Source organism: Euwallacea fornicatus, unplaced genomic scaffold, assembly GCF_040115645.1.
Source record: "Euwallacea fornicatus isolate EFF26 unplaced genomic scaffold, ASM4011564v1 scaffold_39, whole genome shotgun sequence".
In the NCBI taxonomy this organism is placed as follows: domain Eukaryota; kingdom Metazoa; phylum Arthropoda; class Insecta; order Coleoptera; family Curculionidae; genus Euwallacea; species Euwallacea fornicatus.
This window is the reverse complement of record NW_027096008.1, coordinates 1,086,293-1,230,471: the sequence shown is the minus strand read 5'-3', so window position 1 is coordinate 1,230,471 and position 144,179 is coordinate 1,086,293. Positions and strand designations below refer to the sequence as shown.

The 144,179-nt window shown below is 33.5% G+C and overlaps 2 protein-coding genes across 2 annotated transcripts; both read left to right on the top strand.

Moving 5' to 3' along the window:
• The first annotated feature begins 138,015 nt into the window (after positions 1-138,015).
• LOC136349718 (uncharacterized) lies at positions 138,016-138,390 on the top strand. Its single transcript, XM_066301440.1, has one exon. The coding sequence runs from the start codon at positions 138,016-138,018 to the stop codon at positions 138,388-138,390; it is 375 nt and encodes a 124-aa protein (XP_066157537.1).
• A 2,315-nt stretch (positions 138,391-140,705) lies between these two features.
• LOC136349716 (uncharacterized) lies at positions 140,706-141,080 on the top strand. The gene has a single exon (XM_066301439.1). It carries the CDS (start codon positions 140,706-140,708, stop codon positions 141,078-141,080), a length of 375 nt encoding a protein of 124 aa, XP_066157536.1.
• Positions 141,081-144,179: the final 3,099 nt, after the last annotated feature.

The window sequence follows — 144,179 nt, the reverse complement described above, 5'->3', positions numbered from 1 at the left end:
CAAAGTTTGAAAAGTCACAAAAGTTGTGTGTTTGAGCACATAAAGTACTATTTTTCTTGGAAATTCAACAAGATGCAATCATGAATTGTTGTGTCATTTTAAAGATCTCGTCGAGCTGATTAATTTGACACTTTGGTTAACAAATTGGTCGACATTTGCCAAAGTTATCGAGCTTCAAAATTGGAAAAGTCACAACAGTTGTGTGTTTGAGCACATAAAGTACTATTTTTCTTGGAAATTCAACAAGATGCAATCATGAATTGTTGTGTCATTTTAAAGATCTCGTCGAGCTGATGAATTTGACACTTTGTTTAACAAATTTGGTCTTCATTTGCCGAAGCTATCGAGCTTCAAAGTTTGAAAAGTCACAAAAGTTGTGTGTTTGAGCACATAATGTACTATTTTTCTTGGAAGTTCAACAAGATGCAATGATGATGTGTTGTGACATATTCAAAATCTCGTCGAGCTGATGAATTTGACACTTTGGTTAACAAATTTGGTCCACATTTGCCAAAGTTATCGAGCTTCAAATTTGGAAAAGTCACAAAAGATGTGTGTTTGAGCACATAAAGTACTATTTTTCTTGGAAATTCAACAAGAGGTAATCATGGTGTGTTGTGTCATTTTAAAGATCTCGTCGAGCTGATTAATTTGACACTTTGTTTAACAAATTTGGTCCACATTTGCCGAAGTTATCGAGCTTCAAAGTTTGAAAAGTCATAAAAGTTGTGTGTTTGAGCACATAAAGTACTATTTTTCTTGGAAGTTCAACAAGAGGTAATCATGGTGTGTTGTGTCATTTTAAAGATCTCGTCGAGATGATTAATTTGACACTTTGGTTAACAAATTTGGTCCACATTTGCCAAAGTTATCGAGCTTCAAAGATTGAAAAGTCTCAAAATATGTGTGTTTGAGCACATAAAGTACTATTTTTCTTGGAAATTCAACAAGATGTAATCATGATGTGTTGTGACATCTTCAAAATCTCGTTGAGGTGATTACTTTGACACTTTGTGTAACAAATTTGGTCCACATTTGCCAAAGTTATCGAGCTTCAGAGTTTGAAAAGTCACAAAATATGTGTGTTTGAGCACATAAAGTACTATTTTTCTTTGAAGTTCAACAAGATGTAATCATGGTGTGTTGTGACATCTTCATAACCTTGTCGAGCTGATTAATTTGACACTTTGGTTAACAAATTTGGTCCACATTTGCCAAAGTTATCGAGCTTCAAAATTGGAAAAGTCACAAAAGTTGTGTGTTTGAGCACATAAAGTACTATTTTTCTTGGAAATTCAACAAGATGCAATCATGAATTGTTGTGTCATCTTCAAAATCTCGTCGAGCTGATTAATTTGACACTTTGTTTAACAAATTTGGTCCTCATTTGCCGAAGTTATCGAGCTTCAAAATTGGAAAAGTCACAAAAGTTGTGTGTTTGAGCACATAAAGTACTATTTTTCTTGGAAATTCAACAAGATGCAATCATGAATTGTTGTGTCATTTTAAAGATCTCGTCGAGCTGATTAATTTGACACTTTGGTTAACAAATTGGTCGACATTTGCCAAAGTTATCGAGCTTCAAAATTGGAAAAGTCACAACAGTTGTGTGTTTGAGCACATAAAGTACTATTTTTCTTGGAAATTCAACAAGATGCAATCATGATGTGTTGTGACATATTCAAAATCTCGTCGAGCTGATTAATTTGACACTTTGTTTATCAAATTTGGTCTTCATTTGCCGAAGCTATCGAGCTTCAAAGTTTGAAAAGTCACAAAAGTTGTGTGTTTGAGCACATAATGTACTACTTTTCTTGGAAGTTCAACAAGATGCAATGATGATGTGTTGTGACATATTCAAAATCTCGTCGAGCTGATGAATTTGACACTTTGGTTAACAAATTTGGTCCACATTTGCCAAAGTTATCGAGCTTCAAAATTGGAAAAGTCACAAAAGATGTGTGTTTGAGCACATAAAGTACTATTTTTCTTGGAAATTCAACAAGATGCAATCATGATGTGTTGTGACATATTCAAAATCTCGTCGAGCTGATTAATTTTACACTCTGTTTAACAAATTTGGTCCTCATTTGCCGAAGCTATTGAGCTTCAAAGTTTGAAAAGTCACAAAAGTTGTGTGTTTGAGCACATAAAGTACTATTTTTCTTGGAAATTCAACAAGATGCAAGCATGATGTGTTGTGACATATTCAAAATCTCGTCGAGCTAATTAATTTGACACTTTGTTTAAGAAATGTGGTCCACATTTGCCAAAGTTATCGAGCTTCAAAATTGGAAAAGTCACAAAAGTTGTGTGTTTGAGCACATAAAGTACTATTTTTCTTGGAAATTCAACAAGATGCAATCATGATGTGTTGTGACATATTCAAAATCTCGTCAAGCTGATTAATTTGACACTTTGGTTAACAAATTTGGTCCACATTTGCCGAAGTTATCGAGCTTCAAAATTGGAAAAGTCACAAAAGTTGTGTGTTTGAGCACAAAAAGTACTATTTTTCTTGGAAATTCAACAAGATGCAATCATGATGTGTTGTGACATATTCAAAATCTCGTCGAGCTAATTAATTTGACACTTTGTTTAAGAAATTTGGTCCACATTTGCCGAAGTTATCGAGCTTCAAAGTTTGAAAAGTCACAAAAGTTGTGTGTTTGAGCACATAAAGTACTACTTTTCTTGGAAATTCAACAAGATGCAATCATGATGTGTTGTGACATATTCAAAATCTCGTCGAGCTAATTAATTTGACACTTTGTTTAACAAATTTGGTCCACATTTGCCGAAGTTATCGAGCTTCAAAGTTTGAAAAGTCACAAAAGTTGTGTGTTTGAGCACATAAAGTACTATTTTTCTTGGAAATTCAACAAGATGCAATCATGATGTGTTGTGACATATTCAAAATCTCGTTGAGCTGATTAATTTGACACTTTGTTTAAGAAATTTGGTCCACATTTGCCGAAGTTATCGAGCTTCAAAATTGGAAAAGTCACAAAAGTTGTGTGTTTGAGCACATAAAGTACTATTTTTCTTGGAAATTCAACAAGATGCAATCATGAATTGTTGTGTCATTTTAAAGATCTCGTCGAGCTGATTAATTTGACACTTTGTTTAACAAATTTGGTCTTCATTTGCCGAAGCTATCGAGCTTCAAAGTTTGAAAAGTCACAAAAGTTGTGAGTTTGAGCACATAATGTACTATTTTTCTTGGAAGTTCAACAAGATGCAATGATGATGTGTTGTGACATATTCAAAATCTCGTCGAGCTAATTAATTTGACACTTTGTTTAACAAATTTGGTCCACATTTGCCGAAGTTATCGAGCTTCAAAGTTTGAAAAGTCACAAAAGTTGTGTGTTTGAGCACATAAAGTACTATTTTTCTTGGAAATTCAACAAGATGCAATCATGAAATGTTGTGTCGTTTTAAAGATCTCGTCGAGCTGATGAATTTGACACTTTGGTTAACAAATTTGGTCCACATTTGCCGAAGTTATCGAGCTTCAAAATTGGAAAAGTCACAAAAGTTGTGTGTTTGAGCACATAAAGTACTATTTTTCTTGGAAATTCAACAAGATGCAATTATGAATTGTTGTGTCATTTTAAAGATCTCGTCGAGCTGATTTATTTGACACTTTGTTTAACAAATTTGGTCTTCATTTGCCGAAGCTATCGAGCTTCAAAGTTTGAAAAGTCACAAAAGTTGTGAGTTTGAGCATATAATGTACTATTTTTCTTGGAAGTTCAACAAGATGCAATGATGATGTGTTGTGACATATTCAAAATCTCGTTGAGCTGATTAATTTGACACTTTGTTTAACAAATTTGGTCCACATTTGCCAAAGTTATCGAGCTTCAAAATTGGAAAAGTCACAAAACTTGTGTGTTTGAGCACATAAAGTACTATTTTTCTTGGAAATTCAACAAGATGCAATCATGATGTGTTGTGACATATTCAAAATCTCGTTGAGCTGATTAATTTGACACTTTGTTTAAGAAATTTGGTCCACATTTGCCGAAGTTATCGAGCTTCAAAATTGGAAAAGTCACAAAAGTTGTGTGTTTGAGCACATAAAGTACTATTTTTCTTGGAAATTCAACAAGATGCAATCATGAATTGTTGTGTCATTTTAAAGATCTCGTCGAGCTGATTAATTTGACACTTTGGTTAACAAATTTGGTCCACATTTGCCGAAGTTATCGAGCTTCAAAATTGGAAAAGTCACAAAAGTTGTGTGTTTGAGCACAAAAAGTACTATTTTTCTTGGAAATTCAACAAGATGCAATCATGATGTGTTGTGACATATTCAAAATCTCGTCTAGCTAATTAATTTGACACTTTGTTTAAGAAATGTGGTCCACATTTGCCGAAGTTATCGAGCTTCAAAGTTTGAAAAGTCACAAAAGTTGTGTGTTTGAGCACATAAAGTACTATTTTTCTTGGAAATTCAACAAGATGCAATCATGATGTGTTGTGACATATTCAAAATCTCGTCGAGCTAATTAATTTGACACTTTGTTTAACAAATTTGGTCCACATTTGCCGAAGTTATCGAGCTTCAAAGTTTGAAAAGTCACAAAATTTGTGTGTTTGAGCACATAAAGTACTATTTTTCTTGGAAATTCAACAAGAGGTAATCATGATGTGTTGTGACATCTTCATAACCTTGTCGAGCTGATTAATTTGACACTTTGGTTAACAAATTTGGTCCACATTTGCCAAAGTTATCGAGCTTCAAAATTGGAAAAGTCACAAAAGTTGTGTGTTTGAGCACATAAAGTACTATTTTTCTTGGAAATTCAACAAGATGCAATCATGAATTGTTGTGACATATTCAAAATCTCGTCGAGCTGATTAATTTTACACTCTGTTTAACAAATTTGGTCCTCATTTGCCGAAGCTATCGAGCTTCAAAGTTTGAAAAGTCACAAAAGTTTTGTGTTTGAGCACATAAAGTACTATTTTTCTTGGAAATTCAACAAGATGCAATCATGATGTGTTGTGACATATTCAAAATCTCGTCGAGCTGATTAATTTTACACTCTGTTTAACAAATTTGGTCCTCATTTGCCGAAGCTATCGAGCTTCAAAGTTTGAAAAGTCACAAAAGTTTTGTGTTTGAGCACATAAAGTACTATTTTTCTTGGAAATTCAACAAGATGCAATCATGATGTGTTGTGACATATTCAAAATCTCGTCGAGCTGATTAATTTTACACTCTGTTTAACAAATTTGGTCCTCATTTGCCGAAGCTATCGAGCTTCAAAGTTTGAAAAGTCACAAAAGTTTTGTGTTTGAGCACATAAAGTACTATTTTTCTTGGAAATTCAACAAGATGCAATCATGAATTGTTGTGTCATTTTAAAGATCTCGTCGAGCTGATTAATTTGACACTTTGGTTAACAAATTGGTCGACATTTGCCAAAGTTATCGAGCTTCAAAATTGGAAAAGTCACAACAGTTGTGTGTTTGAGCACATAAAGTACTATTTTTCTTGGAAATTCAACAAGATGCAATCATGAATTGTTGTGTCATTTTAAAGATCTCGTCGAGCTGATGAATTTGACACTTTGTTTAACAAATTTGGTCTTCATTTGCCGAAGCTATCGAGCTTCAAAGTTTGAAAAGTCACAAAAGTTGTGTGTTTGAGCACATAATGTACTATTTTTCTTGGAAGTTCAACAAGATGCAATGATGATGTGTTGTGACATATTCAAAATCTCGTCGAGCTGATGAATTTGACACTTTGGTTAACAAATTTGGTCCACATTTGCCAAAGTTATCGAGCTTCAAATTTGGAAAAGTCACAAAAGATGTGTGTTTGAGCACATAAAGTACTATTTTTCTTGGAAATTCAACAAGAGGTAATCATGGTGTGTTGTGTCATTTTAAAGATCTCGTCGAGCTGATTAATTTGACACTTTGTTTAACAAATTTGGTCCACATTTGCCGAAGTTATCGAGCTTCAAAGTTTGAAAAGTCATAAAAGTTGTGTGTTTGAGCACATAAAGTACTATTTTTCTTGGAAGTTCAACAAGAGGTAATCATGGTGTGTTGTGTCATTTTAAAGATCTCGTCGAGATGATTAATTTGACACTTTGGTTAACAAATTTGGTCCACATTTGCCAAAGTTATCGAGCTTCAAAGATTGAAAAGTCTCAAAATATGTGTGTTTGAGCACATAAAGTACTATTTTTCTTGGAAATTCAACAAGATGTAATCATGATGTGTTGTGACATCTTCAAAATCTCGTTGAGGTGATTACTTTGACACTTTGTGTAACAAATTTGGTCCACATTTGCCAAAGTTATCGAGCTTCAGAGTTTGAAAAGTCACAAAATATGTGTGTTTGAGCACATAAAGTACTATTTTTCTTTGAAGTTCAACAAGATGTAATCATGGTGTGTTGTGACATCTTCATAACCTTGTCGAGCTGATTAATTTGACACTTTGGTTAACAAATTTGGTCCACATTTGCCAAAGTTATCGAGCTTCAAAATTGGAAAAGTCACAAAAGTTGTGTGTTTGAGCACATAAAGTACTATTTTTCTTGGAAATTCAACAAGATGCAATCATGAATTGTTGTGTCATCTTCAAAATCTCGTCGAGCTGATTAATTTGACACTTTGTTTAACAAATTTGGTCCTCATTTGCCGAAGTTATCGAGCTTCAAAATTGGAAAAGTCACAAAAGTTGTGTGTTTGAGCACATAAAGTACTATTTTTCTTGGAAATTCAACAAGATGCAATCATGAATTGTTGTGTCATTTTAAAGATCTCGTCGAGCTGATTAATTTGACACTTTGGTTAACAAATTGGTCGACATTTGCCAAAGTTATCGAGCTTCAAAATTGGAAAAGTCACAACAGTTGTGTGTTTGAGCACATAAAGTACTATTTTTCTTGGAAATTCAACAAGATGCAATCATGATGTGTTGTGACATATTCAAAATCTCGTCGAGCTGATTAATTTGACACTTTGTTTATCAAATTTGGTCTTCATTTGCCGAAGCTATCGAGCTTCAAAGTTTGAAAAGTCACAAAAGTTGTGTGTTTGAGCACATAATGTACTACTTTTCTTGGAAGTTCAACAAGATGCAATGATGATGTGTTGTGACATATTCAAAATCTCGTCGAGCTGATGAATTTGACACTTTGGTTAACAAATTTGGTCCACATTTGCCAAAGTTATCGAGCTTCAAAATTGGAAAAGTCACAAAAGATGTGTGTTTGAGCACATAAAGTACTATTTTTCTTGGAAATTCAACAAGATGCAATCATGATGTGTTGTGACATATTCAAAATCTCGTCGAGCTGATTAATTTTACACTCTGTTTAACAAATTTGGTCCTCATTTGCCGAAGCTATTGAGCTTCAAAGTTTGAAAAGTCACAAAAGTTGTGTGTTTGAGCACATAAAGTACTATTTTTCTTGGAAATTCAACAAGATGCAAGCATGATGTGTTGTGACATATTCAAAATCTCGTCGAGCTAATTAATTTGACACTTTGTTTAAGAAATGTGGTCCACATTTGCCAAAGTTATCGAGCTTCAAAATTGGAAAAGTCACAAAAGTTGTGTGTTTGAGCACATAAAGTACTATTTTTCTTGGAAATTCAACAAGATGCAATCATGATGTGTTGTGACATATTCAAAATCTCGTCGAGCTGATTAATTTGACACTTTGGTTAACAAATTTGGTCCACATTTGCCGAAGTTATCGAGCTTCAAAATTGGAAAAGTCACAAAAGTTGTGTGTTTGAGCACAAAAAGTACTATTTTTCTTGGAAATTCAACAAGATGCAATCATGATGTGTTGTGACATATTCAAAATCTCGTCGAGCTAATTAATTTGACACTTTGTTTAAGAAATTTGGTCCACATTTGCCGAAGTTATCGAGCTTCAAAGTTTGAAAAGTCACAAAAGTTGTGTGTTTGAGCACATAAAGTACTACTTTTCTTGGAAATTCAACAAGATGCAATCATGATGTGTTGTGACATATTCAAAATCTCGTCGAGCTAATTAATTTGACACTTTGTTTAACAAATTTGGTCCACATTTGCCGAAGTTATCGAGCTTCAAAGTTTGAAAAGTCACAAAAGTTGTGTGTTTGAGCACATAAAGTACTATTTTTCTTGGAAATTCAACAAGATGCAATCATGATGTGTTGTGACATATTCAAAATCTCGTTGAGCTGATTAATTTGACACTTTGTTTAAGAAATTTGGTCCACATTTGCCGAAGTTATCGAGCTTCAAAATTGGAAAAGTCACAAAAGTTGTGTGTTTGAGCACATAAAGTACTATTTTTCTTGGAAATTCAACAAGATGCAATCATGAATTGTTGTGTCATTTTAAAGATCTCGTCGAGCTGATTAATTTGACACTTTGTTTAACAAATTTGGTCTTCATTTGCCGAAGCTATCGAGCTTCAAAGTTTGAAAAGTCACAAAAGTTGTGAGTTTGAGCACATAATGTACTATTTTTCTTGGAAGTTCAACAAGATGCAATGATGATGTGTTGTGACATATTCAAAATCTCGTCGAGCTAATTAATTTGACACTTTGTTTAACAAATTTGGTCCACATTTGCCGAAGTTATCGAGCTTCAAAGTTTGAAAAGTCACAAAAGTTGTGTGTTTGAGCACATAAAGTACTATTTTTCTTGGAAATTCAACAAGATGCAATCATGAAATGTTGTGTCATTTTAAAGATCTCGTCGAGCTGATGAATTTGACACTTTGGTTAACAAATTTGGTCCACATTTGCCGAAGTTATCGAGCTTCAAAATTGGAAAAGTCACAAAAGTTGTGTGTTTGAGCACATAAAGTACTATTTTTCTTGGAAATTCAACAAGATGCAATTATGAATTGTTGTGTCATTTTAAAGATCTCGTCGAGCTGATTTATTTGACACTTTGTTTAACAAATTTGGTCTTCATTTGCCGAAGCTATCGAGCTTCAAAGTTTGAAAAGTCACAAAAGTTGTGAGTTTGAGCATATAATGTACTATTTTTCTTGGAAGTTCAACAAGATGCAATGATGATGTGTTGTGACATATTCAAAATCTCGTTGAGCTGATTAATTTGACACTTTGTTTAACAAATTTGGTCCACATTTGCCAAAGTTATCGAGCTTCAAAATTGGAAAAGTCACAAAACTTGTGTGTTTGAGCACATAAAGTACTATTTTTCTTGGAAATTCAACAAGATGCAATCATGATGTGTTGTGACATATTCAAAATCTCGTTGAGCTGATTAATTTGACACTTTGTTTAAGAAATTTGGTCCACATTTGCCGAAGTTATCGAGCTTCAAAATTGGAAAAGTCACAAAAGTTGTGTGTTTGAGCACATAAAGTACTATTTTTCTTGGAAATTCAACAAGATGCAATCATGAATTGTTGTGTCATTTTAAAGATCTCGTCGAGCTGATTAATTTGACACTTTGGTTAACAAATTTGGTCCACATTTGCCGAAGTTATCGAGCTTCAAAATTGGAAAAGTCACAAAAGTTGTGTGTTTGAGCACAAAAAGTACTATTTTTCTTGGAAATTCAACAAGATGCAATCATGATGTGTGGTGACATATTCAAAATCTCGTCGAGCTAATTAATTTGACACTTTGTTTAAGAAATTTGGTCCACATTTGCCGAAGTTATCGAGCTTCAAAGTTTGAAAAGTCACAAAAGTTGTGTGTTTGAGCACATAAAGTACTACTTTTCTTGGAAATTCAACAAGATGCAATCATGATGTGTTGTGACATATTCAAAATCTCGTCGAGCTAATTAATTTGACACTTTGTTTAACAAATTTGGTCCACATTTGCCGAAGTTATCGAGCTTCAAAGTTTGAAAAGTCACAAAAGTTGTGTGTTTGAGCACATAAAGTACTATTTTTCTTGGAAATTCAACAAGATGCAATCATGATGTGTTGTGACATATTCAAAATCTCGTTGAGCTGATTAATTTGACACTTTGTTTAAGAAATTTGGTCCACATTTGCCGAAGTTATCGAGCTTCAAAATTGGAAAAGTCACAAAAGTTGTGTGTTTGAGCACATAAAGTACTATTTTTCTTGGAAATTCAACAAGATGCAATCATGAATTGTTGTGTCATTTTAAAGATCTCGTCGAGCTGATTAATTTGACACTTTGTTTAACAAATTTGGTCTTCATTTGCCGAAGCTATCGAGCTTCAAAGTTTGAAAAGTCACAAAAGTTGTGAGTTTGAGCACATAATGTACTATTTTTCTTGGAAGTTCAACAAGATGCAATGATGATGTGTTGTGACATATTCAAAATCTCGTTGAGCTGATTAATTTGACACTTTGTTTAAGAAATTTGGTCCACATTTGCCGAAGTTATCGAGCTTCAAAATTGGAAAAGTCACAAAACTTGTGTGTTTGAGCACATAAAGTACTATTTTTCTTGGAAATTCAACAAGATGCAATCATGATGTGTTGTGACATATTCAAAATCTCGTCGAGCTAATTAATTTGACACTTTGTTTAACAAATTTGGTCCACATTTGCCGAAGTTATCGAGCTTCAAAGTTTGAAAAGTCACAAAAGTTGTGTGTTTGAGCACATAAAGTACTATTTTTCTTGGAAATTCAACAAGATGCAATCATGAAATGTTGTGTCATTTTAAAGATCTCGTCGAGCTGATGAATTTGACACTTTGGTTAACAAATTTGGTCCACATTTGCCGAAGTTATCGAGCTTCAAAATTGGAAAAGTCACAAAAGTTGTGTGTTTGAGCACATAAAGTACTATTTTTCTTGGAAATTCAACAAGATGCAATCATGATGTGTTGTGACATATTCAAAATCTCGTCGAGCTAATTAATTTGACACTTTGGTTAACAAATTTGGTCCACATTTGCCAAAGTTATCGAGCTTCAAAATTGGAAAAGTCACAAAAGTTGTGTGTTTGAGCACATAAAGTACTATTTTTCTTGGAAATTCAACAAGATGCAATCATGAAATGTTGTGTCATTTTAGAGATCTCGTCGAGCTGATGAATTTGACACTTTGGTTAACAAATTTGGTCCACATTTGTCAAAGTTATCGAGCTTCAAAATTGGAAAAGTCACAAAAGTTGTGTGTTTGAGCACATAAAGTACTATTTTTCTTGGAAATTCAACAAGATGCAATCATGAATTGTTGTGTCATTTTAAAGATCTCGTCGAGCTGATTAATTTGACACTTGGGTTAACAAATTTGGTCCACATTTGCCAAAGTTATCGAGCTTCAAAATTGGAAAAGTCACAAAAGTTGTGTGTTTGAGCAAATAAAGTACTATTTTTCTTGGAAATTCAACAAGATGCAATCATGATGTGTTGTGACATATTCAAAATCTCGTTGAGCTGATTAATTTGACACTTTGTTTAAGAAATTTGGTCCACATTTGCCGAAGTTATCGAGCTTCAAAATTGGAAAAGTCACAAAAGTTGTGTGTTTGAGCACATAAAGTACTATTTTTCTTGGAAATTCAACAAGATGCAATTATGAATTGTTGTGTCATTTTAAAGATCTCGTCGAGCTGATTTATTTGACACTTTCTTTAACAAATTTGGTCTTCATTTGCCGAAGCTATCGAGCTTCAAAGTTTGAAAAGTCACAAAAGTTGTGAGTTTGAGCATATAATGTACTATTTTTCTTGGAAGTTCAACAAGATGCAATGATGATGTGTTGTGACATATTCAAAATCTCGTTGAGCTGATTAATTTGACACTTTGTTTAACAAATTTGGTCCACATTTGCCAAAGTTATCGAGCTTCAAAATTGGAAAAGTCACAAAACTTGTGTGTTTGAGCACATAAAGTACTATTTTTCTTGGAAATTCAACAAGATGCAATCATGATGTGTTGTGACATATTCAAAATCTCGTTCAGCTGATTAATTTGACACTTTGTTTAAGAAATTTGGTCCACATTTGCCGAAGTTATCGAGCTTCAAAATTGGAAAAGTCACAAAAGTTGTGTGTTTGAGCACATAAAGTACTATTTTTCTTGGAAATTCAACAAGATGCAATCATGATGTGTTGTGACATATTCAAAATCTCGTTGAGCTGATTAATTTGACACTTTGTTTAAGAAATTTGGTCCACATTTGCCGAAGTTATCGAGCTTCAAAATTGGAAAAGTCACAAAAGTTGTGTGTTTGAGCACATAAAGTACTATTTTTCTTGGAAATTCAACAAGATGCAATCATGAATTGTTGTGTCATTTTAAAGATCTCGTCGAGCTGATTAATTTGACACTTTGTTTAACAAATTTGGTCTTCATTTGCCGAAGCTATCGAGCTTCAAAGTTTGAAAAGTCACAAAAGTTGTGAGTTTGAGCACATAATGTACTATTTTTCTTGGAAGTTCAACAAGATGCAATGATGATGTGTTGTGACATATTCAAAATCTCGTTGAGCTGATTAATTTGACACTTTGTTTAAGAAATTTGGTCCACATTTGCCGAAGTTATCGAGCTTCAAAATTGGAAAAGTCACAAAACTTGTGTGTTTGAGCACATAAAGTACTATTTTTCTTGGAAATTCAACAAGATGCAATCATGATGTGTTGTGACATATTCAAAATCTCGTCGAGCTAATTAATTTGACACTTTGTTTAACAAATTTGGTCCACATTTGCCGAAGTTATCGAGCTTCAAAGTTTGAAAAGTCACAAAAGTTGTGTGTTTGAGCACATAAAGTACTATTTTTCTTGGAAATTCAACAAGATGCAATCATGAAATGTTGTGTCATTTTAAAGATCTCGTCGAGCTGATGAATTTGACACTTTGGTTAACAAATTTGGTCCACATTTGCCGAAGTTATCGAGCTTCAAAATTGGAAAAGTCACAAAAGTTGTGTGTTTGAGCACATAAAGTACTATTTTTCTTGGAAATTCAACAAGATGCAATCATGATGTGTTGTGACATATTCAAAATCTCGTCGAGCTAATTAATTTGACACTTTGTTTAAGAAATTTGGTCCACATTTGCCGAAGTTATCGAGCTTCAAAGTTTGAAAAGTCACAAAAGTTGTGTGTTTGAGCACATATAGTACTATTTTTCTTGGAAATTCAACAAGATGCAATCATGATGTGTTGTGACATATTCAAAATCTCGTCGAGCTGATTAATTTGACACTTTGTTTAACAAATTTGGTCTTCATTTGCCGAAGCTATCGAGCTTCAAAGTTTGAAAAGTCACAAAAGTTGTGTGTTTGAGCACATAAAGTACTATTTTTCTTGGAAATTCAACAAGATGCAATCATGATGTGTTGTGACATATTCAAAATCTCGTCGAGCTGATTAATTTGACACTTTGTTTAACAAATTTGGTCTTCATTTGCCGAAGCTATCGAGCTTCAAAGTTTGAAAAGTCACAAAAGTTGTGTGTTTGAGCACATAAAGTACTATTTTTCTTGGAAATTCAACAAGATGCAATCATGAAGTGTTATGTCATCTTCAAAATCTCGTCGAGCTGATTAATTTGACACTTTGTTTAACAAATTTGGTCTTCATTTGCCGAAGCTATCGAGCTTCAAAGTTTGAAAAGTCACAAAAGTTGTGAGTTTGAGCACATAATGTACTATTTTTCTTGGAAGTTCAACAAGATGCAATGATGATGTGTTGTGACATATTCAAAATCTCGTTGAGCTGATTAATTTGACACTTTGTTTAAGAAATTTGGTCCACATTTGCCGAAGTTATCGAGCTTCAGAGTTTGAAAAGTCACAAAATATGTGTGTTTGAGCACATAAAGTACTATTTTTCTTGGAAGTTCAACAAGACGTAATCATGGTGTGTTGTGACATCTTCATAACCTTATCGATCTGATTAATTTGACACTTTGTTTAACAAATTTGGTCCACATTTGCCAAAGTTATCGAGCTTCAAAATTGGAAAAGTCACAAAACTTGTGTGTTTGAGCACATAAAGTACTATTTTTCTTGGAAATTCAACAAGATGCAATCATGATGTGTTGTGACATATTCAAAATCTCGTCGAGCTAATTAATTTGACACTTTGTTTAACAAATTTGGTCCACATTTGCCGAAGTTATCGAGCTTCAAAGTTTGAAAAGTCACAAAAGTTGTGTGTTTGAGCACATAAAGTACTATTTTTCTTGGAAATTCAACAAGATGCAATCATGAAATGTTGTGTCATTTTAAAGATCTCGTCGAGCTGATGAATTTGACACTTTGGTTAACAAATTTGGTCCACATTTGCCGAAGTTATCGAGCTTCAAAATTGGAAAAGTCACAAAAGTTGTGTGTTTGAGCACATAAAGTAATATTTTTCTTGGAAATTCAACAAGATGCAATCATGATGTGTTGTGACATATTCAAAATCTCGTCGAGCTAATTAATTTGACACTTTGTTTAAGAAATTTGGTCCACATTTGCCGAAGTTACCGAGCTTCAAAGTTTGAAAAGTCACAAAAGTTGTGTGTTTGAGCACATAAAGTACTATTTTTCTTGGAAATTCAACAAGATGCAATCATGATGTGTTGTGACATATTCAAAATCTCGTCGAGCTGATTAATTTGACACTTTGTTTAACAAATTTGGTCTTCATTTGCCGAAGCTATCGAGCTTCAAAGTTTGAAAAGTCACAAAAGTTGTGTGTTTGAGCACATAAAGTACTATTTTTCTTGGAAATTCAACAAGATGCAATCATGATGTGTGGTGACATATTCAAAATCTCGTCGAGCTGATTAATTTGACACTTTGTTTAACAAATTTGGTCTTCATTTGCCGAAGCTATCGAGCTTCAAAGTTTGAAAAGTCACAAAAGTTGTGTGTTTGAGCACATAAAGTACTATTTTTCTTGGAAATTCAACAAGATGCAATCATGAATTGTTGTGTCATCTTCAAAATCTCGTCGAGCTGATTAATTTGACACTTTGTTTAACAAATTTGGTCCTCATTTGCCGAAGTTATCGAGCTTCAAAATTGGAAAAGTCACAAAAGTTGTGTGTTTGAGCACATAAAGTACTATTTTTCTTGGAAATTCAACAAGATGCAATCATGATTTGTTGTGACATCTTCAAAATCTCGTTGAGCTGATTAATTTGACACTTTGTTTAAGAAATTTGGTCCACATTTGCCGAAGTTATCGAGCTTCAGAGTTTGAAAAGTCACAAAATATGTGTGTTTGAGCACATAAAGTACTATTTTTCTTGGAAGTTCAACAAGATGTAATCATGGTGTGTTGTGACATCTTCATAACCTTGTCGAGCTGATTAATTTGACACTTTGTTTAACAAATTTGGTCCACATTTGCCAAAGTTATCGAGCTTCAAAATTGGAAAAGTCACAAAAGTTGTGTGTTTGAGCACATAAAGTACTATTTTTCTTGGAAATTCAACAAGATGCAATCATGAATTGTTGTGTCATCTTCAAAATCTCGTCGAGCTGATTAATTTGACACTTTGTTTAACAAATTTGGTCCTCATTTGTCGAAGTTATCGAGCTTCAAAATTGGAAAAGTCACAAAAGTTGTGTGTTTGAGCACATAAAGTACTATTTTTCTTGGAAATTCAACAAGATGCAATCATGAATTGTTGTGTCATCTTCAAAATCTCGTCGAGCTGATTAATTTGACACTTTGTTTAACAAATTTGGTCCTCATTTGTCGAAGTTATCGAGCTTCAAAATTGGAAAAGTCACAAAAGTTGTGTGTTTGAGCACATAAAGTACTATTTTTCTTGGAAATTCAACAAGATGCAATCATGAATTGTTGTGTCATTTTAAAGATCTCGTCGAGCTGATTAATTTGACACTTTGTTTAAGAAATGTGGTCCACATTTGCCAAAGTTATCGAGCTTCAAAATTGGAAAAGTCACAAAAGTTGTGTGTTTGAGCACATAAAGTACTATTTTTCTTGGAAGTTCAACAAGAGGTAATCATGATGTGTTGTGACATCTTCATAACCTTGTCGAGCTGATTAATTTGACACTCTGTTTAACAAATTTGGTCCTCATTTGCCGAAGCTATCGAGCTTCAAAGTTTGAAAAGTCACAAAAGTTGTGTGTTTGAGCACATAAAGTACTATTTTTCTTGGAAATTCAACAAGATGCAATCATGATGTGTTGTGACATATTCAAAATCTCGTCGAGCTAATTAATTTGACACTTTGTTTAAGAAATTTGGTCCACATTTGCCGAAGCTATCGAGCTTCAAAGTTTGAAAAGTCACAAAAGTTGTGTGTTTGAGCACATAAAGTACTATTTTTCTTGGAAGTTCAACAAGAGGTAATCATGATGTGTTGTGACATCTTCATAACCTTGTCGAGCTGATTAATTTGACACTCTGTTTAACAAATTTGGTCCTCATTTGCCGAAGCTATCGAGCTTCAAAGTTTGAAAAGTCACAAAAGTTGTGTGTTTGAGCACATAAAGTACTATTTTTCTTGGAAGTTCAACAAGAGGTAATCATGATGTGTTGTGACATCTTCATAACCTTGTCGAGCTGATTAATTTGACACTCTGTTTAACAAATTTGGTCCTCATTTGCCGAAGCTATCGAGCTTCAAAGTTTGAAAAGTCACAAAAGTTGTGTGTTTGAGCACATAAAGTACTATTTTTCTTGGAAATTCAACAAGATGCAATCATGATGTGTTGTGACATATTCAAAATCTCGTCGAGCTAATTAATTTGACACTTTGTTTAAGAAATGTGGTCCACATTTGCCGAAGTTATCGAGCTTCAAAGTTTGAAAAGTCACAAAAGTTGTGTGTTTGAGCACATAAAGTACTATTTTTCTTGGAAATTCAACAAGATGCAATCATGAATTGTTGTGTCATTTTAAAGATCTCGTCGAGCTGATGAATTTGACACTTTGGTTAACAAATTTGGTCCACATTTGCCAAAGTTATCGAGCTTCAAAATTGGAAAAGTCACAAAAGTTGTGTGTTTGAGCACATAAAGTACTATTTTTCTTGGAAATTCAACAAGATGCAATCATGATGTGTTGTGACATATTCAAAATCTCGTCGAGCTGATTAATTTTACACTCTGTTTAACAAATTTGGTCCTCATTTGCCGAAGCTATCGAGCTTCAAAGTTTGAAAAGTCACAAAAGTTGTGTGTTTGAGCACATAAAGTACTATTTTTCTTGGAAATTCAACAAGATGCAATCATGATGTGTTGTGACATATTCAAAATCTCGTCGAGCTAATTAATTTGACACTTTGTTTAAGAAATGTGGTCCACATTTGCCGAAGTTATCGAGCTTCAAAGTTTGAAAAGTCACAAAAGTTGTGTGTTTGAGCACATAAAGTACTATTTTTCTTGGAAATTCAACAAGATGCAATCATGAATTGTTGTGTCATTTTAAAGATCTCGTCGAGCTGATTAATTTGACACTTTGGTTAACAAATTTGGTCCACATTTGCCAAAGTTATCGAGCTTCAAAATTGGAAAAGTCACAAAAGTTGTGTGTTTGAGCACATACAGTACTATTTTTCTTGGAAATTCAACAAGATGCAATCATGAATTGTTGTGTCATTTTAAAGATCTCGTCGAGCTGATTAATTTGACACTTTGGTTAACAAATTTGGTCCACATTTGCCAAAGTTATCGAGCTTCAAAATTGGAAAAGTCACAAAAGTTGTGTGTTTGAGCACATAAAGTACTATTTTTCTTGGAAATTCAACAAGATGCAATCATGAATTGTTGTGTCATTTTAAAGATCTCGTCGAGCTGATGAATTTGACACTTTGGTTAACAAATTTGGTCCACATTTGCCAAAGTTATCGAGCTTCAAAATTGGAAAAGTCACAAAAGTTGTGTGTTTGAGCACATAAAGTACTATTTTTCTTGGAAATTCAACAAGATGCAATCATGATTTGTTGTGACATCTTCAAAATCTCGTTGAGCTGATTAATTTGACACTTTGTTTAAGAAATTTGGTCCACATTTGCCGAAGCTATCGAGCTTCAAAGTTTGAAAAGTCACAAAAGTTGTGTGTTTGAGCACATAAAGTACTATTTTTCTTGGAAGTTCAACAAGAGGTAATCATGATGTGTTGTGACATCTTCATAACCTTGTCGAGCTGATTAATTTGACACTCTGTTTAACAAATTTGGTCCTCATTTGCCGAAGCTATCGAGCTTCAAAGTTTGAAAAGTCACAAAAGTTGTGTGTTTGAGCACATAAAGTACTATTTTTCTTGGAAATTCAACAAGATGCAATCATGATGTGTTGTGACATATTCAAAATCTCGTCGAGCTAATTAATTTGACACTTTGTTTAAGAAATGTGGTCCACATTTGCCGAAGTTATCGAGCTTCAAAGTTTGAAAAGTCACAAAAGTTGTGTGTTTGAGCACATAAAGTACTATTTTTCTTGGAAGTTCAACAAGAGGTAATCATGATGTGTTGTGACATCTTCATAACCTTGTCGAGCTGATTAATTTGACACTCTGTTTAACAAATTTGGTCCTCATTTGCCGAAGCTATCGAGCTTCAAAGTTTGAAAAGTCACAAAAGTTGTGTGTTTGAGCACATAAAGTACTATTTTTCTTGGAAATTCAACAAGATGCAATCATGATGTGTTGTGACATATTCAAAATCTCGTCGAGCTAATTAATTTGACACTTTGTTTAAGAAATGTGGTCCACATTTGCCGAAGTTATCGAGCTTCAAAGTTTGAAAAGTCACAAAAGTTGTGTGTTTGAGCACATAAAGTACTATTTTTCTTGGAAGTTCAACAAGAGGTAATCATGATGTGTTGTGACATCTTCATAACCTTGTCGAGCTTATTAATTTGACACTCTGTTTAACAAATTTGGTCCTCATTTGCCGAAGCTATCGAGCTTCAAAGTTTGAAAAGTCACAAAAGTTGTGTGTTTGAGCACATAAAGTACTATTTTTCTTGGAAGTTCAACAAGTGGTAATCATGATGAGTTGTGACATCTTCATAACCTTGTCGAGCTGATTAATTTGACACTTTGGTTAACAAATTTGGTCCACATTTGCCAAAGTTATCGACCTTCAAAGTTTGAAAAGTCACAAAAGTTGTGTGTTTGAGCACATAAAGTACTATTTTTCTTGGAAATTCAACAAGATGCAATCATGATGTGTTGTGAAATATTCAAAATCTCGTTGAGCTGATTAATTTGACACTTTGTTTAACAAATTTGGTCTTCATTTGCCGAAGCTATCGAGCTTCAAAGTTTGAAAAGTCACAAAATATGTGTGTTTGAGCATATAAAGTACTATTTTTCTTGGAAATTCAACAAGATGCAATCATGATATGTTGTGACATCTTCAAAATCTCGTTGAGCTGATTAATTTGACACTTTGTTTAACAAATTTGGTCTTCATTTGCCGAAGCTATCGAGCTTCAAAATTGGAAAAGTCACAAAAGTTGTGAGTTTGAGCACATAAAGTACTATTTTTCTTGGAAATTCAACAAGATGCAATTATGATGTGTTGTGACATATTCAAAATCTCGTCGAGCTGATTAAGTTGACACTCTGTTTAACAAATTTGGTCCTCATTTGCCGAAGCTATCGAGCTTCAAAGTTTGAAAAGTCACAAAAGTTGTGTGTTTGAGCACATAAAGTACTATTTTTCTTGGAAATTCAACAAGATGCAATCATGATGTGTTGTGACATATTCAAAATCTCGTCGAGCTGATTAATTTGACACTTTGGTTAACAAATTTGGTCCACATTTGCCAAAGTTATCGACCTTCAAATTTAGAAAAGTCACAAAAGTTGTGTGTTTGAGCACATAAAGTACTATTTTTCTTGGAAATTCAACAAGATGCAATCATGATGTGTTGTGACATATTCAAAATCTCGTCGAGCTGATTAATTTTACACTCTGTTTAACAAATTTGGTCCTCATTTGCCGAAGCTATCGAGCTTCAAAGTTTGAAAAGTCACAAAAGTTGTGTGTTTGAGCACATAAAGTACTATTTTTCTTGGAAATTCAACAAGATGCAATCATGATGTGTTGTGACATATTCAAAATCTCGTCGAGCTAATTAATTTGACACTTTGTTTAAGAAATGTGGTCCACATTTGCCGAAGTTATCGAGCTTCAAAGTTTGAAAAGTCACAAAAGTTGTGTGTTTGAGCACATAAAGTACTATTTTTCTTGGAAATTCAACAAGATGCAATCATGAATTGTTGTGTCATTTTAAAGATCTCGTCGAGCTGATTAATTTGACACTTTGGTTAACAAATTTGGTCCACATTTGCCAAAGTTATCGAGCTTCAAAATTGGAAAAGTCACAAAAGTTGTGTGTTTGAGCACATACAGTACTATTTTTCTTGGAAATTCAACAAGATGCAATCATGAATTGTTGTGTCATTTTAAAGATCTCGTCGAGCTGATTAATTTGACACTTTGGTTAACAAATTTGGTCCACATTTGCCAAAGTTATCGAGCTTCAAAATTGGAAAAGTCACAAAAGTTGTGTGTTTGAGCACATAAAGTACTATTTTTCTTGGAAATTCAACAAGATGCAATCATGAATTGTTGTGTCATTTTAAAGATCTCGTCGAGCTGATGAATTTGACACTTTGGTTAACAAATTTGGTCCACATTTGCCAAAGTTATCGAGCTTCAAAATTGGAAAAGTCACAAAAGTTGTGTGTTTGAGCACATAAAGTACTATTTTTCTTGGAAATTCAACAAGATGCAATCATGATTTGTTGTGACATCTTCAAAATCTCGTTGAGCTGATTAATTTGACACTTTGTTTAAGAAATTTGGTCCACATTTGCCGAAGCTATCGAGCTTCAAAGTTTGAAAAGTCACAAAAGTTGTGTGTTTGAGCACATAAAGTACTATTTTTCTTGGAAATTCAACAAGATGCAATCATGATGTGTTGTGACATATTCAAAATCTCGTCGAGCTAATTAATTTGACACTTTGTTTAAGAAATGTGGTCCACATTTGCCGAAGTTATCGAGCTTCAAAGTTTGAAAAGTCACAAAAGTTGTGTGTTTGAGCACATAAAGTACTATTTTTCTTGGAAGTTCAACAAGAGGTAATCATGATGTGTTGTGACATCTTCATAACCTTGTCGAGCTGATTAATTTGACACTCTGTTTAACAAATTTGGTCCTCATTTGCCGAAGCTATCGAGCTTCAAAGTTTGAAAAGTCACAAAAGTTGTGTGTTTGAGCACATAAAGTACTATTTTTCTTGGAAATTCAACAAGATGCAATCATGATGTGTTGTGACATATTCAAAATCTCGTCGAGCTAATTAATTTGACACTTTGTTTAAGAAATGTGGTCCACATTTGCCGAAGTTATCGAGCTTCAAAGTTTGAAAAGTCACAAAAGTTGTGTGTTTGAGCACATAAAGTACTATTTTTCTTGGAAGTTCAACAAGAGGTAATCATGATGTGTTGTGACATCTTCATAACCTTGTCGAGCTGATTAATTTGACACTCTGTTTAACAAATTTGGTCCTCATTTGCCGAAGCTATCGAGCTTCAAAGTTTGAAAAGTCACAAAAGTTGTGTGTTTGAGCACATAAAGTACTATTTTTCTTGGAAATTCAACAAGATGCAATCATGATGTGTTGTGACATATTCAAAATCTCGTCGAGCTAATTAATTTGACACTTTGTTTAAGAAATGTGGTCCACATTTGCCGAAGTTATCGAGCTTCAAAGTTTGAAAAGTCACAAAAGTTGTGTGTTTGAGCACATAAAGTACTATTTTTCTTGGAAGTTCAACAAGAGGTAATCATGATGTGTTGTGACATCTTCATAACCTTGTCGAGCTGATTAATTTGACACTCTGTTTAACAAATTTGGTCCTCATTTGCCGAAGCTATCGAGCTTCAAAGTTTGAAAAGTCACAAAAGTTGTGTGTTTGAGCACATAAAGTACTATTTTTCTTGGAAGTTCAACAAGAGGTAATCATGATGAGTTGTGACATCTTCATAACCTTGTCGAGCTGATTAATTTGACACTTTGGTTAACAAATTTGGTCCACATTTGCCAAAGTTATCGACCTTCAAAGTTTGAAAAGTCACAAAAGTTGTGTGTTTGAGCACATAAAGTACTATTTTTCTTGGAAATTCAACAAGATGCAATCATGAATTGTTGTGTCATTTTAAAGATCTCGTCGAGCTGATTAATTTGACACTTTGGTTAACAAATTTGGTCCACATTTGCCAAAGTTATCGAGCTTCAAAATTGGAAAAGTCACAAAAGTTGTGTGTTTGAGCACATAAAGTACTATTTTTCTTGGAAATTCAACAAGATGCAATCATGAATTGTTGTGTCATTTTAAAGATCTCGTCGAGCTGATGAATTTGACACTTTGGTTAACAAATTTGGTCCACATTTGCCAAAGCTATCGAGCTTCAAAATTGGAAAAGTCACAAAAGTTGTGTGTTTGAGCACATAAAGTACTATTTTTCTTGGAAATTCAACAAGATGCAATTATGATGTGTTGTGACATATTCAAAATCTCGTCGAGCTGATTAAGTTGACACTCTGTTTAACAAATTTGGTCCTCATTTGCCGAAGCTATCGAGCTTCAAAGTTTGAAAAGTCACAAAAGTTGTGTGTTTGAGCACATAAAGTACTATTTTTCTTGGAAATTCAACAAGATGCAATCATGATGTGTTGTGACATATTCAAAATCTCGTCGAGCTGATTAATTTGACACTTTGGTTAACAAATTTGGTCCACATTTGCCAAAGTTATCGACCTTCAAATTTAGAAAAGTCACAAAAGTTGTGTGTTTGAGCACATAAAGTACTATTTTTCTTGGAAATTCAACAAGATGCAATCATGATGTGTTGTGACATATTCAAAATCTCGTCGAGCTGATTAATTTTACACTCTGTTTAACAAATTTGGTCCTCATTTGCCGAAGCTATCGAGCTTCAAAGTTTGAAAAGTCACAAAAGTTGTGTGTTTGAGCACATAAAGTACTATTTTTCTTGGAAATTCAACAAGATGCAATCATGATGTGTTGTGACATATTCAAAATCTCGTCGAGCTAATTAATTTGACACTTTGTTTAAGAAATGTGGTCCACATTTGCCGAAGTTATCGAGCTTCAAAGTTTGAAAAGTCACAAAAGTTGTGTGTTTGAGCACATAAAGTACTATTTTTCTTGGAAATTCAACAAGATGCAATCATGAATTGTTGTGTCATTTTAAAGATCTCGTCGAGCTGATTAATTTGACACTTTGGTTAACAAATTTGGTCCACATTTGCCAAAGTTATCGAGCTTCAAAATTGGAAAAGTCACAAAAGTTGTGTGTTTGAGCACATACAGTACTATTTTTCTTGGAAATTCAACAAGATGCAATCATGAATTGTTGTGTCATTTTAAAGATCTCGTCGAGCTGATTAATTTGACACTTTGGTTAACAAATTTGGTCCACATTTGCCAAAGTTATCGAGCTTCAAAATTGGAAAAGTCACAAAAGTTGTGTGTTTGAGCACATAAAGTACTATTTTTCTTGGAAATTCAACAAGATGCAATCATGAATTGTTGTGTCATTTTAAAGATCTCGTCGAGCTGATGAATTTGACACTTTGGTTAACAAATTTGGTCCACATTTGCCAAAGTTATCGAGCTTCAAAATTGGAAAAGTCACAAAAGTTGTGTGTTTGAGCACATAAAGTACTATTTTTCTTGGAAATTCAACAAGATGCAATCATGATTTGTTGTGACATCTTCAAAATCTCGTTGAGCTGATTAATTTGACACTTTGTTTAAGAAATTTGGTCCACATTTGCCGAAGCTATCGAGCTTCAAAGTTTGAAAAGTCACAAAAGTTGTGTGTTTGAGCACATAAAGTACTATTTTTCTTGGAAATTCAACAAGATGCAATCATGATGTGTTGTGACATATTCAAAATCTCGTTGAGCTGATTAATTTGACACTTTGTTTAAGAAATGTGGTCCACATTTGCCGAAGTTATCGAGCTTCAAAGTTTGAAAAGTCACAAAAGTTGTGTGTTTGAGCACATAAAGTACTATTTTTCTTGGAAGTTCAACAAGAGGTAATCATGATGTGTTGTGACATCTTCATAACCTTGTCGAGCTGATTAATTTGACACTCTGTTTAACAAATTTGGTCCTCATTTGCCGAAGCTATCGAGCTTCAAAGTTTGAAAAGTCACAAAAGTTGTGTGTTTGAGCACATAAAGTACTATTTTTCTTGGAAATTCAACAAGATGCAATCATGATGTGTTGTGACATATTCAAAATCTCGTCGAGCTAATTAATTTGACACTTTGTTTAAGAAATGTGGTCCACATTTGCCGAAGTTATCGAGCTTCAAAGTTTGAAAAGTCACAAAAGTTGTGTGTTTGAGCACATAAAGTACTATTTTTCTTGGAAGTTCAACAAGAGGTAATCATGATGTGTTGTGACATCTTCATAACCTTGTCGAGCTGATTAATTTGACACTCTGTTTAACAAATTTGGTCCTCATTTGCCGAAGCTATCGAGCTTCAAAGTTTGAAAAGTCACAAAAGTTGTGTGTTTGAGCACATAAAGTACTATTTTTCTTGGAAATTCAACAAGATGCAATCATGATGTGTTGTGACATATTCAAAATCTCGTCGAGCTAATTAATTTGACACTTTGTTTAAGAAATGTGGTCCACATTTGCCGAAGTTATCGAGCTTCAAAGTTTGAAAAGTCACAAAAGTTGTGTGTTTGAGCACATAAAGTACTATTTTTCTTGGAAGTTCAACAAGAGGTAATCATGATGTGTTGTGACATCTTCATAACCTTGTCGAGCTGATTAATTTGACACTCTGTTTAACAAATTTGGTCCTCATTTGCCGAAGCTATCGAGCTTCAAAGTTTGAAAAGTCACAAAAGTTGTGTGTTTGAGCACATAAAGTACTATTTTTCTTGGAAATTCAACAAGATGCAATCATGATGTGTTGTGACATATTCAAAATCTCGTCGAGCTAATTAATTTGACACTTTGTTTAAGAAATGTGGTCCACATTTGCCGAAGTTATCGAGCTTCAAAGTTTGAAAAGTCACAAAAGTTGTGTGTTTGAGCACATAAAGTACTATTTTTCTTGGAAGTTCAACAAGAGGTAATCATGATGTGTTGTGACATCTTCATAACCTTGTCGAGCTGATTAATTTGACACTCTGTTTAACAAATTTGGTCCTCATTTGCCGAAGCTATCGAGCTTCAAAGTTTGAAAAGTCACAAAAGTTGTGTGTTTGAGCACATAAAGTACTATTTTTCTTGGAAGTTCAACAAGAGGTAATCATGATGAGTTGTGACATCTTCATAACCTTGTCGAGCTGATTAATTTGACACTTTGGTTAACAAATTTGGTCCACATTTGCCAAAGTTATCGACCTTCAAAGTTTGAAAAGTCACAAAAGTTGTGTGTTTGAGCACATAAAGTACTATTTTTCTTGGAAATTCAACAAGATGCAATCATGAATTGTTGTGTCATTTTAAAGATCTCGTCGAGCTGATTAATTTGACACTTTGGTTAACAAATTTGGTCCACATTTGCCAATGTTATCGAGCTTCAAAATTGGAAAAGTCACAAAAGTTGTGTGTTTGAGCACATAAAGTACTATTTTTCTTGGAAATTCAACAAGATGCAATCATGATGTGTTGTGACATATTCAAAATCTCGTCGAGCTGATTAATTTTACACTCTGTTTAACAAATTTGGTCCTCATTTGCCGAAGCTATCGAGCTTCAAAGTTTGAAAAGTCACAAAAGTTGTGTGTTTGAGCACATAAAGTACTATTTTTCTTGGAAATTCAACAAGATGCAATCATGATGTGTTGTGACATATTCAAAATCTCGTCGAGCTAATTAATTTGACACTTTGTTTAAGAAATGTGGTCCACATTTGCCGAAGTTATTGAGCTTCAAAGTTTGAAAAGTCACAAAAGTTGTGTGTTTGAGCACATAAAGTACTATTTTTCTTGGAAGTTCAACAAGAGGTAATCATGATGTGTTGTGACATCTTCATAACCTTGTCGAGCTGATTAATTTGACACTCTGTTTAACAAATTTGGTCCTCATTTGCCGAAGCTATCGAGCTTCAAAGTTTGAAAAGTCACAAAAGTTGTGTGTTTGAGCACATAAAGTGCTATTTTTCTTGGAAATTCAACAAGATGCAATCATGATGTGTTGTGACATATTCAAAATCTCGTCGAGCTAATTAATTTGACACTTTGTTTAAGAAATGTGGTCCACATTTGCCGAAGTTATCGAGCTTCAAAGTTTGAAAAGTCACAAAAGTTGTGTGTTTGAGCACATAAAGTACTATTTTTCTTGGAAGTTCAACAAGATGCAATCATGAATTGTTGTGTCATTTTAAAGATCTCGTCGAGCTGATTAATTTGACACTTTGTTTAACAAATTTGGTCCTCATTTGCCGAAGTTATCGAGCTTCAAAATTGGAAAAGTCACAAAAGTTGTGTGTTTGAGCACATAAAGTACTATTTTTCTTGGAAATTCAACAAGATGCAATCATGAATTGTTGTGTCATTTTAAAGATCTCGTCGAGCTGATTAATTTGACACTTTGGTTAACAAATTTGGTCCACATTTGCCAAAGTTATCGAGCTTCAAAATTGGAAAAGTCACAAAAGTTGTGTGTTTGAGCACATAAAGTACTATTTTTCTTGGAAATTCAACAAGATGCAATCATGAATTGTTGTGTCATTTTAAAGATCTCGTCGAGCTGATGAATTTGACACTTTGGTTAACAAATTTGGTCCACATTTGCCAAAGTTATCGAGCTTCAAAATTGGAAAAGTCACAAAAGTTGTGTGTTTGAGCACATAAAGTACTATTTTTCTTGGAAATTCAACAAGATGCAATCATGATGTGTTGTGACATATTCAAAATCTCGTCGAGCTGATTAATTTTACACTCTGTTTAACAAATTTGGTCCTCATTTGCCGAAGCTATCGAGCTTCAAAGTTTGAAAAGTCACAAAAGTTGTGTGTTTGAGCACATAAAGTACTATTTTTCTTGGAAATTCAACAAGATGCAATCATGATGTGTTGTGACATATTCAAAATCTCGTCGAGCTAATTAATTTGACACTTTGTTTAAGAAATGTGGTCCACATTTGCCGAAGTTATCGAGCTTCAAAGTTTGAAAAGTCACAAAAGTTGTGTGTTTGAGCACATAAAGTACTATTTTTCTTGGAAATTCAACAAGATGCAATCATGAATTGTTGTGTCATTTTAAAGATCTCGTCGAGCTGATTAATTTGACACTTTGGTTAACAAATTTGGTCCACATTTGCCAAAGTTATCGAGCTTCAAAATTGGAAAAGTCACAAAAGTTGTGTGTTTGAGCACATACAGTACTATTTTTCTTGGAAATTCAACAAGATGCAATCATGAATTGTTGTGTCATTTTAAAGATCTCGTCGAGCTGATTAATTTGACACTTTGGTTAACAAATTTGGTCCACATTTGCCAAAGTTATCGAGCTTCAAAATTGGAAAAGTCACAAAAGTTGTGTGTTTGAGCACATAAAGTACTATTTTTCTTGGAAATTCAACAAGATGCAATCATGAATTGTTGTGTCATTTTAAAGATCTCGTCGAGCTGATGAATTTGACACTTTGGTTAACAAATTTGGTCCACATTTGCCAAAGTTATCGAGCTTCAAAATTGGAAAAGTCACAAAAGTTGTGTGTTTGAGCACATAAAGTACTATTTTTCTTGGAAATTCAACAAGATGCAATCATGATTTGTTGTGACATCTTCAAAATCTCGTTGAGCTGATTAATTTGACACTTTGTTTAAGAAATTTGGTCCACATTTGCCGAAGCTATCGAGCTTCAAAGTTTGAAAAGTCACAAAAGTTGTGTGTTTGAGCACATAAAGTACTATTTTTCTTTGAAATTCAACAAGATGCAATCATGATTTGTTGTGACATCTTCAAAATCTCGTTGAGCTGATTAATTTGACACTTTGTTTAAGAAATTTGGTCCACATTTGCCGAAGCTATCGAGCTTCAAAGTTTGAAAAGTCACAAAAGTTGTGTGTTTGAGCACATAAAGTACTATTTTTCTTGGAAGTTCAACAAGAGGTAATCATGATGTGTTGTGACATCTTCATAACCTTGTCGAGCTGATTAATTTGACACTCTGTTTAACAAATTTGGTCCTCATTTGCCGAAGCTATCGAGCTTCAAAGTTTGAAAAGTCACAAAAGTTGTGTGTTTGAGCACATAAAGTACTATTTTTCTTGGAAATTCAACAAGATGCAATCATGATGTGTTGTGACATATTCAAAATCTCGTCGAGCTAATTAATTTGACACTTTGTTTAAGAAATGTGGTCCACATTTGCCGAAGTTATCGAGCTTCAAAGTTTGAAAAGTCACAAAAGTTGTGTGTTTGAGCACATAAAGTACTATTTTTCTTGGAAGTTCAACAAGAGGTAATCATGATGTGTTGTGACATCTTCATAACCTTGTCGAGCTGATTAATTTGACACTCTGTTTAACAAATTTGGTCCTCATTTGCCGAAGCTATCGAGCTTCAAAGTTTGAAAAGTCACAAAAGTTGTGTGTTTGAGCACATAAAGTACTATTTTTCTTGGAAATTCAACAAGATGCAATCATGATGTGTTGTGACATATTCAAAATCTCGTCGAGCTAATTAATTTGACACTTTGTTTAAGAAATGTGGTCCACATTTGTCGAAGTTATCGAGCTTCAAAGTTTGAAAAGTCACAAAAGTTGTGTGTTTGAGCACATAAAGTACTATTTTTCTTGGAAGTTCAACAAGAGGTAATCATGATGTGTTGTGACATCTTCATAACCTTGTCGAGCTGATTAATTTGACACTCTGTTTAACAAATTTGGTCCTCATTTGCCGAAGCTATCGAGCTTCAAAGTTTGAAAAGTCACAAAAGTTGTGTGTTTGAGCACATAAAGTACTATTTTTCTTGGAAGTTCAACAAGTGGTAATCATGATGAGTTGTGACATCTTCATAACCTTGTCGAGCTGATTAATTTGACACTTTGGTTAACAAATTTGGTCCACATTTGCCAAAGTTATCGACCTTCAAAGTTTGAAAAGTCACAAAAGTTGTGTGTTTGAGCACATAAAGTACTATTTTTCTTGGAAATTCAACAAGATGCAATCATGATGTGTTGTGACATATTCAAAATCTCGTTGAGCTGATTAATTTGACACTTTGTTTAACAAATTTGGTCTTCATTTGCCGAAGCTATCGAGCTTCAAAGTTTGAAAAGTCACAAAATATGTGTGTTTGAGCATATAAAGTACTATTTTTCTTGGAAATTCAACAAGATGCAATCATGATATGTTGTGACATCTTCAAAATCTCGTTGAGCTGATTAATTTGACACTTTGTTTAACAAATTTGGTCTTCATTTGCCGAAGCTATCGAGCTTCAAAATTGGAAAAGTCACAAAAGTTGTGAGTTTGAGCACATAAAGTACTATTTTTCTTGGAAATTCAACAAGATGCAATTATGATGTGTTGTGACATATTCAAAATCTCGTCGAGCTGATTAAGTTGACACTCTGTTTAACAAATTTGGTCCTCATTTGCCGAAGCTATCGAGCTTCAAAGTTTGAAAAGTCACAAAAGTTGTGTGTTTGAGCACATAAAGTACTATTTTTCTTGGAAATTCAACAAGATGCAATCATGATGTGTTGTGACATATTCAAAATCTCGTCGAGCTGATTAATTTGACACTTTGGTTAACAAATTTGGTCCACATTTGCCAAAGTTATCGACCTTCAAATTTAGAAAAGTCACAAAAGTTGTGTGTTTGAGCACATAAAGTACTATTTTTCTTGGAAATTCAACAAGATGCAATCATGATGTGTTGTGACATATTCAAAATCTCGTCGAGCTGATTAATTTTACACTCTGTTTAACAAATTTGGTCCTCATTTGCCGAAGCTATCGAGCTTCAAAGTTTGAAAAGTCACAAAAGTTGTGTGTTTGAGCACATAAAGTACTATTTTTCTTGGAAATTCAACAAGATGCAATCATGATGTGTTGTGACATATTCAAAATCTCGTCGAGCTAATTAATTTGACACTTTGTTTAAGAAATGTGGTCCACATTTGCCGAAGTTATCGAGCTTCAAAGTTTGAAAAGTCACAAAAGTTGTGTGTTTGAGCACATAAAGTACTATTTTTCTTGGAAATTCAACAAGATGCAATCATGAATTGTTGTGTCATTTTAAAGATCTCGTCGAGCTGATTAATTTGACACTTTGGTTAACAAATTTGGTCCACATTTGCCAAAGTTATCGAGCTTCAAAATTGGAAAAGTCACAAAAGTTGTGTGTTTGAGCACATACAGTACTATTTTTCTTGGAAATTCAACAAGATGCAATCATGAATTGTTGTGTCATTTTAAAGATCTCGTCGAGCTGATTAATTTGACACTTTGGTTAACAAATTTGGTCCACATTTGCCAAAGTTATCGAGCTTCAAAATTGGAAAAGTCACAAAAGTTGTGTGTTTGAGCACATAAAGTACTATTTTTCTTGGAAATTCAACAAGATGCAATCATGAATTGTTGTGTCATTTTAAAGATCTCGTCGAGCTGATGAATTTGACACTTTGGTTAACAAATTTGGTCCACATTTGCCAAAGCTATCGAGCTTCAAAATTGGAAAAGTCACAAAAGTTGTGAGTTTGAGCACATAAAGTACTATTTTTCTTGGAAATTCAACAAGATGCAATTATGATGTGTTGTGACATATTCAAAATCTCGTCGAGCTGATTAAGTTGACACTCTGTTTAACAAATTTGGTCCTCATTTGCCGAAGCTATCGAGCTTCAAAGTTTGAAAAGTCACAAAAGTTGTGTGTTTGAGCACATAAAGTACTATTTTTCTTGGAAATTCAACAAGATGCAATCATGATGTGTTGTGACATATTCAAAATCTCGTCGAGCTGATTAATTTGACACTTTGGTTAACAAATTTGGTCCACATTTGCCAAAGTTATCGACCTTCAAATTTAGAAAAGTCACAAAAGTTGTGTGTTTGAGCACATACAGTACTATTTTTCTTGGAAATTCAACAAGATGCAATCATGAATTGTTATGTCATTTTAAAGATCTCGTCGAGCTGATTAATTTGACACTTTGGTTAACAAATTTGGTCCACATTTGCCAAAGTTATCGAGCTTCAAAATTGGAAAAGTCACAAAAGTTGTGTGTTTGAGCACATAAAGTACTATTTTTCTTGGAAATTCAACAAGATGCAATCATGAATTGTTGTGTCATTTTAAAGATCTCGTCGAGCTGATGAATTTGACACTTTGGTTAACAAATTTGGTCCACATTTGCCAAAGTTATCGAGCTTCAAAATTGGAAAAGTCACAAAAGTTGTGTGTTTGAGCACATAAAGTACTATTTTTCTTGGAAATTCAACAAGATGCAATCATGATTTGTTGTGACATCTTCAAAATCTCGTTGAGCTGATTAATTTGACACTTTGTTTAAGAAATTTGGTCCACATTTGCCGAAGCTATCGAGCTTCAAAGTTTGAAAAGTCACAAAAGTTGTGTGTTTGAGCACATAAAGTACTATTTTTCTTGGAAATTCAACAAGATGCAATCATGATGTGTTGTGACATATTCAAAATCTCGTCGAGCTAATTAATTTGACACTTTGTTTAAGAAATGTGGTCCACATTTGCCGAAGTTATCGAGCTTCAAAGTTTGAAAAGTCACAAAAGTTGTGTGTTTGAGCACATAAAGTACTATTTTTCTTGGAAGTTCAACAAGAGGTAATCATGATGTGTTGTGACATCTTCATAACCTTGTCGAGCTGATTAATTTGACACTCTGTTTAACAAATTTGTTCCTCATTTGCCGAAGCTATCGAGCTTCAAAGTTTGAAAAGTCACAAAAGTTGTGTGTTTGAGCACATAAAGTACTATTTTTCTTGGAAATTCAACAAGATGCAATCATGATGTGTTGTGACATATTCAAAATCTCGTCGAGCTAATTAATTTGACACTTTGTTTAAGAAATGTGGTCCACATTTGCCGAAGTTATCGAGCTTCTAAGTTTGAAAAGTCACAAAAGTTGTGTGTTTGAGCACATAAAGTACTATTTTTCTTGGAAGTTCAACAAGAGGTAATCATGATGTGTTGTGACATCTTCATAACCTTGTCGAGCTGATTAATTTGACACTCTGTTTAACAAATTTGGTCCTCATTTGCCGAAGCTATCGAGCTTCAAAGTTTGAAAAGTCACAAAAGTTGTGTGTTTGAGCACATAAAGTACTATTTTTCTTGGAAGTTCAACAAGAGGTAATCATGATGAGTTGTGACATCTTCATAACCTTGTCGAGCTGATTAATTTGACACTTTGGTTAACAAATTTGGTCCACATTTGCCAAAGTTATCGACCTTCAAAGTTTGAAAAGTCACAAAAGTTGTGTGTTTGAGCACATAAAGTACTATTTTTCTTGGAAATTCAACAAGATGCAATCATGATGTGTTGTGACATATTCAAAATCTCGTTGAGCTGATTAATTTGACACTTTGTTTAACAAATTTGGTCTTCATTTGCCGAAGCTATCGAGCTTCAAAGTTTGAAAAGTCACAAAAGTTGTGTGTTTGAGCACATAAAGTACTATTTTTCTTGGAAATTCAACAAGATGCAATCATGATGTGTTGTGACATCTTCAAAATCTCGTTGAGCTGATTAATTTGACACTTTGTTTAACAAATTTGGTCTTCATTTGCCGAAGCTATCGAGCTTCAAAATTGGAAAAGTCACAAAAGTTGTGAGTTTGAGCACATAAAGTACTATTTTTCTTGGAAATTCAACAAGATGCAATCATGAATTGTTGTGTCATTTTAAAGATCTCGTCGAGCTGATTAATTTGACACTTTGTTTAACAAATTTGGTCCTCATTTGCCGAAGTTATCGAGCTTCAAAATTGGAAAAGTCACAAAAGTTGTGTGTTTGAGCACATAAAGTACTATTTTTCTTGGAAATTCAACAAGATGCAATCATGAATTGTTGTGTCATTTTAAAGATCTCGTCGAGCTGATTAATTTGACACTTTGGTTAACAAATTTGGTCCACATTTGCCAAAGTTATCGAGCTTCAAAATTGGAAAAGTCACAAAAGTTGTGTGTTTGAGCACATAAAGTACTATTTTTCTTGGAAATTCAACAAGATGCAATCATGAATTGTTGTGTCATTTTAAAGATCTCGTCGAGCTGATGAATTTGACACTTTGGTTAACAAATTTGGTCCACATTTGCCAAAGTTATCGAGCTTCAAAATTGGAAAAGTCACAAAAGTTGTGTGTTTGAGCACATAAAGTACTATTTTTCTTGGAAATTCAACAAGATGCAATCATGATGTGTTGTGACATATTCAAAATCTCGTCGAGCTGATTAATTTTACACTCTGTTTAACAAATTTGGTCCTCATTTGCCGAAGCTATCGAGCTTCAAAGTTTGAAAAGTCACAAAAGTTGTGTGTTTGAGCACATAAAGTACTATTTTTCTTGGAAATTCAACAAGATGCAATCATGATGTGTTGTGACATATTCAAAATCTCGTCGAGCTAATTAATTTGACACTTTGTTTAAGAAATGTGGTCCACATTTGCCGAAGTTATCGAGCTTCAAAGTTTGAAAAGTCACAAAAGTTGTGTGTTTGAGCACATAAAGTACTATTTTTCTTGGAAATTCAACAAGATGCAATCATGAATTGTTGTGTCATTTTAAAGATCTCGTCGAGCTGATTAATTCGACACTTTGGTTAACAAATTTGGTCCACATTTGCCAAAGTTATCGAGCTTCAAAAGTGGAAAAGTCACAAAAGTTGTGTGTTTGAGCACATACAGTACTATTTTTCTTGGAAATTCAACAAGATGCAATCATGAATTGTTGTGTCATTTTAAAGATCTCGTCGAGCTGATTAATTTGACACTTTGGTTAACAAATTTGGTCCACATTTGCCAAAGTTATCGAGCTTCAAAATTGGAAAAGTCACAAAAGTTGTGTGTTTGAGCACATAAAGTACTATTTTTCTTGGAAATTCAACAAGATGCAATCATGAATTGTTGTGTCATTTTAAAGATCTCGTCGAGCTGATGAATTTGACACTTTGGTTAACAAATTTGGTCCACATTTGCCAAAGTTATCGAGCTTCAAAATTGGAAAAGTCACAAAAGTTGTGTGTTTGAGCACATAAAGTACTATTTTTCTTGGAAATTCAACAAGATGCAATCATGATTTGTTGTGACATCTTCAAAATCTCGTTGAGCTGATTAATTTGACACTTTGTTTAAGAAATTTGGTCCACATTTGCCGAAGCTATCGAGCTTCAAAGTTTGAAAAGTCACAAAAGTTGTGTGTTTGAGCACATAAAGTACTATTTTTCTTGGAAATTCAACAAGATGCAATCATGATTTGTTGTGACATCTTCAAAATCTCGTTGAGCTGATTAATTTGACACTTTGTTTAAGAAATTTGGTCCACATTTGCCGAAGCTATCGAGCTTCAAAGTTTGAAAAGTCACAAAAGTTGTGTGTTTGAGCACATAAAGTACTATTTTTCTTGGAAGTTCAACAAGAGGTAATCATGATGTGTTGTGACATCTTCATAACCTTGTCGAGCTGATTAATTTGACACTCTGTTTAACAAATTTGGTCCTCATTTGCCGAAGCTATCGAGCTTCAAAGTTTGAAAAGTCACAAAAGTTGTGTGTTTGAGCACATAAAGTACTATTTTTCTTGGAAATTCAACAAGATGCAATCATGATGTGTTGTGACATATTCAAAATCTCGTCGAGCTAATTAATTTGACACTTTGTTTAAGAAATGTGGTCCACATTTGCCGAAGTTATCGAGCTTCAAAGTTTGAAAAGTCACAAAAGTTGTGTGTTTGAGCACATAAAGTACTATTTTTCTTGGAAGTTCAACAAGAGGTAATCATGATGTGTTGTGACATCTTCATAACCTTGTCGAGCTGATTAATTTGACACTCTGTTTAACAAATTTGGTCCTCATTTGCCGAAGCTATCGAGCTTCAAAGTTTGAAAAGTCACAAAAGTTGTGTGTTTGAGCACATAAAGTACTATTTTTCTTGGAAATTCAACAAGATACAATCATGATGTGTTGTGACATATTCAAAATCTCGTCGAGCTAATTAATTTGACACTTTGTTTAAGAAATGTGGTCCACATTTGCCGATGTTATCGAGCTTCAAAGTTTGAAAAGTCACAAAAGTTGTGTGTTTGAGCACATAAAGTACTATTTTTCTTGGAAGTTCAACAAGAGGTAATCATGATGTGTTGTGACATCTTCATAACCTTGTCGAGCTGATTAATTTGACACTCTGTTTAACAAATTTGGTCCTCATTTGCCGAAGCTATCGAGCTTCAAAGTTTGAAAAGTCACAAAAGTTGTATGTTTGAGCACATAAAGTACTATTTTTCTTGGAAGTTCAACAAGTGGTAATCATGATGAGTTGTGACATCTTCATAACCTTGTCGAGCTGATTAATTTGACACTTTGGTTAACAAATTTGGTCCACATTTGCCAAAGTTATCGACCTTCAAAGTTTGAAAAGTCACAAAAGTTGTGTGTTTGAGCACATAAAGTACTATTTTTCTTGGAAATTCAACAAGATGCAATCATGATGTGTTGTGACATATTCAAAATCTCGTTGAGCTGATTAATTTGACACTTTGTTTAACAAATTTGGTCTTCATTTGCCGAAGCTATCGAGCTTCAAAGTTTGAAAAGTCACAAAATATGTGTGTTTGAGCATATAAAGTACTATTTTTCTTGGAAATTCAACAAGATGCAATCATGATATGTTGTGACATCTTCAAAATCTCGTTGAGCTGATTAATTTGACACTTTGTTTAACAAATTTGGTCTTCATTTGCCGAAGCTATCGAGCTTCAAAATTGGAAAAGTCACAAAAGTTGTGAGTTTGAGCACATAAAGTACTATTTTTCTTGGAAATTCAACAAGATGCAATTATGATGTGTTGTGACATATTCAAAATCTCGTCGAGCTGATTAAGTTGACACTCTGTTTAACAAATTTGGTCCTCATTTGCCGAAGCTATCGAGCTTCAAAGTTTGAAAAGTCACAAAAGTTGTGTGTTTGAGCACATAAAGTACTATTTTTCTTGGAAATTCAACAAGATGCAATCATGATGTGTTGTGACATATTCAAAATCTCGTCGAGCTGATTAATTTGACACTTTGGTTAACAAATTTGGTCCACATTTGCCAAAGTTATCGACCTTCAAATTTAGAAAAGTCACAAAAGTTGTGTGTTTGAGCACATAAAGTACTATTTTTCTTGGAAATTCAACAAGATGCAATCATGATGTGTTGTGACATATTCAAAATCTCGTCGAGCTGATTAATTTTACACTCTGTTTAACAAATTTGGTCCTCATTTGCCGAAGCTATCGAGCTTCAAAGTTTGAAAAGTCACAAAAGTTGTGTGTTTGAGCACATAAAGTACTATTTTTCTTGGAAATTCAACAAGATGCAATCATGATGTGTTGTGACATATTCAAAATCTCGTCGAGCTAATTAATTTGACACTTTGTTTAAGAAATGTGGTCCACATTTGCCGAAGTTATCGAGCTTCAAAGTTTGAAAAGTCACAAAAGTTGTGTGTTTGAGCACATAAAGTACTATTTTTCTTGGAAATTCAACAAGATGCAATCATGAATTGTTGTGTCATTTTAAAGATCTCGTCGAGCTGATTAATTTGACACTTTGGTTAACAAATTTGGTCCACATTTGCCAAAGTTATCGAGCTTCAAAATTGGAAAAGTCACAAAAGTTGTGTGTTTGAGCACATACAGTACTATTTTTCTTGGAAATTCAACAAGATGCAATCATGAATTGTTGTGTCATTTTAAAGATCTCGTCGAGCTGATTAATTTGACACTTTGGTTAACAAATTTGGTCCACATTTGCCAAAGTTATCGAGCTTCAAAATTGGAAAAGTCACAAAAGTTGTGTGTTTGAGCACATAAAGTACTATTTTTCTTGGAAATTCAACAAGATGCAATCATGAATTGTTGTGTCATTTTAAAGATCTCGTCGAGCTGATGAATTTGACACTTTGGTTAACAAATTTGGTCCACATTTGCCAAAGCTATCGAGCTTCAAAATTGGAAAAGTCACAAAAGTTGTGAGTTTGAGCACATAAAGTACTATTTTTCTTGGAAATTCAACAAGATGCAATTATGATGTGTTGTGACATATTCAAAATCTCGTCGAGCTGATTAAGTTGACACTCTGTTTAACAAATTTGGTCCTCATTTGCCGAAGCTATCGAGCTTCAAAGTTTGAAAAGTCACAAAAGTTGTGTGTTTGAGCACATAAAGTACTATTTTTCTTGGAAATTCAACAAGATGCAATCATGATGTGTTGTGACATATTCAAAATCTCGTCGAGCTGATTAATTTGACACTTTGGTTAACAAATTTGGTCCACATTTGCCAAAGTTATCGACCTTCAAATTTAGAAAAGTCACAAAAGTTGTGTGTTTGAGCACATAAAGTACTATTTTTCTTGGAAATTCAACAAGATGCAATCATGATGTGTTGTGACATATTCAAAATCTCGTCGAGCTGATTAATTTTACACTCTGTTTAACAAATTTGGTCCTCATTTGCCGAAGCTATCGAGCTTCAAAGTTTGAAAAGTCACAAAAGTTGTGTGTTTGAGCACATAAAGTACTATTTTTCTTGGAAATTCAACAAGATGCAATCATGAATTGTTGTGTCATTTTAAAGATCTCGTCGAGCTGATTAATTTGACACTTTGGTTAACAAATTTGGTCCACATTTGCCAAAGTTATCGAGCTTCAAAATTGGAAAAGTCACAAAAGTTGTGTGTTTGAGCACATACAGTACTATTTTTCTTGGAAATTCAACAAGATGCAATCATGAATTGTTATGTCATTTTAAAGATCTCGTCGAGCTGATTAATTTGACACTTTGGTTAACAAATTTGGTCCACATTTGCCAAAGTTATCGAGCTTCAAAATTGGAAAAGTCACAAAAGTTGTGTGTTTGAGCACATAAAGTACTATTTTTCTTGGAAATTCAACAAGATGCAATCATGAATTGTTGTGTCATTTTAAAGATCTCGTCGAGCTGATGAATTTGACACTTTGGTTAACAAATTTGGTCCACATTTGCCAAAGTTATCGAGCTTCAAAATTGGAAAAGTCACAAAAGTTGTGTGTTTGAGCACATAAAGTACTATTTTTCTTGGAAATTCAACAAGATGCAATCATGATTTGTTGTGACATCTTCAAAATCTCGTTGAGCTGATTAATTTGACACTTTGTTTAAGAAATTTGGTCCACATTTGCCGAAGCTATCGAGCTTCAAAGTTTGAAAAGTCACAAAAGTTGTGTGTTTGAGCACATAAAGTACTATTTTTCTTGGAAATTCAACAAGATGCAATCATGATGTGTTGTGACATATTCAAAATCTCGTCGAGCTAATTAATTTGACACTTTGTTTAAGAAATGTGGTCCACATTTGCCGAAGTTATCGAGCTTCAAAGTTTGAAAAGTCACAAAAGTTGTGTGTTTGAGCACATAAAGTACTATTTTTCTTGGAAGTTCAACAAGAGGTAATCATGATGTGTTGTGACATCTTCATAACCTTGTCGAGCTGATTAATTTGACACTCTGTTTAACAAATTTGGTCCTCATTTGCCGAAGCTATCGAGCTTCAAAGTTTGAAAAGTCACAAAAGTTGTGTGTTTGAGCACATAAAGTACTATTTTTCTTGGAAGTTCAACAAGAGGTAATCATGATGAGTTGTGACATCTTCATAACCTTGTCGAGCTGATTAATTTGACACTTTGGTTAACAAATTTGGTCCACATTTGCCAAAGTTATCGACCTTCAAAGTTTGAAAAGTCACAAAAGTTGTGTGTTTGAGCACATAAAGTACTATTTTTCTTGGAAATTCAACAAGATGCAATCATGATGTGTTGTGACATATTCAAAATCTCGTTGAGCTGATTAATTTGACACTTTGTTTAACAAATTTGGTCTTCATTTGCCGAAGCTATCGAGCTTCAAAGTTTGAAAAGTCACAAAAGTTGTGTGTTTGAGCACATAAAGTACTATTTTTCTTGGAAATTCAACAAGATGCAATCATGATGTGTTGTGACATCTTCAAAATCTCGTTGAGCTGATTAATTTGACACTTTGTTTAACAAATTTGGTCTTCATTTGCCGAAGCTATCGAGCTTCAAAATTGGAAAAGTCACAAAAGTTGTGAGTTTGAGCACATAAAGTACTATTTTTCTTGGAAATTCAACAAGATGCAATCATGAATTGTTGTGTCATTTTAAAGATCTCGTCGAGCTGATTAATTTGACACTTTGTTTAACAAATTTGGTCCTCATTTGCCGAAGTTATCGAGCTTCAAAATTGGAAAAGTCACAAAAGTTGTGTGTTTGAGCACATAAAGTACTATTTTTCTTGGAAATTCAACAAGATGCAATCATGAATTGTTGTGTCATTTTAAAGATCTCGTCGAGCTGATTAATTTGACACTTTGGTTAACAAATTTGGTCCACATTTGCCAAAGTTATCGAGCTTCAAAATTGGAAAAGTCACAAAAGTTGTGTGTTTGAGCACATAAAGTACTATTTTTCTTGGAAATTCAACAAGATGCAATCATGAATTGTTGTGTCATTTTAAAGATCTCGTCGAGCTGATGAATTTGACACTTTGGTTAACAAATTTGGTCCACATTTGCCAAAGTTATCGAGCTTCAAAATTGGAAAAGTCACAAAAGTTGTGTGTTTGAGCACATAAAGTACTATTTTTCTTGGAAATTCAACAAGATGCAATCATGATGTGTTGTGACATATTCAAAATCTCGTCGAGCTGATTAATTTTACACTCTGTTTAACAAATTTGGTCCTCATTTGCCGAAGCTATCGAGCTTCAAAGTTTGAAAAGTCACAAAAGTTGTGTGTTTGAGCACATAAAGTACTATTTTTCTTGGAAATTCAACAAGATGCAATCATGATGTGTTGTGACATATTCAAAATCTCGTCGAGCTAATTAATTTGACACTTTGTTTAAGAAATGTGGTCCACATTTGCCGAAGTTATCGAGCTTCAAAGTTTGAAAAGTCACAAAAGTTGTGTGTTTGAGCACATAAAGTACTATTTTTCTTGGAAATTCAACAAGATGCAATCATGAATTGTTGTGTCATTTTAAAGATCTCGTCGAGCTGATTAATTCGACACTTTGGTTAACAAATTTGGTCCACATTTGCCAAAGTTATCGAGCTTCAAAAGTGGAAAAGTCACAAAAGTTGTGTGTTTGAGCACATACAGTACTATTTTTCTTGGAAATTCAACAAGATGCAATCATGAATTGTTGTGTCATTTTAAAGATCTCGTCGAGCTGATTAATTTGACACTTTGGTTAACAAATTTGGTCCACATTTGCCAAAGTTATCGAGCTTCAAAATTGGAAAAGTCACAAAAGTTGTGTGTTTGAGCACATAAAGTACTATTTTTCTTGGAAATTCAACAAGATGCAATCATGAATTGTTGTGTCATTTTAAAGATCTCGTCGAGCTGATGAATTTGACACTTTGGTTAACAAATTTGGTCCACATTTGCCAAAGTTATCGAGCTTCAAAATTGGAAAAGTCACAAAAGTTGTGTGTTTGAGCACATAAAGTACTATTTTTCTTGGAAATTCAACAAGATGCAATCATGATTTGTTGTGACATCTTCAAAATCTCGTTGAGCTGATTAATTTGACACTTTGTTTAAGAAATTTGGTCCACATTTGCCGAAGCTATCGAGCTTCAAAGTTTGAAAAGTCACAAAAGTTGTGTGTTTGAGCACATAAAGTACTATTTTTCTTGGAAATTCAACAAGATGCAATCATGATGTGTTGTGACATATTCAAAATCTCGTCGAGCTAATTAATTTGACACTTTGTTTAAGAAATGTGGTCCACATTTGCCGAAGTTATCGAGCTTCAAAGTTTGAAAAGTCACAAAAGTTGTGTGTTTGAGCACATAAAGTACTATTTTTCTTGGAAGTTCAACAAGAGGTAATCATGATGTGTTGTGACATCTTCATAACCTTGTCGAGCTGATTAATTTGACACTCTGTTTAACAAATTTGGTCCTCATTTGCCGAAGCTATCGAGCTTCAAAGTTTGAAAAGTCACAAAAGTTGTGTGTTTGAGCACATAAAGTACTATTTTTCTTGGAAGTTCAACAAGAGGTAATCATGATGAGTTGTGACATCTTCATAACCTTGTCGAGCTGATTAATTTGACACTTTGGTTAACAAATTTGGTCCACATTTGCCAAAGTTATCGACCTTCAAAGTTTGAAAAGTCACAAAAGTTGTGTGTTTGAGCACATAAAGTACTATTTTTCTTGGAAATTCAACAAGATGCAATCATGATGTGTTGTGACATATTCAAAATCTCGTTGAGCTGATTAATTTGACACTTTGTTTAACAAATTTGGTCTTCATTTGCCGAAGCTATCGAGCTTCAAAGTTTGAAAAGTCACAAAAGTTGTGTGTTTGAGCACATAAAGTACTATTTTTCTTGGAAATTCAACAAGATGCAATCATGATGTGTTGTGACATCTTCAAAATCTCGTTGAGCTGATTAATTTGACACTTTGTTTAACAAATTTGGTCTTCATTTGCCGAAGCTATCGAGCTTCAAAATTGGAAAAGTCACAAAAGTTGTGAGTTTGAGCACATAAAGTACTATTTTTCTTGGAAATTCAACAAGATGCAATCATGAATTGTTGTGTCATTTTAAAGATCTCGTCGAGCTGATTAATTTGACACTTTGTTTAACAAATTTGGTCCTCATTTGCCGAAGTTATCGAGCTTCAAAATTGGAAAAGTCACAAAAGTTGTGTGTTTGAGCACATAAAGTACTATTTTTCTTGGAAATTCAACAAGATGCAATCATGAATTGTTGTGTCATTTTAAAGATCTCGTCGAGCTGATTAATTTGACACTTTGGTTAACAAATTTGGTCCACATTTGCCAAAGTTATCGAGCTTCAAAATTGGAAAAGTCACAAAAGTTGTGTGTTTGAGCACATAAAGTACTATTTTTCTTGGAAATTCAACAAGATGCAATCATGAATTGTTGTGTCATTTTAAAGATCTCGTCGAGCTGATGAATTTGACACTTTGGTTAACAAATTTGGTCCACATTTGCCAAAGTTATCGAGCTTCAAAATTGGAAAAGTCACAAAAGTTGTGTGTTTGAGCACATAAAGTACTATTTTTCTTGGAAATTCAACAAGATGCAATCATGATGTGTTGTGACATATTCAAAATCTCGTCGAGCTGATTAATTTTACACTCTGTTTAACAAATTTGGTCCTCATTTGCCGAAGCTATCGAGCTTCAAAGTTTGAAAAGTCACAAAAGTTGTGTGTTTGAGCACATAAAGTACTATTTTTCTTGGAAATTCAACAAGATGCAATCATGATGTGTTGTGACATATTCAAAATCTCGTCGAGCTAATTAATTTGACACTTTGTTTAAGAAATGTGGTCCACATTTGCCGAAGTTATCGAGCTTCAAAGTTTGAAAAGTCACAAAAGTTGTGTGTTTGAGCACATAAAGTACTATTTTTCTTGGAAATTCAACAAGATGCAATCATGAATTGTTGTGTCATTTTAAAGATCTCGTCGAGCTGATTAATTCGACACTTTGGTTAACAAATTTGGTCCACATTTGCCAAAGTTATCGAGCTTCAAAAGTGGAAAAGTCACAAAAGTTGTGTGTTTGAGCACATACAGTACTATTTTTCTTGGAAATTCAACAAGATGCAATCATGAATTGTTGTGTCATTTTAAAGATCTCGTCGAGCTGATTAATTTGACACTTTGGTTAACAAATTTGGTCCACATTTGCCAAAGTTATCGAGCTTCAAAATTGGAAAAGTCACAAAAGTTGTGTGTTTGAGCACATAAAGTACTATTTTTCTTGGAAATTCAACAAGATGCAATCATGAATTGTTGTGTCATTTTAAAGATCTCGTCGAGCTGATGAATTTGACACTTTGGTTAACAAATTTGGTCCACATTTGCCAAAGTTATCGAGCTTCAAAATTGGAAAAGTCACAAAAGTTGTGTGTTTGAGCACATAAAGTACTATTTTTCTTGGAAATTCAACAAGATGCAATCATGATTTGTTGTGACATCTTCAAAATCTCGTTGAGCTGATTAATTTGACACTTTGTTTAAGAAATTTGGTCCACATTTGCCGAAGCTATCGAGCTTCAAAGTTTGAAAAGTCACAAAAGTTGTGTGTTTGAGCACATAAAGTACTATTTTTCTTGGAAATTCAACAAGATGCAATCATGATGTGTTGTGACATATTCAAAATCTCGTCGAGCTAATTAATTTGACACTTTGTTTAAGAAATGTGGTCCACATTTGCCGAAGTTATCGAGCTTCAAAGTTTGAAAAGTCACAAAAGTTGTGTGTTTGAGCACATAAAGTACTATTTTTCTTGGAAGTTCAACAAGAGGTAATCATGATGTGTTGTGACATCTTCATAACCTTGTCGAGCTGATTAATTTGACACTCTGTTTAACAAATTTGGTCCTCATTTGCCGAAGCTATCGAGCTTCAAAGTTTGAAAAGTCACAAAAGTTGTGTGTTTGAGCACATAAAGTACTATTTTTCTTGGAAATTCAACAAGATGCAATCATGATGTGTTGTGACATATTCAAAATCTCGTCGAGCTAATTAATTTGACACTTTGTTTAAGAAATGTGGTCCACATTTGCCGAAGTTATCGAGCTTCAAAGTTTGAAAAGTCACAAAAGTTGTGTGTTTGAGCACATAAAGTACTATTTTTCTTGGAAGTTCAACAAGAGGTAATCATGATGTGTTGTGACATCTTCATAACCTTGTCGAGCTGATTAATTTGACACTCTGTTTAACAAATTTGGTCCTCATTTGCCGAAGCTATCGAGCTTCAAAGTTTGAAAAGTCACAAAAGTTGTGTGTTTGAGCACATAAAGTACTATTTTTCTTGGAAATTCAACAAGATGCAATCATGATGTGTTGTGACATATTCAAAATCTCGTCGAGCTAATTAATTTGACACTTTGTTTAAGAAATGTGGTCCACATTTGCCGAAGTTATCGAGCTTCAAAGTTTGAAAAGTCACAAAAGTTGTGTGTTTGAGCACATAAAGTACTATTTTTCTTGGAAGTTCAACAAGAGGTAATCATGATGAGTTGTGACATCTTCATAACCTTGTCGAGCTGATTAATTTGACACTTTGGTTAACAAATTTGGTCCACATTTGCCAAAGTTATCGAGCTTCAAAATTGGAAAAGTCACAAAAGTTGTGTGTTTGAGCACATAAAGTACTATTTTTCTTGGAAATTCAACAAGATGCAATCATGAATTGTTGTGTCATTTTAAAGATCTCGTCGAGCTGATGAACTTGACACTTTGGTTAACAAATTTGGTCCACATTTGCCAAAGTTATCGAGCTTCAAAATTGGAAAAGTCACAAAAGTTGTGTGTTTGAGCACATAAAGTACTATTTTTCTTGGAAATTCAACAAGATGCAATCATGATGTGTTGTGACATATTCAAAATCTCGTCGAGCTGATTAATTTTACACTCTGTTTAACAAATTTGGTCCTCATTTGCCGAAGCTATCGAGCTTCAAAGTTTGAAAAGTCACAAAAGTTGTGTGTTTGAGCACATAAAGTACTATTTTTCTTGGAAGTTCAACAAGAGGTAATCATGATGTGTTGTGACATCTTCATAACCTTGTCGAGCTGATTAATTTGACACTCTGTTTAACAAATTTGGTCCTCATTTGCCGAAGCTATCGAGCTTCAAAGTTTGAAAAGTCACAAAAGTTGTGTGTTTGAGCACATAAAGTACTATTTTTCTTGGAAGTTCAACAAGAGGTAATCATGATGAGTTGTGACATCTTCATAACCTTGTCGAGCTGATTAATTTGACACTTTGGTTAACAAATTTGGTCCACATTTGCCAAAGTTATCGACCTTCAAAGTTTGAAAAGTCACAAAAGTTGTGTGTTTGAGCACATAAAGTACTATTTTTCTTGGAAATTCAACAAGATGCAATCATGATGTGTTGTGACATATTCAAAATCTCGTTGAGCTGATTAATTTGACACTTTGTTTAACAAATTTGGTCTTCATTTGCCGAAGCTATCGAGCTTCAAAGTTTGAAAAGTCACAAAAGTTGTGTGTTTGAGCACATAAAGTACTATTTTTCTTGGAAATTCAACAAGATGCAATCATGATGTGTTGTGACATATTCAAAATCTCGTTGAGCTGATTAATTTGACACTTTGTTTAACAAATTTGGTCTTCATTTGCCGAAGCTATCGAGCTTCAAAGTTTGAAAAGTCACAAAATATGTGTGTTTGAGCATATAAAGTACTATTTTTCTTGGAAATTCAACAAGATGCAATCATGATATGTTGTGACATCTTCAAAATCTCGTCGAGCTGATTAATTTGACACTTTGTTTAACAAATTTGGTCCTCATTTGCCGAAGTTATCGAGCTTCAAAATTGGAAAAGTCACAAAAGTTGTGTGTTTGAGCACATAAAGTACTATTTTTCTTGGAAATTCAACAAGATGCAATTATGATGTGTTGTGACATATTCAAAATCTCGTCGAGCTGATTAATTTGACACTCTGTTTAACAAATTTAGTCCTCATTTGCCGAAGCTATCGAGCTTCAAAGTTAGAAAAGTCACAAAAGTTGTGTGTTTGAGCACATAAAGTACTATTTTTCTTGGAAGTTCAACAAGATGTAATCATGATGTGTTGTCATTTTAAAGATCCCGTCGAGCTGATTAATTTGACACTTTGTTTAAGAAATGTGGTCCACATTTGCCGAAGTTATCGAGCTTCAAAGTTTGAAAAGTCACAAAAGTTGTGTGTTTGAGCACATAAAGTACTACTTTTCTTGGAAATTCAACAAGATGCAATTATGAATTGTTGTGTCATTTTAAAGATCTCGTCGAGCTGATTAATTTGACACTTTGGTTAACAAATTTGGTCCACATTTGCCAAAGTTATCGAGCTTCAAAGTTTGAAAAGTCACAAAATATGTGTGTTTGAGCATATAAAGTACTATTTTTCTTGGAAATTCAACAAGATGCAATCATGATGTTTTGTGACATCTTCAAAATCTCGATGAGCTGATTAATTTGACACTTTGTTTAAGAACTTTGGTCCACATTTGCCGAAGTTATCGAGCTTCAAAGTTTGAAAAGTCACAAAATATGTGTGTTTAAGCACATAAAGTACTATTTTTCTTGGAAATTCAACAAGATGCAATCATGATGTGTTGGGACATATTCAAAATCTCGTCGAGCTAATTAATTTGACACTTTGTTTAACAAAGTTGGTCTTCATATGCCGAAGCTATCGAGCTTCAAAATTTGAAGTCACACAAGTTTAGTGTTTGAGCACATAAAGTAATATTTTTCTTGGAAGTTCAACAAGATGTAATCATGATGTATTGTGACATCTTCAAAATCTCGTTGAAGTGATTACTTTGACACTTTGTGTAACAAATTTGGTCAACATTTGCCAAAGTTATCGAGCTTCAGAGTTTTAAAAGTCACAAAATATGTGTGTTTGAGCACATAAAGTACTATATTTCTTGGAAGTTCAACAAGATGTAATCATGGTGTGTTGTGACATCTTCATAACCTTGTTGAGCTGATTAATTTGACACTTTGTATAAGAAATTTGGTCCACATTTGCCGAAGTTATCGAGCTTCAAAATTGGAAAAGTCACAAAAGTTGTGTGTTTGAGCACATAAAGTACTATTTTTCTTGGAAATTCAACAAGATGCAATCATGATGTGTTGTGACATATTCAAAATCTCGTCGAGCTGATTAATTTTACACTCTGTTTAACAAATTTGGTCCTCATTTGCCGAAGCTATCGAGCTTCAAAGTTTGAAAAGTCACAAAAGTTGTGTGTTTGAGCACATAAAGTACTACTTTTCTTGGAAATTCAACAAGATGCAATCATGATGTGTTGTGACATATTCAAAATCTCGTCGAGCTGATTAATTTTACACTTTGTTTAACAAATTTGGTCCTCATTTGCCGAAGCTATCGAGCTTCAAAGTTTGAAAAGTCACAAAAGTTGTGTGTTTGAGCACATAAAGTACTATTTTTCTTGGAAATTCAACAAGATGCAATCATGATGTGTTGTGACATATTCAAAATCTCGTCGAGCTGATTAATTTGACACTTTGTTTAACAAATTTGGTCTTCATTTGCCGAAGCTATCGAGCTTCAAAGTTTGAAAAGTCACAAAATATGTGTGTTTGAGCACATAAAGTACTATTTTTCTTGGAAATTCAACAAGATGCAATCATGATGTGTTGTGACATATTCAAAATCTCGTCGAGCTGATTAATTTGACACTTTGTTTAACAAATTTGGTCTTCATTTGCCGAAGCTATCGAGCTTCAAAGTTTGAAAAGTCACAAAATATGTGTGTTTGAGCACATAAAGTACTATTTTTCTTGGAAATTCAACAAGATGCAATTATGAATTGTTGTGCCATTTTAAAGATCTCGTCGAGCTGATTAATTTGACACTTTGTTTAAGAAATTTGGTCCACATTTGCCGAAGCTATCGAGCTTCAAAGTTTGAAAAGTCACAAAAGTTGTGTGTTTGAGCACATAAAGTACTATTTTTCTTGGAAATTCAACAAGATGCAATCATGATGTGTTGTGACATATTCAAAATCTCGTCGAGCTAATTAATTTGACACTTTGTTTAAGAAATGTGGTCCACATTTGCCGAAGTTATCGAGCTTCAAAGTTTGAAAAGTCACAAAAGTTGTGTGTTTGAGCACATAAAGTACTATTTTTCTTGGAAGTTCAACAAGAGGTAATCATGATGTGTTGTGACATCTTCATAACCTTGTCGAGCTGATTAATTTGACACTCTGTTTAACAAATTTGGTCCTCATTTGCCGAAGCTATCGAGCTTCAAAGTTTGAAAAGTCACAAAAGTTGTGTGTTTGAGCACATAAAGTACTATTTTTCTTGGAAATTCAACAAGATGCAATCATGATGTGTTGTGACATATTCAAAATCTCGTCGAGCTAATTAATTTGCCACTTTGTTTAAGAAATGTGGTCCACATTTGCCGAAGTTATCGAGCTTCAAAGTTTGAAAAGTCACAAAAGTTGTGTGTTTGAGCACATAAAGTACTATTTTTCTTGGAAGTTCAACAAGAGGTAATCATGATGTGTTGTGACATCTTCATAACCTTGTCGAGCTGATTAATTTGACACTCTGTTTAACAAATTTGGTCCTCATTTGCCGAAGTTATCGAGCTTCAAAATTGGAAAAGTCACAAAAGTTGTGTGTTTGAGCACATAAAGTACTATTTTTCTTGGAAATTCAACAAGATGCAATCATGAATTGTTGTGTCATTTTAAAGATCTCGTCGAGCTGATTAATTTGACACTTTGGTTAACAAATTTGGTCCACATTTGCCAAAGTTATCGAGCTTCAAAATTGGAAAAGTCACAAAAGTTGTGTGTTTGAGCACATAAAGTACTATTTTTCTTGGAAATTCAACAAGATGCAATCATGAATTGTTGTGTCATTTTAAAGATCTCGTCGAGCTGATGAATTTGACACTTTGGTTAACAAATTTGGTCCACATTTGCCAAAGTTATCGAGCTTCAAAATTGGAAAAGTCACAAAAGTTGTGTGTTTGAGCACATAAAGTACTATTTTTCTTGGAAATTCAACAAGATGCAATCATGATGTGTTGTGACATATTCAAAATCTCGTCGAGCTGATTAATTTTACACTCTGTTTAACAAATTTGGTCCTCATTTGCCGAAGCTATCGAGCTTCAAAGTTTGAAAAGTCACAAAAGTTGTGTGTTTGAGCACATAAAGTACTATTTTTCTTGGAAATTCAACAAGATGCAATCATGATGTGTTGTGACATATTCAAAATCTCGTCGAGCTAATTAATTTGACACTTTGTTTAAGAAATGTGGTCCACATTTGCCGAAGTTATCGAGCTTCAAAGTTTGAAAAGTCACAAAAGTTGTGTGTTTGAGCACATAAAGTACTATTTTTCTTGGAAATTCAACAAGATGCAATCATGAATTGTTGTGTCATTTTAAAGATCTCGTCGAGCTGATTAATTTGACACTTTGGTTAACAAATTTGGTCCACATTTGCCAAAGTTATCGAGCTTCAAAAGTGGAAAAGTCACAAAAGTTGTGTGTTTGAGCACATACAGTACTATTTTTCTTGGAAATTCAACAAGATGCAATCATGAATTGTTGTGTCATTTTAAAGATCTCGTCGAGCTGATTAATTTGACACTTTGGTTAACAAATTTGGTCCACATTTGCCAAAGTTATCGAGCTTCAAAATTGGAAAAGTCACAAAAGTTGTGTGTTTGAGCACATAAAGTACTATTTTTCTTGGAAATTCAACAAGATGCAATCATGAATTGTTGTGTCATTTTAAAGATCTCGTCGAGCTGATGAATTTGACACTTTGGTTAACAAATTTGGTCCACATTTGCCAAAGTTATCGAGCTTCAAAATTGGAAAAGTCACAAAAGTTGTGTGTTTGAGCACATAAAGTACTATTTTTCTTGGAAATTCAACAAGATGCAATCATGATTTGTTGTGACATCTTCAAAATCTCGTTGAGCTGATTAATTTGACACTTTGTTTAAGAAATTTGGTCCACATTTGCCGAAGCTATCGAGCTTCAAAGTTTGAAAAGTCACAAAAGTTGTGTGTTTGAGCACATAAAGTACTATTTTTCTTGGAAATTCAACAAGATGCAATCATGATGTGTTGTGACATATTCAAAATCTCGTCGAGCTAATTAATTTGACACTTTGTTTAAGAAATGTGGTCCACATTTGCCGAAGTTATCGAGCTTCAAAGTTTGAAAAGTCACAAAAGTTGTGTGTTTGAGCACATAAAGTACTATTTTTCTTGGAAGTTCAACAAGAGGTAATCATGATGTGTTGTGACATCTTCATAAGCTTGTCGAGCTGATTAATTTGACACTCTGTTTAACAAATTTGGTCCTCATTTGCCGAAGCTATCGAGCTTCAAAGTTTGAAAAGTCACAAAAGTTGTGTGTTTGAGCACATAAAGTACTATTTTTCTTGGAAATTCAACAAGATGCAATCATGATGTGTTGTGACATATTCAAAATCTCGTCGAGCTAATTAATTTGACACTTTGTTTAAGAAATGTGGTCCACATTTGCCGAAGTTATCGAGCTTCAAAGTTTGAAAAGTCACAAAAGTTGTGTGTTTGAGCACATAAAGTACTATTTTTCTTGGAAGTTCAACAAGAGGTAATCATGATGTGTTGTGACATCTTCATAACCTTGTCGAGCTGATTAATTTGACACTCTGTTTAACAAATTTGGTCCTCATTTGCCGAAGCTATCGAGCTTCAAAGTTTGAAAAGTCACAAAAGTTGTGTGTTTGAGCACATAAAGTACTATTTTTCTTGGAAATTCAACAAGATGCAATCATGATGTGTTGTGACATATTCAAAATCTCGTCGAGCTAATTAATTTGACACTTTGTTTAAGAAATGTGGTCCACATTTGCCGAAGTTATCGAGCTTCAAAGTTTGAAAAGTCACAAAAGTTGTGTGTTTGAGCACATAAAGTACTATTTTTCTTGGAAGTTCAACAAGAGGTAATCATGATGAGTTGTGACATCTTCATAACCTTGTCGAGCTGATTAATTTGACACTTTGGTTAACAAATTTGGTCCACATTTGCCAAAGTTATCGAGCTTCAAAATTGGAAAAGTCACAAAAGTTGTGTGTTTGAGCACATAAAGTACTATTTTTCTTGGAAATTCAACAAGATGCAATCATGAATTGTTGTGTCATTTTAAAGATCTCGTCGAGCTGATGAACTTGACACTTTGGTTAACAAATTTGGTCCACATTTGCCAAAGTTATCGAGCTTCAAAATTGGAAAAGTCACAAAAGTTGTGTGTTTGAGCACATAAAGTACTATTTTTCTTGGAAATTCAACAAGATGCAATCATGATGTGTTGTGACATATTCAAAATCTCGTCGAGCTGATTAATTTTACACTCTGTTTAACAAATTTGGTCCTCATTTGCCGAAGCTATCGAGCTTCAAAGTTTGAAAAGTCACAAAAGTTGTGTGTTTGAGCACATAAAGTACTATTTTTCTTGGAAGTTCAACAAGAGGTAATCATGATGTGTTGTGACATCTTCATAACCTTGTCGAGCTGATTAATTTGACACTCTGTTTAACAAATTTGGTCCTCATTTGCCGAAGCTATCGAGCTTCAAAGTTTGAAAAGTCACAAAAGTTGTGTGTTTGAGCACATAAAGTACTATTTTTCTTGGAAGTTCAACAAGAGGTAATCATGATGAGTTGTGACATCTTCATAACCTTGTCGAGCTGATTAATTTGACACTTTGGTTAACAAATTTGGTCCACATTTGCCAAAGTTATCGACCTTCAAAGTTTGAAAAGTCACAAAAGTTGTGTGTTTGAGCACATAAAGTACTATTTTTCTTGGAAATTCAACAAGATGCAATCATGATGTGTTGTGACATATTCAAAATCTCGTTGAGCTGATTAATTTGACACTTTGTTTAACAAATTTGGTCTTCATTTGCCGAAGCTATCGAGCTTCAAAGTTTGAAAAGTCACAAAAGTTGTGTGTTTGAGCACATAAAGTACTATTTTTCTTGGAAATTCAACAAGATGCAATCATGATGTGTTGTGACATATTCAAAATCTCGTTGAGCTGATTAATTTGACACTTTGTTTAACAAATTTGGTCTTCATTTGCCGAAGCTATCGAGCTTCAAAGTTTGAAAAGTCACAAAATATGTGTGTTTGAGCATATAAAGTACTATTTTTCTTGGAAATTCAACAAGATGCAATCATGATATGTTGTGACATCTTCAAAATCTCGTTGAGCTGATTAATTTGACACTTTGTTTAACAAATTTGGTCTTCATTTGCCGAAGCTATCGAGCTTAAAAATTGGAAAAGTCACAAAAGTTGTGAGTTTGAGCACATAAAGTACTATTTTTCTTGGAAATTCAACAAGATGCAATTATGATGTGTTGTGACATATTCAAAATCTCGTCGAGCTGATTAAGTTGACACTCTGTTTAACAAATTTGGTCCTCATTTGCCGAAGCTATCGAGCTTCAAAGTTTGAAAAGTCACAAAAGTTGTGTGTTTGAGCACATAAAGTACTATTTTTCTTGGAAATTCAACAAGATGCAATTATGAATTGTTGTGCCATTTTAAAGATCTCGTCGAGCTGATTAATTTGACACTTTGGTTAACAAATTTGGTCCACATTTGCCAAAGTTATCGAGCTTCAAAATTGGAAAAGTCACAAAAGTTGTGTGTTTGAGCACATAAAGTACTATTTTTCTTGGAAATTCAACAAGATGCAATCATGATGTGTTGCGACATATTCAAAATCTCGTCGAGCTGATTAATTTGACACTTTGTTTAACAAATTTGGTCTTCATTTGCCGAAGCTATCGAGCTTCAAAGTTTGAAAAGTCACAAAAGTTGTGTGTTTGAGCACATAAAGTACTATTTTTCTTGGAAATTCAACAAGATGCAATCATGATGTGTTGTGACATATTCAAAATCTCGTCGAGCTGATTAATTTTACACTCTGTTTAACAAATTTGGTCCTCATTTGCCGAAGCTATCGAGCTTCAAAGTTTGAAAAGTCACAAAAGTTGTGTGTTTGAGCACATAAAGTACTATTTTTCTTGGAAATTCAACAAGATGCAATCATGATGTTTTGTGACATCTTCAAAATCTCGATGAGCTGATTAATTTGACACTTTGTTTAAGAACTTTGGTCCACATTTGCAGAAGTTATTGAGCTTCAAAGTTTGAAAAGTCACAAAATATGTGTGTTTGAGCACATAAAGTACTATTTTTCTTGGAAATTCAACAAGATGCAATCATGATGTGTTGTGACATATTCAAAATCTCGTCGAGCTGATTAATTTGACACTTTGTTTAACAAATTTGGTCTTCATTTGCCGAAGCTATCGAGCTTCAAAGTTTGAAAAGTCACAAAAGTTGTGTGTTTGAGCACATAAAGTACTATTTTTCTTGGAAGTTCAACAAGATGTAATCATGATGTGTTGTCATTTTAAAGATCCCGTCGAGCTGATTAATTTGACACTTTGTTTAAGAAATGTGGTCCACATTTGCCGAAGTTATCGAGCTTCAAAATTGGAAAAGTCACAAAAGTTGTGTGTTTGAGCACATAAAGTACTATTTTTCTTGGAAGTTCAACAAGAGGTAATCATGATGAGTTGTGACATCTTCATAACCTTGTCGAGCTGATTAATTTGACACTTTGTATAAGAAATTTGGTCCACATTTGCCGAAGTTATCGAGCTTCAAAATTGGAAAAGTCACAAAAGTTGTGTGTTTGAGCACATAAAGTACTATTTTTCTTGGAAATTCAACAAGATGCAATCATGATGTGTTGTGACATATTCAAAATCTCGTCGAGCTGATTAATTTTACACTCTGTTTAACAAATTTGGTCCTCATTTGCCGAAGCTATCGAGCTTCAAAGTTTGAAAAGTCACAAAAGTTGTGTGTTTGAGCACATAAAGTACTACTTTTCTTGGAAATTCAACAAGATGCAATCATGATGTTTTGTGACATCTTCAAAATCTCGATGAGCTGATTAATTTGACACTTTGTTTAACAAATTTGGTCCTCATTTGCCGAAGTTATCGAGCTTCAAAATTGGAAAAGTCACAAAAGTTGTGTGTTTGAGCACATAAAGTACTATTTTTCTTGGAAATTCAACAAGATGCAATCATGATGTGTTGTGACATATTCAAAATCACGTCGAGCTGATTAATTTGACACTTTGTTTAACAAATTTGGTCTTCATTTGCCGAAGCTATCGAGCTTCAAAGTTTGAAAAGTCACAAAATATGTGTGTTTGAGCACATAAAGTACTATTTTTCTTGGAAATTCAACAAGATGCAATTATGAATTGTTGTGTCATTTTAAAGATCTCGTCGAGCTGATTAATTTGACACTTTGGTTAACAAATTTGGTCCACATTTGCCAAAGTTATCGAGCTTCAAAGTTTGAAAAGTCACAAAATATGTGTGTTTGAGCATATAAAGTACTATTTTTCTTGGAAATTCAACAAGATGCAATCATGATGTTTTGTGACATCTTCAAAATCTCGATGAGCTGATTAATTTGACACTTTGTTTAAGAACTTTGGTCCACATTTGCCGAAGTTATCGAGCTTCAAAGTTTGAAAAGTCACAAAATATGTGTGTTTAAGCACATAAAGTACTATTTTTCTTGGAAATTCAACAAGATGCAATCATGATGTGTTGTGACATATTCAAAATCTCGTCGAGCTGATTAATTTTACACTCTGTTTAACAAATTTGGTCCTCATTTGCCGAAGCTATCGAGCTTCAAAGTTTGAAAAGTCACAAAAGTTGTGTGTTTGAGCACATAAAGTACTACTTTTCTTGGAAATTCAACAAGATGCAATCATGATGTGTTGTGACATATTCAAAATCTCGTCGAGCTGATTAATTTTACACTTTGTTTAACAAATTTGGTCCTCATTTGCCGAAGCTTTCGAGCTTCAAATTTTGAAAAGTCACAAAAGTTGTGTGTTTGAGCACATAAAGTACTATTTTTCTTGGAAATTCAACAAGATGCAATCATGATGTGTTGTGACATATTCAAAATCTCGTCGAGCTGATTAATTTTACACTCTGTTTAACAAATTTGGTCCTCATTTGCCGAAGCTATCGAGCTTCAAAGTTTGAAAAGTCACAAAAGTTGTGTGTTTGAGCACATAAAGTACTACTTTGCTTGGAAATTCAACAAGATGCAATCATGATGTGTTGTGACATATTCAAAATCTCGTCGAGCTGATTAATTTTACACTTTGTTTAACAAATTTGGTCCTCATTTGCCGAAGCTATCGAGCTTCAAAGTTTGAAAAGTCACAAAAGTTGTGTGTTTGAGCACATAAAGTACTATTTTTCTTGGAAATTCAACAAGATGCAATCATGATGTGTTGTGACATATTCAAAATCTCGTCGAGCTGATTAATTTGACACTTTGTTTAACAAATTTGGTCTTCATTTGCCGAAGCTATCGAGCTTCAAAGTTTGAAAAGTCACAAAATATGTGTGTTTGAGCACATAAAGTACTATTTTTCTTGGAAATTCAACAAGATGCAATCATGATGTGTTGTGACATATTCAAAATCTCGTCGAGCTGATTAATTTTACACTCTGTTTAACAAATTTGGTCCTCATTTGCCGAAGCTATCGAGCTTCAAAGTTTGAAAAGTCACAAAAGTTGTGTGTTTGAGCACATAAAGTACTATTTTTCTTGGAAATTCAACAAGATGCAATCATGATGTTTTGTGACATCTTCAAAATCTCGATGAGCTGATTAATTTGACACTTTGTTTAAGAACTTTGGTCCACATTTGCAGAAGTTATTGAGCTTCAAAGTTTGAAAAGTCACAAAATATGTGTGTTTGAGCACATAAAGTACTATTTTTCTTGGAAATTCAACAAGATGCAATCATGATGTGTTGTGACATATTCAAAATCTCGTCGAGCTGATTAATTTGACACTTTGTTTAACAAATTTGGTCTTCATTTGCCGAAGCTATCGAGCTTCAAAGTTTGAAAAGTCACAAAAGTTGTGTGTTTGAGCACATAAAGTACTATTTTTCTTGGAAATTCAACAAGATGCAATCATGATGTGTTGTGACATATTCAAAATCTCGTCGAGCTGATTAATTTTACACTCTGTTTAACAAATTTGGTCCTCATTTGCCGAAGCTATCGAGCTTCAAAGTTTGAAAAGTCACAAAAGTTGTGTGTTTGAGCACATAAAGTACTACTTTTCTTGGAAATTCAACAAGATGCAATCATGATGTGTTGTGACATATTCAAAATCTCGTCGAGCTGATTAATTTTACACTCTGTTTAACAAATTTGGTCCTCATTTGCCGAAGCTATCGAGCTTCAAAGTTTGAAAAGTCACAAAAGTTGTGTGTTTGAGCACATAAAGTACTATTTTTCTTGGAAGTTCAACAAGATGTAATCATGATGTGTTGTGACATATTCAAAATCTCGTCGAGCTGATTAATTTGACACTTTGTTTAACAAATTTGGTCTTCATTTGCCGAAGCTATCGAGCTTCAAAGTTTGAAAAGTCACAAAATATGTGTGTTTGAGCACATAAAGTACTATTTTTCTTGGAAATTCAACAAGATGCAATCATGATGTGTTGTGACATATTCAAAATCTCGTCGAGCTGATTAATTTGACACTTTGGTTAACAAATTTGGTCCACATTTGCTAAAGTTATCGAGCTTCAAAGTTTGTAAAGTCACAAAATATGTGTGTTTGAGCATATAAAGTACTATTTTTCTTGGAAATTCAACAAGATGCAATCATGATGTTTTGTGACATCTTCAAAATCTCGATGAGCTGATTAATTTGACACTTTGTTTAAGAACTTTGGTCCACATTTGCCGAAGTTATCGAGCTTCAAAATTGGAAAAGTCACAAAAGTTGTGTGTTTGAGCACATAAAGTACTATTTTTCTTGGAAATTCAACAAGATGCAATCATGATGTGTTGTGACATATTCAAAATCTCGTCGAGCTGATTAATTTGACACTTTGTTTAACAAATTTGGTCTTCATTTGCCGAAGCTATCGAGCTTCAAAGTTTGAAAAGTCACAAAAGTTGTGTGTTTGAGCACATAAAGTACTATTTTTCTTGGAAATTCAACAAGATGCAATCATGATGTGTTGTGACATATTCAAAATCTCGTCGAGCTGATTAATTTGACACTTTGGTTAACAAATTTGGTCCACATTTGCCAAAGTTATCGAGCTTCAAAATTGGAAAAGTCACAAAAGTTGTGTGTTTGAGCACATAAAGTACTATTTTTCTTGGAAATTCAACAAGATGCAATCATGATGTGTTGTGACATATTCAAAATCTCGTCGAGCTGATTAATTTTACACTCTGTTTAACAAATTTGGTCCTCATTTGCCGAAGCTATCGAGCTTCAAAGTTTGAAAAGTCACAAAAGTTGTGTGTTTGAGCACATAAAGTACTATTTTTCTTGGAAGTTCAACAAGATGTAATCATGATGTGTTGTGACATATTCAAAATCTCGTCGAGCTGATTAATTTGACACTTTGTTTAACAAATTTGGTCTTCATTTGCCGAAGCTATCGAGCTTCAAAGTTTGAAAAGTCACAAAATATGTGTGTTTGAGCACATAAAGTACTATTTTTCTTGGAAATTCAACAAGATGCAATCATGATGTGTTGTGACATATTCAAAATCTCGTCGAGCTGATTAATTTGACACTTTGGTTAACAAATTTGGTCCACATTTGCTAAAGTTATCGAGCTTCAAAGTTTGTAAAGTCACAAAATATGTGTGTTTGAGCATATAAAGTACTATTTTTCTTGGAAATTCAACAAGATGCAATCATGATGTTTTGTGACATCTTCAAAATCTCGATGAGCTGATTAATTTGACACTTTGTTTAAGAACTTTGGTCCACATTTGCCGAAGTTATCGAGCTTCAAAGTTTGAAAAGTCACAAAATATGTGTGTTTAAGCACATAAAGTACTATTTTTCTTGGAAATTCAACAAGATGCAATCATGATGTGTTGTGACATATTCAAAATCTCGTCGAGCTGATTAATTTTACACTCTGTTTAACAAATTTGGTCCTCATTTGCCGAAGCTATCGAGCTTCAAAGTTTGAAAAGTCACAAAAGTTGTGTGTTTGAGCACATAAAGTACTACTTTTCTTGGAAATTCAACAAGATGCAATCATGATGTTTTGTGACATCTTCAAAATCTCGATGAGCTGATTAATTTGACACTTTGTGTAACAAATTTGGTCAACATTTGCCAAAGTTATCGAGCTTCAGAGTTTTAAAAGTCACAAAATATGTGTGTTTGAGCACATAAAGTACTATATTTCTTGGAAGTTCAACAAGATGTAATCATGGTGTGTTGTGACATCTTCATAACCTTGTTGAGCTGATTAATTTGACACTTTGTATAAGAAATTTGGTCCACATTTGCCGAAGTTATCGAGCTTCAAAATTGGAAAAGTCACAAAAGTTGTGTGTTTGAGCACATAAAGTACTATTTTTCTTGGAAATTCAACAAGATGCAATCATGATGTGTTGTGACATATTCAAAATCTCGTCGAGCTGATTAATTTTACACTCTGTTTAACAAATTTGGTCCTCATTTGCCGAAGCTATCGAGCTTCAAAGTTTGAAAAGTCACAAAAGTTGTGTGTTTGAGCACATAAAGTACTACTTTTCTTGGAAATTCAACAAGATGCAATCATGATGTGTTGTGACATATTCAAAATCTCGTCGAGCTGATTAATTTTACACTCTGTTTAACAAATTTGGTCCTCATTTGCCGAAGCTATCGAGCTTCAAAGTTTGAAAAGTCACAAAAGTTGTGTGTTTGAGCACATAAAGTACTATTTTTCTTGGAAATTCAACAAGATGCAATCATGATGTGTTGTGACATATTCAAAATCTCGTCGAGCTGATTAATTTGACACTTTGTTTAAGAACTTTGGTCCACATTTGCCGAAGTTATCGAGCTTCAAAGTTTGAAAAGTCACAAAATATGTGTGTTTAAGCACATAAAGTACTATTTTTCTTGGAAATTCAACAAGATGCAATCATGATGTGTTGGGACATATTCAAAATCTCGTCGAGCTGATTAATTTGACACTTTGTGTAACAAATTTGGTCAACATTTGCCAAAGTTATCGAGCTTCAGAGTTTTAAAAGTCACAAAATATGTGTGTTTGAGCACATAAAGTACTATATTTCTTGGAAGTTCAACAAGATGTAATCATGGTGTGTTGTGACATCTTCATAACCTTGTTGAGCTGATTAATTTGACACTTTGTATAAGAAATTTGGTCCACATTTGCCGAAGTTATCGAGCTTCAAAATTGGAAAAGTCACAAAAGTTGTGTGTTTGAGCACATAAAGTACTATTTTTCTTGGAAATTCAACAAGATGCAATCATGATGTGTTGTGACATATTCAAAATCTCGTCGAGCTGATTAATTTTACACTCTGTTTAACAAATTTGGTCCTCATTTGCCGAAGCTATCGAGCTTCAAAGTTTGAAAAGTCACAAAAGTTGTGTGTTTGAGCACATAAAGTACTACTTTTCTTGGAAATTCAACAAGATGCAATCATGATGTTTTGTGACATCTTCAAAATCTCGATGAGCTGATTAATTTGACACTTTGTTTAACAAATTTGGTCCTCATTTGCCGAAGTTATCGAGCTTCAAAATTGGAAAAGTCACAAAAGTTGTGTGTTTGAGCACATAAAGTACTATTTTTCTTGGAAATTCAACAAGATGCAATCATGATGTGTTGTGACATATTCAAAATCACGTCGAGCTGATTAATTTGACACTTTGTTTAACAAATTTGGTCTTCATTTGCCGAAGCTATCGAGCTTCAAAGTTTGAAAAGTCACAAAATATGTGTGTTTGAGCACATAAAGTACTATTTTTCTTGGAAATTCAACAAGATGCAATCATGATGTGTTGTGACATATTCAAAATCTCGTCGAGCTGATTAATTTGACACTTTGTTTAACAAATTTGGTCTTCATTTGCCGAAGCTATCGAGCTTCAAAGTTTGAAAAGTCACAAAATATGTGTGTTTGAGCACATAAAGTACTATTTTTCTTGGAAATTCAACAAGATGCAATTATGAATTGTTGTGCCATTTTAAAGATCTCGTCGAGCTGATTAATTTGACACTTTGGTTAACAAATTTGGTCCACATTTGCCAAAGTTATCGAGCTTCAAAATTGGAAAAGTCACAAAAGTTGTGTGTTTGAGCACATAAAGTACTATTTTTCTTGGAAATTCAACAAGATGCAATCATGATGTGTTGTGACATATTCAAAATCTCGTCGAGCTGATTAATTTTACACTCTGTTTAACAAATTTGGTCCTCATTTGCCGAAGCTATCGAGCTTCAAAGTTTGAAAAGTCACAAAAGTTGTGTGTTTGAGCTCATAAAGTACTATTTTTCTTGGAAATTCAACAAGATGCAATCATGATGTGTTGTGACATATTCAAAATCTCGTCGAGCTGATTAATTTTACACTCTGTTTAACAAATTTGGTCCTCATTTGCCGAAGCTATCGAGCTTCAAAGTTTGAAAAGTCACAAAAGTTGTGTGTTTGAGCACATAAAGTACTATTTTTCTTGGAAATTCAACAAGATGCAATCATGATGTTTTGTGACATCTTCAAAATCTCGATGAGCTGATTAATTTGACACTTTGTTTAAGAACTTTGGTCCACATTTGCAGAAGTTATTGAGCTTCAAAGTTTGAAAAGTCACAAAATATGTGTGTTTGAGCACATAAAGTACTATTTTTCTTGGAAATTCAACAAGATGCAATCATGATGTGTTGTGACATATTCAAAATCTCGTCGAGCTGATTAATTTGACACTTTGTTTAACAAATTTGGTCTTCATTTGCCGAAGCTATCGAGCTTCAAAGTTTGAAAAGTCACAAAAGTTGTGTGTTTGAGCACATAAAGTACTATTTTTCTTGGAAATTCAACAAGATGCAATCATGATGTGTTGTGACATATTCAAAATCTCGTCGAGCTGATTAATTTGACACTTTGGTTAACAAATTTGGTCCACATTTGCCAAAGTTATCGAGCTTCAAAATTGGAAAAGTCACAAAAGTTGTGTGTTTGAGCACATAAAGTACTATTTTTCTTGGAAATTCAACAAGATGCAATCATGATGTGTTGTGACATATTCAAAATCTCGTCGAGCTGATTAATTTTACACTCTGTTTAACAAATTTGGTCCTCATTTGCCGAAGCTATCGAGCTTCAAAGTTTGAAAAGTCACAAAAGTTGTGTGTTTGAGCACATAAAGTACTATTTTTCTTGGAAGTTCAACAAGATGTAATCATGATGTGTTGTGACATATTCAAAATCTCGTCGAGCTGATTAATTTGACACTTTGTTTAACAAATTTGGTCTTCATTTGCCGAAGCTATCGAGCTTCAAAGTTTGAAAAGTCACAAAATATGTGTGTTTGAGCACATAAAGTACTATTTTTCTTGGAAATTCAACAAGATGCAATCATGATGTGTTGTGACATATTCAAAATCTCGTCGAGCTGATTAATTTGACACTTTGGTTAACAAATTTGGTCCACATTTGCTAAAGTTATCGAGCTTCAAAGTTTGTAAAGTCACAAAATATGTGTGTTTGAGCATATAAAGTACTATTTTTCTTGGAAATTCAACAAGATGCAATCATGATGTTTTGTGACATCTTCAAAATCTCGATGAGCTGATTAATTTGACACTTTGTTTAAGAACTTTGGTCCACATTTGCCGAAGTTATCGAGCTTCAAAGTTTGAAAAGTCACAAAATATGTGTGTTTAAGCACATAAAGTACTATTTTTCTTGGAAATTCAACAAGATGCAATCATGATGTGTTGGGACATATTCAAAATCTCGTCGAGCTAATTAATTTGACACTTTGTTTAACAAAGTTGGTCTTCATATGCCGAAGCTATCGAGCTTCAAAATTTGAAGTCACACAAGTTTAGTGTTTGAGCACATAAAGTACTATTTTTCTTGGAAGTTCAACAAGATGTAATCATGATGTATTGTGACATCTTCAAAATCTCGTTGAGGTGATTACTTTGACACTTTGTGTAACAAATTTGGTCAACATTTGCCAAAGTTATCGAGCTTCAGAGTTTTAAAAGTCACAAAATATGTGTGTTTGAGCACATAAAGTACTATATTTCTTGGAAGTTCAACAAGATGTAATCATGGTGTGTTGTGACATCTTCATAACCTTGTTGAGCTGATTAATTTGACACTTTGTATAAGAAATTTGGTCCACATTTGCCGAAGTTATCGAGCTTCAAAATTGGAAAAGTCACAAAAGTTGTGTGTTTGAGCACATAAAGTACTATTTTTCTTGGAAATTCAACAAGATGCAATCATGATGTGTTGTGACATATTCAAAATCTCGTCGAGCTGATTAATTTTACACTCTGTTTAACAAATTTGGTCCTCATTTGCCGAAGCTATCGAGCTTCAAAGTTTGAAAAGTCACAAAAGTTGTGTGTTTGAGCACATAAAGTACTACTTTTCTTGGAAATTCAACAAGATGCAATCATGATGTGTTGTGACATATTCAAAATCTCGTCGAGCTGATTAATTTTACACTCTGTTTAACAAATTTGGTCCTCATTTGCCGAAGCTATCGAGCTTCAAAGTTTGAAAAGTCACAAAAGTTGTGTGTTTGAGCACATAAAGTACTATTTTTCTTGGAAATTCAACAAGATGCAATCATGATGTGTTGTGACATATTCAAAATCTCGTCGAGCTGATTAATTTGACACTTTGTTTAAGAACTTTGGTCCACATTTGCCGAAGTTATCGAGCTTCAAAGTTTGAAAAGTCACAAAATATGTGTGTTTAAGCACATAAAGTACTATTTTTCTTGGAAATTCAACAAGATGCAATCATGATGTGTTGGGACATATTCAAAATCTCGTCGAGCTGATTAATTTGACACTTTGTGTAACAAATTTGGTCAACATTTGCCAAAGTTATCGAGCTTCAGAGTTTTAAAAGTCACAAAATATGTGTGTTTGAGCACATAAAGTACTATATTTCTTGGAAGTTCAACAAGATGTAATCATGGTGTGTTGTGACATCTTCATAACCTTGTTGAGCTGATTAATTTGACACTTTGTATAAGAAATTTGGTCCACATTTGCCGAAGTTATCGAGCTTCAAAATTGGAAAAGTCACAAAAGTTGTGTGTTTGAGCACATAAAGTACTATTTTTCTTGGAAATTCAACAAGATGCAATCATGATGTGTTGTGACATATTCAAAATCTCGTCGAGCTGATTAATTTTACACTCTGTTTAACAAATTTGGTCCTCATTTGCCGAAGCTATCGAGCTTCAAAGTTTGAAAAGTCACAAAAGTTGTGTGTTTGAGCACATAAAGTACTACTTTTCTTGGAAATTCAACAAGATGCAATCATGATGTTTTGTGACATCTTCAAAATCTCGATGAGCTGATTAATTTGACACTTTGTTTAACAAATTTGGTCCTCATTTGCCGAAGTTATCGAGCTTCAAAATTGGAAAAGTCACAAAATATGTGTGTTTGAGCACATAAAGTACTATTTTTCTTGGAAATTCAACAAGATGCAATTATGAATTGTTGTGCCATTTTAAAGATCTCGTCGAGCTGATTAATTTGACACTTTGGTTAACAAATTTGGTCCACATTTGCCAAAGTTATCGAGCTTCAAAATTGGAAAAGTCACAAAAGTTGTGTGTTTGAGCACATAAAGTACTATTTTTCTTGGAAATTCAACAAGATGCAATCATGATGTGTTGTGACATATTCAAAATCTCGTCGAGCTGATTAATTTGACACTTTGTTTAACAAATTTGGTCCACATTTGCTAAAGTTATCGAGCTTCAAAGTTTGTAAAGTCACAAAATATGTGTGTTTGAGCATATAAAGTACTATTTTTCTTGGAAATTCAACAAGATGCAATCATGATGTTTTGTGACATCTTCAAAATCTCGATGAGCTGATTAATTTGACACTTTGTTTAAGAACTTTGGTCCACATTTGCCGAAGTTATCGAGCTTCAAAATTGGAAAAGTCACAAAAGTTGTGTGTTTGAGCACATAAAGTACTATTTTTCTTGGAAATTCAACAAGATGCAATCATGATGTGTTGTGACATATTCAAAATCTCGTCGAGCTGATTAATTTGACACTTTGTTTAACAAATTTGGTCTTCATTTGCCGAAGCTATCGAGCTTCAAAGTTTGAAAAGTCACAAAAGTTGTGTGTTTGAGCACATAAAGTACTATTTTTCTTGGAAATTCAACAAGATGCAATCATGATGTGTTGTGACATATTCAAAATCTCGTCGAGCTGATTAATTTTACACTCTGTTTAACAAATTTGGTCCTCATTTGCCGAAGCTATCGAGCTTCAAAGTTTGAAAAGTCACAAAAGTTGTGTGTTTGAGCACATAAAGTACTATTTTTCTTGGAAATTCAACAAGATGCAATCATGATGTTTTGTGACATCTTCAAAATCTCGATGAGCTGATTAATTTGACACTTTGTTTAAGAACTTTGGTCCACATTTGCAGAAGTTATTGAGCTTCAAAGTTTGAAAAGTCACAAAATATGTGTGTTTGAGCACATAAAGTACTATTTTTCTTGGAAATTCAACAAGATGCAATCATGATGTGTTGTGACATATTCAAAATCTCGTCGAGCTGATTAATTTGACACTTTGTTTAACAAATTTGGTCTTCATTTGCCGAAGCTATCGAGCTTCAAAGTTTGAAAAGTCACAAAAGTTGTGTGTTTGAGCACATAAAGTACTATTTTTCTTGGAAATTCAACAAGATGCAATCATGATGTGTTGTGACATATTCAAAATCTCGTCGAGCTGATTAATTTGACACTTTGGTTAACAAATTTGGTCCACATTTGCCAAAGTTATCGAGCTTCAAAATTGGAAAAGTCACAAAAGTTGTGTGTTTGAGCACATAAAGTACTATTTTTCTTGGAAATTCAACAAGATGCAATCATGATGTGTTGTGACATATTCAAAATCTCGTCGAGCTGATTAATTTTACACTCTGTTTAACAAATTTGGTCCTCATTTGCCGAAGCTATCGAGCTTCAAAGTTTGAAAAGTCACAAAAGTTGTGTGTTTGAGCACATAAAGTACTATTTTTCTTGGAAGTTCAACAAGATGTAATCATGATGTGTTGTGACATATTCAAAATCTCGTCGAGCTGATTAATTTGACACTTTGTTTAACAAATTTGGTCTTCATTTGCCGAAGCTATCGAGCTTCAAAGTTTGAAAAGTCACAAAATATGTGTGTTTGAGCACATAAAGTACTATTTTTCTTGGAAATTCAACAAGATGCAATCATGATGTGTTGTGACATATTCAAAATCTCGTCGAGCTGATTAATTTGACACTTTGGTTAACAAATTTGGTCCACATTTGCTAAAGTTATCGAGCTTCAAAGTTTGTAAAGTCACAAAATATGTGTGTTTGAGCATATAAAGTACTATTTTTCTTGGAAATTCAACAAGATGCAATCATGATGTTTTGTGACATCTTCAAAATCTCGATGAGCTGATTAATTTGACACTTTGTTTAAGAACTTTGGTCCACATTTGCCGAAGTTATCGAGCTTCAAAGTTTGAAAAGTCACAAAATATGTGTGTTTAAGCACATAAAGTACTATTTTTCTTGGAAATTCAACAAGATGCAATCATGATGTGTTGTGACATATTCAAAATCTCGTCGAGCTGATTAATTTTACACTCTGTTTAACAAATTTGGTCCTCATTTGCCGAAGCTATCGAGCTTCAAAGTTTGAAAAGTCACAAAAGTTGTGTGTTTGAGCACATAAAGTACTACTTTTCTTGGAAATTCAACAAGATGCAATCATGATGTTTTGTGACATCTTCAAAATCTCGATGAGCTGATTAATTTGACACTTTGTGTAACAAATTTGGTCAACATTTGCCAAAGTTATCGAGCTTCAGAGTTTTAAAAGTCACAAAATATGTGTGTTTGAGCACATAAAGTACTATATTTCTTGGAAGTTCAACAAGATGTAATCATGGTGTGTTGTGACATCTTCATAACCTTGTTGAGCTGATTAATTTGACACTTTGTATAAGAAATTTGGTCCACATTTGCCGAAGTTATCGAGCTTCAAAATTGGAAAAGTCACAAAAGTTGTGTGTTTGAGCACATAAAGTACTATTTTTCTTGGAAATTCAACAAGATGCAATCATGATGTGTTGTGACATATTCAAAATCTCGTCGAGCTGATTAATTTTACACTCTGTTTAACAAATTTGGTCCTCATTTGCCGAAGCTATCGAGCTTCAAAGTTTGAAAAGTCACAAAAGTTGTGTGTTTGAGCACATAAAGTACTACTTTTCTTGGAAATTCAACAAGATGCAATCATGATGTGTTGTGACATATTCAAAATCTCGTCGAGCTGATTAATTTTACACTCTGTTTAACAAATTTGGTCCTCATTTGCCGAAGCTATCGAGCTTCAAAGTTTGAAAAGTCACAAAAGTTGTGTGTTTGAGCACATAAAGTACTATTTTTCTTGGAAATTCAACAAGATGCAATCATGATGTGTTGTGACATATTCAAAATCTCGTCGAGCTGATTAATTTGACACTTTGTTTAAGAACTTTGGTCCACATTTGCCGAAGTTATCGAGCTTCAAAGTTTGAAAAGTCACAAAATATGTGTGTTTAAGCACATAAAGTACTATTTTTCTTGGAAATTCAACAAGATGCAATCATGATGTGTTGGGACATATTCAAAATCTCGTCGAGCTGATTAATTTGACACTTTGTGTAACAAATTTGGTCAACATTTGCCAAAGTTATCGAGCTTCAGAGTTTTAAAAGTCACAAAATATGTGTGTTTGAGCACATAAAGTACTATATTTCTTGGAAGTTCAACAAGATGTAATCATGGTGTGTTGTGACATCTTCATAACCTTGTTGAGCTGATTAATTTGACACTTTGTATAAGAAATTTGGTCCACATTTGCCGAAGTTATCGAGCTTCAAAATTGGAAAAGTCACAAAAGTTGTGTGTTTGAGCACATAAAGTACTATTTTTCTTGGAAATTCAACAAGATGCAATCATGATGTGTTGTGACATATTCAAAATCTCGTCGAGCTGATTAATTTTACACTCTGTTTAACAAATTTGGTCCTCATTTGCCGAAGCTATCGAGCTTCAAAGTTTGAAAAGTCACAAAAGTTGTGTGTTTGAGCACATAAAGTACTACTTTTCTTGGAAATTCAACAAGATGCAATCATGATGTTTTGTGACATCTTCAAAATCTCGATGAGCTGATTAATTTGACACTTTGTTTAACAAATTTGGTCCTCATTTGCCGAAGTTATCGAGCTTCAAAATTGGAAAAGTCACAAAAGTTGTGTGTTTGAGCACATAAAGTACTATTTTTCTTGGAAATTCAACAAGATGCAATCATGATGTGTTGTGACATATTCAAAATCACGTCGAGCTGATTAATTTGACACTTTGTTTAACAAATTTGGTCTTCATTTGCCGAAGCTATCGAGCTTCAAAGTTTGAAAAGTCACAAAATATGTGTGTTTGAGCACATAAAGTACTATTTTTCTTGGAAATTCAACAAGATGCAATCATGATGTGTTGTGACATATTCAAAATCTCGTCGAGCTGATTAATTTGACACTTTGTTTAACAAATTTGGTCTTCATTTGCCGAAGCTATCGAGCTTCAAAGTTTGAAAAGTCACAAAATATGTGTGTTTGAGCACATAAAGTACTATTTTTCTTGGAAATTCAACAAGATGCAATTATGAATTGTTGTGCCATTTTAAAGATCTCGTCGAGCTGATTAATTTGACACTTTGGTTAACAAATTTGGTCCACATTTGCCAAAGTTATCGAGCTTCAAAATTGGAAAAGTCACAAAAGTTGTGTGTTTGAGCACATAAAGTACTATTTTTCTTGGAAATTCAACAAGATGCAATCATGATGTGTTGTGACATATTCAAAATCTCGTCGAGCTGATTAATTTTACACTCTGTTTAACAAATTTGGTCCTCATTTGCCGAAGCTATCGAGCTTCAAAGTTTGAAAAGTCACAAAAGTTGTGTGTTTGAGCTCATAAAGTACTATTTTTCTTGGAAATTCAACAAGATGCAATCATGATGTGTTGTGACATCTTCAAAATCTCGTCGAGCTGATTAATTTTACACTCTGTTTAACAAATTTGGTCCTCATTTGCCGAAGCTATCGAGCTTCAAAGTTTGAAAAGTCACAAAAGTTGTGTGTTTGAGCACATAAAGTACTATTTTTCTTGGAAATTCAACAAGATGCAATCATGATGTTTTGTGACATCTTCAAAATCTCGATGAGCTGATTAATTTGACACTTTGTTTAAGAACTTTGGTCCACATTTGCCGAAGTTATCGAGCTTCAAAGTTTGAAAAGTCACAAAATATGTGTGTTTGAGCACATAAAGTACTATTTTTCTTGGAAATTCAACAAGATGCAATTATGAATTGTTGTGCCATTTTAAAGATCTCGTCGAGCTGATTAATTTGACACTTTGGTTAACAAATTTGGTCCACATTTGCCAAAGTTATCGAGCTTCAAAATTGGAAAAGTCACAAAATATGTGTGTTTAAGCACATAAAGTACTATTTTTCTTGGAAATTCAACAAGATGCAATCATGATGTGTTGTGACATATTCAAAATCTCGTCGAGCTGATTAATTTTACACTCTGTTTAACAAATTTGGTCCTCATTTGCCGAAGCTATCGAGCTTCAAAGTTTGAAAAGTCACAAAAGTTGTGTGTTTGAGCTCATAAAGTACTATTTTTCTTGGAAATTCAACAAGATGCAATCATGATGTGTTGTGACATCTTCAAAATCTCGTCGAGCTGATTAATTTTACACTCTGTTTAACAAATTTGGTCCTCATTTGCCGAAGCTATCGAGCTTCAAAGTTTGAAAAGTCACAAAAGTTGTGTGTTTGAGCACATAAAGTACTATTTTTCTTGGAAATTCAACAAGATGCAATCATGATGTTTTGTGACATCTTCAAAATCTCGATGAGCTGATTAATTTGACACTTTGTTTAAGAACTTTGGTCCACATTTGCCGAAGTTATCGAGCTTCAAAGTTTGAAAAGTCACAAAATATGTGTGTTTGAGCACATAAAGTACTATTTTTCTTGGAAATTCAACAAGATGCAATTATGAATTGTTGTGCCATTTTAAAGATCTCGTCGAGCTGATTAATTTGACACTTTGGTTAACAAATTTGGTCCACATTTGCCAAAGTTATCGAGCTTCAAAATTGGAAAAGTCACAAAAGTTGTGTGTTTGAGCACATAAAGTACTATTTTTCTTGGAAATTCAACAAGATGCAATCATGATGTGTTGTGACATATTCAAAATCTCGTCGAGCTGATTAATTTTACACTCTGTTTAACAAATTTGGTCCTCATTTGCCGAAGCTATCGAGCTTCAAAGTTTGAAAAGTCACAAAATATGTGTGTTTGAGCACATAAAGTACTATTTTTCTTGGAAATTCAACAAGATGCAATTATGAATTGTTGTGCCATTTTAAAGATCTCGTCGAGCTGATTAATTTGACACTTTGGTTAACAAATTTGGTCCACATTTGCCAAAGTTATCGAGCTTCAAAATTGGAAAAGTCACAAAAGTTGTGTGTTTGAGCACATAAAGTACTATTTTTCTTGGAAATTCAACAAGATGCAATCATGATGTGTTGTGACATATTCAAAATCTCGTCGAGCTGATTAATTTTACACTCTGTTTAACAAATTTGGTCCTCATTTGCCGAAGCTATCGAGCTTCAAAGTTTGAAAAGTCACAAAAGTTGTGTGTTTGAGCTCATAAAGTACTATTTTTCTTGGAAATTCAAAAAGATGCAATCATGATGTGTTGTGACATCTTCAAAATCTCGTCGAGCTGATTAATTTTACACTCTGTTTAACAAATTTGGTCCTCATTTGCCGAAGCTATCGAGCTTCAAAGTTTGAAAAGTCACAAAAGTTGTGTGTTTGAGCACATAAAGTACTATTTTTCTTGGAAATTCAACAAGATGCAATCATGATGTTTTGTGACATCTTCAAAATCTCGATGAGCTGATTAATTTGACACTTTGTTTAAGAACTTTGGTCCACATTTGCCGAAGTTATCGAGCTTCAAAGTTTGAAAAGTCACAAAATATGTGTGTTTGAGCACATAAAGTACTATTTTTCTTGGAAATTCAACAAGATGCAATCATGATGTTTTGTGACATCTTCAAAATCTCGATGAGCTGATTAATTTGACACTTTGTTTAAGAACTTTGGTCCACATTTGCAGAAGTTATCGAGCTTCAAAGTTTGAAAAGTCACAAAATATGTGTGTTTGAGCACATAAAGTACTATTTTTCTTGGAAATTCAACAAGATGCAATCATGATGTGTTGTGACATATTCAAAATCTCGTCGAGCTGATTAATTTGACACTTTGTTTAACAAATTTGGTCTTCATTTGCCGAAGCTATCGAGCTTCAAAGTTTGAAAAGTCACAAAAGTTGTGTGTTTGAGCACATAAAGTACTATTTTTCTTGGAAATTCAACAAGATGCAATCATGATGTGTTGTGACATATTCAAAATCTCGTCGAGCTGATTAATTTTACACTCTGTTTAACAAATTTGGTCCTCATTTGCCGAAGCTATCGAGCTTCAAAGTTTGAAAAGTCACAAAAGTTGTGTGTTTGAGCACATAAAGTACTATTTTTCTTGGAAATTCAACAAGATGCAATCATGATGTTTTGTGACATCTTCAAAATCTCGATGTGCTGATTAATTTGACACTTTGTTTAAGAACTTTGGTCCACATTTGCCGAAGTTATCGAGCTTCAAAGTTTGAAAAGTCACAAAATATGTGTGTTTGAGCACATAAAGTACTATTTTTCTTGGAAATTCAACAAGATGCAATCATGATGTTTTGTGACATCTTCAAAATCTCGATGAGCTGATTAATTTGACACTTTGTTTAAGAACTTTGGTCCACATTTGCAGAAGTTATCGAGCTTCAAAGTTTGAAAAGTCACAAAATATGTGTGTTTGAGCACATAAAGTACTATTTTTCTTGGAAATTCAACAAGATGCAATCATGATGTGTTGTGACATATTCAAAATCTCGTCGAGCTGATTAATTTGACACTTTGTTTAACAAATTTGGTCTTCATTTGCCGAAGCTATCGAGCTTCAAAGTTTGAAAAGTCACAAAAGTTGTGTGTTTGAGCACATAAAGTACTATTTTTCTTGGAAATTCAACAAGATGCAATCATGATGTGTTGTGACATATTCAAAATCTCGTCGAGCTGATTAATTTGACACTTTGTTTAACAAATTTGGTCTTCATTTGCCGAAGCTATCGAGCTTCAAAGTTTGAAAAGTCACAAAATATGTGTGTTTGAGCACATAAAGTACTATTTTTCTTGGAAATTCAACAAGATGCAATCATGATGTGTTGTGACATATTCAAAATCTCGTCGAGCTGATTAATTTGACACTTTGTTTAACAAATTTGGTCTTCATTTGCCGAAGCTATCGAGCTTCAAAGTTTGAAAAGTCACAAAATATGTGTGTTTGAGCACATAAAGTACTATTTTTCTTGGAAATTCAACAAGATGCAATTATGAATTGTTGTGCCATTTTAAAGATCTCGTCGAGCTGATTAATTTGACACTTTGGTTAACAAATTTGGTCCACATTTGCCAAAGTTATCGAGCTTCAAAATTGGAAAAGTCACAAAAGTTGTGTGTTTGAGCACATAAAGTACTATTTTTCTTGGAAATTCAACAAGATGCAATCATGATGTGTTGTGACATATTCAAAATCTCGTCGAGCTGATTAATTTTACACTCTGTTTAACAAATTTGGTCCTCATTTGCCGAAGCTATCGAGCTTCAAAGTTTGAAAAGTCACAAAATATGTGTGTTTGAGCACATAAAGTACTATTTTTCTTGGAAATTCAACAAGATGCAATTATGAATTGTTGTGCCATTTTAAAGATCTCGTCGAGCTGATTAATTTGACACTTTGGTTAACAAATTTGGTCCACATTTGCCAAAGTTATCGAGCTTCAAAATTGGAAAAGTCACAAAAGTTGTGTGTTTGAGCACATAAAGTACTATTTTTCTTGGAAATTCAACAAGATGCAATCATGATGTGTTGTGACATATTCAAAATCTCGTCGAGCTGATTAATTTTACACTCTGTTTAACAAATTTGGTCCTCATTTGCCGAAGCTATCGAGCTTCAAAGTTTGAAAAGTCACAAAAGTTGTGTGTTTGAGCTCATAAAGTACTATTTTTCTTGGAAATTCAACAAGATGCAATCATGATGTGTTGTGACATCTTCAAAATCTCGTCGAGCTGATTAATTTTACACTCTGTTTAACAAATTTGGTCCTCATTTGCCGAAGCTATCGAGCTTCAAAGTTTGAAAAGTCACAAAAGTTGTGTGTTTGAGCACATAAAGTACTATTTTTCTTGGAAATTCAACAAGATGCAATCATGATGTTTTGTGACATCTTCAAAATCTCGATGAGCTGATTAATTTGACACTTTGTTTAAGAACTTTGGTCCACATTTGCCGAAGTTATCGAGCTTCAAAGTTTGAAAAGTCACAAAATATGTGTGTTTGAGCACATAAAGTACTATTTTTCTTGGAAATTCAACAAGATGCAATCATGATGTTTTGTGACATCTTCAAAATCTCGATGAGCTGATTAATTTGACACTTTGTTTAAGAACTTTGGTCCACATTTGCAGAAGTTATCGAGCTTCAAAGTTTGAAAAGTCACAAAATATGTGTGTTTGAGCACATAAAGTACTATTTTTCTTGGAAATTCAACAAGATGCAATCATGATGTGTTGTGACATATTCAAAATCTCGTCGAGCTGATTAATTTGACACTTTGTTTAACAAATTTGGTCTTCATTTGCCGAAGCTATCGAGCTTCAAAGTTTGAAAAGTCACAAAAGTTGTGAGTTTGAGCACATAAAGTACTATTTTTCTTGGAAATTCAACAAGATGCAATCATGATGTGTTGTGACATATTCAAAATCTCGTCGAGCTGATTAATTTTACACTCTGTTTAACAAATTTGGTCCTCATTTGCCGAAGCTATCGAGCTTCAAAGTTTGAAAAGTCACAAAAGTTGTGTGTTTGAGCACATAAAGTACTATTTTTCTTGGAAATTCAACAAGATGCAATCATGATGTTTTGTGACATCTTCAAAATCTCGATGTGCTGATTAATTTGACACTTTGTTTAAGAACTTTGGTCCACATTTGCCGAAGTTATCGAGCTTCAAAGTTTGAAAAGTCACAAAATATGTGTGTTTGAGCACATAAAGTACTATTTTTCTTGGAAATTCAACAAGATGCAATCATGATGTTTTGTGACATCTTCAAAATCTCGATGAGCTGATTAATTTGACACTTTGTTTAAGAACTTTGGTCCACATTTGCAGAAGTTATCGAGCTTCAAAGTTTGAAAAGTCACAAAATATGTGTGTTTGAGCACATAAAGTACTATTTTTCTTGGAAATTCAACAAGATGCAATCATGATGTGTTGTGACATATTCAAAATCTCGTCGAGCTGATTAATTTGACACTTTGTTTAACAAATTTGGTCTTCATTTGCCGAAGCTATCGAGCTTCAAAGTTTGAAAAGTCACAAAAGTTGTGTGTTTGAGCACATAAAGTACTATTTTTCTTGGAAATTCAACAAGATGCAATCATGATGTGTTGTGACATATTCAAAATCTCGTCGAGCTGATTAATTTTACACTCTGTTTAACAAATTTGGTCCTCATTTGCCGAAGCTATCGAGCTTCAAAGTTTGAAAAGTCACAAAAGTTGTGTGTTTGAGCACATAAAGTACTACTTTTCTTGGAAATTCAACAAGATGCAATCATGATGTGTTGTGACATATTCAAAATCTCGTCGAGCTGATTAATTTGACACTTTGTTTAACAAATTTGGTCTTCATTTGCCGAAGCTATCGAGCTTCAAAGTTTGAAAAGTCACAAAATATGTGTGTTTGAGCACATAAAGTACTATTTGTCTTGGAAATTCAACAAGATGCAATCATGATGTGTTGTGACATATTCAAAATCTCGTCGAGCTGATTAATTTTACCCTCTGTTTAACAAATTTGGTCCTCATTTGCCGAAGCTATCGAGCTTCAAAGTTTGAAAAGTCACAAAAGTTGTGTGTTTGAGCACATAAAGTACTATTTTTCTTGGAAATTCAACAAGATGCAATCATGATGTGTTGTGACATATTCAAAATCTCGTCGAGCTGATTAATTTGACACTTTGTATAACAAATTTGGTCTTCATTTGCCGAAGCTATCGAGCTTCAAAGTTTGAAAAGTCACAAAATATGTGTGTTTGAGCACATAAAGTACTATTTTTCTTGGAAATTCAACAAGATGCAATCATGATGTGTTGTGACATATTCAAAATCTCGTCGAGCTGATTAATTTGACACTTTGTTTAACAAATTTGGTCTTCATTTGCCGAAGCTATCGAGCTTCAAAGTTTGAAAAGTCACAAAAGTTGTGTGTTTGAGCACATAAAGTACTATTTTTCTTGGAAATTCAACAAGATGCAATCATGATGTGTTGTGACATATTCAAAATCTCGTCGAGCTGATTAATTTTACCCTCTGTTTAACAAATTTGGTCCTCATTTGCCGAAGCTATCGAGCTTCAAAGTTTGAAAAGTCACAAAAGTTGTGTGTTTGAGCACATAAAGTACTATTTTTCTTGGAAATTCAACAAGATGCAATCATGATGTGTTGTGACATATTCAAAATCTCGTCGAGCTGATTAATTTGACACTTTGTTTAACAAATTTGGTCTTCATTTGCCGAAGCTATCGAGCTTCAAAGTTTGAAAAGTCACAAAATATGTGTGTTTGAGCACATAAAGTACTATTTTTCTTGGAAATTCAACAAGATGCAATCATGATGTGTTGTGACATATTCAAAATCTCGTCGAGCTGATTAATTTTACCCTCTGTTTAACAAATTTGGTCCTCATTTGCCGAAGCTATCGAGCTTCAAAGTTTGAAAAGTCACAAAAGTTGTGTGTTTGAGCACATAAAGTACTATTTTTCTTGGAAATTCAACAAGATGCAATCATGATGTGTTGTGACATATTCAAAATCTCGTCGAGCTGATTAATTTGACACTTTGTATAACAAATTTGGTCTTCATTTGCCGAAGCTATCGAGCTTCAAAGTTTGAAAAGTCACAAAATATGTGTGTTTGAGCACATAAAGTACTATTTGTCTTGGAAATTCAACAAGATGCAATCATGATGTGTTGTGACATATTCAAAATCTCGTCGAGCTGATTAATTTTACCCTCTGTTTAACAAATTTGGTCCTCATTTGCCGAAGCTATCGAGCTTCAAAGTTTGAAAAGTCACAAAAGTTGTGTGTTTGAGCACATAAAGTACTATTTTTCTTGGAAATTCAACAAGATGCAATCATGATGTGTTGTGACATATTCAAAATCTCGTCGAGCTGATTAATTTGACACTTTGTATAACAAATTTGGTCTTCATTTGCCGAAGCTATCGAGCTTCAAAGTTTGAAAAGTCACAAAATATGTGTGTTTGAGCACATAAAGTACTATTTTTCTTGGAAATTCAACAAGATGCAATCATGATGTGTTGTGACATATTCAAAATCTCGTCGAGCTGATTAATTTGACACTTTGTTTAACAAATTTGGTCTTCATTTGCCGAAGCTATCGAGCTTCAAAGTTTGAAAAGTCACAAAAGTTGTGTGTTTGAGCACATAAAGTACTATTTTTCTTGGAAATTCAACAAGATGCAATCATGATGTGTTGTGACATATTCAAAATCTCGTCGAGCTGATTAATTTTACCCTCTGTTTAACAAATTTGGTCCTCATTTGCCGAAGCTATCGAGCTTCAAAGTTTGAAAAGTCACAAAAGTTGTGTGTTTGAGCACATAAAGTACTATTTTTCTTGGAAATTCAACAAGATGCAATCATGATGTGTTGTGACATATTCAAAATCTCGTCGAGCTGATTAATTTGACACTTTGTTTAACAAATTTGGTCTTCATTTGCCGAAGCTATCGAGCTTCAAAGTTTGAAAAGTCACAAAATATGTGTGTTTGAGCACATAAAGTACTATTTTTCTTGGAAATTCAACAAGATGCAATCATGATGTGTTGTGACATATTCAAAATCTCGTCGAGCTGATTAATTTGACACTTTGTTTAACAAATTTGGTCTTCATTTGCCGAAGCTATCGAGCTTCAAAGTTTGAAAAGTCACAAAATATGTGTGTTTGAGCACATAAAGTACTATTTTTCTTGGAAATTCAACAAGATGCAATTATGAATTGTTGTGCCATTTTAAAGATCTCGTCGAGCTGATTAATTTGACACTTTGGTTAACAAATTTGGTCCACATTTGCCAAAGTTATCGAGCTTCAAAATTGGAAAAGTCACAAAAGTTGTGTGTTTGAGCACATAAAGTACTATTTTTCTTGGAAATTCAACAAGATGCAATCATGATGTGTTGTGACATATTCAAAATCTCGTCGAGCTGATTAATTTTACACTCTGTTTAACAAATTTGGTCCTCATTTGCCGAAGCTATCGAGCTTCAAAGTTTGAAAAGTCACAAAATATGTGTGTTTGAGCACATAAAGTACTATTTTTCTTGGAAATTCAACAAGATGCAATTATGAATTGTTGTGTCATTTTAAAGATCTCGTTGAGCTGATTAATTTTACACTCTGTTTAACAAATTTGGTCCTCATTTGCCGAAGCTATCGAGCTTCAAAGTTTGAAAAGTCACAAAATATGTGTGTTTGAGCACATAAAGTACTATTTTTCTTGGAAATTCAACAAGATGCAATTATGAATTGTTGTGTCATTTTAAAGATCTCGTCGAGCTGATTAATTTGACACTTTGGTTAACAAATTTGGTCCACATTTGCTAAAGTTATCGAGCTTCAAAGTTTGAAAAGTCACAAAATATGTGTGTTTGAGCATATAAAGTACTATTTTTCTTGGAAATTCAACAAGATGCAATCATGATGTTTTGTGACATCTTCAAAATCTCGATGAGCTGATTAATTTGACACTTTGTTTAAGAACTTTGGTCCACATTTGCCGAAGTTATCGAGCTTCAAAGTTTGAAAAGTCACAAAATATGTGTGTTTAAGCACATAAAGTACTATTTTTCTTGGAAATTCAACAAGATGCAATCATGATGTGTTGGGACATATTCAAAATCTCGTCGAGCTGATTAATTTGACACTTTGTTTAACAAATTTGGTCTTCATTTGCCGAAGCTATCGAGCTTCAAAGTTTGAAAAGTCACAAAAGTTGTGTGTTTGAGCACATAAAGTACTATTTTTCTTGGAAATTGAACAAGATGCAATCATGATGTGTTGTGACATATTCAAAATCTCGTCGAGCTGATTAATTTTACACTCTGTTTAACAAATTTGGTCCTCATTTGCCGAAGCTATCGAGCTTCAAAGTTTGAAAAGTCACAAAAGTTGTGTGTTTGAGCACATAAAGTACTATTTTTCTTGGAAGTTCAACAAGATGCAATCATGATGTGTTGTGACATATTCAAAATCTCGTCGAGCTGATTAATTTGACACTCTGTTTAACAAATTTGGTCCTCATTTGCCGAAGCTATCGAGCTTCAAAGTTTGAAAAGTCACAAAAGTTGTGTGTTTGAGCACATAAAGTACTATTTTTCTTGGAAATTCAACAAGATGCAATCATGATGTTTTGTGACATCTTCAAAATCTCGATGAGCTGATTAATTTGACGCTTTGTTTAAGAACTTTGGTCCACATTTGCCGAAGTTATCGAGCTTCAAAGTTTGAAAAGTCACAAAATATGTGTGTTTGAGCACATAAAGTACTATTTTTCTTGGAAATGCAACAAGATGCAATCATGATGTTTTGTGACATCTTCAAAATCTCGATGAGCTGATTAATTTGACACTTTGTTTAAGAACTTTGGTCCACATTTGCAGAAGTTATCGAGCTTCAAAGTTTGAAAAGTCACAAAATATGTGTGTTTGAGCACATAAAGTACTATTTTTCTTGGAAATTCATCAAGATGCAATCATGATGTGTTGTGACATATTCAAAATCTCGTCGAGCTGATTAATTTGACACTTTGTTTAACAAATTTGGTCTTCATTTGCCGAAGCTATCGAGCTTCAAAGTTTGAAAAGTCACAAAAGTTGTGTGTTTGAGCACATAAAGTACTATTTTTCTTGGAAATTCAACAAGATGCAATCATGATGTGTTGTGACATATTCAAAATCTCGTCGAGCTGATTAATTTTACACTCTGTTTAACAAATTTGGTCCTCATTTGCCGAAGCTATCGAGCTTCAAAGTTTGAAAAGTCACAAAAGTTGTGTGTTTGAGCACATAAAGTACTACTTTTCTTGGAAATTCAACAAGATGCAATCATGATGTGTTGTGACATATTCAAAATCTCGTCGAGCTGATTAATTTTACACTCTGTTTAACAAATTTGGTCCTCATTTGCCGAAGCTATCGAGCTTCAAAGTTTGAAAAGTCACAAAAGTTGTGTGTTTGAGCACATAAAGTACTATTTTTCTTGGAAGTTCAACAAGATGTAATCATGATGTGTTGTGACATATTCAAAATCTCGTCGAGCTGATTAATTTGACACTTTGTTTAACAAATTTGGTCTTCATTTGCCGAAGCTATCGAGCTTCAAAGTTTGAAAAGTCACAAAATATGTGTGTTTGAGCACATAAAGTACTATTTTTCTTGGAAATTCAACAAGATGCAATTATGAATTGTTGTGTCATTTTAAAGATCTCGTCGAGCTGATGAATTTGACACTTTGGTTAACAAATTTGGTCCACATTTGCCAAAGTTATCGAGCTTCAAAATTGGAAAAGTCACAAAAGTTGTGTGTTTGAGCACATAAAGTACTATTTTTCTTGGAAATTCAACAAGATGCAATCATGATGTGTTGTGACATATTCAAAATCTCGTCGAGCTGATTAATTTTACACTCTGTTTAACAAATTTGGTCCTCATTTGCCGAAGCTATCGAGCTTCAAAGTTTGAAAAGTCACAAAAGTTGTGTGTTTGAGCACATAAAGTACTATTTTTCTTGGAAATTCAACAAGATGCAATCATGATGTGTTGTGACATATTCAAAATCACGTCGAGCTGATTAATTTGACACTTTGTTTAACAAATTTGGTCTTCATTTGCCGAAGCTATCGAGCTTCAAAGTTTGAAAAGTCACAAAATATGTGTGTTTGAGCACATAAAGTACTATTTTTCTTGGAAATTCAACAAGATGCAATCATGATGTTTTGTGACATCTTCAAAATCTCGATGAGCTGATTAATTTGACACTTTGTTTAAGAACTTTGGTCCACATTTGCCGAAGTTATCGAGCTTCAAAGTTTGAAAAGTCACAAAATATGTGTGTTTAAGCACATAAAGTACTATTTTTCTTGGAAATTCAACAAGATGCAATCATGATGTGTTGGGACATATTCAAAATCTCGTCGAGCTAATTAATTTGACACTTTGTTTAACAAAGTTGGTCTTCATATGCCGAAGCTATCGAGCTTCAAAATTTGAAGTCACACAAGTTTAGTGTTTGAGCACATAAAGTACTATTTTTCTTGGAAGTTCAACAAGATGTAATCATGATGTATTGTGACATCTTCAAAATCTCGTTGAGGTGATTACTTTGACACTTTGTGTAACAAATTTGGTCAACATTTGCCAAAGTTATCGAGCTTCAGAGTTTTAAAAGTCACAAAATATGTGTGTTTGAGCACATAAAGTACTATATTTCTTGGAAGTTCAACAAGATGTAATCATGGTGTGTTGTGACATCTTCATAACCTTGTTGAGCTGATTAATTTGACACTTTGTATAAGAAATTTGGTCCACATTTGCCGAAATTATCGAGCTTCAAAATTGGAAAAGTCACAAAAGTTGTGTGTTTGAGGACATAAAGTACTATTTTTCTTGGAAATTCAACAAGATGCAATCATGATGTGTTGTGACATATTCAAAATCTCGTCGAGCTGATTAATTTTACACTCTGTTTAACAAATTTGGTCCTCATTTGCCGAAGCTATCGAGCTTCAAAGTTTGAAAAGTCACAAAAGTTGTGTGTTTGAGCACATAAAGTACTATTTTTCTTGGAAATTCAACAAGATGCAATCATGATGTGTTGTGACATATTCAAAATCTCGTCGAGCTGATTAATTTGACACTTTGTTTAACAAATTTGGTCTTCATTTGCCGAAGCTATCGAGCTTCAAAGTTTGAAAAGTCACAAAATATGTGTGTTTGAGCACATAAAGTACTATTTTTCTTGGAAATTCAACAAGATGCAATTATGAATTGTTGTGCCATTTTAAAGATCTCGTCGAGCTGATTAATTTGACACTTTGGTTAACAAATTTGGTCCACATTTGCCAAAGTTATCGAGCTTCAAAATTGGAAAAGTCACAAAAGTTGTGTGTTTGAGCACATAAAGTACTATTTTTCTTGGAAATTCAACAAGATGCAATCATGATGTGTTGTGACATATTCAAAATCTCGTCGAGCTGATTAATTTTACACTCTGTTTAACAAATTTGGTCCTCATTTGCCGAAGCTATCGAGCTTCAAAGTTTGAAAAGTCACAAAAGTTGTGTGTTTGAGCTCATAAAGTACTATTTTTCTTGGAAATTCAACAAGATGCAATCATGATGTGTTGTGACATATTCAAAATCTCGTCGAGCTGATTAATTTTACACTCTGTTTAACAAATTTGGTCCTCATTTGCCGAAGCTATCGAGCTTCAAAGTTTGAAAAGTCACAAAAGTTGTGTGTTTGAGCACATAAAGTACTATTTTTCTTGGAAATTCAACAAGATGCAATTATGAATTGTTGTGTCATTTTAAAGATCTCGTCGAGCTGATTAATTTGACACTTTGGTAAAACAAATTTGGTCCACATTTGCTAAAGTTATCGAGCTTCAAAGTTTGAAAAGTCACAAAATATGTGTGTTTGAGCATATAAAGTACTATTTTTCTTGGAAATTCAACAAGATGCAATCATGATGTTTTGTGACATCTTCAAAATCTCGATGAGCTGATTAATTTGACACTTTGTTTAAGAACTTTGGTCCACATTTGCCGAAGTTATCGAGCTTCAAAGTTTGAAAAGTCACAAAATATGTGTGTTTAAGCACATAAAGTACTATTTTTCTTGGAAATTCAACAAGATGCAATCATGATGTGTTGGGACATATTCAAAATCTCGTCGAGCTAATTAATTTGACACTTTGTTTAACAAAGTTGGTCTTCATATGCCGAAGCTATCGAGCTTCAAAATTTGAAGTCACACAAGTTTATTGTTTGAGCACATAAAGTACTATTTTTCTTGGAAGTTCAACAAGATGTAATCATGATGTATTGTGACATCTTCAAAATCTCGTTGAGGTGATTACTTTGACACTTTGTGTAACAAATTTGGTCAACATTTGCCAAAGTTATCGAGCTTCAGAGTTTTAAAAGTCACAAAATATGTGTGTTTGAGCACATAAAGTACTATATTTCTTGGAAGTTCAACAAGATGTAATCATGGTGTGTTGTGACATCTTCATAACCTTGTTGAGCTGATTAATTTGACACTTTGTATAAGAAATTTGGTCCACATTTGCCGAAGTTATCGAGCTTCAAAATTGGAAAAGTCACAAAAGTTGTGTGTTTGAGCACATAAAGTACTATTTTTCTTGAAAATTCAACAAGATGCAATCATGATGTGTTGTGACATATTCAAAATCTCGTCGAGCTGATTAATTTTACACTCTGTTTAACAAATTTGGTCCTCATTTGCCGAAGCTATCGAGCTTCAAAGTTTGAAAAGTCACAAAAGTTGTGTGTTTGAGCACATAAAGTACTACTTTTCTTGGAAATTCAACAAGATGCAATCATGATGTGTTGTGACATATTCAAAATCTCGTCGAGCTGATTAATTTTACACTCTGTTTAACAAATTTGGTCCTCATTTGCCGAAGCTATCGAGCTTCAAAGTTTGAAAAGTCACAAAAGTTGTGTGTTTGAGCACATAAAGTACTATTTTTCTTGGAAATTCAACAAGATGCAATCATGATGTGTTGTGACATATTCAAAATCTCGTCGAGCTGATTAATTTTACACTCTGTTTAACAAATTTGGTCCTCATTTGCCGAAGCTATCGAGCTTCAAAGTTTGAAAAGTCACAAAAGTTGTGTGTTTGAGCACATAAAGTACTATTTTTCTTGGAAATTCAACAAGATGCAATCATGATGTTTTGTGACATCTTCAAAATCTCGATGTGCTGATTAATTTGACACTTTGTTTAAGAACTTTGGTCCACATTTGCCGAAGTTATCGAGCTTCAAAGTTTGAAAAGTCACAAAATATGTGTGTTTGAGCACATAAAGTACTATTTTTCTTGGAAATTCAACAAGATGCAATCATGATGTTTTGTGACATCTTCAAAATCTCGATGAGCTGATTAATTTGACACTTTGTTTAAGAACTTTGGTCCACATTTGCAGAAGTTATCGAGCTTCAAAGTTTGAAAAGTCACAAAATATGTGTGTTTGAGCACATAAAGTACTATTTTTCTTGGAAATTCAACAAGATGCAATCATGATGTGTTGTGACATATTCAAAATCTCGTCGAGCTGATTAATTTGACACTTTGTTTAACAAATTTGGTCTTCATTTGCCGAAGCTATCGAGCTTCAAAGTTTGAAAAGTCACAAAAGTTGTGTGTTTGAGCACATAAAGTACTATTTTTCTTGGAAATTCAACAAGATGCAATCATGATGTGTTGTGACATCTTCATAACCTTGTCGAGCTGATTAATTTGACACTCTGTTTAACAAATTTGGTCCTCATTTGCCGAAGCTATCGAGCTTCAAAGTTTGAAAAGTCACAAAAGTTGTGTGTTTGAGCACATAAAGTACTATTTTTCTTGGAAATTCAACAAGATGCAATCATGATGTGTTGTGACATATTCAAAATCTCGTCGAGCTGATTAATTTGACACTTTGTTTAACAAATTTGGTCTTCATTTGCCGAAGCTATCGAGCTTCAAAGTTTGAAAAGTCACAAAATATGTGTGTTTGAGCACATAAAGTACTATTTTTCTTGGAAATTCAACAAGATGCAATCATGATGTGTTGTGACATATTCAAAATCTCGTCGAGCTGATTAATTTGACACTTTGTTTAACAAATTTGGTCTTCATTTGCCGAAGCTATCGAGCTTCAAAGTTTGAAAAGTCACAAAATATGTGTGTTTGAGCACATAAAGTACTATTTTTCTTGGAAATTCAACAAGATGCAATTATGAATTGTTGTGCCATTTTAAAGATCTCGTCGAGCTGATTAATTTGACACTTTGGTTAACAAATTTGGTCCACATTTGCCAAAGTTATCGAGCTTCAAAATTGGAAAAGTCACAAAAGTTGTGTGTTTGAGCACATAAAGTACTATTTTTCTTGGAAATTCAACAAGATGCAATCATGATGTGTTGTGACATATTCAAAATCTCGTCGAGCTGATTAATTTTACACTCTGTTTAACAAATTTGGTCCTCATTTGCCGAAGCTATCGAGCTTCAAAGTTTGAAAAGTCACAAAATATGTGTGTTTGAGCACATAAAGTACTATTTTTCTTGGAAATTCAACAAGATGCAATTATGAATTGTTGTGCCATTTTAAAGATCTCGTCGAGCTGATTAATTTGACACTTTGGTTAACAAATTTGGTCCACATTTGCCAAAGTTATCGAGCTTCAAAATTGGAAAAGTCACAAAAGTTGTGTGTTTGAGCACATAAAGTACTATTTTTCTTGGAAATTCAACAAGATGCAATCATGATGTGTTGTGACATATTCAAAATCTCGTCGAGCTGATTAATTTTACACTCTGTTTAACAAATTTGGTCCTCATTTGCCGAAGCTATCGAGCTTCAAAGTTTGAAAAGTCACAAAAGTTGTGTGTTTGAGCTCATAAAGTACTATTTTTCTTGGAAATTCAACAAGATGCAATCATGATGTGTTGTGACATATTCAAAATCTCGTCGAGCTGATTAATTTTACACTCTGTTTAACAAATTTGGTCCTCATTTGCCGAAGCTATCGAGCTTCAAAGTTTGAAAAGTCACAAAAGTTGTGTGTTTGAGCACATAAAGTACTATTTTTCTTGGAAATTCAACAAGATGCAATCATGATGTTTTGTGACATCTTCAAAATCTCGATGAGCTGATTAATTTGACACTTTGTTTAAGAACTTTGGTCCACATTTGCCGAAGTTATCGAGCTTCAAAGTTTGAAAAGTCACAAAATATGTGTGTTTGAGCACATAAAGTACTATTTTTCTTGGAAATTCAACAAGATGCAATCATGATGTTTTGTGACATCTTCAAAATCTCGATGAGCTGATTAATTTGACACTTTGTTTAAGAACTTTGGTCCACATTTGCAGAAGTTATCGAGCTTCAAAGTTTGAAAAGTCACAAAATATGTGTGTTTGAGCACATAAAGTACTATTTTTCTTGGAAATTCAACAAGATGCAATCATGATGTGTTGTGACATATTCAAAATCTCGTCGAGCTGATTAATTTGACACTTTGTTTAACAAATTTGGTCTTCATTTGCCGAAGCTATCGAGCTTCAAAGTTTGAAAAGTCACAAAACTTGTGTGTTTGAGCACATAAAGTACTATTTTTCTTGGAAATTCAACAAGATGCAATCATGATGTGTTGTGACATATTCAAAATCTCGTCGAGCTGATTAATTTTACACTCTGTTTAACAAATTTGGTCTTCATTTGCCGAAGCTATCGAGCTTCAAAGTTTGAAAAGTCACAAAATATGTGTGTTTGAGCACATAAAGTACTATTTTTCTTGGAAATTCAACAAGATGCAATTATGAATTGTTGTGTCATTTTAAAGATCTCGTCGAGCTGATTAATTTGACACTTTGGTAAAACAAATTTGGTCCACATTTGCTAAAGTTATCGAGCTTCAAAGTTTGAAAAGTCACAAAATATGTGTGTTTGAGCATATAAAGTACTATTTTTCTTGGAAATTCAACAAGATGCAATCATGATGTTTTGTGACATCTTCAAAATCTCGATGAGCTGATTAATTTGACACTTTGTTTAAGAACTTTGGTCCACATTTGCCGAAGTTATCGAGCTTCAAAGTTTGAAAAGTCACAAAATATGTGTGTTTAAGCACATAAAGTACTATTTTTCTTGGAAATTCAACAAGATGCAATCATGATGTGTTGGGACATATTCAAAATCTCGTCGAGCTAATTAATTTGACACTTTGTTTAACAAAGTTGGTCTTCATATGCCGAAGCTATCGAGCTTCAAAATTTGAAGTCACACAAGTTTAGTGTTTGAGCACATAAAGTACTATTTTTCTTGGAAGTTCAACAAGATGTAATCATGATGTATTGTGACATCTTCAAAATCTCGTTGAGGTGATTACTTTGACACTTTGTGTAACAAATTTGGTCAACATTTGCCAAAGTTATCGAGCTTCAGAGTTTTAAAAGTCACAAAATATGTGTGTTTGAGCACATAAAGTACTATATTTCTTGGAAGTTCAACAAGATGTAATCATGGTGTGTTGTGACATCTTCATAACCTTGTTGAGCTGATTAATTTGACACTTTGTATAAGAAATTTGGTCCACATTTGCCGAAGTTATCGAGCTTCAAAATTGGAAAAGTCACAAAAGTTGTGTGTTTGAGCACATAAAGTACTATTTTTCTTGGAAATTCAACAAGATGCAATCATGATGTGTTGTGACATATTCAAAATCTCGTCGAGCTGATTAATTTTACACTCTGTTTAACAAATTTGGTCCTCATTTGCCGAAGCTATCGAGCTTCAAAGTTTGAAAAGTCACAAAATATGTGTGTTTGAGCACATAAATTACTATTTTTCTTGGAAATTCAACAAGATGCAATCATGATGTGTTGTGACATATTCAAAATCTCGTCGAGCTGATTAATTTGACACTTTGTTTAACAAATTTGGTCTTCATTTGCCGAAGCTATCGAGCTTCAAAGTTTGAAAAGTCACAAAAGTTGTGTGTTTGAGCACATAAAGTACTATTTTTCTTGGAAATTCAACAAGATGCAATCATGATGTGTTGTGACATATTCAAAATCTCGTCGAGCTGATTAATTTTACACTCTGTTTAACAAATTTGGTCCTCATTTGCCGAAGCTATCGAGCTTCAAAGTTTGAAAAGTCACAAAAGTTGTGTGTTTGAGCACATAAAGTACTATTTTTCTTGGAAGTTCAACAAGATGCAATCATGATGTGTTGTGACATATTCAAAATCTCGTCGAGCTGATTAATTTGACACTCTGTTTAACAAATTTGGTCCTCATTTGCCGAAGCTATCGAGCTTCAAAGTTTGAAAAGTCACAAAAGTTGTGTGTTTGAGCACATAAAGTACTATTTTTCTTGGAAATTCAACAAGATGCAATCATGATGTTTTGTGACATCTTCAAAATCTCGATGAGCTGATTAATTTGACACTTTGTTTAAGAACTTTGGTCCACATTTGCCGAAGTTATCGAGCTTCAAAGTTTGAAAAGTCACAAAATATGTGTGTTTAAGCACATAAAGTACTATTTTTCTTGGAAATTCAACAAGATGCAATCATGATATGTTGGGACATATTCAAAATCTCGTCGAGCTAATTAATTTGACACTTTGTTTAACAAAGTTGGTCTTCATATGCCGAAGCTATCGAGCTTCAAAATTTGAAGTCACACAAGTTTAGTGTTTGAGCAGATAAAGTACTATTTTTCTTGGAAGTTCAACAAGATGCAATCATGATGTGTTGTGACATATTCAAAATCTCGTCGAGCTGATTAATTAGACACTTTGTTTAAGAACTTTGGTCCACATTTGCCGAAGTTATCGAGCTTCAAAGTTTGAAAAGTCACAAAATATGTGTGTTTAAGCACATAAAGTACTATTTTTCTTGGAAATTCAACAAGATGCAATCATGATGTGTTGGGACATATTCAAAATCTCGTCGAGCTAATTAATTTGACACTTTGTTTAACAAAGTTGGTCTTCATATGCCGAAGCTATCGAGCTTCAAAATTTGAAGTCACACAAGTTTAGTGTTTGAGCACATAAAGTACTATTTTTCTTGGAAGTTCAACAAGATGTAATCATGATGTATTGTGACATCTTCAAAATCTCGTTGAGGTGATTACTTTGACACTTTGTGTAACAAATTTGGTCAACATTTGCCAAAGTTATCGAGCTTCAGAGTTTTAAAAGTCACAAAATATGTGTGTTTGAGCACATAAAGTACTATATTTCTTGGAAGTTCAACAAGATGTAATCATGGTGTGTTGTGACATCTTCATAACCTTGTTGAGCTGATTAATTTGACACTTTGTATAAGAAATTTGGTCCACATTTGCCGAAGTTATCGAGCTTCAAAATTGGAAAAGTCACAAAAGTTGTGTGTTTGAGCACATAAAGTACTATTTTTCTTGAAAATTCAACAAGATGCAATCATGATGTGTTGTGACATATTCAAAATCTCGTCGAGCTGATTAATTTTACACTCTGTTTAACAAATTTGGTCCTCATTTGCCGAAGCTATCGAGCTTCAAAGTTTGAAAAGTCACAAAAGTTGTGTGTTTGAGCACATAAAGTACTACTTTTCTTGGAAATTCAACAAGATGCAATCATGATGTGTTGTGACATATTCAAAATCTCGTCGAGCTGATTAATTTTACACTCTGTTTAACAAATTTGGTCCTCATTTGCCGAAGCTATCGAGCTTCAAAGTTTGAAAAGTCACAAAAGTTGTGTGTTTGAGCACATAAAGTACTATTTTTCTTGGAAATTCAACAAGATGCAATTATGAATTGTTGTGTCATTTTAAAGATCTCGTCGAGCTGATTAATTTGACACTTTGTTTAACAAATTTGGTCTTCATTTGCCGAAGCTATCGAGCTTCAAAGTTTGAAAAGTCACAAAAGTTGTGTGTTTGAGCACATAAAGTACTATTTTTCTTGGAAATTCAACAAGATGCAATCATGATGTGTTGTGACATATTCAAAATCTCGTCGAGCTGATTAATTTTACACTCTGTTTAACAAATTTGGTCTTCATTTGCCGAAGCTATCGAGCTTCAAAGTTTGAAAAGTCACAAAATATGTGTGTTTGAGCACATAAAGTACTACTTTTCTTGGAAATTCAACAAGATGCAATCATGATGTGTTGTGACATATTCAAAATCTCGTCGAGCTGATTAATTTTACACTCTGTTTAACAAATTTGGTCAACATTTGCCAAAGTTATCGAGCTTCAGAGTTTTAAAAGTCACAAAATATGTGTGTTTGAGCACATAAAGTACTATATTTCTTGGAAGTTCAACAAGATGTAATCATGGTGTGTTGTGACATCTTCATAACCTTGTTGAGCTGATTAATTTGACACTTTGTATAAGAAATTTGGTCCACATTTGCCGAAGTTATCGAGCTTCAAAATTGGAAAAGTCACAAAAGTTGTGTGTTTGAGCACATAAAGTACTATTTTTCTTGAAAATTCAACAAGATGCAATCATGATGTGTTGTGACATATTCAAAATCTCGTCGAGCTGATTAATTTTACACTCTGTTTAACAAATTTGGTCCTCATTTGCCGAAGCTATCGAGCTTCAAAGTTTGAAAAGTCACAAAAGTTGTGTGTTTGAGCACATAAAGTACTACTTTTCTTGGAAATTCAACAAGATGCAATCATGATGTGTTGTGACATATTCAAAATCTCGTCGAGCTGATTAATTTTACACTCTGTTTAACAAATTTGGTCCTCATTTGCCGAAGCTATCGAGCTTCAAAGTTTGAAAAGTCACAAAAGTTGTGTGTTTGAGCACATAAAGTACTATTTTTCTTGGAAATTCAACAAGATGCAATCATGATGTGTTGTGACATATTCAAAATCTCGTCGAGCTGATTAATTTTACACTCTGTTTAACAAATTTGGTCCTCATTTGCCGAAGCTATCGAGCTTCAAAGTTTGAAAAGTCACAAAAGTTGTGTGTTTGAGCACATAAAGTACTATTTTTCTTGGAAATTCAACAAGATGCAATCATGATGTTTTGTGACATCTTCAAAATCTCGATGAGCTGATTAATTTGACACTTTGTTTAAGAACTTTGGTCCACATTTGCCGAAGTTATCGAGCTTCAAAGTTTGAAAAGTCACAAAAGTTGTGTGTTTGAGCACATAAAGTACTATTTTTCTTGGAAATTCAACAAGATGCAATCATGATGTGTTGTGACATATTCAAAATCTCGTCGAGCTGATTAATTTGACACTTTGTTTAACAAATTTGGTTTTCATTTGCCGAAGCTATCGAGCTTCAAAGTTTGAAAAGTCACAAAATATGTGTGTTTGAGCACATAAAGTACTATTTTTCTTGGAAATTCAACAAGATGCAATTATGAATTGTTGTGCCATTTTAAAGATCTCGTCGAGCTGATTAATTTGACACTTTGGTTAACAAATTTGGTCCACATTTGCCACAGTTATCGAGCTTCAAAATTGGAAAAGTCACAAAAGTTGTGTGTTTGAGCACATAAAGTACTATTTTTCTTGGAAATTCAACAAGATGCAATCATGATGTGTTGTGACATATTCAAAATCTCGTCGAGCTGATTAATTTTACACTCTGTTTAACAAATTTGGTCCTCATTTGCCGAAGCTATCGAGCTTCAAAGTTTGAAAAGTCACAAAAGTTGTGTGTTTGAGCTCATAAAGTACTATTTTTCTTGGAAATTCAACAAGATGCAATCATGATGTGTTGTGACATATTCAAAATCTCGTCGAGCTGATTAATTTTACACTCTGTTTAACAAATTTGGTCCTCATTTGCCGAAGCTATCGAGCTTCAAAGTTTGAAAAGTCACAAAAGTTGTGTGTTTGAGCACATAAAGTACTATTTTTCTTGGAAATTCAACAAGATGCAATCATGATGTTTTGTGACATCTTCAAAATCTCGATGAGCTGATTAATTTGACACTTTGTTTAAGAACTTTGGTCCACATTTGCCGAAGTTATCGAGCTTCAAAGTTTGAAAAGTCACAAAATATGTGTGTTTGAGCACATAAAGTACTATTTTTCTTGGAAATTCAACAAGATGCAATCATGATGTTTTGTGACATCTTCAAAATCTCGATGAGCTGATTAATTTGACACTTTGTTTAAGAACTTTGGTCCACATTTGCAGAAGTTATCGAGCTTCAAAGTTTGAAAAGTCACAAAATATGTGTGTTTGAGCACATAAAGTACTATTTTTCTTGGAAATTCAACAAGATGCAATCATGATGTGTTGTGACATATTCAAAATCTCGTCGAGCTGATTAATTTGACACTTTGTTTAACAAATTTGGTCTTCATTTGCCGAAGCTATCGAGCTTCAAAGTTTGAAAAGTCACAAAAGTTGTGGGTTTGAGCACATAAAGTACTATTTTTCTTGGAAATTCAACAAGATGCAATCATGATGTGTTGTGACATATTCAAAATCTCGTCGAGCTGATTAATTTTACACTCTGTTTAACAAATTTGGTCTTCATTTGCCGAAGCTATCGAGCTTCAAAGTTTGAAAAGTCACAAAATATGTGTGTTTGAGCACATAAAGTACTATTTTTCTTGGAAATTCAACAAGATGCAATTATGAATTGTTGTGTCATTTTAAAGATCTCGTCGAGCTGATTAATTTGACACTTTGTTTAACAAATTTGGTCTTCATTTGCCGAAGCTATCGAGCTTCAAAGTTTGAAAAGTCACAAAAGTTGTGTGTTTGAGCACATAAAGTACTATTTTTCTTGGAAATTCAACAAGATGCAATCATGATGTGTTGTGACATATTCAAAATCTCGTCGAGCTGATTAATTTTACACTCTGTTTAACAAATTTGGTCTTCATTTGCCGAAGCTATCGAGCTTCAAAGTTTGAAAAGTCACAAAATATGTGTGTTTGAGCATATAAAGTACTATTTTTCTTGGAAATTCAACAAGATGCAATCATGATGTTTTGTGACATCTTCAAAATCTCGATGAGCTGATTAATTTGACACTTTGTTTAAGAACTTTGGTCCACATTTGCCGAAGTTATCGAGCTTCAAAGTTTGAAAAGTCACAAAATATGTGTGTTTAAGCACATAAAGTACTATTTTTCTTGGAAATTCAACAAGATGCAATCATGATGTGTTGGGACATATTCAAAATCTCGTCGAGCTAATTAATTTGACACTTTGTTTAACAAAGTTGGTCTTCATATGCCGAAGCTATCGAGCTTCAAAATTTGAAGTCACACAAGTTTAGTGTTTGAGCACATAAAGTACTATTTTTCTTGGAAGTTCAACAAGATGTAATCATGATGTATTGTGACATCTTCAAAATCTCGTTGAGGTGATTACTTTGACACTTTGTGTAACAAATTTGGTCAACATTTGCCAAAGTTATCGAGCTTCAGAGTTTTAAAAGTCACAAAAGTTGTGTGTTTGAGCACATAAAGTACTATTTTTCTTGGAAATTCAACAAGATGCAATCATGATGTGTTGTGACATATTCAAAATCTCGTCGAGCTGATTAATTTTACACTCTGTTTAACAAATTTGGTCCTCATTTGCCGAAGCTATCGAGCTTCAAAGTTTGAAAAGTCACAAAAGTTGTGTGTTTGAGCTCATAAAGTACTATTTTTCTTGGAAATTCAACAAGATGCAATCATGATGTGTTGTGACATATTCAAAATCTCGTCGAGCTGATTAATTTTACACTCTGTTTAACAAATTTGGTCCTCATTTGCCGAAGCTATCGAGCTTCAAAGTTTGAAAAGTCACAAAATATGTGTGTTTGAGCACATAAAGTACTATTTTTCTTGGAAATTCAACAAGATGCAATCATGATGTGTTGTGACATATTCAAAATCTCGTCGAGCTGATTAATTTGACACTTTGTTTAACAAATTTGGTCTTCATTTGCCGAAGCTATCGAGCTTCAAAGTTTGAAAAGTCACAAAAGTTGTGTGTTTGAGCACATAAAGTACTATTTTTCTTGGAAATTCAACAAGATGCAATCATGATGTGTTGTGACATATTCAAAATCTCGTCGAGCTGATTAATTTTACACTCTGTTTAACAAATTTGGTCCTCATTTGCCGAAGCTATCGAGCTTCAAAGTTTGAAAAGTCACAAAAGTTGTGTGTTTGAGCACATAAAGTACTATTTTTCTTGGAAGTTCAACAAGATGCAATCATGATGTGTTGTGACATATTCAAAATCTCGTCGAGCTGATTAATTTGACACTCTGTTTAACAAATTTGGTCCTCATTTGCCGAAGCTATCGAGCTTCAAAGTTTGAAAAGTCACAAAAGTTGTGTGTTTGAGCACATAAAGTACTATTTTTCTTGGAAATTCAACAAGATGCAATCATGATGTTTTGTGACATCTTCAAAATCTCGATGAGCTGATTAATTTGACACTTTGTTTAAGAACTTTGGTCCACATTTGCCGAAGTTATCGAGCTTCAAAGTTTGAAAAGTCACAAAATATGTGTGTTTAAGCACATAAAGTACTATTTTTCTTGGAAATTCAACAAGATGCAATCATGATGTGTTGGGACATATTCAAAATCTCGTCGAGCTAATTAATTTGACACTTTGTTTAACAAAGTTGGTCTTCATATGCCGAAGCTATCGAGCTTCAAAATTTGAAGTCACACAAGTTTAGTGTTTGAGCACATAAAGTACTATTTTTCTTGGAAGTTCAACAAGATGCAATCATGATGTGTTGTGACATATTCAAAATCTCGTCGAGCTGATTAATTAGACACTTTGGTTAACAAATTTGGTCCACATTTGCCAAAGTTATCGAGCTTCAAAGTTTGAAAAGTCACAAAATATGTGTGTTTGAGCATATAAAGTACTATTTTTCTTGGAAATTCAACAAGATGCAATCATGATGTTTTGTGACATATTCAAAATCTCGTCGAGCTGATTAATTTTACACTCTGTTTAACAAATTTGGTCCTCATTTGCCGAAGCTATCGAGCTTCAAAGTTTGAAAAGTCACAAAAGTTGTGTGTTTGAGCACATAAAGTACTATTTTTCTTGGAAATTCAACAAGATGCAATCATGAATTGTTGTGTCATTTTAAAGATCTCGTCGAGCTGATTAATTTGACACTTTGGTTAACAAATTTGGTCCACTTTTGCCAAAGTTATCGAGGTTCAAAGTTTGAAAAGTCACAAAATATGTGTGTTTGAGCACATAAAGTACTATTTTTCTTGGAAATTCAACAAGATGCAATCATGATGTGTTGTGACATATTCAAAATCTCGTCGAGCTGATTAATTAGACACTTTGGTTAACAAATTTGGTCCACATTTGCCAAAGTTATCGAGCTTCAAAGTTTGAAAAGTCACAAAATATGTGTGTTTGAGCATATAAAGTACTATTTTTCTTGGAAATTCAACAAGATGCAATTATGAATTGTTGTGCCATTTTAAAGATCTCGTCGAGCTGATTAATTTGACACTTTGGTTAACAAATTTGGTCCACATTTGCCAAAGTTATCGAGCTTCAAAATTGGAAAAGTCACAAAAGTTGTGTGTTTGTGCACATAAAGTACTATTTTTTTTCCTGAAAATTCAACAAGATGCAATTATGAATTGTTGTGTCATTTTAAAGATCTCGTCGAGCTGATTAATTTGACACTTTGGTTAACAAATTTGGTCCACATTTGCCAAAGTTATCGAGCTTCAAAGTTTGAAAAGTCACAAAATATGTGTGTTTGAGCACATAAAGTACTATTTTTCTTGGAAATTCAACAAGATGCAATCATGATGTGTTGGGACATATTCAAAATCTCGTCGAGCTAATTAATTTGACACTTTGTTTAACAAAGTTGGTCTTCATTTGCCGAAGCTATCGAGCTTCAAAATTTGAAGTCACACAAGTTGTGTGTTTGAGCACATAAAGTACTATTTTTCTTGGAAATTCAACAAGATGCAATCATGATGTGTTGTGACATATTCAAAATCTCGTCGAGCTGATTAATTTGACACTTTGTTTAACAAATTTGGTCTTCATTTGCCGAAGCTATCGAGCTTCAAAGTTTGAAAAGTCACAAAAGTTGTGTGTTTGAGCATATAAAGTACTATTTTTCTTGGAAGTTCAACAAGATGTAATCATGGTGTGTTGTGACATCTTCATAACCTTGTCGAGCTGATTAATTTGACACTTTGTTTAACAAATTTGGTCTTCATTTGCCGAAGCTATCGAGCTTCAAAGTTTGAAAAGTCACAAAAGTTGTGTGTTTGAGCATATAAAGTACTATTTTTCTTGGAAGTTCAACAAGATGTAATCATGGTGTGTTGTGACATCTTCATAACCTTGTCGAGCTGATTAATTTGACACTTTGTTTAACAAATTTGGTCTTCATTTGCCGAAGCTATCGAGCTTCAAAGTTTGAAAAGTCACAAAAGTTGTGTGTTTGAGCACATAAAGTACTATTTTTCTTGGAAGTTCAACAAGATGTAATCATGGTGTGTTGTGACATCTTCATAACCTTGTCGAGCTGATTAATTTGACACTTTGTTTAACAAATTTGGTCTTCATTTGCCGAAGCTATCGAGCTTCAAAGTTTGAAAAGTCACAAAAGTTGTGTGTTTGAGCACATAAAGTACTATTTTTCTTTGAAATTCAACAAGATGCAATCATGAATTGTTGTGACATCTTCATAACCTTGTCGAGCTGATTAATTTGACACTTTGTTTAACAAATTTGGTCTTCATTTGCCGAAGCTATCGAGCTTCAAAGTTTGAAAAGTCACAAAAGTTGTGTGTTTGAGCACATAAAGTACTATTTTTCTTGGAAGTTCAACAAGATGTAATCATGGTGTGTTGTGACATCTTCATAACCTTGTCGAGCTGATTAATTTGACACTTTGTTTAACAAATTTGGTCTTCATTTGCCGAAGCTATCGAGCTTCAAAGTTTGAAAAGTCACAAAAGTTGTGTGTTTGAGCACATAAAGTACTATTTTTCTTGGAAATTCAACAAGATGCAATCATGATGTGTTGTGACATATTCAAAATCTCGTCGAGCTGATTAATTTGACACTCTGTTTAACAAATTTGGTCCTCATTTGCCGAAGCTATCGAGCTTCAAAGTTTGAAAAGTCACAAAAGTTGTGTGTTTGAGCACATAAAGTACTATTTTTCTTGGAAATTCAACAAGATGCAATCATGATGTTTTGTGACATCTTCAAAATCTCGATGAGCTGATTAATTTGACACTTTGTTTAAGAACTTTGGTCCACATTTGCCGAAGTTATCGAGCTTCAAAGTTTGAAAAGTCACAAAATATGTGTGTTTAAGCACATAAAGTACTATTTTTCTTGGAAATTCAACAAGATGCAATCATGATGTGTTGGGACATATTCAAAATCTCGTCGAGCTAATTAATTTGACACTTTGTTTAACAAAGTTGGTCTTCATATGCCGAAGCTATCGAGCTTCAAAATTTGAAGTCACACAAGTTTAGTGTTTGAGCACATAAAGTACTATTTTTCTTGGAAGTTCAACAAGATGCAATCATGATGTGTTGTGACATATTCAAAATCTCGTCGAGCTGATTAATTAGACACTTTGGTTAACAAATTTGGTCCACATTTGCCAAAGTTATCGAGCTTCAAAGTTTGAAAAGTCACAAAATATGTGTGTTTGAGCATATAAAGTACTATTTTTCTTGGAAATTCAACAAGATGCAATCATGATGTTTTGTGACATATTCAAAATCTCGTCGAGCTGATTAATTTTACACTCTGTTTAACAAATTTGGTCCTCATTTGCCGAAGCTATCGAGCTTCAAAGTTTGAAAAGTCACAAAAGTTGTGTGTTTGAGCACATAAAGTACTATTTTTCTTGGAAATTCAACAAGATGCAATCATGAATTGTTGTGTCATTTTAAAGATCTCGTCGAGCTGATTAATTTGACACTTTGGTTAACAAATTTGGTCCACTTTTGCCAAAGTTATCGAGGTTCAAAGTTTGAAAAGTCACAAAATATGTGTGTTTGAGCACATAAAGTACTATTTTTCTTGGAAATTCAACAAGATGCAATCATGATGTGTTGTGACATATTCAAAATCTCGTCGAGCTGATTAATTAGACACTTTGGTTAACAAATTTGGTCCACATTTGCCAAAGTTATCGAGCTTCAAAGTTTGAAAAGTCACAAAATATGTGTGTTTGAGCATATAAAGTACTATTTTTCTTGGAAATTCAACAAGATGCAATTATGAATTGTTGTGCCATTTTAAAGATCTCGTCGAGCTGATTAATTTGACACTTTGGTTAACAAATTTGGTCCACATTTGCCAAAGTTATCGAGCTTCAAAATTGGAAAAGTCACAAAAGTTGTGTGTTTGTGCACATAAAGTACTATTTTTTTTCCTGAAAATTCAACAAGATGCAATTATGAATTGTTGTGTCATTTTAAAGATCTCGTCGAGCTGATTAATTTGACACTTTGGTTAACAAATTTGGTCCACATTTGCCAAAGTTATCGAGCTTCAAAGTTTGAAAAGTCACAAAATATGTGTGTTTGAGCACATAAAGTACTATTTTTCTTGGAAATTCAACAAGATGCAATCATGATGTGTTGGGACATATTCAAAATCTCGTCGAGCTAATTAATTTGACACTTTGTTTAACAAAGTTGGTCTTCATTTGCCGAAGCTATCGAGCTTCAAAATTTGAAGTCACACAAGTTGTGTGTTTGAGCACATAAAGTACTATTTTTCTTGGAAATTCAACAAGATGCAATCATGATGTGTTGTGACATATTCAAAATCTCGTCGAGCTGATTAATTTGACACTTTGTTTAACAAATTTGGTCTTCATTTGCCGAAGCTATCGAGCTTCAAAGTTTGAAAAGTCACAAAAGTTGTGTGTTTGAGCATATAAAGTACTATTTTTCTTGGAAGTTCAACAAGATGTAATCATGGTGTGTTGTGACATCTTCATAACCTTGTCGAGCTGATTAATTTGACACTTTGTTTAACAAATTTGGTCTTCATTTGCCGAAGCTATCGAGCTTCAAAGTTTGAAAAGTCACAAAAGTTGTGTGTTTGAGCACATAAAGTACTATTTTTCTTTGAAATTCAACAAGATGCAATCATGAATTGTTGTGCCATTTTAAAGATCTCGTCGAGCTGATTAATTAGACACTTTGGTTAACAAATTTGGTCCACATTTGCCAAAGTTATCGAGCTTCAAATTTTGAAAAGTCACAAAATATGTGTGTTTGAGCATATAAAGTACTATTTTTCTTGGAAATTCAACAAGATGCAATTATGAATTGTTGTGCCATTTTAAAGATCTCGTCGAGCTGATTAATTAGACACTTTGGTTAACAAATTTGGTCCACATTTGCCAAAGTCATCGAGCTTCAAAGTTTGAAAAGTCACAAAATATGTGTGTTTGAGCATATAAAGTACTATTTTTCTTGGAAATTCAACAAGATGCAATCATGATGTTTTGTGACATCTTCAAAATCTCGATGAGCTGATTAATTTGACACTTTGTTTAAGAACTTTGGTCCACATTTGCCGAAGTTATCGAGCTTCAAAGTTTGAAAAGTCACAAAATATGTGTGTTTGAGCACATAAAGTACTATTTTTCTTGGAAATTCAACAAGATGCAATCATGATGTGTTGGGACATATTCAAAATCTCGTCGAGCTAATTAATTTGACACTTTGTTTAACAAAGTTGGTCTTCATTTGCCGAAGCTATCGAGCTTCAAAATTTGAAGTCACACAAGTTGTGTGTTTGAGCACATAAAGTACTATTTTTCTTGGAAATTCAACAAGATGCAATCATGATGTGTTGTGACATATTCAAAATCTCGTCGAGCTGATTAATTTGACACTTTGTTTAACAAATTTGGTCTTCATTTGCCGAAGCTATCGAGCTTCAAAGTTTGAAAAGACACAAAAGTTGTGTGTTTGAGCATATAAAGTACTATTTTTCTTGGAAGTTCAACAAGATGTAATCATGGTGTGTTGTGACATCTTCATAACCTTGTCGAGCTGATTAATTTGACACTTTGTTTAACAAATTTGGTCTTCATTTGCCGAAGCTATCGAGCTTCAAAGTTTGAAAAGACACAAAAGTTGTGTGTTTGAGCATATAAAGTACTATTTTTCTTGGAAGTTCAACAAGATGTAATCATGGTGTGTTGTGACATCTTCATAACCTTGTCGAGCTGATTAATTTGACACTTTGTTTAACAAATTTGGTCTTCATTTGCCGAAGCTATCGAGCTTCAAAGTTTGAAAAGTCACAAAAGTTGTGTGTTTGAGCACATAAAGTACTATTTTTCTTGGAAGTTCAACAAGATGTAATCATGGTGTGTTGTGACATCTTCATAACCTTGTCGAGCTGATTAATTTGACACTTTGTTTAACAAATTTGGTCTTCATTTGCCGAAGCTATCGAGCTTCAAAGTTTGAAAAGTCACAAAAGTTGTGTGTTTGAGCACATAAAGTACTATTTTTCTTGGAAATTCAACAAGATGCAATCATGATGTGTTGTGACATATTCAAAATCTCGTCGAGCTGATTAATTTGACACTTTGTATAACAAATTTGGTCTTCATTTGCCGAAGCTATCGAGCTTCAAAGTTTGATAAGTCACAAAATATGTGTGTTTGAGCACATAAAGTACTATTTTTCTTGGAAATTCAACAAGATGCAATTATGAATTGTTGTGTCATTTTAAAGATCTCGTCGAGCTGATTAATTAGACACTTTGGTTAACAAATTTGGTCCACATTTGCCAAAGTTATCGAGCTTCAAAGTTTGAAAAGTCACAAAATATGTGTGTTTGAGCATATAAAGTACTATTTTTCTTGGAAATTCAACAAGATGCAATCATGATGTTTTGTGACATATTCAAAATCTCGTCGAGCTGATTAATTTTACACTCTGTTTAACAAATTTGGTCCTCATTTGCCGAAGCTATCGAGCTTCAAAGTTTGAAAAGTCACAAAAGTTGTGTGTTTGAGCACATAAAGTACTATTTTTCTTGGAAATTCAACAAGATGCAATCATGAATTGTTGTGTCATTTTAAAGATCTCGTCGAGCTGATTAATTTGACACTTTGGTTAACAAATTTGGTCCACTTTTGCCAAAGTTATCGAGCTTCAAAGTTTGAAAAGTCACAAAATATGTGTGTTTGAGCACATAAAGTACTATTTTTCTTGGAAATTCAACAAGATGCAATCATGATGTGTTGTGACATATTCAAAATCTCGTCGAGCTGATTAATTAGACACTTTGGTTAACAAATCTGGTCCACATTTGCCAAAGTTATCGAGCTTCAAAGTTTGAAAAGTCACAAAATATGTGTGTTTGAGCATATAAAGTACTATTTTTCTTGGAAATTCAACAAGATGCAATTATGAATTGTTGTGCCATTTTAAAGATCTCGTCGAGCTGATTAATTAGACACTTTGGTTAACAAATTTGGTCCACATTTGCCAAAGTTATCGAGCTTCAAAGTTTGAAAAGTCACAAAATATGTGTGTTTGAGCATATAAAGTACTATTTTTCTTGGAAATTCAACAAGATGCAATTATGAATTGTTGTACCATTTTAAAGATCTCGTCGAGCTGATTAATTTGACACTTTGGTTAACAAATTTGGTCCACATTTGCCAAAGTTATCGAGCTTCAAAATTGGAAAAGTCACAAAAGTTGTGTGTTTGTGCACATAAAGTACTATTTTTCTTGGAAATTCAACAAGATGCAATTATGAATTGTTGTGTCATTTTAAAGATCTCGTCGAGCTGATTAATTTGACACTTTGGTTAACAAATTTGGTCCACATTTGCCAAAGTTATCGAGCTTCAAAGTTTGAAAAGTCACAAAATATGTGTGTTTGAGCATATAAAGTACTATTTTTCTTGGAAATTCAATAAGATGCAATCATGATGTTTTGTGACATCTTCAAAATCTCGATGAGCTGATTAATTTGACACTTTGTTTAAGAACTTTGGTCCACATTTGCCGAAGTTATCGAGCTTCAAAGTTTGAAAAGTCACAAAATATGTGTGTTTGAGCACATAAAGTACTATTTTTCTTGGAAATTCAACAAGATGCAATCATGATGTGTTGGGACATATTCAAAATCTCGTCGAGCTAATTAATTTGACACTTTGTTTAACAAAGTTGGTCTTCATTTGCCGAAGCTATCGAGCTTCAAAATTTGAAGTCACACAAGTTGTGTGTTTGAGCACATAAAGTACTATTTTTCTTGGAAATTCAATAAGATGCAATCATGATGTGTTGTGACATATTCAAAATCTCGTCGAGCTGATTAATTTGACACTTTGTTTAACAAATTTGGTCTTCATTTGCCGAAGCTATCGAGCTTCAAAGTTTGAAAAGACACAAAAGTTGTGTGTTTGAGCATATAAAGTACTATTTTTCTTGGAAGTTCAACAAGATGTAATCATGGTGTGTTGTGACATCTTCATAACCTTGTCGAGCTGATTAATTTGACACTTTGTTTAACAAATTTGGTCTTCATTTGCCGAAGCTATCGAGCTTCAAAGTTTGAAAAGTCACAAAAGTTGTGTGTTTGAGCACATAAAGTACTATTTTTCTTGGAAGTTCAATAAGATGTAATCATGGTGTGTTGTGACATCTTCATAACCTTGTCGAGCTGATTAATTTGACACTTTGTTTAACAAATTTGGTCTTCATTTGCCGAAGCTATCGAGCTTCAAAGTTTGAAAAGTCACAAAAGTTGTGTGTTTGAGCACATAAAGTACTATTTTTCTTGGAAATTCAACAAGATGCAATCATGAATTGTTGTGTCATTTTAAAGATCTCGTCGAGCTGATTAATTTGACACTTTGGTTAACAAATTTGGTCCACTTTTGCCAAAGTTATCGAGCTTCAAAGTTTGAAAAGTCACAAAATATGTGTGTTTGAGCATATAAAGTACTATTTTTCTTGGAAATTCAACAAGATGCAATTATGGTGTGTTGTGACATCTTCATAACCTTGTCGAGCTGATTAATTTGACACTTTGTTTAACAAATTTGGTCTTCATTTGCCGAAGCTATCGAGCTTCAAAGTTTGAAAAGTCACAAAAGTTGTGTGTTTGAGCACATAAAGTACTATTTTTCTTGGAAGTTCAACAAGATGTAATCATGGTGTGTTGTGACATCTTCATAACCTTGTCGAGCTGATTAATTTGACACTTTGTTTAACAAATTTGGTCTTCATTTGCCGAAGCTATCGAGCTTCAAAGTTTGAAAAGTCACAAAAGTTGTGTGTTTGAGCACATAAAGTACTATTTTTCTTGGAAATTCAACAAGATGCAATCATGATGTGTTGTGACATATTCAAAATCTCGTCGAGCTGATTAATTTGACACTTTGTATAACAAATTTGGTCTTCATTTGCCGAAGCTATCGAGCTTCAAAGTTTGAAAAGTCACAAAATATGTGTGTTTGAGCACATAAAGTACTATTTTTCTTGGAAATTCAACAAGATGCAATTATGAATTGTTGTGTCATTTTAAAGATCTCGTCGAGCTGATTAATTAGACACTTTGGTTAACAAATTTGGTCCACATTTGCCAAAGTTATCGAGCTTCAAAGTTTGAAAAGTCACAAAATATGTGTGTTTGAGCATATAAAGTACTATTTTTCTTGGAAATTCAACAAGATGCAATCATGATGTTTTATGACATATTCAAAATCTCGTCGAGCTGATTAATTTTACACTCTGTTTAACAAATTTGGTCCTCATTTGCCGAAGCTATCGAGCTTCAAAGTTTGAAAAGTCACAAAAGTTGTGTGTTTGAGCACATAAAGTACTATTTTTCTTGGAAATTCAACAAGATGCAATCATGAATTGTTGTGTCATTTTAAAGATCTCGTCGAGCTGATTAATTTGACACTTTGGTTAACAAATTTGGTCCACTTTTGCCAAAGTTATCGAGCTTCAAAGTTTGAAAAGTCACAAAATATGTGTGTTTGAGCACATAAAGTACTATTTTTCTTGGAAATTCAACAAGATGCAATCATGATGTGTTGTGACATATTCAAAATCTCGTCGAGCTGATTAATTAGACACTTTGGTTAACAAATTTGGTCCACATTTGCCAAAGTTATCGAGCTTCAAAGTTTGAAAAGTCACAAAATATGTGTGTTTGAGCATATAAAGTACTATTTTTCTTGGAAATTCAACAAGATGCAATTATGAATTGTTGTGCCATTTTAAAGATCTCGTCGAGCTGATTAATTAGACACTTTGGTTAACAAATTTGGTCCACATTTGCCAAAGTTATCGAGCTTCAAAGTTTGAAAAGTCACAAAATATGTGTGTTTGAGCATATAAAGTACTATTTTTCTTGGAAATTCAACAAGATGCAATTATGAATTGTTGTGCCATTTTAAAGATCTCGTCGAGCTGATTAATTTGACACTTTGGTTAACAAATTTGGTCCACATTTGCCAAAGTTATCGAGCTTCAAAATTGGAAAAGTCACAAAAGTTGTGTGTTTGTGCACATAAAGTACTATTTTTCTTGGAAATTCAACAAGATGCAATTATGAATTGTTGTGTCATTTTAAAGATCTCGTCGAGCTGATTAATTTGACACTTTGGTTAACAAATTTGGTCCACATTTGCCAAAGTTATCGAGCTTCAAAGTTTGAAAAGTCACAAAATATGTGTGTTTGAGCATATAAAGTACTATTTTTCTTGGAAATTCAACAAGATGCAATCATGATGTTTTGTGACATCTTCAAAATCTCGATGAGCTGATTAATTTGACACTTTGTTTAAGAACTTTGGTCCACATTTGCCGAAGTTATCGAGCTTCAAAGTTTGAAAAGTCACAAAATATGTGTGTTTGAGCACATAAAGTACTATTTTTCTTGGAAATTCATCAAGATGCAATCATGATGTGTTGGGACATATTCAAAATCTCGTCGAGCTAATTAATTTGACACTTTGTTTAACAAAGTTGGTCTTCATTTGCCGAAGCTATCGAGCTTCAAAATTTGAAGTCACACAAGTTGTGTGTTTGAGCACATAAAGTACTATTTTTCTTGGAAATTCAACAAGATGCAATCATGATGTGTTGTGACATATTCAAAATCTCGTCGAGCTGATTAATTTGACACTTTGTTTAACAAATTTGGTCTTCATTTGCCGAAGCTATCGAGCTTCAAAGTTTGAAAAGACACAAAAGTTGTGTGTTTGAGCATATAAAGTACTATTTTTCTTGGAAGTTCAACAAGATGTAATCATGGTGTGTTGTGACATCTTCATAACCTTGTCGAGCTGATTAATTTGACACTTTGTTTAACAAATTTGGTCTTCATTTGCCGAAGCTATCGAGCTTCAAAGTTTGAAAAGACACAAAAGTTGTGTGTTTGAGCATATAAAGTACTATTTTTCTTGGAAGTTCAACAAGATGTAATCATGGTGTGTTGTGACATCTTCATAACCTTGTCGAGCTGATTAATTTGACACTTTGTTTAACAAATTTGGTCTTCATTTGCCGAAGCTATCGAGCTTCAAAGTTTGAAAAGTCACAAAAGTTGTGTGTTTGAGCACATAAAGTACTATTTTTCTTGGAAGTTCAACAAGATGTAATCATGGTGTGTTGTGACATCTTCATAACCTTGTCGAGCTGATTAATTTGACACTTTGTTTAACAAATTTGGTCTTCATTTGCCGAAGCTATCGAGCTTCAAAGTTTGAAAAGTCACAAAAGTTGTGTGTTTGAGCACATAAAGTACTATTTTTCTTGGAAATTCAACAAGATGCAATCATGATGTGTTGTGACATATTCAAAATCTCGTCGAGCTGATTAATTTGACACTTTGTATAACAAATTTGGTCTTCATTTGCCGAAGCTATCGAGCTTCAAAGTTTGAAAAGTCACAAAATATGTGTGTTTGAGCACATAAAGTACTATTTTTCTTGGAAATTCAACAAGATGCAATTATGAATTGTTGTGTCATTTTAAAGATCTCGTCGAGCTGATTAATTAGACACTTTGGTTAACAAATTTGGTCCACATTTGCCAAAGTTATCGAGCTTCAAAGTTTGAAAAGTCACAAAATATGTGTGTTTGAGCATATAAAGTACTATTTTTCTTGGAAATTCAACAAGATGCAATTATGAATTGTTGTGCCATTTTAAAGATCTCGTCGAGCTGATTAATTATTCACTTTGGTTAACAAATTTGGTCCACATTTGCCAAAGTTATCGAGCTTCAAAGTTTGAAAAGTCACAAAATATGTGTGTTTGAGCATATAAAGTACTATTTTTCTTGGAAATTCAACAAGATGCAATTATGAATTGTTGTGCCATTTTAAAGATCTCGTCGAGCTGATTAATTTGACACTTTGGTTAACAAATTTGGTCCACATTTGCCAAAGTTATCGAGCTTCAAAATTGGAAAAGTCACAAAAGTTGTGTGTTTGAGCACATAAAGTACTATTTTTCTTGGAAATTCAACAAGATGCAATTATGAATTGTTGTGTCATTTTAAAGATCTCGTCGAGCTGATTAATTAGACACTTTGGTTAACAAATTTGGTCCACATTTGCCAAAGTTATCGAGCTTCAAAGTTTGAAAAGTCACAAAATATGTGTGTTTGAGCATATAAAGTACTATTTTTCTTGGAAATTCAACAAGATGCAATCATGATGTTTTGTGACATATTCAAAATCTCGTCGAGCTGATTAATTTTACACTCTGTTTAACAAATTTGGTCCTCATTTGCCGAAGCTATCGAGCTTCAAAGTTTGAAAAGTCACAAAAGTTGTGTGTTTGAGCACATAAAGTACTATTTTTCTTGGAAATTCAACAAGATGCAATCATGAATTGTTGTGTCATTTTAAAGATCTCGTCGAGCTGATTAATTTGACACTTTGGTTAACAAATTTGGTCCACTTTTGCCAAAGTTATCGAGCTTCAAAGTTTGAAAAGTCACAAAATATGTGTGTTTGAGCACATAAAGTACTATTTTTCTTGGAAATTCAACAAGATGCAATTATGAATTGTTGTGCCATTTTAAAGATCTCGTCGAGCTGATTAATTAGACACTTTGGTTAACAAATTTGGTCCACATTTGCCAAAGTTATCGAGCTTCAAAGTTTGAAAAGTCACAAAATATGTGTGTTTGAGCATATAAAGTACTATTTTTCTTGGAAATTCAACAAGATGCAATTATGAATTGTTGTGCCATTTTAAAGATCTCGTCGAGCTGATTAATTAGACACTTTGGTTAACAAATTTGGTCCACATTTGCCAAAGTTATCGAGCTTCAAAGTTTGAAAAGTCACAAAATATGTGTGTTTGAGCATATAAAGTACTATTTTTCTTGGAAATTCAACAAGATGCAATTATGAATTGTTGTGCCATTTTAAAGATCTCGTCGAGCTGATTAATTTGACACTTTGGTTAACAAATTTGGTCCACATTTGCCAAAGTTATCGAGCTTCAAAATTGGAAAAGTCACAAAAGTTGTGTGTTTGTGCACATAAAGTACTATTTTTCTTGGAAATTCAACAAGATGCAATTATGAATTGTTGTGTCATTTTAAAGATCTCGTCGAGCTGATTAATTTGACACTTTGGTTAACAAATTTGGTCCACATTTGCCAAAGTTATCGAGCTTCAAAGTTTGAAAAGTCACAAAATATGTGTGTTTGAGCATATAAAGTACTATTTTTCTTGGAAATTCAACAAGATGCAATCATGATGTTTTGTGACATCTTCAAAATCTCGATGAGCTGATTAATTTGACACTTTGTTTAAGAAATTTGGTCCACATTTGCCGAAGTTATCGAGCTTCAAAGTTTGAAAAGTCACAAAATATGTGTGTTTGAGCACATAAAGTACTATTTTTCTTGGAAATTCAACAAGATGCAATCATGATGTGTTGGGACATATTCAAAATCTCGTCGAGCTAATTAATTTGACACTTTGTTTAACAAAGTTGGTCTTCATTTGCCGAAGCTATCGAGCTTCAAAATTTGAAGTCACACAAGTTGTGTGTTTGAGCACATAAAGTACTATTTTTCTTGGAAATTCAACAAGATGCAATCATGATGTGTTGTGACATATTCAAAATCTCGTCGAGCTGATTAATTTGACACTTTGTTTAACAAATTTGGTCTTCATTTGCCGAAGCTATCGAGCTTCAAAGTTTGAAAAGACACAAAAGTTGTGTGTTTGAGCATATAAAGTACTATTTTTCTTGGAAGTTCAACAAGATGTAATCATGGTGTGTTGTGACATCTTCATAACCTTGTCGAGCTGATTAATTTGACACTTTGTTTAACAAATTTGGTCTTCATTTGCCGAAGCTATCGAGCTTCAAAGTTTGAAAAGTCACAAAAGTTGTGTGTTTGAGCACATAAAGTACTATTTTTCTTGGAAGTTCAACAAGATGTAATCATGGTGTGTTGTGACATCTTCATAACCTTGTCGAGCTGATTAATTTGACACTTTGTTTAACAAATTTGGTCTTCATTTGCCGAAGCTATCGAGCTTCAAAGTTTGAAAAGTCACAAAAGTTGTGTGTTTGAGCACATAAAGTACTATTTTTCTTGGAAATTCAACAAGATGCAATCATGAATTGTTGTGTCATTTTAAAGATCTCGTCGAGCTGATTAATTTGACACTTTGGTTAACAAATTTGGTCCACTTTTGCCAAAGTTATCGAGCTTCAAAGTTTGAAAAGTCACAAAATATGTGTGTTTGAGCATATAAAGTACTATTTTTCTTGGAAATTCAACAAGATGCAATTATGAATTGTTGTGTCATTTTAAAGATCTCGTCGAGCTGATTAATTAGACACTTTGGTTAACAAATTTGGTCCACATTTGCCAAAGTTATCGAGCTTCAAAGTTTGAAAAGTCACAAAATATGTGTGTTTGAGCATATAAAGTACTATTTTTCTTGGAAATTCATCAAGATGCAATCATGAATTGTTGTGTCATTTTAAAGATCTCGTCGAGCTGATTAATTTGACACTTTGGTTAACAAATTTGGTCCACTTTTGCCAAAGTTATCGAGCTTCAAAGTTTGAAAAGTCACAAAATATGTGTGTTTGAGCATATAAAGTACTATTTTTCTTGGAAATTCAACAAGATGCAATTATGAATTGTTGTGCCATTTTAAAGATCTCGTCGAGCTGATTAATTTGACACTTTGGTTAACAAATTTGGTCCACATTTGCCAAAGTTATCGAGCTTCAAAATTGGAAAAGTCACAAAAGTTGTGTGTTTGTGCACATAAAGTACTATTTTTCTTGGAAATTCAACAAGATGCAATTATGAATTGTTGTGTCATTTTAAAGATCTCGTCGAGCTGATTAATTAGACACTTTGGTTAACAAATTTGGTCCACATTTGCCAAAGTTATCGAGCTTCAAAGTTTGAAAAGTCACAAAATATGTGTGTTTGAGCATATAAAGTACTATTTTTCTTGGAAATTCAACAAGATGCAATTATGAATTGTTGTGCCATTTTAAAGATCTCGTCGAGCTGATTAATTTGACACTTTGGTTAACAAATTTGGTCCACATTTGCCAAAGTTATCGAGCTTCAAAATTGGAAAAGTCACAAAAGTTGTGTGTTTGTGCACATAAAGTACTATTTTTCTTGGAAATTCAACAAGATGCAATTATGAATTGTTGTGTCATTTTAAAGATCTCGTCGAGCTGATTAATTAGACACTTTGGTTAACAAATTTGGTCCACATTTGCCAAAGTTATCGAGCTTCAAAGTTTGAAAAGTCACAAAATATGTGTGTTTGAGCATATAAAGTACTATTTTTCTTGGAAATTCAACAAGATGCAATTATGAATTGTTGTGCCATTTTAAAGATCTCGTCGAGCTGATTAATTAGACACTTTGGTTAACAAATTTGGTCCACATTTGCCAAAGTTATCGAGCTTCAAAGTTTGAAAAGTCACAAAATATGTGTGTTTGAGCATATAAAGTACTATTTTTCTTGGAAATTCAACAAGATGCAATTATGAATTGTTGTGCCATTTTAAAGATCTCGTCGAGCTGATTAATTTGACACTTTGGTTAACAAATTTGGTCCACATTTGCCAAAGTTATCGAGCTTCAAAATTGGAAAAGTCACAAAAGTTGTGTGTTTGAGCACATAAAGTACTATTTTTCTTGGAAATTCAACAAGATGCAATTATGAATTGTTGTGTCATTTTAAAGATCTCGTCGAGCTGATTAATTAGACACTTTGGTTAACAAATTTGGTCCACATTTGCCAAAGTTATCGAGCTTCAAAGTTTGAAAAGTCACAAAATATGTGTGTTTGAGCATATAAAGTACTATTTTTCTTGGAAATTCAACAAGATGCAATCATGATGTTTTGTGACATATTCAAAATCTCGTCGAGCTGATTAATTTTACACTCTGTTTAACAAATTTGGTCCTCATTTGCCGAAGCTATCGAGCTTCAAAGTTTGAAAAGTCACAAAAGTTGTGTGTTTGAGCACATAAAGTACTATTTTTCTTGGAAATTCAACAAGATGCAATCATGAATTGTTGTGTCATTTTAAAGATCTCGTCGAGCTGATTAATTTGACACTTTGGTTAACAAATTTGGTCCACTTTTGCCAAAGTTATCGAGCTTCAAAGTTTGAAAAGTCACAAAATATGTGTGTTTGAGCACATAAAGTACTATTTTTCTTGGAAATTCAACAAGATGCAATTATGAATTGTTGTGCCATTTTAAAGATCTCGTCGAGCTGATTAATTAGACACTTTGGTTAACAAATTTGGTCCACATTTGCCAAAGTTATCGAGCTTCAAAGTTTGAAAAGTCACAAAATATGTGTGTTTGAGCATATAAAGTACTATTTTTCTTGGAAATTCAACAAGATGCAATTATGAATTGTTGTGCCATTTTAAAGATCTCGTCGAGCTGATTAATTAGACACTTTGGTTAACAAATTTGGTCCACATTTGCCAAAGTTATCGAGCTTCAAAGTTTGAAAAGTCACAAAATATGTGTGTTTGAGCATATAAAGTACTATTTTTCTTGGAAATTCAACAAGATGCAATTATGAATTGTTGTGCCATTTTAAAGATCTCGTCGAGCTGATTAATTTGACACTTTGGTTAACAAATTTGGTCCACATTTGCCAAAGTTATCGAGCTTCAAAATTGGAAAAGTCACAAAAGTTGTGTGTTTGTGCACATAAAGTACTATTTTTCTTGGAAATTCAACAAGATGCAATTATGAATTGTTGTGTCATTTTAAAGATCTCGTCGAGCTGATTAATTTGACACTTTGGTTAACAAATTTGGTCCACATTTGCCAAAGTTATCGAGCTTCAAAGTTTGAAAAGTCACAAAATATGTGTGTTTGAGCATATAAAGTACTATTTTTCTTGGAAATTCAACAAGATGCAATCATGATGTTTTGTGACATCTTCAAAATCTCGATGAGCTGATTAATTTGACACTTTGTTTAAGAACTTTGGTCCACATTTGCCGAAGTTATCGAGCTTCAAAGTTTGAAAAGTCACAAAATATGTGTGTTTGAGCACATAAAGTACTATTTTTCTTGGAAATTCAACAAGATGCAATCATGATGTGTTGGGACATATTCAAAATCTCGTCGAGCTAATTAATTTGACACTTTGTTTAACAAAGTTGGTCTTCATTTGCCGAAGCTATCGAGCTTCAAAATTTGAAGTCACACAAGTTGTGTGTTTGAGCACATAAAGTACTATTTTTCTTGGAAATTCAACAAGATGCAATCATGATGTGTTGTGACATATTCAAAATCTCGTCGAGCTGATTAATTTGACACTTTGTTTAACAAATTTGGTCTTCATTTGCCGAAGCTATCGAGCTTCAAAGTTTGAAAAGACACAAAAGTTGTGTGTTTGAGCATATAAAGTACTATTTTTCTTGGAAGTTCAACAAGATGTAATCATGGTGTGTTTTGACATCTTCATAACCTTGTCGAGCTGATTAATTTGACACTTTGTTTAACAAATTTGGTCTTCATTTGCCGAAGCTATCGAGCTTCAAAGTTTGAAAAGTCACAAAAGTTGTGTGTTTGAGCACATAAAGTACTATTTTTCTTGGAAGTTCAACAAGATGTAATCATGGTGTGTTGTGACATCTTCATAATCTCGTCGAGCTGATTAATTTGACACTTTGTTTAACAAATTTGGTCTTCATTTGCCGAAGCTATCGAGCTTCAAAGTTTGAAAAGACACAAAAGTTGTGTGTTTGAGCATATAAAGTACTATTTTTCTTGGAAGTTCAACAAGATGTAATCATGGTGTGTTGTGACATCTTCATAACCTTGTCGAGCTGATTAATTTGACACTTTGTTTAACAAATTTGGTCTTCATTTGCCGAAGCTATCGAGCTTCAAAGTTTGAAAAGTCACAAAAGTTGTGTGTTTGAGCACATAAAGTACTATTTTTCTTGGAAATTCAACAAGATGCAATCATGATGTGTTGTGACATATTCAAAATCTCGTCGAGCTGATTAATTTGACACTTTGTATAACAAATTTGGTCTTCATTTGCCGAAGCTATCGAGCTTCAAAGTTTGAAAAGTCACAAAATATGTGTGTTTGAGCACATAAAGTACTATTTTTCTTGGAAATTCAACAAGATGCAATTATGAATTGTTGTGTCATTTTAAAGATCTCGTCGAGCTGATTAATTAGACACTTTGGTTAACAAATTTGGTCCACATTTGCCAAAGTTATCGAGCTTCAAAGTTTGAAAAGTCACAAAATATGTGTGTTTGAGCATATAAAGTACTATTTTTCTTGGAAATTCAACAAGATGCAATTATGAATTGTTGTGCCGTTTTAAAGATCTCGTCGAGCTGATTAATTTGACACTTTGGTTAACAAATTTGGTCCACATTTGCCAAAGTTATCGAGCTTCAAAGTTTGAAAAGTCACAAAATATGTGTGTTTGAGCACATAAAGTACTATTTTTCTTGGAAATTCAACAAGATGCAATTATGAATTGTTATGTCATTTTAAAGATCTCGTCGAGCTGATTAATTAGACACTTTGGTTAACAAATTTGGTCCACATTTGCCAAAGTTATCGAGCTTCAAAGTTTGAAAAGTCACAAAATATGTGTGTTTGAGCATATAAAGTACTATTTTTCTTGGAAATTCAACAAGATGCAATCATGATGTTTTGTGACATATTCAAAATCTCGTCGAGCTGATTAATTTTACACTCTGTTTAACAAATTTGGTCCTCATTTGCCGAAGCTATCGAGCTTCAAAGTTTGAAAAGTCACAAAAGTTGTGTGTTTGAGCACATAAAGTACTATTTTTCTTGGAAATTCAACAAGATGCAATCATGAATTGTTGTGTCATTTTAAAGATCTCGTCGAGCTGATTAATTTGACACTTTGGTTAACAAATTTGGTCCACTTTTGCCAAAGTTATCGAGCTTCAAAGTTTGAAAAGTCACAAAATATGTGTGTTTGAGCACATAAAGTACTATTTTTCTTGGAAATTCAACAAGATGCAATTATGAATTGTTGTGCCATTTTAAAGATCTCGTCGAGCTGATTAATTAGACACTTTGGTTAACAAATTTGGTCCACATTTGCCAAAGTTATCGAGCTTCAAAGTTTGAAAAGTCACAAAATATGTGTGTTTGAGCATATAAAGTACTATTTTTCTTGGAAATTCAACAAGATGCAATTATGAATTGTTGTGCCATTTTAAAGATCTCGTCGAGCTGATTAATTAGACACTTTGGTTAACAAATTTGGTCCACATTTGCCAAAGTTATCGAGCTTTAAAGTTTGAAAAGTCACAAAATATGTGTGTTTGAGCATATAAAGTACTATTTTTCTTGGAAATTCAACAAGATGCAATTATGAATTGTTGTGCCATTTTAAAGATCTCGTCGAGCTGATTAATTTGACACTTTGGTTAACAAATTTGGTCCACATTTGCCAAAGTTATCGAGCTTCAAAATTGGAAAAGTCACAAAAGTTGTGTGTTTGTGCACATAAAGTACTATTTTTCTTGGAAATTCAACAAGATGCAATTATGAATTGTTGTGTCATTTTAAAGATCTCGTCGAGCTGATTAATTTGACACTTTGGTTAACAAATTTGGTCCACATTTGCCAAAGTTATCGAGCTTCAAAGTTTGAAAAGTCACAAAATATGTGTGTTTGAGCACATAAAGTACTATTTTTCTTGGAAATTCAACAAGATGCAATCATGATGTGTTGGGACATATTCAAAATCTCGTCGAGCTAATTAATTTGACACTTTGTTTAACAAAGTTGGTCTTCATTTGCCGAAGCTATCGAGCTTCAAAATTTGAAGTCACACAAGTTGTGTGTTTGAGCACATAAAGTACTATTTTTCTTGGAAATTCAACAAGATGCAATCATGATGTGTTGTGACATATTCAAAATCTCGTCGAGCTGATTAATTTGACACTTTGTTTAACAAATTTGGTCTTCATTTGCCGAAGCTATCGAGCTTCAAAGTTTGAAAAGACACAAAAGTTGTGTGTTTGAGCATATAAAGTACTATTTTTCTTGGAAGTTCAACAAGATGTAATCATGGTGTGTTTTGACATCTTCATAACCTTGTCGAGCTGATTAATTTGACACTTTGTTTAACAAATTTGGTCTTCATTTGCCGAAGCTATCGAGCTTCAAAGTTTGAAAAGTCACAAAAGTTGTGTGTTTGAGCACATAAAGTACTATTTTTCTTGGAAGTTCAACAAGATGTAATCATGGTGTGTTGTGACATCTTCATAACCTTGTCGAGCTGATTAATTTGACACTTTGTTTAACAAATTTGGTCTTCATTTGCCGAAGCTATCGAGCTTCAAAGTTTGAAAAGTCACAAAAGTTGTGTGTTTGAGCACATAAAGTACTATTTTTCTTGGAAATTCAACAAGATGCAATTATGAATTGTTGTGTCATTTTAAAGATCTCGTCGAGCTGATTAATTTGACACTTTGGTTAACAAATTTGGTCCACATTTGCCAAAGTTATCGAGCTTCAAAGTTTGAAAAGTCACAAAATATGTGTGTTTGAGCATATAAAGTACTATTTTTCTTGGAAATTCAACAAGATGCAATCATGATGTTTTGTGACATCTTCAAAATCTCGATGAGCTGATTAATTTGACACTTTGTTTAAGAACTTTGGTCCACATTTGCCGAAGTTATCGAGCTTCAAAGTTTGAAAAGTCACAAAATATGTGTGTTTGAGCACATAAAGTACTATTTTTCTTGGAAATTCAACAAGATGCAATCATGATGTGTTGGGACATATTCAAAATCTCGTCGAGCTAATTAATTTGACACTTTGTTTAACAAAGTTGGTCTTCATTTGCCGAAGCTATCGAGCTTCAAAATTTGAAGTCACACAAGTTGTGTGTTTGAGCACATAAAGTACTATTTTTCTTGGAAATTCAACAAGATGCAATCATGATGTGTTGTGACATATTCAAAATCTCGTCGAGCTGATTAATTTGACACTTTGTTTAACAAATTTGGTCCACATTTGCCAAAGTTATCGAGCTTCAAAGTTTGAAAAGTCACAAAATATGTGTGTTTGAGCATATAAAGTACTATTTTTCTTGGAAATTCAACAAGATGCAATTATGAATTGTTGTGCCATTTTAAAGATCTCGTCGAGCTGATTAATTAGACACTTTGGTTAACAAATTTGGTCCACATTTGCCAAAGTTATCGAGCTTCAAAGTTTGAAAAGTCACAAAATATGTGTGTTTGAGCATATAAAGTACTATTTTTCTTGGAAATTCAACAAGATGCAATTATGAATTGTTGTGCCATTTTAAAGATCTCGTCGAGCTGATTAATTTGACACTTTGGTTAACAAATTTGGTCCACATTTGCCAAAGTTATCGAGCTTCAAAATTGGAAAAGTCACAAAAGTTGTGTGTTTGAGCACATAAAGTACTATTTTTCTTGGAAATTCAACAAGATGCAATTATGAATTGTTGTGTCATTTTAAAGATCTCGTCGAGCTGATTAATTAGACACTTTGGTTAACAAATTTGGTCCACATTTGCCAAAGTTATCGAGCTTCAAAGTTTGAAAAGTCACAAAATATGTGTGTTTGAGCATATAAAGTACTATTTTTCTTGGAAATTCAACAAGATGCAATCATGATGTTTTGTGACATATTCAAAATCTCGTCGAGCTGATTAATTTTACACTCTGTTTAACAAATTTGGTCCTCATTTGCCGAAGCTATCGAGCTTCAAAGTTTGAAAAGTCACAAAAGTTGTGTGTTTGAGCACATAAAGTACTATTTTTCTTGGAAATTCAACAAGATGCAATTATGAATTGTTGTGTCATTTTAAAGATCTCGTCGAGCTAATTAATTTGACACTTTGGTTAACAAATTTGGTCCACTTTTGCCAAAGTTATCGAGCTTCAAAGTTTGAAAAGTCACAAAATATGTGTGTTTGAGCACATAAAGTACTATTTTTCTTGGAAATTCAACAAGATGCAATCATGATGTGTTGTGACATATTCAAAATCTCGTCGAGCTGATTAATTAGACACTTTGGTTAACAAATTTGGTCCACATTTGCCAAAGTTATCGAGCTTCAAAGTTTGAAAAGTCACAAAATATGTGTGTTTGAGCATATAAAGTACTATTTTTCTTGGAAATTCAACAAGATGCAATTATGAATTGTTGTGCCATTTTAAAGATCTCGTCGAGCTGATTAATTAGACACTTTGGTTAACAAATTTGGTCCACATTTGCCAAAGTTATCGAGCTTCAAAGTTTGAAAAGTCACAAAATATGTGTGTTTGAGCATATAAAGTACTATTTTTCTTGGAAATTCAACAAGATGCAATTATGAATTGTTGTGCCATTTTAAAGATCTCGTCGAGCTGATTAATTTGACACTTTGGTTAACAAATTTGGTCCACATTTGCCAAAGTTATCGAGCTTCAAAATTGGAAAAGTCACAAAAGTTGTGTGTTTGTGCACATAAAGTACTATTTTTCTTGGAAATTCAACAAGATGCAATTATGAATTGTTGTGTCATTTTAAAGATCTCGCCGAGCTGATTAATTTGACACTTTGGTTAACAAATTTGGTCTTCATTTGCCGAAGCTATCGAGCTTCAAAGTTTGAAAAGTCACAAAAGTTGTGTGTTTGAGCATATAAAGTACTATTTTTCTTGGAAATTCAACAAGATGCAATCATGATGTTTTGTGACATATTCAAAATCTCGTCGAGCTAATTAATTTGACACTTTGTTTAACAAATTTGGTCTTCATTTGCCGAAGCTATCGAGCTTCAAAGTTTGAAAAGTCACAAAAGTTGTGTGTTTGAGCACATAAAGTACTATTTTTCTTGGAAATTCAACAAGATGCAATCATGATGTGTTGTGACATATTCAAAATCTCGTCGAGCTGATTAATTTGACACTTTGTATAACAAATTTGGTCTTCATTTGCCGAAGCTATCGAGCTTCAAAGTTTGAAAAGTCACAAAATATGTGTGTTTGAGCACATAAAGTACTATTTTTCTTGGAAATTCAACAAGATGCAATTATGAATTGTTGTGTCATTTTAAAGATCTCGTCGAGCTGATTAATTAGACACTTTGGTTAACAAATTTGGTCCACATTTGCCAAAGTTATCGAGCTTCAAAGTTTGAAAAGTCACAAAATATGTGTGTTTGAGCATATAAAGTACTATTTTTCTTGGAAATTCAACAAGATGCAATTATGAATTGTTGTGCCATTTTAAAGATCTCGTCGAGCTGATTAATTAGACACTTTGGTTAACAAATTTGGTCCACATTTGCCAAAGTTATCGAGCTTCAAAGTTTGAAAAGTCACAAAATATGTGTGTTTGAGCATATAAAGTACTATTTTTCTTGGAAATTCAACAAGATGCAATTATGAATTGTTGTGCCATTTTAAAGATCTCGTCGAGCTGATTAATTAGACACTTTGGTTAACAAATTTGGTCCACATTTGCCAAAGTTATCGAGCTTCAAAGTTTGAAAAGTCACAAAATATGTGTGTTTGAGCATATAAAGTACTATTTTTCTTGGAAATTCAACAAGATGCAATTATGAATTGTTGTGCCATTTTAAAGATCTCGTCGAGCTGATTAATTAGACACTTTGGTTAACAAATTTGGTCCACATTTGCCAAAGTTATCGAGCTTCAAAGTTTGAAAAGTCACAAAATATGTGTGTTTGAGCATATAAAGTACTATTTTTCTTGGAAATTCAACAAGATGCAATTATGAATTGTTGTGCCATTTTAAAGATCTCGTCGAGCTGATTAATTTGACACTTTGGTTAACAAATTTGGTCCACATTTGCCAAAGTTATCGAGCTTCAAAATTGGAAAAGTCACAAAAGTTGTGTGTTTGAGCACATAAAGTACTATTTTTCTTGGAAATTCAACAAGATGCAATTATGAATTGTTGTGTCATTTTAAAGATCTCGTCGAGCTGATTAATTAGACACTTTGGTTAACAAATTTGGTCCACATTTGCCAAAGTTATCGAGCTTCAAAGTTTGAAAAGTCACAAAATATGTGTGTTTGAGCATATAAAGTACTATTTTTCTTGGAAATTCAACAAGATGCAATCATGATGTTTTGTGACATATTCAAAATCTCGTCGAGCTGATTAATTTTACACTCTGTTTAACAAATTTGGTCCTCATTTGCCGAAGCTATCGAGCTTCAAAGTTTGAAAAGTCACAAAAGTTGTGTGTTTGAGCACATAAAGTACTATTTTTCTTGGAAATTCAACAAGATGCAATCATGATGTGTTGTGACATATTCAAAATCTCGTCGAGCTGATTAATTTGACACTTTGTTTAACAAATTTGGTCTTCATTTGCCGAAGCTATCGAGCTTCAAAGTTTGAAAAGTCACAAAAGTTGTGTGTTTGAGCACATAAAGTACTATTTTTCTTGGAAATTCAACAAGATGCAATCATGATGTGTTGTGACATATTCAAAATCTCGTCGAGCTGATTAATTTGACACTTTGTTAAACAAATTTGGTCTTCATTTGCCGAAGCTATCGAGCTTCAAATTTTGAAAAGTCACAAAATATGTGTGTTTGAGCATATAAAGAACTATTTTTCCTGGAAATTCAACAAGATGCAATCATGAATTGTTGTGTCATTTTAAAGATCTCGTCGAGCTAATTAATTTGACACTTTGGTTAACAAATTTGGTCCACTTTTGCCAAAGTTATCGAGCTTCAAAGTTTGAAAAGTCACAAAATATGTGTGTTTGAGCACATAAAGTACTATTTTTCTTGGAAATTCAACAAGATGCAATCATGATGTGTTGTGACATATTCAAAATCTCGTCGAGCTGATTAATTAGACACTTTGGTTAACAAATTTGGTCCACATTTGCCAAAGTTATCGAGCTTCAAAGTTTGAAAAGTCACAAAATATGTGTGTTTGAGCATATAAAGTACTATTTTTCTTGGAAATTCAACAAGATGCAATTATGAATTGTTGTGCCATTTTAAAGATCTCGTCGAGCTGATTAATTAGACACTTTGGTTAACAAATTTGGTCCACATTTGCCAAAGTTATCGAGCTTCAAAGTTTGAAAAGTCACAAAATATGTGTGTTTGAGCATATAAAGTACTATTTTTCTTGGAAATTCAACAAGATGCAATCATGATGTTTTGTGACATCTTCAAAATCTCGATGAGCTGATTAATTTGACACTTTGTTTAAGAACTTTGGTCCTCATTTGCCGAAGTTATCGAGCTTCAAAGTTTGAAAAGTCACAAAATATGTGTGTTTGAGCACATAAAGTACTATTTTTCTTGGAAATTCAACAAGATGCAATCATGATGTGTTGGGACATATTCAAAATCTCGTCGAGCTAATTAATTTGACACTTTGTTTAACAAAGTTGGTCTTCATTTGCCGAAGCTATCGAGCTTCAAAATTTGAAGTCACACAAGTTGTGTGTTTGAGCACATAAAGTACTATTTTTCTTGGAAATTCAACAAGATGCAATCATGATGTGTTGTGACATATTCAAAATCTCGTCGAGCTGATTAATTTGACACTTTGTTTAACAAATTTGGTCTTCATTTGCCGAAGCTATCGAGCTTCAAAGTTTGAAAAGACACAAAAGTTGTGTGTTTGAGCATATAAAGTACTATTTTTCTTGGAAGTTCAACAAGATGTAATCATGGTGTGTTGTGACATCTTCATAACCTTGTCGAGCTGATTAATTTGACACTTTGTTTAACAAATTTGGTCTTCATTTGCCGAAGCTATCGAGCTTCAAAGTTTGAAAAGTCACAAAAGTTGTGTGTTTGAGCACATAAAGTACTATTTTTCTTGGAAGTTCAACAAGATGTAATCATGGTGTGTTGTGACATCTTCATAACCTTGTCGAGCTGATTAATTTGACACTTTGTTTAACAAATTTGGTCTTCATTTGCCGAAGCTATCGAGCTTCAAAGTTTGAAAAGTCACAAAAGTTGTGTGTTTGAGCACATAAAGTACTATTTTTCTTGGAAATTCAACAAGATGCAATCATGATGTGTTGTGACATATTCAAAATCTCGTCGAGCTGATTAATTTGACACTTTGTATAACAAATTTGGTCTTCATTTGCCGAAGCTATCGAGCTTCAAAGTTTGAAAAGTCACAAAATATGTGTGTTTGAGCACATAAAGTACTATTTTTCTTGGAAATTCAACAAGATGCAATTATGAATTGTTGTGTCATTTTAAAGATCTCGTCGAGCTGATTAATTAGACACTTTGGTTAACAAATTTGGTCCACATTTGCCAAAGTTATCGAGCTTCAAAGTTTGAAAAGTCACAAAATATGTGTGTTTGAGCATATAAAGTACTATTTTTCTTGGAAATTCAACAAGATGCAATTATGAATTGTTGTGCCATTTTAAAGATCTCGTCGAGCTGATTAATTAGACACTTTGGTTAACAAATTTGGTCCACATTTGCCAAAGTTATCGAGCTTCAAAGTTTGAAAAGTCACAAAATATGTGTGTTTGAGCATATAAAGTACTATTTTTCTTGGAAATTCAACAAGATGCAATTATGAATTGTTGTGCCATTTTAAAGATCTCGTCGAGCTGATTAATTAGACACTTTGGTTAACAAATTTGGTCCACATTTGCCAAAGTTATCGAGCTTCAAAGTTTGAAAAGTCACAAAATATGTGTGTTTGAGCATATAAAGTACTATTTTTCTTGGAAATTCAACAAGATGCAATCATGATGTTTTGTGACATATTCAAAATCTCGTCGAGCTGATTAATTTTACACTCTGTTTAACAAATTTGGTCCTCATTTGCCGAAGCTATCGAGCTTCAAAGTTTGAAAAGTCACAAAAGTTGTGTGTTTGAGCACATAAAGTACTATTTTTCTTGGAAATTCAACAAGATGCAATCATGAATTGTTGTATCATTTTAAAGATCTCGTCGAGCTGATTAATTTGACACTTTGGTTAACAAATTTGGTCCACTTTTGCCAAAGTTATCGAGCTTCAAAGTTTGAAAAGTCACAAAATATGTGTGTTTGAGCACATAAAGTACTATTTTTCTTGGAAATTCAACAAGATGCAATCATGATGTGTTGTGACATATTCAAAATCTCGTCGAGCTGATTAATTAGACACTTTGGTTAACAAATTTGGTCCACATTTGCCAATGTTATCGAGCTTCAAAGTTTGAAAAGTCACAAAATATGTGTGTTTGAGCATATAAAGTACTATTTTTCTTGGAAATTCAACAAGATGCAATCATGATGTGTTGGGACATATTCAAAATCTCGTCGAGCTAATTAATTTGACACTTTGTTTAACAAAGTTGGTCTTCATTTGCCGAAGCTATCGAGCTTCAAAATTTGAAGTCACACAAGTTGTGTGTTTGAGCACATAAAGTACTATTTTTCTTGGAAATTCAACAAGATGCAATCATGATGTGTTGTGACATATTCAAAATCTCGTCGAGCTGATTAATTTGACACTTTGTTTAACAAATTTGGTCTTCATTTGCCGAAGCTATCGAGCTTCAAAGTTTGAAAAGACACAAAAGTTGTGTGTTTGAGCACATAAAGTACTATTTTTCTTGGAAATTCAACAAGATGCAATCATGATGTGTTGTGACATATTCAAAATCTCGTCGAGCTGATTAATTTGACACTTTGTTTAACAAATTTGGTCCACATTTGCCAAAGTTATCGAGCTTCAAAGTTTGAAAAGTCACAAAATATGTGTGTTTGAGCATATAAAGTACTATTTTTCTTGGAAATTCAACAAGATGCAATTATGAATTGTTGTGCCATTTTAAAGATCTCGTCGAGCTGATTAATTAGACACTTTGGTTAACAAATTTGGTCCACATTTGCCAAAGTTATCGAGCTTCAAAGTTTGAAAAGTCACAAAATATGTGTGTTTGAGCATATAAAGTACTATTTTTCTTGGAAATTCAACAAGATGCAATTATGAATTGTTGTGCCATTTTAAAGATCTCGTCGAGCTGATTAATTTGACACTTTGGTTAACAAATTTGGTCCACATTTGCCAAAGTTATCGAGCTTCAAAATTGGAAAAGTCACAAAAGTTGTGTGTTTGAGCACATAAAGTACTATTTTTCTTGGAAATTCAACAAGATGCAATTATGAATTGTTGTGTCATTTTAAAGATCTCGTCGAGCTGATTAATTAGACACTTTGGTTAACAAATTTGGTCCACATTTGCCAAAGTTATCGAGCTTCAAAGTTTGAAAAGTCACAAAATATGTGTGTTTGAGCATATAAAGTACTATTTTTCTTGGAAATTCAACAAGATGCAATCATGATGTTTTGTGACATATTCAAAATCTCGTCGAGCTGATTAATTTTACACTCTGTTTAACAAATTTGGTCCTCATTTGCCGAAGCTATCGAGCTTCAAAGTTTGAAAAGTCACAAAAGTTGTGTGTTTGAGCACATAAAGTACTATTTTTCTTGGAAATTCAACAAGATGCAATTATGAATTGTTGTGTCATTTTAAAGATCTCGTCGAGCTAATTAATTTGACACTTTGGTTAACAAATTTGGTCCACTTTTGCCAAAGTTATCGAGCTTCAAAGTTTGAAAAGTCACAAAATATGTGTGTTTGAGCACATAAAGTACTATTTTTCTTGGAAATTCAACAAGATGCAATCATGATGTGTTGTGACATATTCAAAATCTCGTCGAGCTGATTAATTAGACACTTTGGTTAACAAATTTGGTCCACATTTGCCAAAGTTATCGAGCTTCAAAGTTTGAAAAGTCACAAAATATGTGTGTTTGAGCATATAAAGTACTATTTTTCTTGGAAATTCAACAAGATGCAATTATGAATTGTTGTGCCATTTTAAAGATCTCGTCGAGCTGATTAATTAGACACTTTGGTTAACAAATTTGGTCCACATTTGCCAAAGTTATCGAGCTTCAAAGTTTGAAAAGTCACAAAATATGTGTGTTTGAGCATATAAAGTACTATTTTTCTTGGAAATTCAACAAGATGCAATTATGAATTGTTGTGCCATTTTAAAGATCTCGTCGAGCTGATTAATTTGACACTTTGGTTAACAAATTTGGTCCACATTTGCCAAAGTTATCGAGCTTCAAAATTGGAAAAGTCACAAAAGTTGTGTGTTTGTGCACATAAAGTACTATTTTTCTTGGAAATTCAACAAGATGCAATTATGAATTGTTGTGTCATTTTAAAGATCTCGCCGAGCTGATTAATTTGACACTTTGGTTAACAAATTTGGTCTTCATTTGCCGAAGCTATCGAGCTTCAAAGTTTGAAAAGTCACAAAAGTTGTGTGTTTGAGCATATAAAGTACTATTTTTCTTGGAAATTCAACAAGATGCAATCATGATGTTTTGTGACATATTCAAAATCTCGTCGAGCTAATTAATTTGACACTTTGTTTAACAAATTTGGTCTTCATTTGCCGAAGCTATCGAGCTTCAAAGTTTGAAAAGTCACAAAAGTTGTGTGTTTGAGCACATAAAGTACTATTTTTCTTGGAAATTCAACAAGATGCAATCATGATGTGTTGTGACATATTCAAAATCTCGTCGAGCTGATTAATTTGACACTTTGTATAACAAATTTGGTCTTCATTTGCCGAAGCTATCGAGCTTCAAAGTTTGAAAAGTCACAAAATATGTGTGTTTGAGCACATAAAGTACTATTTTTCTTGGAAATTCAACAAGATGCAATTATGAATTGTTGTGTCATTTTAAAGATCTCGTCGAGCTGATTAATTAGACACTTTGGTTAACAAATTTGGTCCACATTTGCCAAAGTTATCGAGCTTCAAAGTTTGAAAAGTCACAAAATATGTGTGTTTGAGCATATAAAGTACTATTTTTCTTGGAAATTCAACAAGATGCAATTATGAATTGTTGTGCCATTTTAAAGATCTCGTCGAGCTGATTAATTAGACACTTTGGTTAACAAATTTGGTCCACATTTGCCAAAGTTATCGAGCTTCAAAGTTTGAAAAGTCACAAAATATGTGTGTTTGAGCATATAAAGTACTATTTTTCTTGGAAATTCAACAAGATGCAATTATGAATTGTTGTGCCATTTTAAAGATCTCGTCGAGCTGATTAATTAGACACTTTGGTTAACAAATTTGGTCCACATTTGCCAAAGTTATCGAGCTTCAAAGTTTGAAAAGTCACAAAATATGTGTGTTTGAGCATATAAAGTACTATTTTTCTTGGAAATTCAACAAGATGCAATTATGAATTGTTGTGCCATTTTAAAGATCTCGTCGAGCTGATTAATTAGACACTTTGGTTAACAAATTTGGTCCACATTTGCCAAAGTTATCGAGCTTCAAAGTTTGAAAAGTCACAAAATATGTGTGTTTGAGCATATAAAGTACTATTTTTCTTGGAAATTCAACAAGATGCAATTATGAATTGTTGTGCCATTTTAAAGATCTCGTCGAGCTGATTAATTTGACACTTTGGTTAACAAATTTGGTCCACATTTGCCAAAGTTATCGAGCTTCAAAATTGGAAAAGTCACAAAAGTTGTGTGTTTGAGCACATAAAGTACTATTTTTCTTGGAAATTCAACAAGATGCAATTATGAATTGTTGTGTCATTTTAAAGATCTCGTCGAGCTGATTAATTAGACACTTTGGTTAACAAATTTGGTCCACATTTGCCAAAGTTATCGAGCTTCAAAGTTTGAAAAGTCACAAAATATGTGTGTTTGAGCATATAAAGTACTATTTTTCTTGGAAATTCAACAAGATGCAATCATGATGTTTTGTGACATATTCAAAATCTCGTCGAGCTGATTAATTTTACACTCTGTTTAACAAATTTGGTCCTCATTTGCCGAAGCTATCGAGCTTCAAAGTTTGAAAAGTCACAAAAGTTGTGTGTTTGAGCACATAAAGTACTATTTTTCTTGGAAATTCAACAAGATGCAATCATGATGTGTTGTGACATATTCAAAATCTCGTCGAGCTGATTAATTTGACACTTTGTTTAACAAATTTGGTCTTCATTTGCCGAAGCTATCGAGCTTCAAAGTTTGAAAAGTCACAAAAGTTGTGTGTTTGAGCACATAAAGTACTATTTTTCTTGGAAATTCAACAAGATGCAATCATGATGTGTTGTGACATATTCAAAATCTCGTCGAGCTGATTAATTTGACACTTTGTTAAACAAATTTGGTCTTCATTTGCCGAAGCTATCGAGCTTCAAATTTTGAAAAGTCACAAAATATGTGTGTTTGAGCATATAAAGAACTATTTTTCCTGGAAATTCAACAAGATGCAATCATGAATTGTTGTGTCATTTTAAAGATCTCGTCGAGCTAATTAATTTGACACTTTGGTTAACAAATTTGGTCCACTTTTGCCAAAGTTATCGAGCTTCAAAGTTTGAAAAGTCACAAAATATGTGTGTTTGAGCACATAAAGTACTATTTTTCTTGGAAATTCAACAAGATGCAATCATGATGTGTTGTGACATATTCAAAATCTCGTCGAGCTGATTAATTAGACACTTTGGTTAACAAATTTGGTCCACATTTGCCAAAGTTATCGAGCTTCAAAGTTTGAAAAGTCACAAAATATGTGTGTTTGAGCATATAAAGTACTATTTTTCTTGGAAATTCAACAAGATGCAATTATGAATTGTTGTGCCATTTTAAAGATCTCGTCGAGCTGATTAATTAGACACTTTGGTTAACAAATTTGGTCCACATTTGCCAAAGTTATCGAGCTTCAAAGTTTGAAAAGTCACAAAATATGTGTGTTTGAGCATATAAAGTACTATTTTTCTTGGAAATTCAACAAGATGCAATCATGATGTTTTGTGACATCTTCAAAATCTCGATGAGCTGATTAATTTGACACTTTGTTTAAGAACTTTGGTCCACATTTGCCGAAGTTATCGAGCTTCAAAGTTTGAAAAGTCACAAAATATGTGTGTTTGAGCACATAAAGTACTATTTTTCTTGGAAATTCAACAAGATGCAATCATGATGTGTTGGGACATATTCAAAATCTCGTCGAGCTAATTAATTTGACACTTTGTTTAACAAAGTTGGTCTTCATTTGCCGAAGCTATCGAGCTTCAAAATTTGAAGTCACACAAGTTGTGTGTTTGAGCACATAAAGTACTATTTTTCTTGGAAATTCAACAAGATGCAATCATGATGTGTTGTGACATATTCAAAATCTCGTCGAGCTGATTAATTTGACACTTTGTTTAACAAATTTGGTCTTCATTTGCCGAAGCTATCGAGCTTCAAAGTTTGAAAAGACACAAAAGTTGTGTGTTTGAGCATATAAAGTACTATTTTTCTTGGAAGTTCAACAAGATGTAATCATGGTGTGTTGTGACATCTTCATAACCTTGTCGAGCTGATTAATTTGACACTTTGTTTAACAAATTTGGTCTTCATTTGCCGAAGCTATCGAGCTTCAAAGTTTGAAAAGTCACAAAAGTTGTGTGTTTGAGCACATAAAGTACTATTTTTCTTGGAAGTTCAACAAGATGTAATCATGGTGTGTTGTGACATCTTCATAACCTTGTCGAGCTGATTAATTTGACACTTTGTTTAACAAATTTGGTCTTCATTTGCCGAAGCTATCGAGCTTCAAAGTTTGAAAAGTCACAAAAGTTGTGTGTTTGAGCACATAAAGTACTATTTTTCTTGGAAATTCAACAAGATGCAATCATGATGTGTTGTGACATATTCAAAATCTCGTCGAGCTGATTAATTTGACACTTTGTATAACAAATTTGGTCTTCATTTGCCGAAGCTATCGAGCTTCAAAGTTTGAAAAGTCACAAAATATGTGTGTTTGAGCACATAAAGTACTATTTTTCTTGGAAATTCAACAAGATGCAATTATGAATTGTTGTGTCATTTTAAAGATCTCGTCGAGCTGATTAATTAGACACTTTGGTTAACAAATTTGGTCCACATTTGCCAAAGTTATCGAGCTTCAAAGTTTGAAAAGTCACAAAATATGTGTGTTTGAGCATATAAAGTACTATTTTTCTTGGAAATTCAACAAGATGCAATTATGAATTGTTGTGCCATTTTAAAGATCTCGTCGAGCTGATTAATTAGACACTTTGGTTAACAAATTTGGTCCACATTTGCCAAAGTTATCGAGCTTCAAAGTTTGAAAAGTCACAAAATATGTGTGTTTGAGCATATAAAGTACTATTTTTCTTGGAAATTCAACAAGATGCAATTATGAATTGTTGTGCCATTTTAAAGATCTCGTCGAGCTGATTAATTAGACACTTTGGTTAACAAATTTGGTCCACATTTGCCAAAGTTATCGAGCTTCAAAGTTTGAAAAGTCACAAAATATGTGTGTTTGAGCATATAAAGTACTATTTTTCTTGGAAATTCAACAAGATGCAATCATGATGTTTTGTGACATATTCAAAATCTCGTCGAGCTGATTAATTTTACACTCTGTTTAACAAATTTGGTCCTCATTTGCCGAAGCTATCGAGCTTCAAAGTTTGAAAAGTCACAAAAGTTGTGTGTTTGAGCACATAAAGTACTATTTTTCTTGGAAATTCAACAAGATGCAATCATGAATTGTTGTATCATTTTAAAGATCTCGTCGAGCTGATTAATTTGACACTTTGGTTAACAAATTTGGTCCACTTTTGCCAAAGTTATCGAGCTTCAAAGTTTGAAAAGTCACAAAATATGTGTGTTTGAGCACATAAAGTACTATTTTTCTTGGAAATTCAACAAGATGCAATCATGATGTGTTGTGACATATTCAAAATCTCGTCGAGCTGATTAATTAGACACTTTGGTTAACAAATTTGGTCCACATTTGCCAATGTTATCGAGCTTCAAAGTTTGAAAAGTCACAAAATATGTGTGTTTGAGCATATAAAGTACTATTTTTCTTGGAAATTCAACAAGATGCAATCATGATGTGTTGGGACATATTCAAAATCTCGTCGAGCTAATTAATTTGACACTTTGTTTAACAAAGTTGGTCTTCATTTGCCGAAGCTATCGAGCTTCAAAATTTGAAGTCACACAAGTTGTGTGTTTGAGCACATAAAGTACTATTTTTCTTGGAAATTCAACAAGATGCAATCATGATGTGTTGTGACATATTCAAAATCTCGTCGAGCTGATTAATTTGACACTTTGTTTAACAAATTTGGTCTTCATTTGCCGAAGCTATCGAGCTTCAAAGTTTGAAAAGACACAAAAGTTGTGTGTTTGAGCATATAAAGTACTATTTTTCTTGGAAGTTCAACAAGATGTAATCATGGTGTGTTGTGACATCTTCATAACCTTGTCGAGCTGATTAATTTGACACTTTGTTTAACAAATTTGGTCTTCATTTGCCGAAGCTATCGAGCTTCAAAGTTTGAAAAGTCACAAAAGTTGTGTGTTTGAGCACATAAAGTACTATTTTTCTTGGAAGTTCAACAAGATGTAATCATGGTGTGTTGTGACATCTTCATAACCTTGTCGAGCTGATTAATTTGACACTTTGTTTAACAAATTTGGTCTTCATTTGCCGAAGCTATCGAGCTTCAAAGTTTGAAAAGTCACAAAAGTTGTGTGTTTGAGCACATAAAGTACTATTTTTCTTGGAAATTCAACAAGATGCAATCATGATGTGTTGTGACATATTCAAAATCTCGTCGAGCTGATTAATTTGACACTTTGTATAACAAATTTGGTCTTCATTTGCCGAAGCTATCGAGCTTCAAAGTTTGAAAAGTCACAAAATATGTGTGTTTGAGCACATAAAGTACTATTTTTCTTGGAAATTCAACAAGATGCAATTATGAATTGTTGTGTCATTTTAAAGATCTCGTCGAGCTGATTAATTAGACACTTTGGTTAACAAATTTGGTCCACATTTGCCAAAGTTATCGAGCTTCAAAGTTTGAAAAGTCACAAAATATGTGTGTTTGAGCATATAAAGTACTATTTTTCTTGGAAATTCAACAAGATGCAATTATGAATTGTTGTGCCATTTTAAAGATCTCGTCGAGCTGATTAATTAGACACTTTGGTTAACAAATTTGGTCCACATTTGCCAAAGTTATCGAGCTTCAAAGTTTGAAAAGTCACAAAATATGTGTGTTTGAGCATATAAAGTACTATTTTTCTTGGAAATTCAACAAGATGCAATTATGAATTGTTGTGCCATTTTAAAGATCTCGTCGAGCTGATTAATTAGACACTTTGGTTAACAAATTTGGTCCACATTTGCCAAAGTTATCGAGCTTCAAAGTTTGAAAAGTCACAAAATATGTGTGTTTGAGCATATAAAGTACTATTTTTCTTGGAAATTCAACAAGATGCAATCATGATGTTTTGTGACATATTCAAAATCTCGTCGAGCTGATTAATTTTACACTCTGTTTAACAAATTTGGTCCTCATTTGCCGAAGCTATCGAGCTTCAAAGTTTGAAAAGTCACAAAAGTTGTGTGTTTGAGCACATAAAGTACTATTTTTCTTGGAAATTCAACAAGATGCAATCATGAATTGTTGTATCATTTTAAAGATCTCGTCGAGCTGATTAATTTGACACTTTGGTTAACAAATTTGGTCCACTTTTGCCAAAGTTATCGAGCTTCAAAGTTTGAAAAGTCACAAAATATGTGTGTTTGAGCACATAAAGTACTATTTTTCTTGGAAATTCAACAAGATGCAATCATGATGTGTTGTGACATATTCAAAATCTCGTCGAGCTGATTAATTAGACACTTTGGTTAACAAATTTGGTCCACATTTGCCAATGTTATCGAGCTTCAAAGTTTGAAAAGTCACAAAATATGTGTGTTTGAGCATATAAAGTACTATTTTTCTTGGAAATTCAACAAGATGCAATTATGAATTGTTGTGCCATTTTAAAGATCTCGTCGAGCTGATTAATTAGACACTTTGGTTAACAAATTTGGTCCACATTTGCCAAAGTTATCGAGCTTCAAAGTTTGAAAAGTCACAAAATATGTGTGTTTGAGCATATAAAGTACTATTTTTCTTGGAAATTCAACAAGATGCAATCATGAATTGTTGTGTCATTTTAAAGATCTCGTCGAGCTGATTAATTTGACACTTTGGTTAACAAATTTGGTCCACTTTTGCCAAAGTTATCGAGCTTCAAAGTTTGAAAAGTCACAAAATATGTGTGTTTGAGCACATAAAGTACTATTTTTCTTGGAAATTCAACAAGATGCAATCATGATGTGTTGTGACATATTCAAAATCTCGTCGAGCTGATTAATTTGACACTTTGTATAACAAATTTGGTCTTCATTTGCCGAAGCTATCGAGCTTCAAAGTTTGAAAAGTCACAAAATATGTGTGTTTGAGCACATAAAGTACTATTTTTCTTGGAAATTCAACAAGATGCAATTATGAATTGTTGTGTCATTTTAAAGATCTCGTCGAGCTGATTAATTTGACACTTTGGTTAACAAATTTGGTCCACTTTTGCCAAAGTTATCGAGCTTCAAAGTTTGAAAAGTCACAAAATATGTGTGTTTGAGCACATAAAGTACTATTTTTCTTGGAAATTCAACAAGATGCAATCATGATGTGTTGTGACATATTCAAAATCTCGTCGAGCTGATTAATTAGACACTTTGGTTAACAAATTTGGTCCACATTTGCCAATGTTATCGAGCTTCAAAGTTTGAAAAGTCACAAAATATGTGTGTTTGAGCATATAAAGTACTATTTTTCTTGGAAATTCAACAAGATGCAATTATGAATTGTTGTGCCATTTTAAAGATCTCGTCGAGCTGATTAATTAGACACTTTGGTTAACAAATTTGGTCCACATTTGCCAAAGTTATCGAGCTTCAAAGTTTGAAAAGTCACAAAATATGTGTGTTTGAGCATATAAAGTACTATTTTTCTTGGAAATTCAACAAGATGCAATTATGAATTGTTGTGCCATTTTAAAGATCTCGTCGAGCTGATTAATTTGACACTTTGGTTAACAAATTTGGTCCACATTTGCCAAAGTTATCGAGCTTCAAAATTGGAAAAGTCACAAAAGTTGTGTGTTTGTGCACATAAAGTACTATTTTTCTTGGAAATTCAACAAGATGCAATTATGAATTGTTGTGTCATTTTAAAGATCTCGTCGAGCTGATTAATTTGACACTTTGGTTAACAAATTTGGTCCACATTTGCCAAAGTTATCGAGCTTCAAAGTTTGAAAAGTCACAAAATATGTGTGTTTGAGCATATAAAGTACTATTTTTCTTGGAAATTCAACAAGATGCAATTATGAATTGTTGTGCCATTTTAAAGATCTCGTCGAGCTGATTAATTTGACACTTTGGTTAACAAATTTGGTCCACATTTGCCAAAGTTATCGAGCTTCAAAGTTTGAAAAGTCACAAAATATGTGTGTTTGAGCATATAAAGTACTATTTTTCTTGGAAATTCAACAAGATGCAATCATGATGTTTTGTGACATCTTCAAAATCTCGATGAGCTGATTAATTTGACACTTTGTTTAAGAACTTTGGTCCACATTTGCCGAAGTTATCGAGCTTCAAAGTTTGAAAAGTCACAAAATATGTGTGTTTGAGCACATAAAGTACTATTTTTCTTGGAAATTCAACAAGATGCAATCATGATGTGTTGGGACATATTCAAAATCTCGTCGAGCTAATTAATTTGACACTTTGTTTAACAAAGTTGGTCTTCATTTGCCGAAGCTATCGAGCTTCAAAATTTGAAGTCACACAAGTTGTGTGTTTGAGCACATAAAGTACTATTTTTCTTGGAAATTCAACAAGATGCAATCATGATGTGTTGTGACATATTCAAAATCTCGTCGAGCTGATTAATTTGACACTTTGTTTAACAAATTTGGTCTTCATTTGCCGAAGCTATCGAGCTTCAAAGTTTGAAAAGACACAAAAGTTGTGTGTTTGAGCATATAAAGTACTATTTTTCTTGGAAGTTCAACAAGATGTAATCATGGTGTGTTGTGACATCTTCATAACCTTGTCGAGCTGATTAATTTGACACTTTGTTTAACAAATTTGGTCTTCATTTGCCGAAGCTATCGAGCTTCAAAGTTTGAAAAGTCACAAAAGTTGTGTGTTTGAGCACATAAAGTACTATTTTTCTTGGAAGTTCAACAAGATGTAATCATGGTGTGTTGTGACATCTTCATAACCTTGTCGAGCTGATTAATTTGACACTTTGTTTAACAAATTTGGTCTTCATTTGCCGAAGCTATCGAGCTTCAAAGTTTGAAAAGTCACAAAAGTTGTGTGTTTGAGCACATAAAGTACTATTTTTCTTGGAAATTCAACAAGATGCAATCATGAATTGTTGTGTCATTTTAAAGATCTCGTCGAGCTGATTAATTTGACACTTTGGTTAACAAATTTGGTCCACATTTGCCAAAGTTATCGAGCTTCAAAATTGGAAAAGTCACAAAAGTTGTGTGTTTGAGCACATAAAGTACTATTTTTCTTGGAAGTTCAACAAGATGTAATCATGGTGTGTTGTGTCATTTTAAAGATCTCGTCGAGATGATTAATTTGACACTTTGGTTAACAAATTTGGTCCACATTTGCCAAAGTTATCGAGCTTCAAAATTGGAAAAGACACAAAAGTTATGTGTTTGAGCACATAAAGTACTATTTTTCTTGGAAATTCAACAAGATGCAATCATGATGTGTTGTGACATATTCAAAATCTCGTCGAGCTAATTAATTTGACACTTTGTTTAAGAAATTTGGTCCACATTTGCCGAAGTTATCGAGCTTCAAAGTTTGAAAAGTCACAAAAGTTGTGTGTTTGAGCACATAAAGTACTATTTTTCTTGGAAGTTCAACAAGATGTAGTCATGATGTGTTGTGACATCTTCAAAATCTCGTTGAGGTGATTACTTTGACACTTTGTGTAACAAATTTGGTCCACATTTTCCAAAGTTATCGAGCTTCAGAGTTTGAAAAGTCACAAAATATGTGTGTTTGAGCACATAAAGTACTATTTTTCTTGGAAGTTCAACAAGATGTAATCATGGTGTGTTGTGTCATTTTAAAGATCTCGTCGAGCTGATTAATTTGACACTTTGTTTAACAAATTTGGTCCACATTTGCCAATGTTATCGAGCTTCAAAATTGGAAAAGTCACAAAAGTTGTGTGTTTGAGCACATAAAGTACTATTTTTCTTGGAAATTCAACAAGATGCAATCATGAATTGTTGTGTCATTTTAAAGATCTCGTCGAGCTGATTAATTTGACACTTTGGTTAACAAATTTGGTCCACATTTGCCAAAGTTATCGAGCTTCAAAATTGGAAAAGTCACAAAAGTTGTGTGTTTTAGCACATAAAGTACTATTTTTCTTGGAAGTTCAACAAGAGGTAATCATGATGTGTTCTGACATCTTCAAAATCTCGTTGAGGTGATTACTTTGACACTTTGTGTAACAAATTTGGTCCACATTTGCCAAAGTTATCGAGCTTCAGAGTTTGAAAAGTCACAAAATATGTGTGTTTGAGCACATAAAGTACTATTTTTCTTGGAAGTTCAACAAGATGTAATCACGGTGTGTTGTGACATCTTCATAACCTTGTCGAGCTGATTCATTTGACACTTTGTTTAACAAATTTGGTCCACATTTGCCAAAGTTATCGAGCTTCAAAATTGGAAAAGTCACAAAAGTTGTGTGTTTGAGCACATAAAGTACTATTTTTCTTGGAAGTTCAACAAGATGTAATCATGGTGTGTTGTGTCATTTTAAAGATCTCGTCGAGCTGATTAATTTGACACTTTGTTTAACAAATTTGGTCCACATTTGCCAATGTTATCGAGCTTCAAAATTGGAAAAGTCACAAAAGTTGTGTGTTTGAGCATATAAAGTACTATTTTTCTTGGAAATTCAACAAGATGCAATTATGAATTGTTGTGCCATTTTAAAGATCTCGTCGAGCTGATTAATTTGACACTTTGGTTAACAAATTTGGTCCACATTTGCCAAAGTTATCGAGCTTCAAAATTGGAAAAGTCACAAAAGTTGTGTGTTTGTGCACATAAAGTACTATTTTTCTTGGAAATTCAACAAGATGCAATTATGAATTGTTGTGTCATTTTAAAGATCTCGTCGAGCTGATTAATTTGACACTTTGGTTAACAAATTTGGTCCACATTTGCCAAAGTTATCGAGCTTCAAAGTTTGAAAAGTCACAAAATATGTGTGTTTGAGCATATAAAGTACTATTTTTCTTGGAAATTCAACAAGATGCAATCATGATGTTTTGTGACATCTTCAAAATCTCGATGAGCTGATTAATTTGACACTTTGTTTAAGAACTTTGGTCCACATTTGCCGAAGTTATCGAGCTTCAAAGTTTGAAAAGTCACAAAATATGTGTGTTTGAGCACATAAAGTACTATTTTTCTTGGAAATTCAACAAGATGCAATCATGATGTGTTGGGACATATTCAAAATCTCGTCGAGCTAATTAATTTGACACTTTGTTTAACAAAGTTGGTCTTCATTTGCCGAAGCTATCGAGCTTCAAAATTTGAAGTCACACAAGTTGTGTGTTTGAGCACATAAAGTACTATTTTTCTTGGAAATTCAACAAGATGCAATCATGATGTGTTGTGACATATTCAAAATCTCGTCGAGCTGATTAATTTGACACTTTGTTTAACAAATTTGGTCTTCATTTGCCGAAGCTATCGAGCTTCAAAGTTTGAAAAGACACAAAAGTTGTGTGTTTGAGCATATAAAGTACTATTTTTCTTGGAAGTTCAACAAGATGTAATCATGGTGTGTTGTGACATCTTCATAACCTTGTCGAGCTGATTAATTTGACACTTTGTTTAACAAATTTGGTCTTCATTTGCCGAAGCTATCGAGCTTCAAAGTTTGAAAAGTCACAAAAGTTGTGTGTTTGAGCACATAAAGTACTATTTTTCTTGGAAGTTCAACAAGATGTAATCATGGTGTGTTGTGACATCTTCATAACCTTGTCGAGCTGATTAATTTGACACTTTGTTTAACAAATTTGGTCTTCATTTGCCGAAGCTATCGAGCTTCAAAGTTTGAAAAGTCACAAAAGTTGTGTGTTTGAGCACATAAAGTACTATTTTTCTTGGAAATTCAACAAGATGCAATCATGAATTGTTGTGTCATTTTAAAGATCTCGTCGAGCTGATTAATTTGACACTTTGGTTAACAAATTTGGTCCACATTTGCCAAAGTTATCGAGCTTCAAAATTGGAAAAGTCACAAAAGTTGTGTGTTTGAGCACATAAAGTACTATTTTTCTTGGAAGTTCAACAAGATGTAATCATGGTGTGTTGTGACATATTCAAAATCTCGTCGAGCTGATTAATTTGACACTTTGTTTAACAAATTTGGTCTTCATTTGCCGAAGCTATCGAGCTTCAAAGTTTGAAAAGACACAAAAGTTGTGTGTTTGAGCATATAAAGTACTATTTTTCTTGGAAGTTCAACAAGATGTAATCATGGTGTGTTGTGACATCTTCATAACCTTGTCGAGCTGATTAATTTGACACTTTGTTTAACAAATTTGGTCTTCATTTGCCGAAGCTATCGAGCTTCAAAGTTTGAAAAGTCACAAAAGTTGTGTGTTTGAGCACATAAAGTACTATTTTTCTTGGAAGTTCAACAAGATGTAATCATGGTGTGTTGTGACATCTTCATAACCTTGTCGAGCTGATTAATTTGACACTTTGTTTAACAAATTTGGTCTTCATTTGCCGAAGCTATCGAGCTTCAAAGTTTGAAAAGTCACAAAAGTTGTGTGTTTGAGCACATAAAGTACTATTTTTCTTGGAAATTCAACAAGATGCAATCATGAATTGTTGTGTCATTTTAAAGATCTCGTCGAGCTGATTAATTTGACACTTTGGTTAACAAATTTGGTCCACATTTGCCAAAGTTATCGAGCTTCAAAATTGGAAAAGTCACAAAAGTTGTGTGTTTGAGCACATAAAGTACTATTTTTCTTGGAAGTTCAACAAGATGTAATCATGGTGTGTTGTGTCATTTTAAAGATCTCGTCGAGATGATTAATTTGACACTTTGGTTAACAAATTTGGTCCACATTTGCCAAAGTTATCGAGCTTCAAAATTGGAAAAGACACAAAAGTTATGTGTTTGAGCACATAAAGTACTATTTTTCTTGGAAATTCAACAAGATGCAATCATGATGTGTTGTGACATCTTCAAAATCTCGTCGAGCTGATTAATTTGACACTTTGTTTAACAAATTTGGTCTTCATTTGCCGAAGCTATCGAGCTTCAAAGTTTGAAAAGTCACAAAAATTTGTGTTTTTGAGCACATAAAGTACTATTTTTCTTGGAAGTTCAACAAGATGTAATCATGGTGTGTTGTGTCATTTTAAAGATCTCGTCGAGCTGATTAATTTGACACTTTGTTTAACAAATTTGGTCCACATTTGCCAATGTTATCGAGCTTCAAAATTGGAAAAGTCACAAAAGTTGTGTGTTTGAGCACATAAAGTACTATTTTCCTTGGAAATTCAACAAGATGCAATCATGAATTGTTGTGTCATTTTAAAGATCTCGTCGAGATGATTAATTTGACACTTTGGTTAACAAATTTGGTCCACATTTGCCAAAGTTATCGAGCTTCAAAGTTTGAAAAGTCACAAAATATGTGTGTTTGAGCACATAAAGTACTATTTTTCTTGGAAATTCAACAAGATGCAATCATGATTTGTTGTGACATCTTCAAAATCTCGTTCAGCTGATTAATTTGACACTTTGTTTAAGAAATTTGGTCCACATTTGCCGAAGTTATCGAGCTTCAAAGTTTGAGAAGTCACAAAATATGTGTGTGTGAGCACATAAAGTACTATTTTTCTTGGAAATTCAACAAGATGCAATCATGATGTGTTGTGACATATTCAAAATCTCGTCGAGCTAATTAATTTGACACTTTGTTTAAGAAATTTGGTCCACATTTGCCGAAGTTATCGAGCTTCAAAGTTTGAAAAGTCACAAAAGTTGTGTGTTTGAGCACATAAAGTACTATTTTTCTTGGAAGTTCAACAAGATGTAGTCATGATGTGTTGTGACATCTTCAAAATCTCGTTGAGGTGATTACTTTGACACTTTGTGTAACAAATTTGGTCCACATTTTCCAAAGTTATCGAGCTTCAGAGTTTGAAAAGTCACAAAATATGTGTGTTTGAGCACATAAAGTACTATTTTTCTTGGAAGTTCAACAAGATGTAATCATGGTGTGTTGTGTCATTTTAAAGATCTCGTCGAGCTGATTAATTTGACACTTTGTTTAACAAATTTGGTCCACATTTGCCAATGTTATCGAGCTTCAAAATTGGAAAAGTCACAAAAGTTGTGTGTTTGAGCACATAAAGTACTATTTTTCTTGGAAATTCAACAAGATGCAATCATGAATTGTTGTGTCATTTTAAAGATCTCGTCGAGCTGATTAATTTGACACTTTGGTTAACAAATTTGGTCCACATTTGCCAAAGTTATCGAGCTTCAAAATTGGAAAAGTCACAAAAGTTGTGTGTTTTAGCACATAAAGTACTATTTTTCTTGGAAGTTCAACAAGAGGTAATCATGATGTGTTCTGACATCTTCAAAATCTCGTTGAGGTGATTACTTTGACACTTTGTGTAACAAATTTGGTCCACATTTGCCAAAGTTATCGAGCTTCAGAGTTTGAAAAGTCACAAAATATGTGTGTTTGAGCACATAAAGTACTATTTTTCTTGGAAGTTCAACAAGATGTAATCACGGTGTGTTGTGACATCTTCATAACCTTGTCGAGCTGATTCATTTGACACTTTGTTTAACAAATTTGGTCCACATTTGCCAAAGTTATCGAGCTTCAAAATTGGAAAAGTCACAAAAGTTGTGTGTTTGAGCACATAAAGTACTATTTTTCTTGGAAGTTCAACAAGATGTAATCATGGTGTGTTGTGTCATTTTAAAGATCTCGTCGAGCTGATTAATTTGACACTTTGTTTAACAAATTTGGTCCACATTTGCCAAAGTTATCGAGCTTCAAAATTGGAAAAGTCACAAAAGTTGTGTGTTTGAGCACATAAAGTACTATTTTTCTTGGAAATTCAACAAGATGCAATCATGAATTGTTGTGTCATTTTAAATATCTCGTCGAGATGATTAATTTGACACTTTGGTTAACAGATTTGGTCCACATTTGCCAAAGTTATCGAGCTTCATAGTTTGAAAAGTTACAAAATATGTGTGTTTGAGCACATAAAGTACTATTTTTCTTGGAAATTCAACAAGATGCAATCATGATTTGTTGTGACATCTTCAAAATCTCGTCGAGCTGATTAATTTGACACTTTGTTTAACAAATTTGGTCCACATTTGCCAATGTTATCGAGCTTCAAAATTGGAAAAGTAACAAAAGTTGTGTGTTTGAGCACATAAAGTACTATTTTTCTTGGAAATTCAACAAGATGCAATCATGAATTGTTGTGTCATTTTAAAGATCTCGTCGAGATGATTAATTTGACACTTTGGTTAACAAATTTGGTCCACATTTGCCAAAGTTATCGAGCTTCAAAGTTTGAAAAGTCACAAAATATGTGTGTTTGAGCACATAAAGTACTATTTTTCTTGGAAATTCAACAAGATGCAATCATGATTTGTTCTGACATCTTCAAAATCTCGTTGAGCTGATTAATTTGACACTTTGTTTAAGAAATTTGGTCCACATTTGCCGAAGTTATCGAGCTTCAAAGTTTGAAAAGTCACATAATATGTGTGTGTGAGCACATAAAGTACTATTTTTCTTGGAAATTCAACAAGATGCAATCATGATGTGTTGTGACATATTCAAAATCTCGTCGAGCTAATTAATTTGACACTTTGTTTAAGAAATTTGGTCCACATTTGCCGAAGTTATCGAGCTTCAAAGTTTGAAAAGTCACAAAAGTTGTGTGTTTGAGCACATAAAGTACTATTTTTCTTGGAAGTTCAACAAGATGTAGTCATGATGTGTTGTGACATCTTCAAAATCTCGTTGAGGTGATTACTTTGACACTTTGTGTAACAAATTTGGTCCACATTTTCCAAAGTTATCGAGCTTCAGAGTTTGAAAAGTCACAAAATATGTGTGTTTGAGCACATAAAGTACTATTTTTCTTGGAAGTTCAACAAGATGTAATCATGGTGTGTTGTGTCATTTTAAAGATCTCGTCGAGCTGATTAATTTGACACTTTGTTTAACAAATTTGGTCCACATTTGCCAATGTTATCGAGCTTCAAAATTGGAAAAGTCACAAAATTTGTGTGTTTGAGCACATAAAGTACTATTTTTCTTGGAAGTTCAACAAGATGTAATCATGGTGTGTTACGCCCTGTCGCAGGTTTTCACCGGGCACGGTGTGTTCGGGAAATACCTGCGACGAATAGGGGTTGAGCGCAGTGACCACTGCTGGTTCTGCGGGAACGAAGAGAATGGTGTGAGCGACACTCCCGAGCACACGCTGTGGGAGTGTCAGGCATGGGAGGCCGATCGCGCGGAGGCCCGGCTGAGCGGAATCAGACTGGACCGAAACGTGATCGGCAGTGAGATCCTGGAATCAGAATGTAAGTGGAATGCGTTTGCAAGAATGGTAGAGAAAATCATGAATGCGAAACGTACGAGAGGGAATGAAAGACGACGAGTGTCACGGGGAGAAGTCCTCCGCGAAGCGCACCGGCCTAGGCCGGATTAGCAGGCACGATACCACCACCCCCCTGAAGTAATGCCTTTAGGCGGTTCCGGGGGGGAACAACGGTGAAGAGAGGTGGGTTTTTAGTGGGTAGGCGCCTCCCTTCAGGGGGTGAATCCCACATAACCAGGTCGCCAGTCCATAAGACCGGGTACCTTTGGAAGGTTTTCCACCTCTGTAAAAAAAAAAAAAAAAAAAAAAAATCATGGTGTGTTGTGTCATTTTAAAGATCTCGTCGAGATGATTAATTTGACACTTTGGTTAACAAATTTGGTCCACATTTGCCAAAGTTATCGAGCTTCAAAATTGGAAAAGTCACAAAAGTTGTGTGTTTGAGCACATAAAGTACTATTTTTCTTGGAAATTCAACAAGATGCAATCATGATGTGTTGTGACATCTTCAAAATCTCGTCGAGCTGATTAATTTGACACTTTGTTTAACAAATTTGGTCTTCATTTGCCGAAGCTATCGAGCTTCAAAGTTTGAAAAGTCACAAAAATTTGTGTTTTTGAGCACATAAAGTACTATTTTTCTTGGAAGTTCAACAAGATGTAATCATGGTGTGTTGTGTCATTTTAAAGATCTCGTCGAGCTGATTAATTTGACACTTTGTTTAACAAATTTGGTCCACATTTGCCAATGTTATCGAGCTTCAAAATTGGAAAAGTCACAAAAGTTGTGTGTTTGAGCACATAAAGTACTATTTTCCTTGGAAATTCAACAAGATGCAATCATGATGTGTTCTGACATCTTCAAAATCTCGTTGAGGTGATTACTTTGACACTTTGTGTAACAAATTTGGTCCACATTTGCCAAAGTTATCGAGCTTCAGAGTTTGAAAAGTCACAAAATATGTGTGTTTGAGCACATAAAGTACTATTTTTCTTGGAAGTTCAACAAGATGTAATCACGGTGTGTTGTGACATCTTCATAACCTTGTCGAGCTGATTCATTTGACACTTTGTTTAACAAATTTGGTCCACATTTGCCAAAGTTATCGAGCTTCAAAATTGGAAAAGTCACAAAAGTTGTGTGTTTGAGCACATAAAGTACTATTTTTCTTGGAAGTTCAACAAGATGTAATCATGGTGTGTTGTGTCATTTTAAAGATCTCGTCGAGCTGATTAATTTGACACTTTGTTTAACAAATTTGGTCCACATTTGCCAATGTTATCGAGCTTCAAAATTGGAAAAGTCACAAAAGTTGTGTGTTTGAGCACATAAAGTACTATTTTTCTTGGAAATTCAACAAGATGCAATCATGAATTGTTGTTTCATTTTAAAGATCTCGTCGAGCTGATTAATTTGACACTTTGTTTAACAAATTTGGTCCACATTTGCCAATGTTATCGAGCTTCAAAATTGGAAAAGTAACAAAAGTTGTGTGTTTGAGCACATAAAGTACTATTTTTCTTGGAAATTCAACAAGATGCAATCATGATTTGTTCTGACATCTTCAAAATCTCGTTGAGCCGATTAATTTGACACTTTGGTTAACAAATTTGGTCCACATTTGCCAAAGTTATCGAGCTTCAAAGTTTGAAAAGTCACAAAATATGTGTGTTTGAGCACATAAAGTACTATTTTTCTTGGAAATTCAACAAGATGCAATCATGATTTGTTCTGACATCTTCAAAATCTCGTTGAGCTGATTAATTTGACACTTTGTTTAAGAAATTTGGTCCACATTTGCCGAAGTTATCGAGCTTCAAAGTTTGAAAAGTCACATAATATGTGTGTGTGAGCACATAAAGTACTATTTTTCTTGGAAATTCAACAAGATGCAATCATGATGTGTTGTGACATATTCAAAATCTCGTCGAGCTAATTAATTTGACACTTTGTTTAAGAAATTTGGTCCACATTTGCCGAAGTTATCGAGCTTCAAAGTTTGAAAAGTCACAAAAGTTGTGTGTTTGAGCACATAAAGTACTATTTTTCTTGGAAGTTCAACAAGATGTAGTCATGATGTGTTGTGACATCTTCAAAATCTCGTTGAGGTGATTACTTTGACACTTTGTGTAACAAATTTGGTCCACATTTTCCAAAGTTATCGAGCTTCAGAGTTTGAAAAGTCACAAAATATGTGTGTTTGAGCACATAAAGTACTATTTTTCTTGGAAGTTCAACAAGATGTAATCATGGTGTGTTGTGTCATTTTAAAGATCTCGTCGAGCTGATTAATTTGACACTTTGTTTAACAAATTTGGTCCACATTTGCCAATGTTATCGAGCTTCAAAATTGGAAAAGTCACAAAATTTGTGTGTTTGAGCACATAAAGTACTATTTTTCTTGGAAGTTCAACAAGATGTAATCATGGTGTGTTACGCCCTGTCGCAGGTTTTCACCGGGCACGGTGTGTTCGGGAAATACCTGCGACGAATAGGGGTTGAGCGCAGTGACCACTGCTGGTTCTGCGGGAACGAAGAGAATGGTGTGAGCGACACTCCCGAGCACACGCTGTGGGAGTGTCAGGCATGGGAGGCCGATCGCGCGGAGGCCCGGCTGAGCGGAATCAGACTGGACCGAAACGTGATCGGCAGTGAGATCCTGGAATCAGAATGTAAGTGGAATGCGTTTGCAAGAATGGTAGAGAAAATCATGAATGCGAAACGTACGAGAGGGAATGAAAGACGACGAGTGTCACGGGGAGAAGTCCTCCGCGAAGCGCACCGGCCTAGGCCGGATTAGCAGGCACGATACCACCACCCCCCTGAAGTAATGCCTTTAGGCGGTTCCGGGGGGGAACAACGGTGAAGAGAGGTGGGTTTTTAGTGGGTAGGCGCCTCCCTTCAGGGGGTGAATCCCACATAACCAGGTCGCCAGTCCATAAGACCGGGTACCTTTGGAAGGTTTTCCACCTCTGTAAAAAAAAAAAAAAAAAAAAAAATCATGGTGTGTTGTGTCATTTTAAAGATCTCGTCGAGATGATTAATTTGACACTTTGGTTAACAAATTTGGTCCACATTTGCCAAAGTTATCGAGCTTCAAAATTGGAAAAGTCACAAAAGTTGTGTGTTTGAGCACATAAAGTACTATTTTTCTTGGAAATTCAACAAGATGCAATCATGATGTGTTGTGACATCTTCAAAATCTCGTCGAGCTGATTAATTTGACACTTTGTTTAACAAATTTGGTCTTCATTTGCCGAAGCTATCGAGCTTCAAAGTTTGAAAAGTCACAAAAATTTGTGTTTTTGAGCACATAAAGTACTATTTTTCTTGGAAGTTCAACAAGATGTAATCATGGTGTGTTGTGTCATTTTAAAGATCTCGTCGAGCTGATTAATTTGACACTTTGTTTAACAAATTTGGTCCACATTTGCCAATGTTATCGAGCTTCAAAATTGGAAAAGTCACAAAAGTTGTGTGTTTGAGCACATAAAGTACTATTTTCCTTGGAAATTCAACAAGATGCAATCATGATGTGTTCTGACATCTTCAAAATCTCGTTGAGGTGATTACTTTGACACTTTGTGTAACAAATTTGGTCCACATTTGCCAAAGTTATCGAGCTTCAGAGTTTGAAAAGTCACAAAATATGTGTGTTTGAGCACATAAAGTACTATTTTTCTTGGAAGTTCAACAAGATGTAATCACGGTGTGTTGTGACATCTTCATAACCTTGTCGAGCTGATTCATTTGACACTTTGTTTAACAAATTTGGTCCACATTTGCCAAAGTTATCGAGCTTCAAAATTGGAAAAGTCACAAAAGTTGTGTGTTTGAGCACATAAAGTACTATTTTTCTTGGAAGTTCAACAAGATGTAATCATGGTGTGTTGTGTCATTTTAAAGATCTCGTCGAGCTGATTAATTTGACACTTTGTTTAACAAATTTGGTCCACATTTGCCAATGTTATCGAGCTTCAAAATTGGAAAAGTCACAAAAGTTGTGTGTTTGAGCACATAAAGTACTATTTTTCTTGGAAATTCAACAAGATGCAATCATGAATTGTTGTTTCATTTTAAAGATCTCGTCGAGCTGATTAATTTGACACTTTGTTTAACAAATTTGGTCCACATTTGCCAAAGTTATCGAGCTTCAAAATTGGAAAAGTCACAAAAGTTGTGTGTTTGAGCACATAAAGTACTATTTTTCTTGGAAATTCAACAAGATGCAATCATGATTTGTTCTGACATCTTCAAAATCTCGTTGAGCCGATTAATTTGACACTTTGTTTAAGAAATTTGGTCCACATTTGCCGAAGTTATCGAGCTTCAAAGTTTGAAAAGTCACATAATATGTGTGTGTGAGCACATAAAGTACTATTTTTCTTGGAAATTCAACAAGATGCAATCATGATGTGTTGTGACATATTCAAAATCTCGTCGAGCTAATTAATTTGACACTTTGTTTAAGAAATTTGGTCCACATTTGCCGAAGTTATCGAGCTTCAAAGTTTGAAAAGTCACAAAAGTTGTGTGTTTGAGCACATAAAGTACTATTTTTCTTGGAAGTTCAACAAGATGTAGTCATGATGTGTTGTGACATCTTCAAAATCTCGTTGAGGTGATTACTTTGACACTTTGTGTAACAAATTTGGTCCACATTTTCCAAAGTTATCGAGCTTCAGAGTTTGAAAAGTCACAAAATATGTGTGTTTGAGCACATAAAGTACTATTTTTCATGGAAATTCAACAAGACGCAATTATGAATTGTTGTGTCATTTTAAAGATCTCGCCGAGCTGATTAATTTGACACTTTGTTTAACAAATTTGGTCTTCATTTGCCGAAGCTATCGAGCTTCAAAGTTTGAAAAGTCACAAAAGTTGTGTGTTTGAGCACATAAAGTACTATTTTTCTTGGAAATTCAACAAGATGCAATCATGATGTGTTGTGACATATTCAAAATCTCGTCGAGCTGATTAATTTGACACTTTGTATAACAAATTTGGTCTTCATTTGCCGAAGCTATCGAGCTCCAAAGTTTGAAAAGTCACAAAATATGTGTGTTTGAGCACATAAAGTACTATTTTTCTTGGAAATTCAACAAGATGCAATTATGAATTGTTGTGCCATTTTAAAGATCTCGTCGTGCTGATTAATTTGACACTTTGGTTAACAAATTTGGTCCTCATTTGCCGAAGCTATCGAGCTTCAAAGTTTGAAAAGTCACAAAAGTTGTGTGTTTGAGCACATAAAGTACTACTTTTCTTGGAAATTCAACAAGATGCAATCATGATGTGTTGTGACATATTCAAAATCTCGTCGAGCTGATTAATTTTACACTCTGTTTAACAAATTTGGTCCTCATTTGCCGAAGCTATCGAGCTTCAAAGTTTGAAAAGTCACAAAAGTTGTGTGTTTGAGCACATAAAGTACTATTTTTCTTGGAAATTCAACAAGATGCAATCATGATGTGTTGTGACATATTCAAAATCTCGTCGAGCTGATTAATTTGACACTTTGTTTAACAAATTTGGTCTTCATTTGCCGAAGCTGTCGAGCTTCAAAGTTTGAAAAGTCACAAAAGTTGTGTGTTTGAGCACATAAAGTACTATTTTTCTTGGAAATTCAACAAGATGCAATCATGATGTGTTGTGACATATTCAAAATCTCGTCGAGCTGATTAATTTTACACTCTGTTTAACAAATTTGGTCCTCATTTGCCGAAGCTATCGAGCTTCAAAGTTTGAAAAGTCACAAAAGTTGTGTGTTTGAGCACATAAAGTACTACTTTTCTTGGAAATTCAACAAGATGCAATCATGATGTGTTGTGACATATTCAAAATCTCGTCGAGCTGATTAATTTTACACTCTGTTTAACAAATTTGGTCCTCATTTGCC

Bases quoted from the DNA above. Each gene is read 5' to 3' on its own strand.
- LOC136349718 (XM_066301440.1), top strand. From the start codon at position 138,016: ATGGTGTGTTACGCCCTGTCGCAGGTTTTCACCGGGCACGGTGTGTTC.
- LOC136349716 (XM_066301439.1), top strand. From the start codon at position 140,706: ATGGTGTGTTACGCCCTGTCGCAGGTTTTCACCGGGCACGGTGTGTTC.